The following is a 144179-nucleotide window of genomic DNA, read 5'->3' on the forward strand; positions in this document are numbered from 1 at the left end:
AGGGCGGTAAACAATTTTCATTAACATGCATGCCCGTTGTTCGAGACTATGTTGATGTGTTCAAGCGCATATTAGGACTCCCTCCCTAATGGGAGATTGATTTCACTATAGAATTGGTACTGGGAACCACGCCCATCTCCCTTCTTACTTACCATATGCCTCCGTGTGAAATGGAGGAACTTCGAATCCAGATTGACGATCTATTAGACTTGGGTTTCATCTGACCTAGAGTGTCACCTTGGGGAGCCCTAATCATGTTTGTGAGGAAGAAAGACGGCACCTTGCGATTCTGCATTGATTATCGAAGATTAAACCAAGTCACAGTAAGAAATAAATACCCACTGCCTAGAATCGATGACCTGTTTGATCAACTTAGGGGTGCCCAATACTTCTAAAAAATTGACTTACAATTTGGGTACTATCAACTGCGAGTTAGGGTAGAAGACGTGCTGAAAACGGCATTCAGAACCACGTTTGGACACTACAAGTTCCTGGTCATGCCTTTCGGACTCACGAATGCACCAGCTATGTTCATGAATCTATTGAACAGAGTTTTTAGATCCTTCCTGTACTAGTTCGTCATTGTATTCATAGATGGCATCCTAGTATACTCCAAGAGTCATAAGGAGCATGAAGAACACCTGCGAGCGGTCTTAGAAACGCTCAAGCGGAATAAGCTGTACGCTCAGTTCCGAAAGTGCGACTTCTGGAAGAAGTCAAGTTCTTGGGTCACGTAGTATCTAAGGAAGGTATCTTAGTGGATCTAGCTAAAGTTGTAGTGGTACAAGATTTGAAACGTCCAGGTTTGGTTACTAAAGTCAGGAGTTTCCTGGGATTAGCAGGATATTATCGTCGGTTCATCAAGAATTTCTCAAAGATAGCCCGATCCCTATCCCAACTCACTAGGAAGGATATCAAATTCGCCTAGAACGAGAGGGCGAAAACAACTTTCCTATAATTGAAAGAGAAGTTAACTTCGGCTCCAGTGCTCATTCTACTTGAGCAGGGAGTCAAGTACACTATCTACACAGATGCATTCCATATGAGATTAGGTTGCGTCCTTATACAGAAGGACAAGGTCATTGCCTACGCCTCTCAACAATTGAGGAAGCATAAAGAAAATTACCCTACCCATGACCTCGAATTGGCAATAGTGATTTTTTTAGCCAACTTAGTGGCCGATGCGTTGAGCCGAACGAAGGTGTTGGAATTTGTGGCTCCATTGATGGTAGGAGAGTGGAGCATGGTAGAGTTTATATAGGATTTTGAGCTGAAATTGACGATGGAAGAACTGAACGAGGTCATCGCTCACACCATGCTCAGCCAATGATTGATAGTCAAATCATCGAGGCTCAGAGGGACGATGAACTACTAAGAAAGATGGGAAAATTTGTAGAAGTCCGGAGTGACTCTGAAAGGAGGATCAGCTCTAATGGTGGCCTACGATTCCGAGGTTGCCTTTGTGTCTGAAACCATCGTAGACTGAAGGAAGAATTGTTAACCGATGCCCACAACTCCAAGTTGGCAATACATCCTGCAAGCACCAAGATGTACTGAGACCTCAAGAAGAATTATTGGTGGGATAACATGAAGAGGGAGATAGCCGACTATGTGTCTCGATGCGTTACTTGTCAGCAAGTCAAAGTCTAGCATCACCGACCGCCAGGCCTCTTGCAGCCCATGTCACTTGCCGAATGGAAATAGGACTTTATATCTATGGACTTCATTTCGGGTTTGCCCAGGACAAAGAAGGGACATGATTCCATCTGGGTGATTGTGATTGACAAAATCAGCTCATTTCCTTCCGATTCAAGCTTCTTACTCAGCCGACGATTTGGTAAGGTTATACATTAAGGAGATAATATGGCTCCACGACGTTCATTAGGAGATCGTGTCAGATTGGGATACACAGTTCACTTCGATGTTCTGGACCTGAATACAGGAGGCTATGGGAGTAAAGTTGAAGTTCAACACTGCTTTCTACCCATAGACAGATGGGCAGATGGAACAAGTGAATCAGGTACTGGAAGATATAATAAAAGCATGTGCCTTGGATTTCCTAGATAATTGGGATGAGTGCCTTCCCTATGCTGAGTTCGCATACAACAATAACTTTCAAGCTAGCATCGGCATGACACCTTATGAAGCTTTATATGGGCGCCCGTGTTGAGCTCCTCATTGATGGGCAGAGATTAGTGAGAAGAGCCTAATAGGGCCGGATTTGGTGTGGACAACCACCGAGAAGATTGAAATCATTAGGCGTTGTCTTGTAACAACCCAAAGTAAGCAGAAAAGCTATGTAGATACGAGAAGAAGGGACCTAGAGTTTAAAGTAAGGGACCATGTGTTTCTAAGAATTTTACCAATAAAAGGAGTCCTATACTTTGGCAAGAAAGAGAAACTTGCCCCATGATATATTGGACCTTTCCAAATCCTTGATCGTATAGGGCCGGTAGCATATCGCTTGGCCTTACCCACTCCACTTGCCAGAATGCACAATGTATTCCATGTTTCCATGCTTAAGAAGTATGTCCCCGACCTTACTCATGTCATCCGGTGGGAGCACGTGGAACTCAAGGACAATGCCATGTATATCCTCAGACCCACTCGGATTTTAGATAAAAAGGATCAAGTGTTGCGGAATGAGGTGATCCCGCAAGTTAAGGTGTTGTGGACGCATCACGGGGAAGAAGAAGCCACCTGGGAGTGAAGCCGAAATTCGCAAACACTACCCAAACCTGCTCAAGCAGTATGAATAAGTACAAATTTTGAGGATAAAATTTATTTATTAGGGAGGTAGATTATAACACCTGGCCCAAATCAGAACAGTGTCCAGAGGCGCTTACATGTGAATTGATGCAGGACCTTACGATTCGATCGCACATGTGAATTTATTACCGATAAGTTAATCTGGATTAAGCCACTAATGCGACTGAATCCATTTATGTTCGGGCCTAACACGGGCCGTAGAGACGGTCAGCCCAATCATACTGATCGACTGCCTATACGGGCCGTGCATCGCCTGAAGAAGGGCAAAAATTTTTAGAACTCTGGGAGGCCATGGGCCTCACTGGGCTTGTGGTCCATCGCGGACGACAGACTCAAATGGCACCCAGATATGGACAAATTACGCTGCCAAGTCGGCACTTGTAGAATGCAAGTCGCCTTAACCTTGGAATAAAAATCTGAAATTTTAAATCAAATGGCCTCGTTGCTTGAGTAAATAAATAAGGGCATTTCAGCTGTCGGATCTCTTCCAAACTTCCAACTAATACTGAAGATATTTCCCTGTACTCGCCCACAAAATCTGACCCTTGATCGAGGATTGGTAATCGTTGATCGCAAGTCAGACCATTGCAGCAATAACCCCGCATCCGTTTGCTGTCAAACTTTACCTAGCCCTTTATCGGGCCATGGAGAACCTATCCCATGAATTAGATGGGCCATGGGGCATCAGGGCAGCCCCAACAGCCATGAATGGGTCCTACAAGGCCGTTTGAAGAAATTAAAGGAAACCCAGGGCCAAATGATGCAATTTCAGGGTATAAAACCCTTAAACCCTCTCACTCACTCCCACAGAAATTCAGCAGTTGAGAGAGGGAGAGAAGAGAGAGAAGAGAGAGAGAAAGAAGGGGAGAGAGTGGTCTGTGGGTGCATGTGGCACTTGGGGACTGGAATTCCCCACACATACACCTTCACATTGCCGGAAATCCCAACCTGATTGCCATAGGGATGAGCTATGTCTGATCCAAGGTAAAATCTGAACTCCCATCCATCTCTCCCTAGCTACAAACCACATGCATGCACCTTATCATGAAATTCATGTGGCGTAGGGTTCCGACATGTCAAGCTTACGAACCCAGCGACGTTAGAGCGACTCTAAGGACCTCCTGATAGTAGGTGTGGACCATTGCCTCTAAGTGACCAATTATCATGCCTAGCGTAAATCATAGTGATTTTATGTAAAGGATATGTGTGCATGTTGTTGAATTTGATGTATTGTTTAGTTTAGGATCCATGCGTAGAATTTTCCTAAAATTGGGAGAGAGATTTAGATCCCGAATTTCCTTGATATGTAGATTTCTGAATTTTGGGTCAATTTAGGGAATTGTATGTATAAGTACCCAATGTTGCTGATTTTGCACCTTAAATTTTGTCACATGCAATTGATTGAGGTAATTAGGTGAATTGTTGTCCACTTGTCGAATGTCTGAATTATGTTGCATTTGATTTTCCCTATGTTGCTGATTTGTATGTTATGTGTTGGCACATGCTATTAAAATGGTGTAAGTTGGGTGTATGGCTGTCTACTTTGTTGAATTGCTAAAATATGTTGAATTTGATTTCCCAATGTTGCTGATTTCATAAGTTAGACTTTGTCGCATGCGGTTGATTTGTGGGAATCGAGTGCATTACTATCCATATTGTTGAAATTCTGAAATATGCTAATTTATTGTTGGTATTGTCCTTGAAATTGTTGAATGTATGCTACATACTTGCACACATACCCCTTTATGGATTGGTCAACCAATCGGAACTCCGTTAGGCCACCTTTTCATTGGATTCACTTATGAGCAAGTTTGGCTCGACTAGTTAAACCGTGAATTGCTAGTCGTAGTTGGACTACACGAGTAGATGTTCTCAAACCATACGGTCTGTGGTTCGTCTCATGGGGGCATATTAGCCCATTGGTTGGCCATCCTGGTGTGTTAACCGTGATTTTACACACCTGATTGAACCTGAGGTATGCTGCGACCCCTGCGCCCACTGATAACCATAATGTATAGCCCACAAGACTCAAGAGCCGGGGATGGTAGTATGAAACACTATGCTCATGTTGTCGGCCTACGCTGAGGTGACGAGCCTCCCCGTAGTGACCAGTGAGCATCAAAGACTCATGAGCCAGGTATGGTCGCAGGGTACCCTATACCTGAGCTGTCGGCCTACGCTGGGGTGATAAGCTCCCCGCAGTGACCACGAGCGGAACTCCTAAGTCCTAACTGTTTTCATAAGAGCTAAGATCTATGGGATTGACGAACTCATGAGGGCCATGGGTTGCAAGTGCCACACGACCACAACCATTGGAACCGCGGGATCGGATTAGGGCAATGATCCGTTAAGGTACCTCAGTTTCCCCAACCTACTAGATGAATGAACCTAACTAACAACTCGGTTAACATGTGCGTTACATACATTAGCTACTTTTACGATTCGGCTATAGAGGTCGGTTGTGGGAGTGTTGGTTCGTGAACATTAGATGTTGTCGCAAGAGGGAGTGTTGTGGTGAGAGGCATGCATCATATCATTAAACCATGAATTTGCATTAATCAAAGTATCTAGGGTTCTGTGAATGTATGTTTTTCACTAAATTTACTCTAGTGCATGATAATTTGTGTAACTTATTGCTAATGGTACCACTGAGTTAGCTACTCACTCCCACTCTGAGACAGTGTTTTAAAACACCAACCAGAACTCGTCATAGATGTAAGGATGATAGAGCAGGATGTGTTGAAGGGTACCGGCATGGACGACGGGGAAGAGCAAGCGTACTTTCGGACCTTTAGTGGATCATACTAGTTTGGTGGACGATCGCGGGACTGGGCCAGGGCTTTAATCATCTTAGGTTGTTTGTATGGATGAGACTAGATCCCTGGTTGGCACTACCAAAAAATCAAGCAATGGCTATGGAGGTTGAAAGCTTTTAGCTACAGATTTAATCTGTAGCTATAGCTTAAGTGCTCTGTAGCTAAAGCGTACCTCCCCACCTAAAACATATTAAATATAGATGGTGCTTAAGGGGATCCATGAGGTCCATTGGAATATATGTGTTTGATCTAAGTCGTCCAAAAATTCTGCTATATAATTTTAGTGCATGAGCCCAAAAATTATGTAGATTAAATGTCTAAGTGGACCACACCATAAGAAATAATATAAATTAAATTTCTACTGTTAATATGTTGTGTGGTCTCCTTACAGATTTGATCTAACTCATTTTTTTATCAGTACTTAAAATAATAATTTAAAATTAATGGACGGATTGGATATATGAAATACATCACAGTGGGCCCCACGGTCCTAAAACCATAAAATGTCAAGGGAGCCATCTGTCACGCACCCCTCCAAAACCCCAAACCCCTCCAAAAAAAACCTCCGTCCGCCATTTTCTCCCGCTCGTTGATGAACCCATCTCTCCATCTCTCTCTACATCTCCCTCTCTCTCGCACTCGGTCTCTCTCTTTCCCTTGCCCTCTCTCGATCTCCCGATCTCCCTCACCCTTTATCCTTGTCTCAAGGCCGCATTCCCCTCTCTGTTTTCAAAAACCCATTTCGCTGCAAGAAGGAGAAGAAGAAGGAGAAGGAGAAGAAGACGGAGCACATACGGTTAGTTTCTTTCTTTCTCCCTCTTTATCTCTTTCTCAAATCTTTCAATCCTTCAATCCGCATTCCCCTCTCTCTGTTTCTAAAATCTAAGGGCCCGTTTGGCTGGTCGGATTGGAAGGGATTGGATGTTATTAGAAGGGATTGGAAGTTAAATCCTGGGATTGGCCGGGCGTGCCAAACAGAGTTGATGATCTGATCCCAATCCCTGAGATGTGTTTGACTTGAGGGATTGGAAGGGATGGGAAGGTTTAATCCTAGTATTGGCCGGTCATGCTAAACAGACTAGATATATCAATCCAGGGATATAGCAATCCCATGTATCTGAAGACAATCCACTGATAACACCATCAATACCTAGAAATCTAGGCCATCCACCCTAATACCATTCAATCCCTTTCAATCCACCCGGCCAAACGGGCCCTAAAAATGCTTTGTGGGCTCCACCATAATATGTGTATGTAGGCGATTCATTTTTTTCAGCTCATTTTAAGGCCAAATCTCAGGTGGACCACACCATAGGAAACTGTGGTGATTGAACGCCCACCATTAGGGCCTGTTTGGCCTGGTAGATTGGATGGAATTGGATGGTATTAGAGTGGATTGCATAGATTTCAAGGTAATGATAGCTGCGTCAGTGGATTGGTGCAAGATCTATGGGATTGCTATTTTTGGTCTGTTTGGGACGCCTGGCCAATCCCGGGATTAAACCTTCCAATCCCTTTTAATCCCTTAAACCAAACATGTCCCAAGAAATTTTGAAGGGATTAAAGTGGATTGGATGGGATTTAAAGGTAATGATGGTGATGTCAGCGGATTGTCTTAAGATCCTAAAAGGAATTCCAAAATTTGTTTTTTGGGTTTGTCAGATTGTGACATCAATTTGAATTTCTATGTTTTTTTTTTTCAATGTCTTTTATGTTACTGGCACAGGCATTCATATACATTGAAAAATATGATTAAAGTGCTAGACTAGCATGTGCATTTACACCATTTTTTAAATGTTGGTGACTCATCCACCACACTTGTCATAAAACATGTTAATCCACTGCATTGCATTCATCAGGAATTAAGCAGTGGTATGGAGCTACTGAGATGCATCTGACTTCATTGCACACTGCTGTAATGGTTGGTCATAGTGTTTGCAAACATCAACTAACTTTCATTCAACATCTATATATATATATATATATATATATATATATATATATATATATATATATATATATATATATATATATATATATATATATATATAATCTTAAACGGAATTCCAGAAAATTTGTTGGTTTGTCAGTTTATGAGATCAATTTGAATGTCTTTTAATTTGGTTTAATGTCTGTTTTGTTACTGGAACAAGCATTCATATACATTCAGAAATGTGATTGAAGGGCTAGACTAAGTCACTAAGATGTGCATTTCCACCATTTCTTGAATGGTGGTGGCTCATCCACCACACATGTGCCATAACACATGTTAATTCACCTCACTGCATTTGTCAGGTATCAAGTAGTGGCATGAAGCTACTAAGATGTGCATTTCCACCATTTCTTAAAAAGTTTGCAAACTCCTTAATACATTGTATTTGGTATATAATATCTGTTTGGGTCTAATCATCTGATAGCACTTCTTTCATTTCCAACTTTGAGGTGGATAGTGCATTAGGCAAATTTCTAACTTTAATTTTTGGTAAGGTGCAGGTTGAAAATGGACCCATTGGTTAATCGAGATTCGACTGTAATGAATAGGGAGTGGATGACACTAAGTTTCCCAAACCCACATTTTATTTCTGGAATAAGAAGTTTTTCAAAGTTTGCACAAGAAAACCTTCCTGGTAGAGAATCCGTTCCTTGTCCATGCACCACTTGCAGATGTGCACGTTTTTCGATTTCTTATGATGATATGGAAATACATCTAATGAAAAATGGATTCAACCCAAGCTATACGGTTTGGAACATGCATGGGGAGCATGTATCATCTAAGTGTACTGTACGTGAATCAAGTTCACAACAATACCATAGTGTCCCGAACTTAAATGAGGTTCACAACGTGATCGTTCAAGAACTTGGTGGTAATAACCTAGATGAAGTTGTACAGGATGAGCTGAATGTGACCCCTATAGTTGAAGGTGTCTTTGGAGAAAATGAAACTGATGATTTTGAAGCAAATCTATAAGACGCAATGACTGAGCTATACCTTGGGGCCCAAGATTTCACCATGCTCACTTTCATTGTACAACTTTTCAAATTAAAGGTAAATCATGGATGGAGTGAAAAAAACTTTACAGAGCTCCTTCAACTACTGACAATAGAGGGCGAATGTGGGGTCTAGGTTGCTCAATAAGCAAGCTAGGACTGAAGAAGTCAGCCCCTGCTTGTTCAAAGGTAGAGAATGTGATAAAAGAAAAAGAAAGTGTAACTCAAGAGTTATTTCAGGTGAAGAAAAATTGGATAATATGACTAAAGATATAGTTGAGATGAAGAAAACATTGGTGAATATGCAGAAAGAGAGACAGTATACTCAAAATCTCTCATCACCAACAGTTGCTAAATCTACTCAGGCATCATCGGTATGCAAGTATAAATTTTTCACTGTATTGAGCTTACAATTATATTATAAACGCTAACAACACCAATGCCATTTTATGTGTAAATGTAGCCGGATATTATATATATATATCGGTAAGATATACGACTTGCTTGGTTTTGAAAAACGTGGTGCAGTTGCTCGTGGTGAAGTACACGAAGTTAATCCAAATGCAACTGTCCATTGCGAACTGTTAGATGATGGAGCTTTTGTTGTTGTCCTGACTGAGGTTATACAACCCCACGCTCCTTTGTGGAAAGAAGATGGGTTCGCGTCTACACTTGGAGAGGCCGGTTCGGGATCATTTGTGCAATGGGGGAAAGAGGCTTTGAGAATTCAATAATTTGAACAAATTTGGTACTCTATAAGTGAACATGTGTAGTGTGCATTTTGAACTAATTTTGAACGTGTAGGGTGCATTTTGAACTAATTTCGAAGTAATTTGGCACTTGTTTTTTTTTTAATATTGAATGAATTTTTACTCTATATTTGAACGTATTATAGTCTTAGGCTCCATTTCGTCATCACATTAGTATTTATGAAAACATTTTTTTTAAAAACCAAATGGAGCCTAAGCCCCTTTTTAACTCCGCCAATGCAACTCCTTGCACTGCCGGTCCCAAGCCTGGGTAAAGGAAGAGGGAGAAGGGCTTTAAAATAAGATCGTTAACTATGGAGGAGATCCTGAAAATGCAGTGAGTATCTCTGGTTTTATGGTTTTACTTGTACATTTTTGTATTAATTACTCAAGCATGACAGTTATGCGCATTCTTTCAGGTGGATGTAGCATGTGGGAGGATTAGAGCTGCATATTTCAGATTCAAGCATCTGGTACGTCTCTTGCCAATAATGCACATGTGTAGTTCATCAAACAATACATTATATGATATCGTGTGCATGATATCTATGTTGTAATTACAGTTATCTATAATAATAATAATAATTTATCCATTATAGTGCATTCACAATAGTAATCATTGTGGTTACAGTTATTCATTATGTGACAGGTTTTCAAGTGAGATGATTGAGTTTCAAAACAAAACAGTCTACGGTTTTGAGAAGCGATTCCCAGGATGTATGTGTGTTTCAAGGGCCATCTGCACCTTAGAAGCAAACAATGGAAGGTAAGGAAAACCCTCAAGTTTTCTTCTTTGAATCATGAAAAGGTATTTGTGCTGAATCTCATGCATTGGCAATATTAGGTATGCTCATGAGTAGGACATGCATAATTCCATAAAAATTGATGGAGCAGACCCGGATGTGCGTCGAAGCTATCCGGATGTTGAGTGTGGGTCCTTGGAAGGTGGGAACCGCTGTTATGACCATGATGAAGCTGTTAATTTCCTATAGATAGCATTGGAGTGGCCTGACAATTTGGATAGGCCGTATTTATGTATTTGGTTGCCATTAATGGAGCAGACCTGGATATGCGTCGGAGCTATCCAGATGAGAGGGGGTCCCTGGAAAGTGGGAACCGCTGTTATGACCATGATGAAGCTGTCCATTTCCTATAGACAGCATTGAAAGGGCCTGGCCAATTGGAGCAGGCCGTGTTTATATCTGCATTTGCAGGGACCACACCCTTATCCTATAACCTAAACCTATTATCAAATCCCAAAACCTATAACTACAACCTAAACCTTAACCTAAACCTATAACCTATAACCTAAACTTAATTCCCTAAACTTTAACCTACAACCTAACCTAAACCTATACTTATAACCTAAACCTATTCTCAAATCCCAAAACCTATAACCTAAACCTTAACCTAAACCTATAACCTATAACCTATAACCTGAACCTATAACCTAAACTCAATTCCCTAAACCTTAACATATAACCTAACCTAAAACTATACTTATAACCTACAACATTAACCTTAACCTATAACCTAAACTTATACTTATAACCTAAACCTAAACTTCTAACCTTAACCTTAACCTATTCTCAAATCCCAAAACCTATACTTATAACCTAAACCTAAACCTTAACTTATAATCTTAACCTAAACTTATAACCTTAACCTATAACCTTAACCTATAACCTATAACCTATAACCTAAACCTATACTTATAACCTTAACCTAAACCTATTCTCAAATCCCAAAACCTATAACCTATAACATTTACGTATAACCTATAACCTAAACTCAATTCCTTAAACCTTAACCTATAACCTATAACCTATAACATAAACGCAATTCCCTAAACCCTAACCCATAACCTAACCTAAACCTAAACCTATAACCTAAACCTAAACCTAAACCCAAAACCTAAATGTATTCTCAAATCCCGAAATCTAAACCTACACCTAATCCTAGTCTCAACTCCCTAACCTAAACCAAAACCTAAACTTGAAAACCCAAACCACAACCCCATCCCTAACCCGAACCCGACTTCCTAAACCTAAACCTTAACCTATTCTCAATTCCTATAACCCTAGAGCTTATAACCTAAACCTAAACCTTAACCTAAACCTAAAACCTAAACCTATGACGTAAAACCTTAACCTATAACCTATAACCTAAACTTATAACCTATAACCTAACCTTAGCTTAAACCTAAAACTTAAAACTTAACCTATAACCTAAAACCTAAACCTAAACCCAAAACCTAAATGTATTCTTAAATCCCTAAACCTAAACCTACACCTAATCCTAATCTCAACTCCCTAACCTAAACCTAAACCTAAACTTGAAAACCTAAACCTAAACCCGATCCCGAACCCGAACCCGATTTCCTAAACCTAAACCTTAACCTATTCTCAATTCCCTAAACCTATAGCTTATAACTTAAACCTAAACCTTAACCTAAACCTAAACCTAAACCTTAACCTAAACCTATAACCTTGACCTAAACCAAAACCTATGACCTAAAACCTTAACGTATAACCTATAACCTAAACTTATAACCTATAACCTAACCTTAACCTAAACCTAAAACCTAAACCTTAACCTATAACCTAAAACCTAAACCTAAACCTAAACCCTAAATGTATTCTCAAATCCCTAAACCTACACCTAATCCTAATCTCAACTCCCTAACCTAAACCTAAACCTAAACTTGAAAATCTAAACCTAAACCCGATCCCGAACCCGAACCTGATTTCCTAAACCTAAACCTTAACCTATTCTCAATTCCCTAAACCTATAGCTTATAACCTAAACCTAAACCTAAACCTAAACTTAAACCTTAACCTAAACCTAAACCTAAATCTATAACCTAAACCTAAACATAAACCTAAACCTAAACACAAAACCTAAATGTATTCTCAAATCCCTAAACCTAAACCTACACCTAATCCTAATCTCAACTCCCTAACCTAAACCTAAACCTAAACTTGAAAACCCAAACCTAAACTCGATCCCGAACCCGAACACGATTTCCTAAACCTAAACCTTAACCTATTCTCAATTCCTATAACTCTAAAGCTTATAACCTAAACCTAAACCTTAACCTAAACCTAAACCTAAACCTATGACTTAAAATCTTAACCTATAACCTATAACCTAAACTTATAACATATAACCTAACCTTAGCCTAAACCTAAAACCTAAACCTTAACCTAAAACCTAAAACCTAAACCTAAACCTAAAACCTAAATGTATTATCAAATCCCTAAACCTAAACTTACACCTAATCCTAATCTTAACTCCCTAACCTAAACCTAAATTTGAAAACCCAAACCTAAACCCGATCCTGAACCCAAACCCGATTTCCTAAACCTAAAACTTAACCTATTCTCAATTCCCTAAACCTATAACTTATAATTTAAACCTAAACCTTAACCTTAACTTAAACCTAAACCTTAACCTAAACCTATAACTTTAATCTAAACCAAAACCTATGACCTAAAACCTTAACCTATAACCTATAACCTAAACTTATAACCTATAACCTAACCTTAACCTAAACCTAAAACCTAAACCTTAACCTAAAACCTAAAACCTAAACCTACACCTAATCTTAATCTCAACTCCCTAGCCTAAACCCAAACCTAAACTTGAAAATCCAAACTTAAACCCGATCCCGAACCTGAACCCGATCTCCTAAATCTAAACCTTAACCTATTCTCAATTCCCTAAAGCTATAACCTATAACCTAAACCTATAACCTAAAACCTAAACCTAAAACTTAAACCTAAACCTAAAACCTAAACCTAAACCTAAAACCTAAATGTATTCTCAAATCCCTAAACCTAAACCTACACCTAATCCTAATCTCAACTCCCTAACCTAAACCTACAAACCATATGGTGAGACCATTCATTTTGTGTCAATTTCATTCCTCTTTGAGTTTTTCTTAATTCATTAAGAAAAAAAATGGTTATACATGATGCACTTCTTTCACTTTATTTTTCTTTCCCCCAATGGTCATTCTGATTTATGAATGCCATGACTATTTATAGGATGATGGAATATACGAAGCTGTTGCAGGAAGTGACTTTGTCCTTACTAGAGTTGCATTTCGAGACAACTCTTTAAAGTACTACATAAATGACCGTGGAAGTAATGTTACAGAGGTCATTAAGAAATTGATAGGAAAAGGAGTGGACTTGGACAACAATCGGTTTTTGATTCTTCAGGTGGGTGATGGCTGAAAAAGGCCTATTTACTAGTGAAAAAAAATATCATACCGTTAAAATATATCTTCTCTTTCAATTCTTTATCATTGAAATTTCAGGGTGAAGTCAAGCAAATTTCTCTAATGAAGCCAAAGATTTGTATTTTCAGCATTATTGTAATTGTAATTGTAATTGTAATTGTAATTGATTGTAATTGTAATTGATTGAATGAAGGTGTAAGGCCGTATCCTAATCTGTACTGTTTCGTAGACTTCCGCGATCCTTTCCATCAAATTCCGGCAACCTTCGACCTTTATTCGACATCTGCGCGTGACCCTAAGACGCATGCCATCAACTAAAGTCGGCTCGACCCGAGACTTGTACCCTAGTGACCACGCCGTCTCCATAGATCTAATGCCACGTCTCGCGCGCCAAGGCGATACCTTGGCCAGGAGATGTGGACCCACGTTCAATTCGAGGAAAACGTTGTGCATTTGCAAACCCAAGAAAGATTTCAAATCATGTCCCATCAATCCCATCAATCACATCTCATGTCAATTACACATCACCCTATCCCCAAGCAACCCCTAAAGTCAACACTCTCTTACACAAAGTACACCCATCACTCACCTTTTCACCCATCACACCCATCTCTCCCTCTCTCTTACATCACCTCTCTCTCTCTCTTTTTATTTTTATTTTTATTTTTTTATTTTATTTTGTGGCCCACCTTGATGTTGATCCACACCCTCCGCCTGTGCGGGCCGTCGTGATATATATATTATTCCACACCGTCCAGATGCCCTGGACGGTGGTACCCACCTGAGATTAGTGCTGTCCAGCACGTGGGCCACCTTGGTTTATGTATTATGTCCCAACCATCCATCTGGACGATGGGCTACCAGCAACACCACGCAACTGTAGCTGCTGTGGTAATGACGTCAATAAGTTCTGGGGGTCCCACAAATATACAACAGCATGCAGCTGCTGTGGTATTGATGACAGTAATTTCTGTGTGGCCCATGTAACTCTCAGACGTTAACAACGGTGGGCCCTGATCACGAAGTGTATACCATATCTAAACCGTTCATTCCTTTTGACGTGGCCCACATGATATATGTGTGAGATCCATACTATTCGTTGTTGTATGGGATTCCACCATGATGTACTGGTTTTAAATCCACTCCATCCGTCGATGTGGGACCCACCTTGAATGCAGCAAGTTCTGCTGCTCGGATCATCCAGACCGTCCGTTAAAGGACATCCAAAGCTGGATGCTGTTATACATTATATAATAATATTTATATATTGATATATATATATATATATATATATATATATAATTTAATAATATTTATATATTGATATAAGCTAATATAAATCTGGTGAGCCACACATGGGACCCACTAATGTATGGGTTTTGTCCATTGTCCATCTGGACTAGAACCTGCAGATGTATTTAATCCACACTGTCAAGTGGTCTAGACAGTGGGGACCACTGAAATGTATGTGTTTCTTTGGCTGTCCATCCATCTTGCAGCACATGGACGTGGGTCCCACCTTCTGCAATTGTTTCACCCATGTGGGTCCCACCTGCTATATCTGCACCGTCCAATAGATCTGGATGGTGGGCCCTACCAAATGTATATGTGTTTTATACACTCTGACCATATGTCATGGAAGTGGGCCCCACACGTGTGGGGGTGGGACCCACCTGATGAATGCATTTTATATCCACGGCGTCCATCCATCAAAGACATCCAGAGCCTGGACGGTTTGATGATAATATATATATATATATATTTATATATATATATATATATATATATATATATATATATATATATGTGTGTGTGTGTGTGTGTGTGTGTGTGTGTGGTTGGATTGGATGGTCTACCACCACACTAGCTATATGGCTAGTGTACAGACGTTAGCAGATTATGTGGCCTCACCTTGATGTAAGTATACCCACACCATCTGCCTATTTTGCCAGCGATGGGACCCACCTTGATTGTGTGTATTTCATCCCAGCCGTCCATCTTTTGGGATGGTGGGCCAGCAGCTTCAGCTGTTGCATCACATCAGCAAGCTTTGTGGGACCCACGCAGCTGGTAGCTGTAGTACACGTCAACAAGTTTTGTGGGTCTAGATCATGAGGAGTGTGTTATATCTCACTGCCCATCCATGTGGGGCCACTGTGATATATGAGTTTCATCCTACCGTTCATCTGTGGCCCACCATGATATGTGTTATATCCTAACTGTCCATCTGGATAGTGCAGTCACATAGCTGCTGGTTGACGCCAGCCTACTCTCTGGGATACCATGATGTATGTGCTATTTTTCCATGCCGTCCATCTGACGGGCTATTTGGGGCACATCGTGATGCATTTGTGATCCACACCATTCATCTATCAAGAGGACCACACTGCATAAGCAGTAGGAGCTTGAACGTCCACCATTGAAATCCTTTTTGGGTCACAGAAATTTTAGATCAATATGATATTGTTTTTCTTCTTGATTCAGGTCTTTGTGACTATATGAATAAATTGAATGGAAAATAAACGTTATGGTGGGCCCTACCTTGATGTATTTATGACCCATCCATGGGGCCCACCCGGATATATTTTAGGCCCAGTTATGAGGCCCATAGTGATGTATATGCGGCACAGATATGATGCTCATTATGATGTATTCGTGGCCTTTGGGCAAGGCTCATTGTGATATGTATTAGGCCCTTGATGTGTGGCCCACTTGATGTATTTGAGGCCCCAGGTTCGTGGCCCATTTGATGTATAAGAGACCCATGTGTAGGGCTCGCATGCTGTGTATTTGAGGCCTATGTGCAGGGCCCACCTATCATGTATGTGAGACCCATTAATGCAGTCCACTTGATGTATATTGAGGCCCATGGGTCGTAGCCCATTATGATGTATTTGAGGACCATGGGTTGTGGCCCATGGTGATATATATTAGACCCGTGTATTCGGCCCATTGTGATGTACATTAAACCCTTGTATGAGGCCGTGGGCCCACTGTATGTATGGCCTTATGTGGGCCACTCCTTGGGAGCAATGTTGGTTAAATGGCCACATTGATGGGTAATGATGGTTTAATGTCCATGTTGTGACCTTCCCTTAGGACTTGTTCGGCCTATTCTCATCGAGGCCGATTATCGATTCTGATTCCGATTTCAATTGTCGAGGCCGATTATCGACCGACTCCGATTGACTTGACCGATTAGCAATCAAGGCCGTTTATCTTGACCGATTGCCAATTAACAATCGAGGCCGTTTATCTTGATTGATTACTGATTACGATCGAGGTCATTTATCATGACCGATTGCCGATTAGCAATCGAGGCCGTTTATCTTGACCGATTGCCGATTAGCGATCAAGGTCATTTATCATGACCGATTGCTGATTAGCAATCAAGGCCGTTTATCTTGGCCGATTACTGATTAGCAATCGAGGCCGTTTATCATAACCGATTGCCGATTAATAATCGAGGCCGTTTATCTTGACCGATTGCAAATTAGCAATCAAGGCCGCTTATCTTGACCAATTACCGATTAGCAATCAAGGCCGTTTATCTTGACCGATTGCCGATTAACAATTGAGGCCGTTTATTTTAACCGATTGTCGATTAGCGATCGAGGCCGCTTATCTTAACTGATTGCCGATTAGCGATCGAGGCCGTTTATCTTAACCGATTGTTGATTAGCAATCGAGGCCGTTTATCATGACCGATTACCAATTAGCAATTGAGGCCGTTTATCTTAGCCGATTGCCGATTCCGATTGACTTGACCGATTGCCAATTAGCGATCGAGGCTGTTTATCATGACTGATTACCGATTCCGATTGACGTAACTGATTTGCTGATTCCAATTATTGATCGATTTCAATTGTCGAGGCCGATTATCGAGACCTATATGGTGTATATGTGACTCTTAGTTGAGGCCTATTCTGATGTATGTTAGGCCCATGTGAAAGGCCCACCGTGATATGTATTAAGCTCTTGAGTGAGGCCCATGGTGTTGTATTTTTGGCCCTTATGTGAGGTCATGGGTCCATTATATGTTAGGATCCATAAGGTCATTCCTTGGGGGCAATGTTGATAAATGGCCACATTGTCGAGGTCGATTGTCGATGCTGGTCATTGATACCGATTATGAGTATGTGACTGCATAGCATCATGATACATGCTCATACGCATCATCTGCATGTTTGTTATGAGATGTGGTTGACCATTGCATATTTCATTAGGCAGATTATTATGAGACTCCCTGATAGGCGGAGGTTATCTCACATGGGCCCACAGTATGCGCAGGGTTAATGCATGACTGGATTGTATGACTCATGCATCTTGCATTATATGCCCTAGGGACATTAGGGTTGTAACCTCCACAGGCATATCGTGGATGGCCAGACGGGACACCGAAAATCTGTTTTACATGGGGTGCTATAGATATCCCTGGGTGAAAGTCCTTAGACCCTCTTAGTTCCAAAGGTTGCTCTAATGTCTAGACCGAGTGGATGCATGAGTGCATGAGGGCCGTATACTGTTAGGCCGCATCTCCCACTGTGTCATGGTTGGTTAGAAGGGGGTGCGGCCTTACCTGCCCGAGAAGAGGGGACAAAGCTAGGCTGAGTGTGACCAGCTCGAGAAATGGGTCCGCTATCGATGAGCCGGGCCTGATATTGGTAGGCGGATAGTGAGGTCTCTTCCACTCACCTTATTGCATGCGATGGGGCGGCAATCTGGTTTGGAGTGTAATAGACCCTGGTGATTTCCCATAGAGGAACCATACTTATATGTGGACTTAGTGAGTAGGAGTTACATACTCATGCATTCATTTTATTCACTATCCACTCGGGCTGGTGGTGCGCAATTAATTGTTGTGTACCCTCGCATGACCAGGATTTCGGTTGGGGTGCACGACTAACCTGAGATCAGGAGTTTACCACATTGAGTCTAACTATTCAAATTTAGGTATGAGATTGGTTTGGATAGAAGTCCCTTGTGATAAACCCCATAGCTTGCGATACTACGTACTATCACCCTTACTTCACACTCCAGTTTGGTCATTTCATTCGCATCGCATATTGCATTGCATCCTCAGTATATGATATTGATTTATTATATTTTTGCATCGCATAGCCTGGATAAGGCTGATGATATTTATGGGCCTAGCAGCATGTTTTCTCATTATTCTGATATTGTATAATTATGGGCTTATCCGTATTTCTGCTTACTTTGTTATCGTATGACTTATGATCTTGACAATATTTATGCTTATTCCGATAATGTGCGAATTATGGATTACCAGTATTTTCGGTATTGTATGATTTATGGTATTATATTGAAAATTTAGCACTTACCTTGTATACACACTTACACCACTCTCTAAGCTTTCTATAAGCTTATGCACGATAGATGCGTGCAGGTGATGTCAGGTTAGAGCAGTGTTGAGCTTGGAGTATGCAGCGGTCTTCTGGAGCTTGATTTTTGATTTATGTATTTCCCCTTTAGCATTATACTCAACTGATTATATTAGTGGATATGTGATGATGACGTTGCCTTTATGAATTGGGTAATCTTGTGGTTATGCTTATTAGAGTTAAATGTACAAAAAAAATCCTCCTAGTACGATCCCAGGATCAGAATCTGGCGTATGGACGCTAGGAGTCGAGAATAGGGTACTATGGAGGCTGTCGGCACCGGATTCGGCCATCGGGATTCTTGTGAATCCGATTTTCGGATTTGGGGCGTGACAGAAGGATTGTAATTGATTGCAATTGTAATTGATTGAATGAATGAATGATTATAATTGATTGTAATGGAATGAATGAATGATTATGCAGGTAGTAGTTGAATGAACAAATGATTATATATATTTTTTTAATGTAGGAAATAGCTATGGATATTGACCGTAGCCGGTTATCTAACAGCTATAGCCATGATTAAATTTGGCATATTGCTATGGATTTTTAGCTACAAATAATATCCATAGCTGTTTGTGATTTTCGCTACAGATATAATTACTACGGATTATATCTGTAGCTATTGGGTTCAATAGCTACGGAATAAATTCGTAGCCATAGGTTCAAGACCTATTGTTACGGAACCTACGATTACGGTCGTGCTACGGACTAAAACCGTAGCCATAGGTCTATGGCAACGGCTTTTATCCGTAGCCTTTGCCCATTTTTTGGTAGTGTGGATATTATTTTGGATATTCTGGTCTTATGTGGATGTTTTCTCTATTAGCAGCACTTGACATTTCTGTATGTGATATTGTTACTCTATGCTTGGTTTAGTTCTCCACTGCTCACAAGATACTTCATTTATAATTATACATGGGGCCCATTAGGGCATACGTAACACCTGGGAATCCGGGAGCTGAGTTCTTACTCGACCCTCGAATTTTAGGGTGTCACATGGTGTGTGGCATACTATGTTGTACCTCACGATCCCTTCATCTTTACAGTATTGATTAAATTCACCTGAAGTAAATTCTCCCCCGTTATCTGTCCTTAGAATTTTCACCTTTTTCCCTAATTGTTTTTCCACCATTGCTTTCCATTGTTTGAAATTGGTGAAAACATTGGATTTATTTTTCATGAAATAAACCCATACTTTTCTTGCGTAATCGTTAATGAATACGACAAACAATGATGACTCTTCGGCGAAAATTATGGGCGATAGAATCCATACATCAGAATACATATAATCAAGTAGACCCTTACCTACATGTTTGCCAGATTTAAAAGATTACTTAGATTGTTTACCATATATACAATGCTCACATATACTTAAATCAAAACTTTTAAAAGTTATAATTAAACAATGATTAGAAAGTACATTCATGTCCCGCTCGCTCATGTGGCCTAGACGTGCATGCCACATACGTACAAATATGGAATCTACTACAGCTGTTGTAACTCTACCTATTGAAGTGCTCCTAATTAATATGTAAAGATTTCTATGCCTCTGTGCTTTCAAAACTATGAGTGCCCCTTTTAAAACCTTAAGGACACCATTGAAATTGGTGAATTTGCACCTAATTGCCTCGAGCGCACCAAGAGATATCAAACTCTTCTTCATATCAGGAACGTGCCTCACTTCAGGCAAGGTACACTCCATCTCATCAAATATCTTGATGCGCACCATACTAACACCCACAACATTATAGGCATTATCATTGGCTCTAAGTACTTGGCCACCATCACACTCTTTGTAGCTGGTGAACCAACTTTAATGAGGAGTTATGTGATATGAAGCCCCAGTGTCCAAAATCCACTCATCCCTATGATCATCTTATAAGTGTTCTATCATAGACACTTACAACACATCACTTTCTCGTGTACCTTCATCAGACATGGTAGTGTTGTCCTCTCTGAAAGAAGCCTCTGAGTTCTCTTTCTTTGTTTTAGGATTGTGCAATCCTTCTTCATGTGCTCTATCATCCCATAGTTCCAGCACTTCAGTTTACCTTTCCCATTGCTATTGGATTTAGATCTCAATCGAGAAGATCCAATGTCCCGCTTAGAATTTCGCCCCCTCATAAATAATGCATTGGTAGAGGCCCCTATGTTACCGTTTTTCTTTCTCATCGCATTTTCTTGAAGGCTTAAGATCACGATATCAACACTAAGAGACATTTTACCAGTGCATAAGGTGTCTTTGAAAGACTCATACGAATCAGAGAGAGAGTCGAACAAAAAACATGCTTGATCTTTATCTCCAACCATTTCCTCCACATCAAGCAATTTGCAAATCACCTTATTAAAGTTGCTAATGTGGGTTTCGACATCTCCTCCCTCTACCATCTTAAGATTGAACAACTGCATTTCAAGTATAGGCAATTTTCAAGGGATTTCTTTGCACAGATATCCCCTAACTTCTCCCATAGACTTGCTATAGTTTTCTCTCTCATGACATTGTAGAGAACCTCATCAGTTAGTCAGAACTGAATGGAGGTTCTCACTTTCTTATCCAATTTATTCCATTCATTGTCATCCATTGATTTCGGTCGCTTCTTAAGAATCTCGTCTAATACTTGCTGAACTAATAAGCCAATCATCTTAACCTTCCATAATTCAAAATTATTTTCTTGGAGTACTTCTCAACATCATATTTAGGATTGGCAGCCATTGATACCCACTTTCGGATTCAAGCTAGTGCCCCAATGTTTACTTTGATACCACTTGTTGGGGGACCGCAGAAGCACACAAAGATGAATCAAGTGAGTAATCCAATCTCACCAATCAAGCACAATGTAAACACACCGAATTTAACGTGTAAAAACCCTTTCGGGAAAAAAAAAAACTACGGTAAAAAGCGACATACAATCACTATGAAATTAGAAATTACAAGAGTTTAGAGAATGCCTGATTTGAACAAGCCTTGAATCACCCCAAGCTACACCCTTGAAATCTTATGAATGAATTGGAAAGCTCTGAGATACACCTCAATCCCGATTACCCCCCTATATATAGCCTTAGGAAGAATCACAATCGAAATCGGAAACAAATCTCGCAGATACGCAACTCTGCGTAACTCTGCGCAATACGTTCAATGACACCTTCGATGGGACATCGATAGCATTGACATAACGTCTGTGAAATTGAGCCGACATCGATGGCATCGAACAAGCACCAAAACAGTTCAAGATGAAAAATCAAAATTTCTCTATTGCACTTCGATGGGTCTCGATGGTATTGAACTTAAGTTTCGATGGCATCAAGACTAATCTCGATTGCATCGAACAGGTCCCCAAATAGTCCATCAACTAATTGGAGAAATTTTTAATTTCTTCGATGGGATTGAGTAGTTGTTCGATGGCATCAAACAATGCTCGATGGCATTGACAGATCCTATTGTTGAATTGATTTAAGACATCCAACAACATTAGCCTCATGCTTCTAAGACTTAGATAAGTCTCATATGACTTCCACTCGGTTGATTATATAAATATAAATATTTCCAAAGAGATCTTATCCAAATTTTTATGCATGGCCCACCAAAATCTTGATTATATAAATATAAATATTTCTAAAGAGATCTTATCCAAATTTTTATGCATGGCCCACCAAAATCTTGATTATATAAATATAAATATTTCCAAAGAGATCTTATCCAAACATAGCCTAAATAAAGTAGGACTAGTCCAACATTAGACATTTGGCTTTCCTTCTAACCTTATTGTCAAGGGAATCAATTCTGCATCCAAACAGTACCTATACTCTTGTGAGACTTCAAGATTATAATGGGGGCATTGAGTGGGCCACCATAGCCAGCTATTATAATGGGGGCATTGATTGGGCCACCATAGCCAGCTTATAAAATCTTTTAGAAGATGCCAATGTGCCCACACTCTCTTGACCATGTTCAATGGAGAATTCGGCAGTCCATGCATGGAAATGATGGGCATTTGATCTCTAAAATGAAAGGAAATGAGGTAATTATAGGGGATTATGGGAAATCCAACGGTGGAACATTGCAAAGCATTCCTTGTGCTTGTATTCTGGAGCCGTGTGGCCCGCTCCCTGCATCCAAACGAACAAAAGCCATACTAGATCAGACATCGTTCTTATATTCATGCATTTTATTCTTCTTTGCGTGAGAAAGACATCTAAGAGTCAAGATGAGGAATTTCTTGCCTTTACGGTTGCAAATGTTAAGTTGTTGGAATAGGTCCTTGTGTACCTGTGAGATTAAAATACATAAGTAATTATCCAATGGTAGATTAGGCCTACCATGGGCTAACCCAGCCCAAGACCCTATTGGAACCTGCAACATCAGTCTTTACATCAGGCCTATTAGGCCATGTCTGGGTCTAAATTCAGGGCCGACGCCCGAATTAAGAAAGGGGAAAAAAGTTATATAGGCCTAGATCAATCAGTCAAAAGAATAAAAGCTCTAAATCAAATTGGGCCTGAAGCCTTTCTAGGCCTGAAACTTTCCACCCCTGAGTTAGACCCAGGATGAGGCCAGTTTATGATGATCATGGTCTGGTGGTCAAATAGGCCGGCCCAAAAATAAAAACAAATGGCTTGGGCTTACCTGGATTCTAACCCTGGATGGTCCCAATTATCAAAGTTCACTTCCAAAATCAAATCATAGTTCAAAGTATTGAAATGTACTACTGATCCAACCCATTAAAAAAGTGGGACTCACCCAGCAACTTGGCCATCAACGGCCCATGGTCGCCAATCATCAACTATTGAGAAATTCAGCGATCTTATCCATGTTTCTGTCCCCACAAATGGAATCAATAAGTCGTGATCACCGCTGTGTGGAGGGGAAAAAAAAAAAAAAAACAAAAGAAAAAACAAAGAGAGAATATATCAGTATCACACTATAAGAAAGTGTGGCATTGCCGGCACCTTTTTACTGGCGCCTAACATGTAGCCCCTCCTTTGCGCCGGCAAAGGACCCCCCGAACGTGATTAATTATAACCCTAACAACCCCCCCTCTCTCTCTCTCTCTCTCTCTCTCTCTCTCTCTCTCTCTCTCTCTCAACCTGACCGCCGATAATGGTGTATGATCATGTTCTTGTTTGTTGAATAAAACGTAAGATGTAGAAGGAACGTTCACCTATATATCAGAGCCCGGTAACCTCTCGTGGTCAGGTTGAGATGGTACTTTACACTGCTGTTGACCTCATAAACATAAGCCAGCTCTCTGTTGCACCGTAGCCATTCACCGATCGTCCCCTATTTTCATCATGGAATTTGAATATGTTACGTTCGGATGGAGGCAATGCAAATTACCATCGGTCCCCAGTCACAATGTAGCTGTGCCGCCATGCCTGATGAGTGGACTAAAATGATTTTTGTGCCATGGTATCTACAAAGTGGGTCCCACCTAATATCTGGATCCAATGTCCCACATGTGTCGACACATGTGCCTAACGTAGTGTGCATGTGTGCTAAGCAAGAGTTGCACCAAAATGCATCATAAAGGTCGGGAGATTGTACCTCACGGATGTGGAGAGCCTTTCTAACACTTGCATCATCAGCCCAATAATAGGAGAGCAACTGCCAATACTCCTGCGAAATATCGATGGTTAGTTGCTCCAAGATTCCTCAAGAGATCTTTTCATCTAGAGGGGACCACATGGTGAGACCGTATGGGGATCGGAACCTCAATATTTTGGATGCTACGAACTGGTGTTGAACCGATGGTTCTGATCATCACTATGTGTAGATGAATGTGGTCCAGATTGGTTTGGGTTGAGTCCATCTACTAGGACTCAGTTAAAATGGGCCATGTTGGGTACAATTATATATACACACACGGCGCGCGCAGCATTTAAGGATGACCATCCAAATCTTGGGGCCATTCAAGATCAATCATAGACTGTAAATCCTACTGGTCCAATGTTAGTGGACCTGTGGATATGGAATGTTTTGGACCAGTGGATATAAAATGGACACCAAAACAATGAAGTGGTCCATGGTTGAAAATCAGCTCGATGAAACAAGATTGTTAAGGTCATTCCCTCAGCTTAGTTTAAGAACTCTGTTCCCAGTAGCTGCACAACTTATGATTTGATGGGCGACATGACATATTATTATCCAAGCACCTCCACGATCAATTCTTGGTCACAACACTGTTGACTAACATTGCCTGATTTTGAAAATCTGTGGCATTTTCATTTAAAAAATTTTTAAAATAATAAATGATATTAAATCTGTGGCATTTTCACTAATAATAATAATAATAATAATAATAAAGAAGTTAAATGATATTATCCTAATAATACCATGGTATTTTCAAAATGTCAGCAGCTCTATATTTTCTCAATTTTATTGCAAAATCATCCCAATGGAAATGCCAAAATCTTTTAATTTTGACTAATTTATTATATAGTTATGTATCTAAAATTTTCAAATTTTCTATTAATTTATAAGAAAAGTGTAAATCGTAGGATAGTTATAATACTAGCCATGATTATGGTGAGCAATTAAGGGCAACATGTTTATAAATTGAGCATATTTGAAGTGAGGATGTAGAGATTGGAAAGTGGTAGCACGGAGAAGGATTTATTTAGAAATTAATATATTCAAGGGAACTAATCACCAATTGATGTAGGACATGAATCAATAAACTTAGAGAGGAGCTCAAGCAAGAGTTAAGAATTCAGCATAGTTCGACCAGTTGACAGATCATCAGGTGGACAGGTTAAAATTCCACCATAAATTTCAGAATTGTTGCTGGACAAGTTCTGCCAATTTTTGACAGGTTGACAGATCTGGTCGACAAGTCAAAGGCCCTGTTTGAAAGGTTGAAATTCACGGAATTTTTAGTTTTAGTCTTTGGATGTTTTTTAGCCAGTTCGACTAATCGACACGGCTAGTCGATGAACGTGAAAATTCGTGTGTTTTCAGGATTTGTTTCCTTATTTAATTAGGACTCTTTTGGTTACGTTTTAGGGTTGCTTTAGGGTTATTTAAACATGCTAAACTCATTTTTTTGTCATCATCAATCAATTAAAATTCCTTAGAAACTTTTATTACCTTTCATAGATTTGAGAATTTTCTTTTATGGATTCAAGAGTGTATTGTTGATTTAAGGTGGTTATCGATCGAGGAAGATGGTGATCGACCTCATCACATCCTTCACTATGTCATTTGGTATTAGAGCGACACTTTTCCTTGAGTCGATGGCTTCTAACGACAGGTCGGACAATAACTCTATGGACAGTTATCCAGGAAATCGTCCTTTAATAGCAATAGCTTTTGAAGCGTTGTAGTGGGAGAATCAGGAAGCCATGCAAGGCCTGCAAGCTTCCATCAATCGCATAATGGAGCCTCTAGGGAAACTTCGTGTTCGTGGCGATGATCCGCCTCTGATAGGCGTTGAATTTGCAATCATAATGATAGCAGGACGATGCCCACAAGGAATCACGGGATCATGCTAGAATATGTGGAATACATTGACGAGGGGATCGATGACATGATCCTCCAATACCCCACAAAGGTAGCGATTAGGTACATCAGATTGATCGAGAATTCAGGATGAAGGTCAATCTTCCCAGTTTCAATGACCAACTCTACATTAAGGACTTCCTCGATTGGCTACTTGAAATCGAGCATTTCTTTGATTACATGGAAATCCCCAAAGAGAAGAGTGTCAAATTGGTAACATATAAGTTGAAGGGCGGAGTTTCGGCTTAGTGGGAGCAACCTCAGCTCACACGGATAAGGAAAATGAAAGCACCAATCTGCACAGGGTAGAGAATGAGGCAACTAATGTGCAGACGTTTCCACCCTAGTGACTATAATCAAGTATTGTTCTAGCAGTACCAAAATTTCTGGTTCGGCAGTCGAACGGTGAGAGATTATGTTGAGGAGTTCTACCGTTTGGCAATACAAAATGATTTAGTCAAAACTGAATCTCAACGAGTCGCCTGATTAAACGGAGGCTTGCATGTTGTGATCCATGATGAATGAGGTGATTATGTTGGCCACTAGAGTGGAAGTGCAGCTTGAGCATTCCAACACACGGACCTATCCTACTACTAGGGTATCCGCTGCGGGTCCTTCATAGGGAGTACCGCAGGCCAAGAGAAAAGAACTTGTAGGGGGTACCCTTAAGTTCCGAATAGGATCTCAAACCCTTATGGTCGGCCGATGAATGGTCATTGCTATCGATGTGGCCAACCGGGTCACCTATCAAACACTTTTTCCCAACAACAAGTAATTAACCTCGTCATTAATGATGGTAGTGCTGAAAATGCTGATGAAGACCCAAATGTTGGTAAATTGGAGCACCCTGCAGATGATGAAGTAGATTAAGCAAATTGGGTTACACAGGATCATGTTGACTTCTAAATAGTGAGGTGGCTATTGTAGGCACCAAAGGAGGTACACCCACAGTGACACAATATCTTCCGAATAAGTTTTAGTCGACATGCAACCTAGATGTTTTTTAGCCCATTCAATTGATCGACGACAGGTCGACGGATGTAAAAATTTAATTGCACATTTTTTAAAATTTGTTTCCTTATTCAATTAGGACTCTTTTGATTATGTTTTAGGGTTTGTTTAGGATTACCTTCCAAAGAAAATCAGTCCACCCTGAATATGGACACCGACTGACGATTTGGGTTGCTTGAATATGGACGACAACTGGCAACCAGTCCGACTTAGTAGATCAAAACAGGGAGGTCACAGCCTCTTCGTAGGAAATCTATCTTTCACCATTGCAGAGGATGAACTAAAAACCAGGTTCGGCCAGTTTGGAGAAATATCCGATTTACATCCCGACATTCGTAACTTTTGGAAGAAGTAGAGGGTATGCATTTGTCAGATTCCATTGAATGGAGGATGCAGATACGGCCAAGCAAATGCTCAACGATCGTTTCGTGGCCCAACGAAGAATGACAGTGAAGGAAGCTATCCAGAGAAAATCGCCCAATCCTCCAGTGGCTGAAAAAATAGCACCCTATAGCAAGGAACCCCCATGGAAGAAAGGGCCTACCCCTGTTCAGCCTCAGTCAAAACAGCCCATCGCCAATACCCAGAGCTTTCAAACTCAGAAGGCTCAACAATCCCTGCCCTCAACCAATTGCTCTGCCCCAACATCTTTTAAGGACGCTCTTCACCCTCCTTGCCCTCCCCCATCCACCCATTCTGTCAAAGTTCCAAAATGGATCTCTGACTAGGGAAGGGCCTCTTTGTCCTATGCGATGGTTAGGGAAATACCGGGATCAAGTGACGCTACCAGCACCATTAAAGACCATCTGAGCTCCTCTTCATTCCACCTCTGCCAGGTAGACATTCTCTGAATATCCCTCACATCCTACATTCTATTTTTTAAATCCAGGGAAGGAGTTATCTCTTTCTCGAGAGACATGCCTCTCCACCAGAAAATGGGATTTCAGAATGTTCGATCTTGGGGCCCTGCTATGGTGCTTCCAGGAAGAGGCTTCTGGATCCAAATAGAAGGCATCCCCATCCTTGCCTGGAGCAAACATACCATAGGCAGCATTACAGAACGTATGGGCTCTGTCATAGAACTAGATCAAAATCAGATGGAAGGCCCAAACCGTTGGTTCTCTCGGGCAAAAATCATTCCCCACCCTGATGGCCCTCTCTTCAAAATGATAAATTTGCTTGTCGACGGAAGATCATTCCTAGTTTATGTCTACTTTGAACTTGGTGATCAGCTAAGAACATTGGAAGTTATTGTGGCAGCCTCGTCCACCAACGCCAAGGAAATAACAAAACAGTGGGTTATCAAATTGTTTGCCAACAATCAGTATGTCAGTGTAGAGGACCAATTAGGGGGCAGGCCAAACTCTGAGCTCTTCCTGGATAGTCAAGATAAAAGCTCTCTACCTGCTCAATCAAATGCCACTCTGGCAATGCAAAAGGCTAATCCCCAACAGCTTGCCAGGGAGAGTGAGGACCTAATACCCTTGGCCTTGCTAGAACCCACGGTGCCCAGGGTACCTCGTCCAATAGTGGACCCTCAGACTATGGATATGCTGCCTCCTCTTACACCATTCGCTCGGCAGGCGCAGCAACGAGGTTCAGATAATTCTCAATTGATGGATGTCTATTGCAGAGCAGGCCGTCACAAGCTGATAGCAAACTCAAACCCCTAGGACACCAGCAACCAGCAGCAATGTGAACCCATTGAACCCCACGACAACCAGGACATCAACAACCAGTAGCCAGGACATCAGCAACCAGTAGCAGGTTAACTCCCATGGCAGGAATGAACCCCAGAAGAGAATTGACTAGGTCACTTATCGGATCCAAAATCAGCCAAATCAGCACATAGGCTACCCATCCACACCCCTTTAATGGATCCATCCAACACTCGACATGATGGTGGCATGGGAAGGGTGGCTATTAGGCATTAAGGACATGTTCATGGAAAATTCAGTCACTCAGGATGCGGCCAGAGCGAATTTAGTAAGACAACTAAAATTAACTCTAGCAACTCGGACTCAAAACCCAAGGACCCTCAGCGACTCCCAGACCCAACTCTCAGTAGGATCACCTAAACAGGGACATCAAGAAATCAACAGGGAATCAGAAGTGAGTGTAGAACATGGCAGTGATCAGGGAAGGACAGGGAACTGGGGATTAGCAGTCTAACAACATTTATCAGGGAAAATTGCTGGGAGGCCCTCAACTTATGGGTGGACATCCAAGGAAAATCTTCACCGATTAAAACAAGCACCATTAGTTCTAGTGACAGCTCTCAGCATGACGGATCTGACTCAACCAAGACGAAACAGGAGAGGAAAATTATTTTGAAAATGAACTGTCTCAAGTGTAAAAGTCAGAGGCTAAAGAGTTTGAAGAAACGGGCTAGGTAAAAAGGCTAGGTTACTGATGATTAGTCTTTTATCTTGGAATGTGAGGGGGGTAGGCAATGCCCAAACTGCCCGTTTCTTAAAAAGGCTGATTCGTAAACATAACATTGGGCTTCTTCTATTGCAAGAACCTATGCTTAGGGAGTCAAAACGAGTAGCAGTAGCTACTAAATTGGGGTTCAACAACCAAATTGCTAAAGACGTCGTGGATAAGAAAATTTGGATTCTCGCTAAGAGCCATTTTCGAGTCCAAACTATCAGAGCAGATAGGTAATGCATCACTATCAGCATCTCAGGGGAGACTCTCCCATTCCCTTTCTTCATCACGACAGTGTACGCTAGCTACTTTAGAGACTAGAGGAAAGTGCTATGGGATAAATTGAGATGCACTTCCGACACTACGATGGGTCCTTGGTTGGTATGCGGGGACTTTAATACCATGATCAGCCCAGACGAAAGGCTAGGAGGCCCAATGCAGCTGACGGCAGCTATGACAGAATTCCAGGAAGCAATTATTAAAGCAGGGTTGATGGACGCAGGATACTCGGGCTCCCCATTCACTTCGTGTAATAACAGAACGGGCACTAACTGTAGATGGGCAAGGCTAGACATTGATCAATTCTGACTGGATGAGAAGCTTTCTAGGCTGCAAAGTAGACCATCTTATGAGATCCTTTTCTGACCATTCTCCCATGCTTCTCTCCTTTCAAATCGATACGGCAAGCTGCCCTCGCCCCTTCAGATTCCAGCGCATGTGGATGCAGCACGATGACTTCTTGGCAACTGTTAAGGCATCCTGGAATACTGAGATAGTTGCTTCGCCAATGTTCAAGTTTTTCATTAAAATGAAGAATCTGAAGTCAGTCCTGAAAACTTGGAACTAAGAGGTCTTTGGAGATGTCAAAAGAAACGTTTAAGATGCGTAGAATGAGGTAATAACTAAGGCTGAATTCAATCTTTATATTACAAAATTCGAAGCTGACACCCTTAAGCTCAATCTAGGCCACACTAAACTTAAAAAGGCCTATCTTCAAGAGGAAATTTTCAAGAAGCAAAAATCAAGGATTAACTGGCTGACAAATGTGATAGGAACACAAGATTCTTTCAGGACTCAGTGCTTGACAGTCGGAGGAGATTAGAAATCAAGGACCTGAAAAGGGTAACGGGTGAGAATATTGAGAAGACCGAGGACATTGTCGATAAAGCTGAAAAGTAATATAAGGATCTGTTCTTTTCTGAAGCCACCAGCTATGATGAAGACATTTTTTATTGCATCCCGCAAGCCATGACAGACCAAATGAATAGAGAGGGCTGATGAAACCTTTATCGGAAAAAGAAGTTAAAGAAGTTGCCATATCTATTCCAATGGACAGTGCCCCAGGCCCGAATGGATTTGGAGGATCCTTCTACTCCTCTTGCTGGGACATTATAGGTAATGACAATTTTAAAGCTGCTAAAAACTTTATGCAGGAGGATCGATCCCCCAAGCCTTCTAATGCACCTAGATTTGTCTCATACTAAAGAAGAAGACCCCGAAATTCATTACAGATTTTCTTCCTATCAGCCTAAGCAACTGTATCATGAAGGATCTTCTCCAAGATTGTGGCGTATAGGCTGGCCCTCACCCTTCCAGATCTGATTATAGGAAGCTGCTTTTGTCAAAGGGAGATCCATAGTTGAGAACATCACTATACCCAGGGAGATGGCCCATGAGATTGACTGAAAAGTTTTTGGAGGCAATTTGATCATCAAAGTTGATATGGAAAAGGCCTATGACCATCTGAAATGGGGCTTCCTTACGCGGGTCCTTCAAAAATTCAAGTTTGATCGGCATTGGATTAGCTGTATACAACATTGCTGGACAAACATTTGGTTTTCCGTCATCATAAATGGTAAAAGTTTTGGTTTCTTCAAATATAGTAAAGGTCTAAGGCAAGGAGACCCATTATCCCTGTCCATCTTCATCTTGGCAGCTGAAGTGTTCAGTAGGGCCCTCTCCAACTTGTTCTCTTCAAGAAATTGCCAGCCTTATAAGCTTCCCAGGAGCTGTCCCACGATCACCCACCTTTTTTTTTGCTAACGACGCAATTCTTTTTCTCAATGGCAGTTTATCTAATGTGCGTTCTTTGCTCAGATTTATAAGGCTTTATAAATCAGCCTCAGGCCAGAAGGTCAATGTCTTTAAAACTTCCTTCACCCTTCCAACGAGATTGTCAAGAAGTAAATCCCAAAAATTGTGCAACCTTATGGGGTTCAAGTAAGTTCCTCTCCCTACGATTTACCTTGGTGTTCCTCTCACCAATGGTAGAATTCAAAGTCTGCTTCTCCACTAGCTCACCTAGAAGATTATCATTAAGATTAAAGGATGGAAGACCAAGATTCTTAACCCGGGAGCGAAACTAGTGTTGATTAAACACGTCCTTTCTAGCATCCCTATCCACATGCTATTGGCCATTTCTATCCCAAAGGCAGTCATTAAAGCGATTGATAGAGCCACTGCTAACCTCTTCTGGGGCAGCTACGATCACGAGAACAAGAGGCATTGGGTTAAATGGACCAAAATATGTACTCCTCTTCACGAGGGAGGCCTTGGCATCATAAGTTTTGGCGATGTTATGCATGCATTCAGAATCAGGTTAGGATGACATGCTCCAGGGGACGTCTCTTTGGGCCAATTTCTTCTCAGCAAAATATTTTCAAAAGCTGTTAGATAACAAAGGCTTGAATGGCTCTGTTTCATCCTCGGCATGGAAGGATATTTTTCAAAATTCTCCCATTCACTCTGCAGCACTTCAGGTGGCTTGTGGAAGAAGGGTCTATCAATTTTTAGACCAGGAACTGGACGACAAGAGGGCTGCTAGCTGGTGCGTTCGAAACTCCTATTTCGCCGAACTTGCTGAATGTCACTGTCAAGGAATTTTCTCTCAGCCTGATGCCAGAATGCTGTCTGAGGTCCACCACATCATCTCCCCATCTGCTATGTAGATTGTTGCAGCTACCCCTATCACTCTCACTAACAGGAAAGACAGAATGATCTGGGACCTATCTGCTTAAGGTAAGTTCACTCTCAAATCGGCCTAGACAGTCCAACCTCCATTGGACTAAGTGGATATGGAACATAGCTCTCCCCTCAAAGTTGGGTATATTCAGTTGGAAAATTCTCCATGGTGCAGTCCCAGTAGATGCGACTGTCCAAAGGGTCGGTATTGCTTTGACGTCGATGTGTGAATGCTGCAGGACGAGTCCCCTTTCTCAGCCAACCCCTTACCTCCGTTGACGATTAGCATCCCTCTCTGTTGAACAGGGGCCAGCGGCAGAGAGCTTTGTTGCGCCAGGATAATAGGGCGGTGGAAGGCCTGGACCACCTGTTCAGCTGTGGCAGTGTGGCGTGCAACGTCTGGGGCCATTTTAAGTGAATTTTTGATATCCCTTCTATGCCCCAATCAGTCCATCTCTCAGAGAATTCTCTAATGGACAGCTATAGCTAGCATAAAATATAGAGTCTCTATCCTCATTGGTCTCATCCCCTACATTATCGTATGGGAAATGTGGATCAGTAGAAAATTTAGCTGATTTGAAGGCCGCACGATGTCAGTCTCTTGCATTTTCTCCAACATCTCTCACTGGCTGAGAGAGATTGGCTCCACTGTTCAAGCCCTAGACAAGAACTCTCTAGCAGACTCGATCACCTTTCAGTCCCTTCGGATCCCGAATGTCGATCCTCCCCCTATAGGCAATCTTGTCATAGTCAGATGGTCAAAACCCCCTATAGGATGGTTGAAGTTTAATGTTGATGGCTCATCTAGGGGGAATCCAGGGGAGAGTGGTGGTGGGGGAGTTTGTAGGGACCACCATGGCAAGACCATCTTTGCATTCCACAGAAGCTACGGGTAATCCACGAATACGGCCATGCTTGATGGTTTAACTATATGCTACAAGCTGGGTCTTCCTAACATTATTGTAGAAACTGGCTCCAAACTCATTGCTAATGTGGTTGACAAGCCTCAGGCCAACATTTCCTGGAACATCTAGTACAAGTTAGGTGCTATTCAGCAATTGCGCAGGAACCTCAATCTCAGTTTCAATCATATTCTCTGGGAAGGGAACTCGGTGGCTGACGACTTGGCCAGATTAGCTAGTGACGGATGCCCAAATAGAATCTATGGATCCTGGTCAGAACTCCCAAGGTTAGTGAGGGGTGCTATTGTTCTGGACAATGACGGCATTGGGGTTATTAGGCACTCATGATTGGGGCTGCTTCTGGCCGGCCTTTTTTCCCTTTCTTTCTAGCTTTTGGTCGCGTTGTATAGAGCTAGTGGTGGCTTGAGTCGGATGTTGTCTCTGGCCCCCTCCCAGCCTGGTTTTTCCCATTTTTGTTTTGTGTCTACACGAGGAGTGAGGTCTAAAACCTTTTTGTTGGGACCCACTTGAAAGGTTGTAAAGTTTTCATGATTAATGAATGTTTTGTGGCATGAGTCCACATTCTCCAAAAATAAAAAAACAAAAAAATAAAAATAAAAAAATCTCTCATGGATTCGAGAATTTTCTATTGTGGATTCAAGAGTGCCTTGTGAAATCAAGGTGTTTCTCGATCAAGGAAGATGGTGATCGACCTAATCATGTCCTTCCCTACTTCAACTAGACAATAAAATGAGGAAAAGTAGTCCTTAAATGGTTTGGTTATGTACAATTTAGACTAAGAACTATGATAGTTAGAGTCAATTGATATAAGTTGAAGGCTTTAAAAAGCAAGGGGGAGTCTCAAATATGGGTAGGGGTAATATGAAAAAGAATTAGTGAACTTTGCTCTAACTGAAATTATGGGCCTTGATTGATAGAATGGAATGGAAAAACAAGATTCATGATGCCGCCCCATTAATTGAGATGAGGCTTATATGATGTAATGATGATGATGAATTTACAATAAGTACTTAAATTTTTTTAGTACTATTTCCTAATAATATTGAAAGAAAAAACCCAAAATTTGAAAATTTCTAAGAAATTCCCTAGAAGGATATTTGTCACTAGGGTTCACACCTACACATGCGCAAACTATGAGAGAGAGAGAGAGAGAGAGAGAGAGAGAGAGAGAGAGAGAGAGAGAGTACCCTACACCCAAAAGTAGGCAGGGGATCTGGGAAGAGGAGCTCTCTAGAAATCTCTTTAAGAAATCTTCCATGTCCCACCGTATCTTTTGGCTTTGGGGATGTAATGGGGCATTGGGGCTCCAGAATATACTTTTTGTTAATTCCTGCAATGCACTGTACATCCCAAAGATCAACTCCAGTCCCTCCCGCTGAGAAACAAAAGAAGAATTGGAGGTTGATTCAAGTCCATTACCTTTTTTACTGCCTCAAGATCCTTTGAACATTTAAAATTACTTGGCCTTTTATAATCTCCTCTGCAACTTTTCTTGGTTGACTGGCATGATGAAACAAAATAAAGAAGACATCTTAGAACTAGTATATGTACCATACTCTTTTTTTTAAAATTTGCGTACACCTAATTTAAGAAAATTCACATAGGTGAATAGGCACTCATAACAACTAATGTAGATTATATCCATCACATCCATCAGGTGTGTTGCCCAATATTAGGTTGTATCCGGATCCTCCGCTTGACAGCAGCAGGAAAAACCTACTTGTTACAATCTAATTGGACCACGTCATCACATACTGCACTTAATGTAGCAATGTTGACAACGTTAGTGATGATGGGGACCAATCACGATGTAGGAAAGCAAGGTTTTCCTGCTTGTGGCAAGCAGAGTACCCAGATTCTAATCCCTAACATCACACTGATCTAAAAAAGGGGTGGGCTTCACCTTTTTATAAAATATGCTTAAAACTTCTAAATTCACATGGTGTAGTTCCCCACCTCCCACCTTCTTCCTTTTTTTTTTTTTTGTGGAAATGAAAGCAAAATTTACATGAAGAAGGGGGGCAGATACCAAACCCCTTGCAAAACACTTACACAAAAGAATATGTAGAACCTCTTTCAAAAATAAATAAATAATAAAAGATATTTCCCAGCTGACAACTGATAAGCATATCCTTAAGCACAATCTTAACATAAAACTAACAAGAAAGGAAATGAGACTTATCTCTAGCAGTCCACTTGAGTTTTAGGGTAGCATTATTTCAAACAATACCTTTTTCTTGCCAAGAAGAATCTTATAAATTGATTAGATTGCATATAAAAACCTCCCTGCCTCACATACAACTAACTATGGGTGTCCCATCCCAACTCTTTCAAATGGTGTGGCCTACTTATGTTTTGGATTAATTTTTGGTTCTAAATGTGAATGTGAGTTAACACACCTTACTGCTGCATCGCTTAACACGATTCATAAAAGAATTATAAATATATTAGAACTATTTCAATTTTAGCAACGATAAATGAGTTGCTTGTCATCTAGATAATATACTAAAGTAAGGAAACTTTAAAAAGGTGAAAAATAGAAAATCTTCATCAATTAAAGTAAGGAAGATGTAGAAGAAGGCAATTTCGAGTGCTGTCGTAAGTTTTTTCTCAAACGTGCATTGCAATTCTCTCTGCCCACGGTGTATAGTTGTCATGAACATTGGATGATGTACACCATTCCTTTGAAAATTTCATTTCCTTGAGTTTCCATGTCCATCTTTCACTTGAATTTTCCACCTAAATGGGCAATCCTATGCTTGCAATTTGTTCTCTAGGAATTGATTAATAGAAGAAAGAGAAAACACACAAGATTCGTGGCTGGTAGTTTCGTGCACTGGAGATGCTGTATCTGACCAACGGTCCAGATACTGATTCATGGACCCACTTCTCTAAATTGGAGACCCATGTGTACTATAGGAAGATGGAACAATTTTCCCATATTTGGAAGTTTTTACATGCTTGGATATAATTTGTGCGTTCATGCCATCTGTTAGATTAATAGATGTTTCCCTATCAAATGTGCATGATGTTAACATTCTTGTTTATGACTATCATGTTTATGTGTTGGTCAACGTGAGTATTGTAACATGGCCCATCAATGATAAGGTCCACAAAAAGTGTTGAGAAGTAAACTTAATTTTATAGTTGTACAAGTTTGTAAGAGCACTTTTAATAAAGTATGGTAAAAGAAAAGACAATGCTAGAAGTTTCAAGGGAGAAAGTTCATAGAGTTAAATTCATTTGATTTTTTATTTTTTAATGGATAGAGGGGTTAGGTAGAAACTCATTAAATGAGAAGATAAGTGTCTAAAAAGATCTCCAAGTGCCTATATATGCATGCAAAGACTCCCTTTTGATTTATCAAGTAAGAAATACTCAACAGTAGTTGGATCTATTACATCTTCTCAAGTAAGAAATACTCAACAATAAGAGGATTTATTCACCACATCTTCTCGAGTTCATCTTCCTCTTGTCCCACTCCTATTTATATAGAGTGTTAGAGTGACCAAGTATCTTTAATATCAACATAGTCACATCACAATTAAAGATCTGCAAATAGGATGATGCTATTTCAAGTTCCTCAGCTCACCAAATACAACTATGAGAATTGATGTTGTAAGTGCTAAAATGTTTTGAGCACACTTTTGCTGTAAAATTTTGTATAGCTAAAATAGATTGACAATAGCTCTTCAAGACCGGTCCATAACCAAGAGAAGATGAAGCTCAAGATCAAGAAAAAATCAAACTCAAGATCAAGAGAAGATTAAGCTCAAGACCTGTCTACAATCAAGAAAAGATCAAGCTAAAGATCGATTAAAGTTCAAGACAAGATCAAGCTCAAAAGTCAAGATATAGTTCAAGACTTATATATTTGATATATCTCAGGTAGTATAAAACCCTAGAAAGACCTTAGAACTAGGTGCTTTAAAAAATGTTTAAAATTGGGTATTTATTCTTATTTTGCTTGGAATTCAGCCAGCCTAATTTTTTGTTCAGGTAGCCTAAGTTTTCTCGGCCAGCTCAAGTTCAAGTCCGTAGCAGCAACTAATTTTGATTGCAAATTTAGCTAGCCTGAGAATCTTTAGGTCAAATTCCAGTAACCTCAACATTTTGAATTCGCGAGAATTCGGCCAGCCAAAGATGACCTTAGGCCAGCCAAATTTTGAATAAATCTTTATTCTGCGCAATCCAAAGTCTATTGAATTAAATCTGGATTACTCGGGCTAGTTGAAGACTACCTCGAGCTAGGCGAAGATTCAACTTTTTTCCCTATAAATTGAGTTCCTCTCTCATTCTGAATTACACAAGTAATTATCAAAATCCTTCTGCAAGAGAGAGAGGAACTTAAGTTATTAGCAAATTATTTAAACGGTATTTATAAATTTAATTTATATAGTTTTTTGTTCAATTTCCTTAATCTCAGATATTTCTAGTTTGATTCTAAAGAGAATAAATTATACTCTTGTTTTAAGATTTAAGAGAATTGATTTAAGTAGTGATTGGTTTGAACTTAATTAAAATCAATAGAACCCTATACCCTTTCTATCTGATTGAACAAAGAACAATCTACATTCAAGAAAGCCGTTCTTCAACTACATGCTTCTAATACATCTTCTACGATGAAGATAGCTATACCTTCTAAACTCTGTTTAGTTTTTTTGAGACAGATAGTTAAAATCTTAATTTAGGTTTTGTTTGAGATAGCCTGAAAATCTCAATGAGGGGTTTGATTGTGATAGCTCGTGAAAATCACAAGAATTGTATCAAGTTTTAAGGTAACCCTAGGAAAACCTTTTTCATAGTGAAAGCCAAAATTATATGAAGAGTAATTTTGGGGGTAGAATAAGTGTGGCTATTTTTAAAGTACTGAACCATTATAATCCTCTGTGTTATGTGGTGAATGCCTTTATTTTTTTATGCAGTGAATGGTTGTATTTAATTTTAAGTTGAGTGGTGAATGTTGTAATATTTTATTTTTATTTATTCTTACAAGTTTGAGGTTTTATTTTAAAGAAATTCATGAAATAAGGTTGTCCTGCCTAAAACTTTACGTGAAGGTTGTAAAGCCCTTATCCTAGACCGTACCGTTCCGTAGGCTTCCGCGGTACTCCCGGTCGAATTCCAGCAACCCTCGACCTGTTACCGATATTTGCACACAGTCCTGAGTTGTGTCCCGTATATCTGAGTCGACTCTACTCGAGACTTGTATCCTTGTGACCGCGCCGTCACCGCGGTTCCAATGCCGCGTCTCGTGCACCGAGGCGATACCCGGGCCAGGAGATGTGGGCTCGCGTTCAGTTCGAGAAAAAATGTTGTGCGTTACGAATTCCAAGGGAATCTCTACGATATGTCTCATCAATCACATCAATCATAAGTCAAGTACATCTCATCACAAGCCATCACTCAACCTTACCTCTCCTTACCCATAGTCAAAGCAACCCATTCTTAGTCATCCCTTTCTTACTAACAAGTCAAAAGAGCCCTACCTTCCATCCCATCTCCCTTACATCTCCTCTCTCTTTCTCATTTTCACATTTCAAGCAAATCCCATGAGAGAACCCATGTTCAAGCTCCAAGAGAGAGAGCTAGTGTGGCCCACCTTCCTATCTCCCAATCCCACCCTTCAAGCCTCATCTCAACCGTTAGATCACATTCTTTGGAGCTATAGGATGTGTTGGTGGAAGAAGGAAGAAAAGATCTCGAGGTGGGTGATTTTATTTGTTGATTTTGATGACTTAAGGGCCTACTTGTAGTGGGATCCATCTTGATGTATGCATTGTAGTGAGGGGCCCATAGTGGTGGGGTCCCTCCATCTATGCCGTCTCTCTCTCTTTCTCTCTCTCTCTCTCTCTCTCTCTCTCTCTCTCTCCCTCTTTTGATGTGTGGCCCGCCATGAAGAATGAATTTTATCCACCCCGCTGTCCATTCGGGGGCTTACCTTGCTGCCCGTTTTCGGGTTGACCTAACCATGATGTATTTGTTTCATCCACACCGTCTAGATGGTACTAGACGGTGCTAGATCAATTGCATGGTGATGTGGGGCCCTGATGTACGTATTCTAACCACACCGTCCATGTATTGCTGGATGGTGGAACCCAGCTGCATGTGTAGGGTCTCCACCGTCCAGACATGGTGTGTGGACCCCACCATATATATGTATATATATATATGTGTGTGTGTATATATATATATATATATATATATATATATATATATATGTGTGTGTGTGTATTCTTCATCCCAGCTGTCCAGCGGGTCTGGACGGTGGGTACCCACCATGATATATGCGTTTTAGGTCCATGCCATCAAGTCTCTGGACGCGGTAAATCCCTAGACGCTGGAGATGCTTTTAAAAATATGATATTATAATATAACATGATATACAGATATATAAAATAATATAATTTATTATATATCATATTATAGTGGGCCCCACGTGGGACCCACCTGCCTGGAAGCCTATTGGCTGGTGCACCATATCAGCTACATAGCTGCTGATTTAACGTCAGCAGCCCTGGGGGTCTGATGTGTGTGTTATAATTTAGACCGTCCACCCTCGTGGACCCACAATGATGTGTGTATTCTTGATCCACCCTGTCCATGCATAGCTACGTAGGGCCCACCTTGTGGCTGCCACGTGTGGCCTACCATGGTGCATATCCAGACCGTCCAAATAGGTGGAAAACTACCTTGAATGTATGTATTTCTCCCACGTCCAGGGGCCAGGACGGTAGGGCCTACCTCCACACGTGTGGACCCCACCCACGGTGCATGCGTTTTAACTACACCCTCCATCCTTGGAGGCCACCTTGATGATTCATCCCATCCAGGTCGTCCGTTTGGTGGATGTCCAACAGCTTGGATGGATGAAGAAATAACAAATATCAGCTTTGTTAAATGGTGGGTCCCACACGTGTGGACCCACTCTGACGTATGCATTTCATCCATGCAGTCCACCGTCCTCATGTGACGTATGCGGTTTATATCCTGGCCGCCTGTCCACTGTTGGGACATGAGGCCGCCTTGATGCATGTGCTGTGTGTCTCCATGATGCGTGTGTTGCATCTAACCGTCCATCTGTTTAGCGTCAGCAGGTCTGTGGGACCCCTAACCATGATGTATGTGTTTCAAATCTACACCATCCATCAGGTTGTGACGGTGGGGACCCACGAGTAGCAGTAAAGCTGTTGCATACATCAGCAAGCTCGGTGGGTCTGATCTGAGGTGTGCTCGATCCTAACCATCCATCTGTGGCCCCACCAGCAGCAGTTAGCTGCTGGTCTTGACGTCAACAGTTCCGTGGGCCACCCATGATGTATGTATTTGTCCAGGCCGTTCGGCCATGCACCCCACCTGGTGTGTGTGCTGTTCACACACGTGGGTCCCACATGATGCTTTTGAGATAATCCACACCGTCAAATCTCTGGACGTGTAGACAGCACCATGAGATATGGTTTATCCAAGTCGTCCCAATGTAGGACCCCACCTTTATGCATGTGTCGTATTCACACTGTCCTTCTGTGCTGGACGCACGATGTACGTACTCCATCCACCACCATCCACAGGGACGGAGGGGCCATGACTTGATGTATGTAGTATATTTACTCCGTTTATCTGTGTTGGGTAGTTTGGATGCATTTATTCATCCACCTTGTTCAGATGGTCTAGACGGTGTTGGACGCAATTGGACGGTGATGAGGACTCTGCCATAATGTTTGTATTTTATGTCCACGCCATCCTTCTGCTGGTCCCACCTTAATGGATGTGATTCATTCACACCACCTGGCAATGTGATAGGGCCCACCTGTGATGTACGCTTGAGGCTCATCTGTAATATATTTGAGGCCCACGTGTGATGTATATTTGAGGCCAGGTCTAATGTGGTGTGCATCCAGCCCAAGTGATGGGGCCCGTTATTATGTATAAGGCCCATGTGCAGGGCCCACCTGTTGCGTATTTATGGCCCACTTGATATATGTGAGGCCCATTGGTGCGGCCCACTTGATGTATAATGGTTCGTTGGTGCGGCCCACTTGATGTATATGAGGTCCATTATGATGTGTGATTACTCCGTGATGTATGTAATGATGATTATGGCGGACCATGTCTTGGGAGCAATGATGGTTTAATGGCTACATTGATGGGCAATGATGGTTTAACGTCCACATTGTGACCCTCCCTTAGGCCTTGTTAGGCCCATTCTCATCATTTTCTAATGGGTTAACCCAAACGATTAGGCCCTATTGATATTGTTTGATTCATCATCGGTCATCCATACATGGACCACGCCTTGCGTGGAGGCTAATTTCGTTTGGTCGAGGCCGATTCCGTTTGTCGAGGCCAATTATCGAGGCCGATTCTGATTGTCGAGGCCAATTGTTGAGGCCAATTCTGATTTCGATTGTTGAGGTCAATTATTGAGGTCGATTCCGATTCCGATTGTCTAGGCCAACTATCGAGGCCGATTCAGATTGCCGAGGCCGATTATTAAGGACGATTCCAATTTCAATTATCAAGATCGAGGCCAAATATCGAGGTTTATTCTGATTTGTCGAGACCGATTGTATAGGCCGATCCCGATTGTCGTGGCTGATTGTCGATTCCAAGTATCGTGACCGATTTGCCGACTCTGATTATCGATCGATCCCGATTGTCATGACCGATTTGCCTATTTTGATTATCGATCGATCCCGATTGTCGTGACTGATTTGTCAATTCTAATTATCGATCGATCCCAATTGTCGTGACCGATTTACCGATTCCGATTATCAATCAATTCCGATTGTCGTGACTGATTGCCGATTCCGATTTGCAAGACCGATTTGCTGATTCTGATTATCGATTGATTTCGATTGTCATGACCGATTGCCGATTGACATGACCGATTTACCGATTCTGACTATCGATCGATCCCGATTGTTGTGACCGATTGCTGATTCTAAGTATTATGACCGATCTGCCGATTTTGATTATCGATCGATCCCGATTGTTGTGACCGATTTGCCGATTTCGATTGTCATGATTGATTGCCAATTTCGATTGGTGAGACTAATTTACTGATTCTGATTATCGATCGATTTCGATTGTCGAGGCCAAGTATCGAGGCCGATTTCAATTTGTCGAGGCAAATTGTATAGGCTGATTCCGATTGTCGAGGCCGATTGTATAAGTCGATTCCGATTTGTCGAGGCCGATTCCGATTGTCAAGACCGAGTATCGAGGTTTATGTGATGAGGTCCATTATGATGCATTTGAGGGCCATGCGATGGAGCCCATTATGATGTATATTAGGCCCATGTGAAAGGCCCATCGTGGTGTGTATTAAACTCTTGAGTGATGCCCATGGTGTTGTATATTTGGCCTTTGTGTGAGGCCATGGGTCCACTATATGTTAGGCTCTATGTGGGTCATTCCTTCAGGGCAATGTTGGTTAAATGTCCACATTATCGAGGTCGATTGTTGATGTCATTTATTGATATCGATTATGAGTATATGATAGCATAGCATCATGATACATGCCCATACGCATCATCTGCATGCTTGTTATGAGATGTGGTTGATTATTGCATATGTCGGAGGTTATCTCACATGAGCGGACGGTATGCGTAGGATTAATGCATGGCTGGTTCGTATGACTCATGCATCTTGCATTATGATTACTGTACGCCCTAACGATATCAGGGCCGTAACCTCCACAGGCATATCGTGGTTGGTCAGATGGGACACCGAAAATTTATTCTAGCATCGGGCTGTCATAGATGGCCCTTGGTGAAAATCTCTAAACTCTCTTGGTACCAGAGGACGCCCCAACGTCGAGACCGAGTGGATACATGAGCGCCCGAGTGCCGAATACCAGGAGGTCGCGTCTCCCACTGTGTCGTGGTCGGTTGGGAGGGGGTGTAGCCTTACCCGCCTAAGCGTATGGGACATTACTAGGTTGAGTTTGACCAGCTCATGAATGAGTCTGCTATCGACGTGCCGAATAGGTATTGGCAGACTATTGGCCAGATAGATAGTGAGGTTTCTTACGCTAGCTTGGACTATGCGGCTGGGAGAGTGGCAATACTATTTGGAGTGTACTAAACCCCGGTGATGATCCCAGAGATGAATAGTACTGATATGTGGATTTATTGAGCAGGAGTTGCATACTCATTCATTCATGCATTCACTATCCACTCGGGCTGGTGGTGCGCAACTATTTGTTACGTGTACTTTCGCAATGGCCGGGATTTCGGTTGGGGCGCGTGACTAACCTAAGATCAGGAGTTTACCACATTGAGTCTGACTATCCAAATTTAAGTATGAGACTGGTTTGGATAGAAGTCCCTTGTGATGGACCCCATAGCCTGCGATACTACGTACTATCATCCCAACTTCACACTCTAGCATGGTCATTCCAGTCACACCGCATATTACATTACATTCGTGGCATATGGCATTTTGAGTTACTGTGTTTCTGCATTTATATGGTCTAAATACGGCTGATGCTATTCGTGAATTCATCAGGATTTGCATATTACATTGTATCCTCGGTATCTGATATTTGGCTCTTTATGACTCCTCATTTGCATAGTTGTCCTATATTGTGTATTCTGATATTGATTAACTCATGGACTTGTTTGTATTTTCGCTTACTTTGTTATCGTATAATTCACAATCTTATCAGTATTTCTGCTTATTCCGATATTGTATGATTATGGATTACCAGTATTTTCAGTATTGTATGATGATGGCATTGTATTGAATACCTGGCACTTACCTTGTGCATACACTTACACCACCCTCTAAGCTTTCTATAAGCTTATGTATGATAGATGCGTGCAGGTGATGTTAGGTTGCAGCAGTGTTGAGCTTGGAGCGTGCAGCGGTCTTCTGGAGCTTGATTTTTGATTGATGTATTTTCCTTTTAACATTGTACTCAAATGATCATATTAGTGGATATATGAAGATGATGTTGCCTTTGTGAATTGGGTAATCTTGTGGTTATGCTTATTATGAGTTAAATGTATAAAAAAATCCTCCTTGTAGAATCCCAGGATCGGAATCTGGCGTATGGACGCTAGGAGCCGAGAATGGGGTACTATGAAGGCTGTCGGTACCGGATTCAGTGATCGGGATTCCTGTGAATCCGATTTTCGGGTTTTGGGGCATGACAAAGGTTGTCCTACGAATTATTTGGAATTAACGCTTCAATACTTAAGCAATTGAGATCTCTGATTTATTTACGTATTCAACACTTATTTCAATTATTTGGCATAGTCCTATTCACCCCTCCTTTAGGACATCTTAAGATTTGCTTTTCAGATGTATTCAAATGAAGCGGTGGATGATATGTAAGAAAGAAATATAAGAAGATTCTTTTCCTCATCTATTGAGGAATAGATGGAGCTGCTTTTCAGAAGGTCTTGTGCGGCACCACATCAAAGTAGATTTGTAGTATCTTGCAAAACTCGTCTAAAAGAGTTAATAAAGTGAAAAGTATTGTAATTTTCCAAACTCTTAGAGGTAAGTTTGAATATTTACATATGAAAGAGTTGTAATTAGTTTCACATTAGTTTTCAAGAGTATTGGCTAATGTCAATCAATTAGAAGAAATGGTAAAACTTTGGATGAAATTTAAATGATCGAGAAAATCCGAAGTTTAACTACATGGTTGTGGCCATTCATGAAGAATTAAAAGGCCTGGACACCATGACCATTAATCAACTTATGGAAATTATAAGCTAGTGAAGAAAGAATTAATAAGAAGACGTAAAAGTCATTTAAGAAAGTACTTTAAACAAAGTTTACATTTTCCGCGCGCACACACACAAATATATATATATATATATATATATATATATATATATATATATATATATGAGAAAAAGATAAAGTTAAAAGTTTCTAAAGATTACACATTTACACTAGGAAGTTTAGAGAGTTAAAATCTTATGAAAAAATGTCTATAATTAATTAGTTAAGATAAATAGAAACTCATTAAAGAGGGTATTTGGATAGTAAGTTACTTAATATAAGTTACTTATGCCTTAAGTAGCATATCTTGATTTCTACTTATTAAACTGAAGTGATTAAATAACTTTAAATTAAAAAGCTGTTTATAATTGATCATAAACCAAACTTACTTATCGCAAATAAGTTAATTATTTACTTATTGTAAGTAGAAAAATAACTTATAACTTATTTGGTGGTATCCAAATGGGCCATAAATGAGAGAAGTGTGTAAAAGAATCCCTCAATATCTATATATACATTTAGAGACCCCTTTATGATATGGAAGTATAAAAATTTCAATGATAGTGAGATTTATTCACCGTATATATTTTCTTGAAGTCCTTCCTTTTATCCCACTCATTTCTATATGTAGAGTATGAGCGTCCAAGTCCTCTTTACATATAAGCGGGAAAGAAGAAAGATGTAACCTATTGTCCGTATCATGGATGGTAAAACGATGAATTGTCTAATATACAACCTGAAACGAGTTTAAGAGGGTTTAGAGGAATCACCTCGTAGAGTTCATCCGATACGAGGCCCATCCCACGGGCGTATGGTACAAATGAGCCACCATCTATTACTCTATTCGTTAATGGGTTTCCGAGCAAATAGCCCTGCCAGCAATTCGATTTAAAGGGTGAGAGAGGCTGATGAGTAAATTCGCACGTATGATAAAGGTAACACGTGTGATAATCAAGGGCCGCAACATTGTTTAGAAGCTGTTGCAAGAATATCAGACTGGCCTATACCTTAAATGGGCAACACGTCTCAGTCTTTTATACCCGTCCATTCTATATTGCAAGTGTGACCCACCTCGTGAGCGAGGCTAGATTAGGACAGGGCATTTACATGTTCTTGCCTTGCTGGTAAGTGGCTTGGATTTTGCATGATGGCACACGTCTAATGTATGGACCGCAGAAGGTGGAGGCCATTGTGAAAATGTCTGGGCCAAAAATTAGTCCAATGTATATATCAGGTGGGCCAAACGTACATTAAAAGATAGGAACTGTGCATAGCGTTAACCCAACCAATAAAAAGCATGGATCAATGGTTCCCATTCAACCAATAAAAGTACAAATATTCTATGGCCAGGATCTTCCAATCCTGGATATGTGTGTCACATGGGTAATTAATGCTGAGCCTCATCGTACCAGACGCACATGCACAAACTAAAATCCCCATTGCATGACTCACCTTGGGATTATCTATGTTTAGGGAACTTTGGTATATATTGCATATGAAGTTCTTTTGAGTGGGACCATGTTTGTATTATCCAATCCGTTGACATGATATTCTGATGGGCCCCATCAACGACCTGTTACACCAAAATGATCCAAGTTGGAAGATCTTAACTGCCCAATATTTGGCCTTTTTTCCCATTGAATTATGTTGACTGTTTGCATATTTGAGCTTCTTAACCATCTATTTGAATGCCAACCATTGAATGATTACCATTGCCCCTTCAGGATGTTCTTTAGGAATGGTCCATCCGTGATTGGGGCACAAACTCAATGGTTTGGATGGTTCCCACATGCACAAATTTCGTGAAGAAGAGAAATTTCCATTGAATTAAATACCTTAAGATTGAGGATTGGTTCATGTCCAGCGTCAATCCCTACAATACCATGAAAGGACGTCTCAAATGCAACTCGTTGCTGCATGAAAGTATCATGCAACTAGCTCATGCTCAATGACATCCAATCTGTTCAAAAGGTTGCCTACACCATGAAGACCCCCTATTGCAAAAATCAGGCGGATCCGCTCACGAGGATCGCCACAAGTGTAACTTGGATCAAACTGACGGCTTTCCATTGTTTCCTATGGGATAACGTACATGATCAGTGGATTCGCTTAATTTTTGCATCATCTGTTCTGCAGGATGGAAAAACCTTTTGGATAGGTTGGTTGTTGTATATGCCTGACACATTGAGACTTACTGGCTAATAGGTAGCAAGTCTCATACTCGACTAGCCTGATTTCTCGGGCCTCGTGTGGACACAGTGATCGGTGCTCTGTGGGCCCACCATGATGTATGTGTTTTATACATGCCGTCCATCCATTTTTCCAAGATCAATTTAGGACTTAGATAAAAAAATTTAAAAAAGGACTTAGATAATTTTTATTTTTATTTTTTTAAAAAAAGCAGATCTTAATCTCAGGTGAACCACACCATATGAAAACGGTAGTGATTGAATGTCCACCATTAAAATCCTCCTAAGGCCCACTATAATGGTTATTTTGACATCCAACTTGTTGATTAGGTCATACAGACAGCCGAGGAGAAAGAATTAAAAAACAAATATCAGCTTCACCCAAGACTTCAGTCATCCCCTACAAGTCTTTAACGGTGAGCATTCAATCAACATTGTTTCCTATGACATTGTCGACATGAGATTTGGATCTATCTCATTTTTGTGCACATAACATAAAATAATCTGAAAAAACAGATGGTCAGCATGGATGAAACACATATATCATGGTGGGCCCATAGAGCACCAATCACTAGCCATTGGCAACTGTCAAGGTCACTAGCCAATCCGTGTCCCCGATGCTCATGGTGTTTTAGACATGATACACAACTCATATGTCACGTGCAAGTGCCAGATTGGCATGTATATTCATGTGTAAAGGTTCATGTAGAAATGGTTTTCAGTAAGCTTGAAATTAAGGAAAATTACCATTTGCTATTTCATGAACGACGACAGGAAGAGTTATGCCAGAATACGATTCACCAGCAATGTAGAGAGGATTTGATAGGAACTGCGGGTGAGCTATCAACCACTGTAACATAAATAAAACAAAATATTCACATCCATTTATCTCAATGGCCCACAAGGTTAGTGCATGCAGTAAATATGTCGCATGTGTTGTAAGCTGCTAAAAAGGTGGGTCACCTTATCACAGGGCACGAAATTCAATCATATTCATTTATCAACTCAAAAAATAATGTTCATTACAATAATTTAGACATTTTGCAATAACTTTTTTAGCACGAGTCTTACTTCATTGCATACATAAAATTTTGATGATGAAAAATAACAGTTCAATCAAAGCAATTTCATACTACTCTTGTCAATCTCTTGCCTTCTCTATTATTCTAATCATAGTTCAAACAATCTAAAAAACCTATTCGACTCCATCTTTAGCCAGGTTGGGTTAACTTGAAGTATCCACCATATCTTCACTTGATTCGACTCAATATCAAGTATTATATTAACAATATTTGGAGTGGTTTTAAGCATTTAAAATGGAATATTTACTATTACAAATATAAAACATCTCAATTATATAGCTAAAGGCATGTAGTACACTACTTGAGGAGTTCATCTACCTTTACAACTGTCCTTAATCGAAAATTCACCAGGAACCTTTTACAGAAAAAATAGTTTCAAAATGCAAGTGATTCAGTGACTCTACTTTTACAACTGTCATCTATTTTCAATATGTACATTTTCCTTTATCAATATATAAAAGGTGAATCCCACCTTCTTTATATATATATATATATATAAGTGTTGTCTTGAAATTCACTAAGTGAGTTCTAACAAGTCAGAAAGCTTTCAAAAATGAGATTCCTGGGGACTCAGCTTGAAATCTCATGCCATCAAGTGGCCTGGCTGGGTTTTGAGTAGAGCTAACAAGTTTTAGAATTATGATTCTACTTATTCATCTCCTTTCGAAGCTATTATTGGCAAATTCCTGACTAATGCTTTTTACATGCTTTTGGTTCTACTTACTATTGTTCGTCCTCATTATTGTCATACCCTGCAACAATCAATTAGGAGTTATGTGTGATCTGTATAGATCTGTATGGTGCATTTGTAGATCTGCAGATATCTACGAAGAGATTTCTCAATAAATGTAGCCAGAACATATTAGGCAGTGTCGTGTACTGCTTGAGCGAGTGAGGAATGAGCAATCATGCTCAAATGGTTACATGATAGGTAGCAAAAGGAGAAGTAGAGGAAGCCAAGTAGTAGAGCTAAGACGTGGGAAGCGTCCAACAGGCAATAGTGGCGAATGGTTATGGCAACCATCATAATGTGAGAAGGATCCAAATGATTGGATCAAAGATATAAATAGCAAAGAAAGGCGTCTCATACCAAACCAAACAAACTAAATCTATCTTCTAAATTATACCTCTTTTTTTTTGGGTTAGCTTTTGAGTAGAGCTAACAAGTTTTAGAATTATGATTCTACTTATACGTCTCCTTTCGAAGCTATTATTGGCAAATTCCTAACTAATGCCTTTTACATGCTTTTGGTTCTACTTACTAATGTTCATCCTCATTATCGTCATACCCTGCAACAATCAATCAGGAGTTATGTGGGATTTGTATAGATCCGTAAGGTGCATTTGTAGATCTGCAGATATCTACGAAGAGATTTCTCAATAAATGTAGCCAAAACATATCAGGCAGTGTCATGTACTGCTTGAACGAGTGAGGAATGAGCAATCGTGCTCGAATGGTTACATGATAGGTAGCAAAAGGAGAAGTAGAGGAAGCCAAGTAGTGGAGCTAAGACGTGGGAAGCGTCCAACAGGCAATAGCGGCGAATGGTTATGGCAACCGTCATAATGTGAGAAGGATCCAAAGATATAAATAGCAAAGAAAGGCGTCCCATACCAAACCAAACAAACTAAATCTATCTTCTAAATTATACATCTTTTTTTTTTTTTTTTTTTGGGTTAGCTTGTTAGTACACACCCATGTCAGTACACACACTCGATGTTAGCCACTCCTGCTAGGGATCGATACCAAGACCTCAAGTGTTGAAATGAGGTATCTCCACTCAGTCTGCTAGTTAAGCTATGGATCTGGGTGTCTTCTAAATTTATACATTCAATTATCCTATCAAATTACATTCCATAGTATAATATTTACTTTCCTTGTTAAGCGAATTACATTTCATAGTGTATATTTACTTTCTAAGCCTATTGTTTTACAGTCTGTAGTATAATCCGTAGTAATAGCCAAGTAGCTAGTACTCTCTAGTGGTAATTGGAGCCTAAGCTACTGCACTGGATTCGGCTCATCCATCGGTGTTCTGCATTTGTCCTTCATGACCGACTATAAGAATCCTTTCTCCCATTCCAATTTGTTCGTATCGAAAAGTCCATTCAAATGAAAGAAAATGTGCAACCCATCATTAGAGTATGAACCCCACCCTCTAAATATCGCCTGATCCGATTTTACACATTGAGCGAGTGGCTGAATAGGTGACCGATATCTGTCATACACTATGTGTCTCAACGAACGAACACCATCGGTAACATAATACCATGTCGAGGAAAGTTTGATTAGCAATGCAACTCCGCTTCCACGCTCTACAACACAATGCACCCCCGGTTCCTATCCGAAAAATAAGAAATGCGCTACCTCCTATGGAGGTTAAGCGACCGGAGCTAGATGGTAGAAACTTTATTCCTGAAAATAGGCATCAATGACCGTCAGGAGGATTCAATCTCCAATAGCTCCCTAGATTCTAGGATAATGTGAATCGATTTAGTCTTGATCACCCTCCAGCCCTAGAGCCTTAACAGATCAAGACTGACTAGATTATACAAATTGTCCAAGAAGTTGTTTGCCAAGTGCTCAGCCGCAACACTATCCTGGTATATCACAAGCCATACCTTGAGTGGATAAATCACCAACATCCATTGCCGAGGAACTATCAACCAAATTTTGCCTTATTTTCAGGTGAACCTGGTCAGTCAATCATTGAGCATGTTGGCCGATTCACAATGCGGTGTGGATAACTAATTAATAATAACTATCACACATTACAGTTGTTCGGCTATTCATTAATCGGAATAGATTTCACATGGTACTCAAATTTACTGCCGACTCAATACACACTTGGCAGGAGATGGAAGAAAAGTTACACGCTCAGTTCTTTTCTAAGAATAGAGAAATTACCATGGCCATTCTCACACGATTCCGACAGTTTCCTAGAGAATTGTGTGAGAGTTACATCACGCGATCTAAGCGGGCGAAGATCCACTGTAAACTTATAATGACCGAAGCCGAGTTTGTGCAACTAGCACAAGATGGACTTGAATATAAGCTCCGTAAAAAATTCATAAGCACGGAGTTCATAGATTTCTATAACCTAACCAAAAAGGTCTCTTGATACAAGGAACTCCTGCAAGAAGGAACCAGACAAAAGAACTCCTCATTAGGGACCTAGTACAATGACCCCAGTTATGAGATCGCAATTGTAGAAGTAGTGGCTAAAACGCCATTAATATGTTTCACGCTGGTTAAAGCAAAGTCGACCGCTTCGACTGCTCAGAAGGTTCAAAAGGTTTACTTGCTACAGTTTTCTATCTCATGAGATTATAGAGAACCTCATTCATTAAGTACAATTGGATAGAGGTTCTCCCTTTCTTTTGTATCTTGTTTCATTGATCTTCTGTCATAAATTTCGGTCAGTTTTCAAGGATAGCATCTTCTAATCCTTACTGAATTAGGATATTATTTATCTAATCTTTCCATAATTCAAAATTATTTTTACCGAAATATTTTTCTACATCAAACTTCAGGTTAGATGACATTGATACATTACTTTCATATTTGATCTATTTCTCAACGTTAGCTCTGATGCCACTTGTTGGGGAATCATGAAAGTATACAGAGACAAATCAAGAAAAGTACACACAATTGCACAATCAAGTCCAAACACAAACTGTGAGACCTGTATCCTAGCTTGTACCATTCCATAGGCTTCCGCGGTCCTCCCGATCGAATTAAGGAGACCCGCGACGCATAGATAGCAGTTGCATGCGACCCTGAGTCGTATCCCGTATTCCAGAGTCAGCTCGATTCGAAACTTGTATCCTTGTGACTGCGCCGTTATTGTAGTTCTTACGCCGCATCTCGTGTGTTGAGGCGATACCCAGGCCAAGAGATATGGGCCCGCATTTAGTTTGAGGAAAATGTCGCTCATTTACAAACCGAAGAGAATCCTTTACATCAAATGTCAAGTACACATCCCATCACTCACACCCATCCATAAGTACAATACCCATCCCTAAAGTCAACTCTCTCTCTCTCCACCCATCACTCACCCATCACTCACCCATCTCTCTCTCTCTCTCCACCCATCACTCACCCATCTCTCTTTCTCATACAACCTCTCTCTCTCGTTCTCCCAAGAAACCCATCGCCTAAGCTAGCTCCATGGGAGAGAGTTAGTGTAGCACACCTTCCTACCACCCAATCCCACCATCTATCTCAACCATTAAAATTATTTCTTTAGAGCTCTAGCATACATTAGCAGAAGAATGAAGAAGAGATCTAAGGTGGGTGCTCTTTGGTAAATCTTTCATTTCCTTGCTTAGGGCAAGTGGGACCCACTAATCAATGGTGAGGATCCCATCTTGATCCCTAGGTGTGGCCAATGGCCTACCTTGATCATATGTATGTATTGTAATGCATGAGGGGCCCATAGTGGCGAGGCCCCTCCCACAACCGTTTTCTCTCTCTCTCTCTCTCTCTCTCTCTCTCTCTCTCTCTCTCTCCTCTTTTTCCTTGATGATGTGGCCCACCCTGGTGGGCCTTCTCTTGATGTATGTGATCATACCCTCGTCGTCCATCAATCAGCTCACCCAGACCATGGGCCAGGTCGGCCATCTCTAACTAGCCAGCTACTGTCCAGTAGTAGTCGCTGATGGAGAAGGAAACACAAACATCAGCTTGCCCTTGTAGAGGGTGGGCCACACTAACATGGACCCCACCTTGATGATGTATGTATCCACACTGTCCACCACTCACATGGACCCCACCTGGATGTATGTATCCACATCCTCCGTCTAGATCGGAGAGGCATAGGCCTAGACGTTGAAGGAAAAATGGAAATATCAGCTTGGTCTAAAAAAATTCTGGTGGGCCACTCACGTGGACCCCACCTTGATGTATGTATCTGATCCACACCATCCATCCTATTTCCCAGCTTATTTTAGGCGTTGAGCCGAAAAAGGAAGCCAAACTGAGTCTCTAGGGGTCACATTGAAGAAAACAGTAGTTTTGGGGATATAAACTATTAGGGCCCGCTATGATGTTTCTGTACACCGAAAAATATTGCATATTGGACTCATTAGACCTATTACGAGTTGGAGAAACCAATAGTCGGCATGGATCCCCCTAATGTGGGCCTCACTTATGAAAAACTTGATAATATAATATAATATATATATATATATATATATATATATATATATATATATATATGGGACGCTTTTACTGTGAGCATCCTCTGGAAGCCGCAGCAAGTAACGTCCTTGCTGCTTGTTTGAAGGGTGGGACGGTTGGCCCCACCACAAGCCCTACCATGATGTTTGTTGTATCTGCACCATGCATTTGATGGGTCCCCTTTGGGAACTGGGATTCCCCAAAAATCAGTTGTTCACGGAACTTATGTCACACCCCAAACCCAGAAATCGGGCTCACAAAATTCTCGATCACCAAATCTGGTGCCGACAGCCTCCGTAGTACCCCATTCTCGACTCCCAGCACACATACGCCAGATTCTGATCCTGGGATCTTACAAGGAGGATTTTCCAACATACATTTGTCTCGTAATAAGTATACCCACAAGTTTACCAAAGGCAACATCATCATCACATATCCACTAATATAAACAGTTGAATACAGTGCTGATAGGGAAATACATATGTTAAAATCAAAGCTCCAGAGGTCAGCTACATGCTCCAAGCTCGATGCTGCTGCAACCTAATGCTACCTGCACGCATCTATCGTGCATAATCTTATAGAAAGCTTAGAGGGTGGTGTAAGTGTGTGTACAAGATAAGTGTCAAGTAGGCAATACAATGCCCTAATCATACAATATCGGAATTACTGGTAAGATCATGAATCATACGATATCAGATCAGCAATACTGCAAGTCTATAAATCATATAATATCAGAGTACGCAACACAGATCAGTAGTGCAAATGAGGAGTCATAGAGAGCTAAATATCTGATGCCAAGGATATAATACAATATGTAAATCCTGCTAATCTGTCTAGGCCATATAAGTGCAGAAACATAGCAACCCAAAATGCCATATGCCTGCGGATATAATGCAATATGTGATGCGAATGAAATGACCAAGCTGGAGTGTCAAGTCGGGATGATATTACGTAATATCATAGGCTACGGGGTCCACCATAAGAGACTTCTATCTAAACCAGTCTCATATCTAAATTTGGATATTCAGACTCAATGTGGTAAACTCCTAATCTCAGGTTAGTTGCGCGCCCAACCGAAATCCTTGCCATTATAAAGGTACACAACAATTAGTTGCTCACCACCAACCCAAGTGGATAGTGAATGAATGAGTATGCAACTCCTACTCGATAAGTCCATATATCAGTATGGTTCCTCTCTTGGATCATCACCAGTGTCTAGTACACTCTACTTGTAAATCACCGCCCACTGACGTGTGACCATGCAAGTGGAAGAGGCCTCAATATCCGCCTGGCCAGTAGTCAGCCAGTATCTACCCAGTACGTCGATAGCGCACTCATTCACGAGCTGGTCAAACTCAGCCTAGCTATGCCCCTTACTCTCGGGCTGGTAAGGCCACACCCCCTCCCAACTGACCATGACACAGTGGGAGACGCGACCTCCTGGTACTTAGTACTCGGGTGCTCATGTATCCACTCGGTCTCGACATCGGGGCATTTCCTGGCCACGGAGATTTAAGAATTTTTATCCAGGGATATCTATGACACCTGTATGATAGAACCAAACATTTTTGGTGTCACATCTGGTCATCCATGATATGCCTGCGGAGGCTATGCCCCTGATATCGATGGGGCATACAGTAGTCACAACACACAATGCAAGATGCATGAGTCATACAATCCAGTCATGCATCAATCTTATGCATACCGTACGCTCATGTGAGATAACATCCGCTTATCAGGGAGTCTCATAACAACTGCCTAATGACATATGCATTGGTCAACTACATCTCATAACAAACATGCAGATGATGCGTATGGGCATGTATCATGATGTTATGCTATCACATACTCATAATCGGTATCAATAACCAGCATCGACAATCGACCTCGATAATGTCGATATTTAACCAACATTGCCCCCAAGGAATGGCCCACATAGAGCCTAATATATAGTGGACCCAAGGCCTCACACAAGGGCCAAATATATAACACTATGGGCCTCATCCAAGAGCTTAATACATACCACGATGGGCCTAACATACTTCATAATGGGCTCAATCGCCTGACCCTCAAATGAATCACAATGGGCCTCATCACATAGACCTTATATTCATCACATTAGGCCTTAAACATGGGTAGCATATACACCACATAGGCAGAATACACACCACAATGGGCCTCAACTACGGGTCACCTATACATCATATAGGTCTCGGCAATCGGCCTTGGTAATCGAAATCGGCATTGACAATCGAAATCAGCCTCAACAATCAGAATGGACACTCGGAATCGGCCTTGACAATTGGCATCGACCTATACAATCGTCCTCAACAATCAGAATCAAACTCGATACTCGGCTTCAACAATCGGGATTGGCCTATACAATCAACCTCAACAAATCGGAATCGGCCTCGACAATCGAAATTGGCCTATACAATCGGCCTCGACAAATCAGAATCGGCCTATACAATCGACCTCGACAAATCAGAATCGGCCTCGATACTCAGCCTCGATAATCAGAATCGGCCTTAACAAATCGGAATCGACCTCGATAATCGAAATTGATCGATAATCGGAATCGGCAATCGGCCACAACAATCGAAATCGATCAATAATCGGCCTCGATGATTGGAATCGGCAATCGACATCGATGAGAATGGCCTAACAAGGCCTAAGGAAAGGTCACGATGTGGACATTTAACCATCATTGCCTATCAACGTGACATTTAACCAACATTACTCCCAATGAGTGGCCACATAGGGCCGAGCATACAGTGGGCTCATAGCCTAATACAAGGGTATAATATACATCACAATGGGCCGAATACACGGGCCTAATATACATCACCATGGCCATGACCCATGGTCCTCAAATACATCATAATGAGCTACGACCCATGGGCCTCAATATACATCAAATGGACCACATTAATGGGCCTCATATGCATGACAGGCGGGCCCTGCACCTATGCCTCAAATACACAACATGCAGGCACTACACATGGGTCTCATATACATCGAATGGGCCATGTACTTGGGCCTCAAATACATCATGTGGGCCACACATCATGGGCCTAATACATATCACAATGGGCCACAACCCATGGGCCCTAAATACATCACAGTGGGCCACATCCCATGGGTTTCAAATACATCATAATGGGCCGCATCACCTAGGCCTCATGTAGATCAAGTGGGCCACATCGCATGGGCCACATATACATCGCAATGGGCTGCGTCATGTGGGTTGCACCAGCGGGCCTCATATACATCAAGTGGGCCGCATCAACGGGCCGCACCAATGGGCCTCGTATATATCAAGGTAGGCCTCATGCATCCCAAAAAAAGATGAATCATATTAAAGGATCATCTGGACCATACAACAACTAGAAGTGGAGATAATGATTTCCACCCTTAAAATTCATAAGGCCCACCAAAACATTTATTTTCCATCCAATCTGTTCATAAGGTCACCAAGGCCTGAATTGAATGGAAAAACAGTTTCATATTGATCTAGACCTTCTATGATCCCAAACAGTTTCAATGGTGGACGTTCAATCTCCACTGATTTTTGCAATGTGGTCCACCTGATAGTCGGTCATTGCATGGATGGACGATATGAATGTGAAACAGATGAACGGTGTGGATGTAAAATACATACATCATGGTAGTCCACCCATGTGGATCTAGACATGCATCAAGGTGTGTCCCCATGGATGGAGTCCACCCTGAAACCGACTGTGTGGATTAACAGATACATTACGGTTGGACTCACATGGCACCGTCCAGATGGACGGTGCCGATATATAGCACATAGATTGAAAGTGGGTCCCATGCTGGCAAAACAAATGGATGGCTTGGAGGACTACATGCATCACGGTGGACCCCAGTTGTTGCTGCACGTGCAGCAGTAACGAGCAGTGGCTGCTGGCCACCATCAAAACAGATGGATGGTGGGGATTCAAGACACATCCATCAAGGTGGGTCCCACAGGATCTGGTGACATCAGTCCAGCAGCTAAGTAGCTGTTGGCCGTTGCTGGCCATAACTGGTCGTCCAGTAGATGGACGGCCTAGGTATATATATCTTATACATATATTCATTAAGGTGGGTCCCACGTGGTGGGTCACCCCACTTGATACATATTAGATATATATAATATATGTATATTAGTATAATTTATTCTTTTATTTTATTTTATTTTATATTTACGTTTTTTTTATTGGCTAAACTACAGTGTCTAGTGTCCAGTGATGGACGGCTGGACGAAATACATACATCATGTGGCCCACCGTCCAAGTGATGGACGGTTTGGATTAAGGTGGGCTCTACATGACCGGGACGGTCTGGATTTTAGGTACATCACACCAGGCCCCATGTGTATGGTGGGTCCACGTGAGTAGGCCAACTTAATCAAGCGGGTATTGAAACCCCTGTCAAACAGGCCTGTTGGTGGTGATTTTTCCTGGCCATTGGATCTGCCCAACAATTAGCCCTACATGATCTGAAAATGGAGGGTGGGGATATACTTCATACATCAAAGTGGGGTCCATGCGGGTGGGCTATCCCACCCCAAAGATCAAGCTGTTGTTTGTGATTTCCCTTCAATTGGGCCTATCCCGCCATGGACAGCGATGTGGGCTCCACTAACTGGATCAGGTGGGCCACACACACACATCAAGTGAGCCACACCTCACCATCATCAACACTATAACAAAAGGTACAGAGAGAGAGAGAGATCGGAATAGCAGAGGGACCCCGCCACTATGGGCCGCTCTATACAATGCATACATCAATGTGGGTCCCACCATAACCTTAAATCAAAAAATCAAAACATAAAGTCACCCACCTCTGATCTTCTTGGACCTCTTCTTCCATCAACGAATCCTAGAGCTCCGAGGGATGCATTTCAACGGTGGAGATGAGCATTGGATGGTGGAGATGAGAGGTAGGAAGGTGGGCCACACTAGCTCTCTCATGGAGAACTTGGACGTTGGACTTATGGGATTTGCTTGGAATGAAAATGAGAAATGAAAGAGAGAGGAGTGGTGTAAGGGATATGACATGGGAATGTATGGGTTGCATTGACTTTTTGGTAAGAATGAGATGGGATAGGTATGGGTGTTGTTGACTTGTGGGTGAGAGAGGGATGGGTGTGATGGGATATATACTTGACTTGTACATTGATTGATTAATGTGACATGTCGTAGAGAATCTCTCAGAATATGCAATGTGCAGCGTTTTTCTCGAACTTAATGCGGGCCCACATCTCCTGGCCCAGGTATCACGTCGGCGTGCGAGATGCAGCATCGAAATCGCGGCGACAGTGCGGTCACACTGGTATAAGTCTTGGGTCGACTTAAGGTCGCGCGCAAACGCTGATAACAGATCGCAGGTCATCGAAATTCGACCAAGATGACTGCAGAAGCCTAAGGAATAGTACAGGCTAGGATACGAGCCTTACAACTCAGGTGGCCCACACCATCAAAATCAGCAAGGGATTGAACGTCTACCATTGAAACCTTTTGTTTAGGTCCCATAAGTTTTAGATAAATATGAAATTTATTTTTTTCCCTTTACTTAGGTTTGTGTGACCTTATCAACTGATGGGATGAAAGATAAACGTTATAGTAGGCCCCACGTGGGACCCACCTATAAGAGGATTGGCTGGTGTACGCGTACACCAACTATATAGCTGCTGTGATGACGTCAGCTGTCCTATGGGACTGATATCCACAGTCGTCCACCTGTTTTGCCAGCTTGAGACCCACCTTGATGATGTGTTGTATATCCGCTCCATCCATGGGATGGTGGACACCACCATGATGTATTAATTTCATCCACACCGTCCAGATTGTGCTGGACGGTGCTGGACAATGTTTGGACGGTGTTGATTTACATGGATAGTGTTTGGGCGGTGATGTCCAATGTTTGGACGATGCTATCCAATGTTTAGATAGTGCTGATTCACATAGACAATGTTTGGCAATGCTGATCATCATTAATGAGCCATGTGCCCCATAGAATGATAGTGTACAGTGATACACATGTTACACCTGCAACGATTGAAATGATTTTTGGTGTAACCCAAGCTCTCACTTGAGGCCCATTGGTGCGGCCCATCCATGAGGCCCATCTTGATGTATTTGTGGCCCATCCATTAAGGCCCACCATGATGCAATTGCGGCCCATGTGATGAGGCCCATTGTGCTGTGCATTAGGCCGTGGGACATGGCCCATTGTGATGTGTTCCCGACCCATTTGGTAAGGCCCATTGTGATGTATTTCCAGCCCATTTGTTAAGGCCCATTGTGATGCATTTCTGACCCATTTGGTAAGGCCCATTGTGATGCATATGCGGCCCATATTTGAGGCCCAATGTGATGTATATGTGACCATATTTGAGGCCCACCATGATGTATATGCGGCCCATGTATTGAGGCCCACTTGATGTATATTAACCCACATAAGAGGCTCATTGTAATGTGTTTAAGGCCCATGAGACGTGGCCCAATATGATGTATATATGGCCCATATGACGTGGCCCATTATGATGTGTATGTGGCCCATGAGTGAGGCCTGATGTGATGTATATATAGGCCCATGTCATGCGGCCCATGTGATGCAGCCCATATAATGCGGCCCATGTGATGTGCCCATGTGATGTGGCTCATGTGATGTGTATTAGGTCCTAGTGATGCGGCCCATGTGATTCGGCCATGTGATGCGGCCCATGTGATGTGTAATAGGCCCATGTGACGCGGCCTATTATGATGTATGAGACCCTTATGTAAGGCCCAATATGATTGTATGTGGCCCATTGTATTGTGTACGAGGCCTTTGTATGAGGCCATGGGCCCACTATATGTTTGGCTCCGTGAGGGCCACTCCTTGGGAGCAATGTTGGCTAAATGTCTACATTGTGACCTTTTCTTAGGCCGATTGTCGAGGCCGATTATGAGTATGTGACAGCATAGCATCATGATACATGCCCATACACCTCATCCACATGTTTGTTATAAGACGTGATTGACCATTGCATATGCCATATGGCAGGTTGTTATGAGACTCCCTGATAGGCGGAGATTGTCTCACATGAGTGCACGGTATGCGTAGGATTGATACATGACTGGATTGTATGACTCATGCATCTTGCATTATGTGTTGTGATTACTATACACCCTAGCGACATCAGAACTGTAGCCTCCATAGGCATATCGTGGATGGCCAGATGGGATACCAAAAATTTGTTACCAGCATCGGAGAGCCATAGATGTCCCTTAGTAAAAATTCATAAACCCTCTTGGTACTAGAGGACGCCCCGACGTCGAGATCGAGTAGATATATATATGAGTGCATGAGGGACATATACCAATAGGCTGCGTCTCCCACTGTGTCCTGGTTAATTGGGAGGGGGTGTGACCTTACTCGCCTAAGTGAGGGGGCAGTATTTAGGTTGATTTTGACTAGCTTGAGGAATGGGTCTGCTATCAATGAGTCGGGCCCGATATTGGCAGGAGGATAGTGAGGTCTCTTTCACTTACTTAGTTGTGTGCTCGGATAGGGGCGGAAAGCTAGCGTAGAGTGTAATAGACCCCGATGATGATCTGAGAGATGTACGGTACTAATTTGTGGACTTAATGAGTAGGAGTTGCATACTTAATATTTTACTCATTTATTCATTCATTCACTATCCACTCGTGCTGGTGGTGCACAACTAATTGATATGTGTACCTTCTCGATGTCTAGGATTTTAGTTGGGGTGCGCGACCAACCTGAGATTAGGAGTTTACCACATTGAGTCTGACTATCCAAATTAAGTATGGGACTGGTTTGGATAGAAGTCCTTTGTGATGGACCCCATAGCCTGCGATACTACGTACTATTATCCCGACTTCACACTCTAGCATAGTCATTCCATTCGCACTGCATATCGCATAACATTCGCGGCATATGGCATTTTGGGTTACTATGTTTCTGCATTTATACGACTAATGATACGGGTGACGATATTCGTGAACTCATCAAGAATTGTATATTGCATTGCATCCTTATCATCTGATATTTAGCTCTTTATGACTCCTCAATTGTATAGCTAATCTGTATTGTGTACTCTGATATTGTATGATTCATGGACTTGTCAGTATTTCCACTTACTTTGATATCGTATGATTCATGATCTTGCCAGTATTTTCGATATTGTATGATTATGGCATCATATTGAATACTTGACACTTACCTTGTACACACACTTACACGACCCTCTGAGCTTTCTATAAGCTTATACATGATAGATGCATGTAGGTGATGTTAGGTTGCAGCAACATTGAGCTTAGAGCGTGCAACGGTCTTCTGGAGCTTTAATTTTCGATATGTATGTATTTCCCTTTCAGTATTGTATTCAAATGTTTTTATTAGTGGATATGTGATGATGATGTTGTCATTGTGATTTTGGTAAACTTGTAGTTATGCTTCTTATGAGACGAATATATGTTGGAAAATCCTCCTTGTAAGATTCTAAAATCGGAATCTGGTGTATGGGCGCTAGGAGCTAGAATGGGGTACTACGAAGGCTGTCAGCACTTGATTCAACAATCAAAAATTTTTGTGAGCCCGATTTCTGTGTTTGGGGCGAGACACAAACAATCCGAATTTTATGTGGAAAAATCCTTTCAGGAAAAAACCATGATACGAAGCATTGATTATGCACTATAAAAGCAGAAATTACAAGAGATAGTGTTACCGATTCATATAAGCCTCAAATCCACTTCACAATCCCTAGCTATATGCCCTTGAAACCCTTAGGAATGATATAGAAAGCCCTAGAACACATCTACTTCCTCCCAAATCCCGATTACACCTGATATATAAAGTATCACAATCGGAATATGAAATAAGTCCTGCACATACACAACTCTGTGCGTGCGCTCGATGGGACTTCAATGGCATCGAGGATTTGTCGATGGCATCAAACTTACTTCGATGACATTGAGTAGAAACACTAAAACATTCCAGCAAACAACATGGAATTTTCAGATTTTCTTGATGGAATCGACACTTGTCGATGGCATCGACCTCTACTCTATGACATCGATAGACCCTTTTGCTTAAAGATTTAATTAAGACAATTATAATAAACCTTACCGCCTCATGCAACCACCATATCAGTAGCCATTGTTGCCCCCATCTCCACCAATATGCTGCCCATTAAATTTAGCAATTGTCTGAGAGATTTGTCAATGAGGTACCACCTCCATCAAATTGAGTGCCATCAACAGTCGTACAAATTTGTAGTAGCCATTCGTACAAGTCATCGCTTGTTGTCGATCTCCAACTTGCACCATTGCCATTTTTTCTTCTCTTATCCGACAGGTCCCACTCAACATATCAAATCATGTTCGTTCTTTGATCCTACATCTGCCTTCTCTAGTCCATTTAATCTCCAGTCTCTTGTATCATTTTCAAAACCACTTCTCTTTAGGTGTTGCCCACAATCTCCATTTTTTTGGATTAAGAAAATAATGGTGATGCCACATAATGCATCTAATCTTACTCGTAGCTCACCATTGTTCTTTTACAACTCAGCTATCTTTTCCCTTCCCACACTTGAATCATAGACTAGAGCCTCTGCTCACATGACACATAATCTCTCTCTTTTTACATCATCCCCACAAACTACTGATATTAAACCCATCATATTGCCCACGGAAGATATCATCCCATTACTCATGTTGGTTCATTTTCTTTATCCCTAAATTTTATTTTACCTGATGTTCTTTTTGTTTCCAATTTTCATTTTAATTTATTCTCTATTAGTCAAATTACTAAAATTTTAAATTATTTAATCATATTGTTTCAACCTAATGTGATTTTTAGAACTTGTCCTTGAGGAAGCTAATTGGAGTAAGTGAAGTATGAGACAACCTGTACCACTACCTTCCACTCCTATTCCCTGCTCCATCAACCATGCCCGCTATACTCACTACTCAGTCGACAAGCTCTAACCTTTGTCATGTTCATCTTGGTCACCCATGTGCATCTCATTGTAGACAACCCACTCAAAATCATGGATAATACTTTACACGATTAAACTTTGGAAATTGATAGCCAACTGGCTTAGGAGACCATCACGAAGTAAAATGAATTGCACAGAGAAGATACCAAGAACCACCAAGAGCTAACTAATGGTTGCATTAGCTAAAGGCCATCATTGGGAATCTAACTCCCGCTAGTGACATGACACTCCCTAGACTCATCAGGTGAACCCATGGACACTAAGGTGGCAAAACTGCCTTGAAAAATGTGAAAAAAGTACCAGTAGGAATTCAATTTCCATTAGTCCAAAATATCCACATATGAACATGCGATAGCTCTAATCACTTAAAGGATCTTGAAAAATTGAAATCAGGCCACATCAGTTACCACTGAAAATTTGATTCCCACCGGTCACCTCTATAAAAATATGGGTCATTTCCCTCATTTGTAAGAGATCGAGCTTTCTTAAAGACACTGGTGCTTATATAAGGCATCCGAGCTTTGTGTGCAACACTTGTCTTTAGATGGGAATGCTTGGGTAGGCTCAAGAGAGGATTTGTAAGAGCTTAAGAGGGTTCTCAAGGCTTGGAGAGGTATTCTCTGTGCAATCTTCTCCATGTTGGAAGGCTACTAGTTTCAAGAAAGTTCATTAACCAATGGAGTAGGGTTATAATTAGGGATGCCTGATTAGTTTTTTCATACTAGAGTGCTCTTCTTTCCTCTTTCTTTCTCACATCTTTATAAGTTCACACCAACATCTTATGTACAACATTCAAGCATCTTACTTCTAGTTCATTTTTCTTTCTTATTTTATTCTTTGGAGTTTGTCAACCTAGACCACATATGTTGGTACTTCTAAAAAAATTTAAATCCTCAAAAAATCTAAAATTTAGTAAAGTAGAGAATCTTCATTCATAGACCAGATCACGGAAAATGGTGTCTAACCCCTTCCTTTCCACTATGTCCCTTAAAATCTTCTTTCATACACCAGCTGTAGAGTCACCTGAGTTGAAGGATCTATGGATCCCTTGATTCCCAATCAATTCTAAGGTTTCTAGCCAGCTATAAATCCTAAGCTTAATTGGCTAGTAGCAACTCCAAAAAAACCGACCACCATTCTTGAGTCAATACCACCCCCATATACGGAAAGTTAAAACAATCAGTAGTGAGCCGACCCACTCCATGCATAGTTTGTGTTCCACACTCACTTATTTCATATTTCATCTAGTTCATGCAATTGTTTCCTTTTTCTTCTTTTTCTTTTTCTTTTTCTTGTGATGTTTGTCAAAAGGCTAAGAAAAGTACTCATCATCCTTCTCATTAAGCTACAATAAAAATGCAAATCCTTTTGGTTTAATTCATTGTGATATTGTATGTATCATGCTACATATTACACTAGTTGACATTATTTTCTTACTATCATCAACATTACTCATGTTGCACTTGCGTTTGTCTTCTGCGTTTTAAATCTAAAACATATTCTCTTCTAAAAACATTTTTATGTCATGGTTAGGACTCAATTCTAATGTTAAGTTTGCAAACTTTGTGTTGAATCCTAATCATGAAAAAATGACATACATCATTAGTGAACTTGTGTTGAAATGCTATAATAGAATTGGATCATTGAGCACAAACATCAACACCACCCTAAGGTTGTCCAACCTTTGTGCTTTTAGGTACATTTACTATTATTATTTTGGAAGAATGCATTTTTTAACTACTACCTATCTAATCAATCGCATTCTCACTCCCAAACTGAATGGTAAAAATCCATATGAAATTCATTAAAAGTTAAATCATTAAATGATCATCTTTGAATTTTTTCTGTTTGTGTCAACATAAATTCTTTCAACATGCTTCAAGATGCATTGTTGTTGAAACCCTTTTGGATAGTGAGTTTATCAAGTTTATGAACTTTTAAAAAAAAAAAAATGTATCATCACCTCTCGAGATGTTGCATTTGTTGAATACACATTTCCATTCAAGACCATAATTGCCACCTCTGACACATAATTTCATGTCATTTTCATGCCAATCCTTGAGCCTAACCTTGATCATCCTCATCAACTCCAATCCTTGCCACTCACGATCTTGTCCCTATACCCTCCACAACTCTCCTTCCATCTGACCCTAGTTGATCTTATAGCACTATCACTCAACTTACCCACCTTAAAGACTATATTTATTCAACTCTACCACCCACCACCTCTCCTACTTCACCCTCTTTACAACCCTCTATAGGAATTCTACATCCCTTATCTAACTTCCTTTCATGTAGTTTTTTTTTCCTAATCATGTCCTATTTTTCTCCATTTCTTCTAATAATGAGCCGACATCCTTTTCTTAACCTGTTAAATTTATTCATTGGATGACCTTATGGTAGTAAAAATTAAAGCATTAGAGTAGAATCACACATGGACCTCATAACATTTACTACCACGAAAGAAAATATTAGTTGTAAGTGAGTGTACAAAGTCAAACACCATGCTAACGATACAATTGAATGATTCAAAGCATGTTTGGTAGCGAAGGGGTATAATTAGATTGAATAGTTAGACTATCATGAGACATTTACACCTATTGTAAAAATTAATTTTTCGTTGTCTATTAGTTGTGGTTGCTATTTGCCATTGGACAATATATCAACTAGATGTCCACATCACTTTCCTTCATAAGGAACTTCATGAAGAAGCTTATGTGACCATTCTACCTAGTTTTGTTAAATAGAGAGAACAATGCATTTATCATCTGAATAAGTCTCTCTATAATCTCAAATAACTATCAAGAAACTATTTAACAAGTTTTCCTCTATTCTCTAAGAAGCTTCATTAATCCTCAACAAATTGTTCTCTTTTCATTCATTCCAATGACACCATCTTCACGTGATCCTTGTTTATGTGGATGATATTATTGTCACTGGTGACAATCAATCTTTCATCACTGCCTTGAAGGAATTTCTACATACCAAATTCCACCTCAAATATCTTGGTCCCCTAAAATATTTTTTAGGCATTGAGGTGGCTCATTCTCCAATGGGAATTTTCTTAAGTCAACACAAATATACCTCAACATTTTCAAGGATAGTGGTTGTTGAGGGTCAAATATTGCATATTAGACCCTAGTTATTACCTGAATTTATGAACATGATACTGTTTAACGGCCTATTTTAATCATTTTTGTGTTGCAAGGTGAATTTAGGAGCTTGGACGAAAAAGGGTACTAAAAGCATGGATTTAACGATCAGAAGTAACCAAGGCAAGGGACGGACCCCAAGGGACCGATATCGAAGAATTTACACGCTAGAGATCTGAGTAAATTAAGCAATTCACACTAAAGAGGCCTGAAAATCATCTAAAATGCAAGATCATAGGGTTCCCACCATCTGTTTAGCTCGAAACTTTATATCTGGCCTGAGGACCCCAAATTAACCATACACGTCGAATTTCAGCTAGAAGATCCTTGTGAAAATGGCCCAACAGATAGATTAGCCCATAAAACTCTGATCTGGGGCCCACCTGATATCTGGATATGCTTCAAGTTTAGTCTCAACCCATTAAATGAGATGAAAAAATGGATAGACAAAGTGGATTTCTCACAAGCATCATAGTGGACCCCACAAGGGGCGTGCTAGTACACAAGCGGTGCACTTCCCCAGCACACCAAACCCAAGAGTTGGGTCAGTGCATGCTGACCTGACCCTTCTTATGCAAGAAAGCTAGCGGATGCACTCGTTCGGCTGGTTGATCTTAATGGGCCCCACCCATCATCCCATTGGATGATCTGACCCGTTTAGTTGACTCAGGGGGTGGAGATGACCCCAGCCATGCTTTTTTTTTTGACCCCATGTGCACATAAACACGTGAATCGTCAAAAAATGCATGAAGAACAACGAGTTAGTTTGATACAGTGCACCGCACCAAGACCCAATAAAAACCACTCCTTTCCTACTAGTTTTTCACTAGGAATCCAATGAACAAGGTAGATTCATTCGAAAACATCACTATGAGGCCCACCGAACACGTCAACAAGACTGCGTATGGGTTACACATGTACCGAGAAAACTAGGTTTTTCAAGCAATTGTGGCCCATCATCGGTGATCTGATGGCCGATCTAAACCGTCCATCGTGTAGGCCATCCAAAAACGTTCTAAGGCACGTTGTTTCTTTGGAAAAGAAGCGAGGAAAGTGGGAAGTTTAACAGCTATTTTCTTAGCTGTGTAAATAGCTTTACACGAAAATCTTCTTGGCTGCGCAGGAACACACAGCCTTTTGAACCATTCCACTACCTTCTTGCTATTATAAAAGAGAGAGGAAAGGGAGGAAAGAAAGCATCATTAGACGTGTGGAGCAGAGACGGACGAGAAGAGGAGAGAAAGAGGAGGAGTGGATGTCCGGCCCCAGGAGTTCTTCTCTCTTCCTTAATCATTTTCCCTTTTCTTTGATGTTTTCCTTTAAGAGATTTTAGTTCACCATGTCTATGATGAGCTAAACCTCTTAGTTAGGGCTAAGAGGTGAAGCTTGTAGTGAGATGGGATACTTTTCTTTATGCCTTTAATTTAATTTTAAGTTCAACTGATTTTGATTCTAGTTTAATTGTAAGGAATGCCTTTAGCTTTTAATGCTTTATTGTGACTTAAATTACAATGGATCTACCATAGCTTTAGGTATTTTCTATGCATGCGTAGAGGTTATGATCGAAGGAACCCTGTTGTTCACCATCGTCCCATGAGCATGGATGGATCATGGAATCCTTCCCTACGTTCATAACTCTCTCAGATTGGATGTAGATTGGTTAAATTCTATTGTTTACTTTGTCTCATGGAAATGGTTTTGTGATGGAATCAATTCTAATCCTCATACCTCTCGTCTCTTGAAGACTATATCAAAGGAAGTTTATATTTGATTTTTAAGGTTATATCAAGCATAGATCTCCCGGATTTCTACAAGTGGATCCTTGGCACCCCAGTTTCCCACCTTTGAATTTTATAGTTTTAGTTTAATCATTCACCATTATTCTTTCATATTCACCTGATTTAGATTACATCTTCGCCTAGTTCTAGTTCAAGTTACTTTCAAATTACGTACAAGGTTAAGTCCCTGTGGATTCGACCTCGGTCTTACTGAGATTATTACTACATCAAACCCTATACTTGGGGTGTGAACAAGTTTTTGGCGCTGTTGCTGGGGATTGACGGTTACGTTTTTCTTGGATTAGCTAGTTTTAGACTTAGGTTAAGATTAGGATTTTTCTAGATTTAGATTTTTGTATTTGATTTCTAGAAACTAACCTAATTTTCCTGTTTTGTAGGATCCTGATATAGGCTTTCTAAATTGGTAATCTCTTTCTAATTTTTCTTCTTTTTTATTTTTAAGATTAGGTTTTATTTCCATCTTTAGAAACTTTCTTTTTTTAGGTTCTCTTTTGGTTTTAGAAACTAACTTGTTTTCTAATTTAGGTTTAGAACCTTCCTGATTAATTTTTAGAAACTAGGTTAGTTATTTCCTTTTTTAGAACTTTTTCTTGTCTTAGAAACTAACTCATCTTTTTAATTTTTATTTTTAGAAACTTTCTTATTTTAGAACTTTTATTTTCAGAAATTAACTTACCCTCTAATTTAGGTTTAGAACTTTCCTAACTTGTTTTAGAAATTTTCTATTTTCTTTTAGGAATTTTTTCCTCTTTAGAAACTAATTTACTTTCTAATTTTGGAACTTTCTATTTTTAAAAACTGACTTGTTTTGTTTTGTTTTGCAAGTTTTTAACTTAGGAACTTCGAATTTGGTAACTTCTTTCCAACTCATTTCTCTTTATTTCTAGATTTCTATTTATTTTCTTATGTTTTAGGTTTAGTCTAGAATCAGAATTTAGGGCTACAAGTGTTTCATGCCCAAGTGGGTCCGTGACAACACTTGACGTCTCTTGACCGAAGGAGGATTGGTTGAGGGGTTGACTATCCATTGCAGGACTAGACATTGCTCGAGATCCCCAGAGTTAATTGAAGTGATGGCTGCAAGCCAACCTCTTCTACCTCAACCTTGGGTGGGAGACATCCAAGATGAGAATGAGGTGCATCAAGCCCTGCCTCGTACTTTATGAGATTATTTACAAGCAGCGGGGGTGAGCACGCTCTCATGCATGGTTTTTCCTGAAAATACGGGACACATGGATATCAAGCCAGGGGTGATCCAAGTACTCCTTCCTAATTTTCATGGTCTTAAGTCAGAAAATCTATATTTACACATGAAAGAGTTTGATGAGATCATAGCCACTTTATATTTTCCAAACGTATCTGAAGACACGGTTAGGCTAAAACTCTTTCCCTTTTCTTTGAAATAGAAAGCTAAGACATGGTTGCATTCACTACGTCCTAAGTCTATTGGCACAGGGAATGATATGCAAAGGGAGTTCATAAAGAAATTTTTTTTCATATCATAAAACGAACGCCCTTAGAAAATCATTCATGAACTTCTCCTAAAAGGAGGATGAAACATTCTTCCAATGTTGGGAAAGGTTCAAGGATCTTGTCAGTTCATGCCCACAACACGGTTTTAAAACGTGGCGCATTACACACTTTTTCTATGATGGACTGACATCTTCCATATGCCAATTAGTTGAGACAATTTGCAATGGGGATTCATGAATAAAAATGTCGATGATGTATGAGACTACTTAGATAGACTTGCTGAAAATGCACAATCATGGGACACATACCCAAAATTAAGCACCATGTCTATGCTGACTCAATCTAAAGAGAGGGGTGGAATGTATCTCCTAAAAAATGTATCTCCTAAAAGAGGATGATGATATCAATTCTAAAGTGACTAATCTCATAAAGAAATTCGAGGCCATGGAATTAAAGAAGGATAAGGTTAATGAAACTGTTTGCGGTATTTGTGATGGCAATATTCATGCAACTAAAAATTGTCCAACAATACCTGCCTTCCGAGGGTTACTGAATGAGAAATCCAATGCCGCGAACAATTATCAAAGACCTTTCAATGGACCTTCCTCCAATACATATAATCCTAGTTGGAGAAATCATCCAAACTTCAGTTGGAGGAATGGACAAACGGCTACCCCTCAAGGTTTCTTCAATCAAATTTTAAATCAAGTGAAACCTCAAGAGGATTCGGTTCAAAAACTTATTGGAGACTAAGTGATACTCAACCAGGATATCAGAGCGGCTTTGGGATCACTTACGATATCTATTCAAAGAATAGAGTTGCAATTAACAATTGGGGGAAAGGGGATGCTTCCTGCTCAACCTCTCCCCAATCCTAAATTGCAATATGATATAAATGATCCAAGCTCTTCAAATCAGAGGGAGCAATCTAAGTCTATCACCACTCTTAGGAGTGGGATAATTGACAAATCTATTCCGATAAGGGCTGAAAAGCCTGAGGACATGGAAAAGGATAACGATGATAGACCTAGCACTACTCCACAAAAATTAGAACCAGAACCTCAAAGGAAGTCAGTTGCTCCATTTCCCAACGATTGGTTACACCAAAACCTCTCTCTAACTCTCAGGACATTTTAGAGGTGTTGAAAGGTCAATATTCCTCTAGTTAATGTCATAAAACAAATACCTTCATATGCCAAATTCCTGAAATACTTGTGCATAACCAAAAGACGGCAAAATATTCAAAAGAAAATCATCTTGACTGAGAAAGTGAGTATCATCATAAAGCAAGATGTGCTGCAGAAATTCAAAGATCCCGGTAACCCAACCGTATGTTGTGTAATCGAGAACTATCGAATTGAGCACGTGCTTCTTGACTTAGGAGCAAGCGTTAATCTGATTCCCTATTCGGTGTACAGGTAGTTAGAATTGGGTGAATTAAACCCACCTTAACCACAGTACAACTTCCCGATCACTTTGTTCGTGTACCACGATGGATAATTGAGGATGTGTTGGTCCAAGTCGACAGATTCTACTACCCTATAGATTTTATTGTCCTAGATACCGAACCCATCAGTAGCTGAGCATTCAGATGCCCATCATTCTTGGTCACCCACTCCTTGCCACTTCAAACGCAATTATTAATTGTAGGAATGGTGTCATGAGTATGTCGTTCCGGAATATGACATTGGAATTAAACATCTTTTTCAACATGGGCAGATGGTTAGAGAATGAGACGATTTTCACGACATTAACATGATTGACTCTTTCATGAAAGAAAAGACACCTTTGACCTTATCCTTTCACCCTCTAGAGAATGCCTGGCCCACTCTCATGATTTCGATGATGATATGATTAGGGAAATGGTTTCCATGCTTGATATTGCGTTGGTACTTGAACTTAACCGGTGGAGGCCACAATTTGACGAATTACCCCAAACCAAAGAAGTGTCGCTGCCGTCTAACCTCAAGGCACTGAAGCTTGACCTAAAACGTTTGCCCTCTAATTTGAAATATGTCTATTTAAGTCAAGATAAGATATACCCGATGGTGATTTCTGTCCACCTGGAGAAAGAACAGGAGAGTATGCTCATATCCACTCTCATTGAGCATAAGGGAGCCCTTGGATGGATGATTGTGGACCTCAAGGGAATTGATCATTCGATTTGTACTCATCGCAGTTATCTTGAGGATAATTCAAAGACCTCTTAACAATCACAACGGAGACTAAATTCAAACATGAAGGAAGTGGTTAAAGCCGATGTTCTTAAACTATTGGATATAGGTATCATATATTCTATATCCGATAGTCAATGGGTGAATCCAACTCAGGTGGTTCCTAAGAAGTCTAGAATCACCATCGTAGCCAATGCCAATAATGAACTCATGCCAACTAGAGTTACTACTGGTTGAAAAATGTGCATTGATTACAGGAAGTTGAATACCATCACAAGGAAGGACCACTTTCCTTTGCCTTTCATTGATCAGATCTTGGAAAGGTTAGTTGGTCATTCCTATTACTATTTCTTTGACGGATATTCGGGCTACAATCAGATAGAGATAGCCCCTGAAGATTAGGAAAAGACTAAATTTACATGTCCCTATAACAACTTTGCTTACCGAAGGATGCCATTCGGACTATGTAATGCCCCTGCCACCTTTCAGCGATGTATGATGAGTATCTTTTTTGACATGATGAGGCAATATCTAGAGATCTTCATGGATGATTTCTCTATCTTTAGTCCATCTTTCAGCGAGTGCTTAAAGAGTCTTAAATGTTTGTTGAAAAGATGTGAAAAAAAGAACTTGGTACTTAATTGGGAGAAGTGTCATTTCATGGTTCGTAAAGAAATTTTCCTTGGACATACCATGCCGTCCAAAGGAATCGAGGTAGAAAAGGATAAAATCGATCTTATCTCTAACCTACCTCCACCCAAGAACATATAAGACGTATGATCCTTTTTAGGACACACCAATTTTTACAGATGATTCATAAAGGACTTTAGTCTCATCTCTTATCCTCTATATAATATACTTCAAAAGGATGCACCATATGAGTGAACTAATTCATGTCAGGAAGCTTTCACTAAGCTTAAAGGCATGTTGACCACTGCACCTATTATGTAGCCACCCGACTGGAGCCTTCCTTTTGAACTTATATGCTCTTGGGGCGGTTTTAGGCCAGAAAAAAGAAAAGAAGCCCTACATTATTCATTATGCAAGTAAGACTCTAATCCTGCCCAAGTGGACTACCCGACTACAGAAAAGGAACTCTTAGTCATAGTGTTCGCTTTGGACAAATTTAGGTCCTACTTGATCCGATCTAAGATCATCATTTACAGAGCTCATGCGACACTCAAGTATCTTCTTACTAAGAATGATGTTAAGCCCCGCCTGATAAGATGGATCCTCCTACTCCAAGAATTTGATTTAGAAATTAAAGATAAAAAGAGGTAGAGAATGTAGTGGCTGACCATCTTTCCCTCCTTAATCCCTTTGATTCCCCTAAGACGGCGTATATCAATGACATGTTTGCTAATGAACAATTGTTCAGAGTCTCCCATTCACCTTGTTTTGTTGATATTGCTAATTATCTTACTACAGATTTCATACCAACACATCGGACTGCGCAAGATAAGAAGAAATTTTTCACCGAAGTGCACAACTTCTTCTAGGAATAAATATTGCCCAGACCAAATCTTAAGGAGATGTGTTAGAAGATGAGCATCAGAGTGTCATCTCCTCCTGTCACTCATAGGCTTGTGGTGGTCACTTTTCTGCTAAAAAGACCATGGCCAAAATTCTGCAGTGTAACTTTTACTGGTCCACTATGTTCAAGGACACTCATGAGTTTTGCAAGGCTTATGAGTGTTGTCAGAAATTGAGAGCATTATCTGGTCAAAATATGATGCCCTTGAATCTCATTCTTATCATAGAGGCATTTGATTACTGGGGCATTCATTTCATGAGACCATTCCCTTAATCCTTTGGAAACCTATATATTTTGCTCGCCGTAGACTATGTCACCAAATGGGTTAAAGCGATTTTGTGCCGACACAATGACCATCGCACGGTCATTAAATTCATAAAAGAAAACATCCTTTCCCAGTTCGAAATGCCTCGAGCCATCATTAGTGTTAGGGGCTCACACTTTTGTAATAGACCATTCAAGAGTTTAATGAAGTACGGTATCTCTCATAAGGTGAGCACCCCATACCACCCATAGACAAGTGGGTAAGCTGAGATTTTCAATAGGGAGATCAAATACATCTTAGAAAAGATGGTTAACCCTGACCGTAAGGATTGGTCAATCTGATTGACTGATGCTTTATAGGCTTACCGTACTGCATTTAAGACCCCTATTGGAATGTCTCCCTTTAAACTTATTTATGAGAAAGCTTGCCACTTGCCTATGGAGTTGGAACATAAAGCCTATTGGGCAATCAAAAATCTGAATTTCAATTTAGATAACACTAGCTCAGCGTGCAAACTTCAGTTGAATGAACTTAAAGAAATCCGGAACGATGCGTATGAGAACTCGAGAATTTACAAGGATAAGATAAAGGTGTTTCATGACCAACATATTCATCAAAAATCATTCACGCCAGGTCAAAAAGTCTTTTTGTATGATTCTAGGTTACATCTCTTTCCAGGTAAGCTCTAATCTTGTTGGATCAGCCCTTTTACCGTTATCACTGTTTATCCTCACGAGGCTGTCAAGATTCAAAATCCTAATAATGGCAATGATTTAAAAGTAAATGGACATCGATTAAAGCCATTAGTTGATAAATTTGATTCAAAGGACATGTCCATGCCTCTGAATGATCCCGTTTACCAAGATTGATCTCATAGTCTGATGGAGGCATAGGTAGGTTTATTGCTTTCGTAGGACTAGGGTAGTTTGATTTTTGTCATTATAGGTTAGTCGGCTTTATGCCATTAAGTTAGTTTGCTTTCATTGGATTAACTCTTGTGCTGAGCCACCTTCACGCTGAAATCTCTTTGGGAAAAAGCCGCTTAATTCCGTCATCAGGTACTATATTTCCATCACTTCTCCTTTACTTTCGTTGTCTCTCGTGCATTGCATGATTATATCTTTTACATTGAGGACAATGTAGATTTTAGGTTGTTGATGGGAGCTTAGGTTACCTAATCAGTGTTTTCTCAGTCTTCAGCAAAAATTGTGAAATTTTTTGAAAATTTTTTTGAAAATTCTTATGAATTCGAAGTAATTTAGATGTATAAGATACATAATGTTGGTAATTTATGACTCTTGGATTTAGTTATCTGTTAGATTTCACAGTTAAGTCGAATTGTTAATCCATGATCAAAAGTTTTAAACATTGATGGAGTCATGATTTCACATGTCACACCTAGATTACACATTAAGGCTTCAGTTCGATATTGAATTGTTAACCTGGTAGTCACTAGACATGGAAGGAGCCAACCTGGGGAATTTGTCCATCATGTTCAAAGAAAAAATAATAATACCTAGCTAAAAAACAATTGTCTTTGGAAAGGGTTGGACGAATGATCTTCACCATGTGTTTGCTCCCTATAATTGAGGGTTCGATTCCCCTCCTTGGCCTTACCTTTAAAAGGTTGACATAACGTGAAAGCCATCGATGGAAAAATCAAAAGCTGGAAGAATGAAAAGTTAAACTGGAAGGTAAGTTTTGGTTTAGGTTATGGTTATCCTGAATGCTCTTGTGATTAACAATGTTATCAAGAAAATAAAGAATTGAGCCTTTAATTGTGATAAGTTTAGGTTTCACTATACACCCATGGAACTCAATGTTTTAAATTTTTCTGATCGATGGATTAATACTTTGAACTTGACTATGAAGTTTACCGTGTGCTTGAGTCTAGGAAAAAATAATGCCCAACATTCATGAATCCTAGAATTTTATTGACTGGATTGCTTTTCAAATATCACTCGGGTTTATAAGAACTGTCTCATACTTCTTAAATTATTTTTTGCATACTTTGGTCGGGACTAGTAAAATGCTAGTTGGGAATTGTGTTAAGGGTCAAATATTGCATATTAGATCCCAGTTATTACTTGAATTTACGAACATGATACTGTTTAACAACCTACTTTAATCATATTTGTGTTGTAATGTGAATTTAGGAGCGTGGACTGAAAAAGGGTACTAAAAGTATAGATTTAATGATCAGAAGTCACTAAGGCAAGGGACGGACCCTAGGGGACCGAGATCGAAGAATTTACATGCCAGAGATCTGAGAAAATCAAGTAATTCACACTAAAGAGGCCTGAAAATCGTTTAGAATACAAGATCACAGGGTTCCCACCATCCATTCGGTTCGAAACTCTATATCTGGCCTAAGGACCCCAAATTAATTGTACAGGTCGAATTTCAGTCATTGAATCCTTGTGAAAGTGGCCCAATGGACAGATTAGCCCATAAAACTCTGATTTGGGGCCCACCTGATAGCTGGATATGCTTCAATTTTAGTGTCAGCCCATTAAATGAGACAACAAGACAGATAGATGGAGCAAATTTCTCACAAGCATCATAGTGGACCCCACAGGGGGGTGTGTGAGTGCACAAGCAGTGCACTTCCGCAGCGCACCAAACCCAAGAGTCGGGTCAGCGCATGCTGACTCGACCCTCCTCGCGCAAGAAAGCCAGCAAACACACCCGTCCGGCCGGCTGATCTCATTGCGCCCCACCCATCATCCCATTAGATGATCTGACCCGTTCAATCGACTCAGGGGGGTGGAGATGACCCTAGCCATGCTTTCCTTTTGACCACATGTGCATATATACACGTGGATCATCGAAAAATGTAAGATGAACAACAAGTTTGTTTGATACAGTGGACCACACGAAGACCCAATAAAAAACATTCCTTCCCTAATGGTATTTTGCCAGGAATCCAATGAACGGGGTAGATTCATTCGAAAACATCACTGTGAGGCCCACCGAACATGTCCGCAAGACTGCATATGGATTATGCATGTACCAAGAAAATTGGGTTTTCCATGGCCCATCACTGGTGATTGAATGGCCGATTTGAACCGTCCATCGTGTAGGCCATCCAAAAACGTCCCAAGAGACGTTGTTTCTTTAGAAAAGAAGCGAGGAAAGTGGGAAGTTTAATGGCTGTTTTCTTTGCTGCGTAAATAGCTTTATGCAAAAATCTTCTTGGCTGGGTAGGAACGCACCGCCTTTTGAACCATTCCACTGCCTTCTTGTTGCTATAAAAGAGAGAGGAAAGGGAGGGAAGAAAGCATCATCAGATGTGTGGAGTAGAGACGGACAAGAAGGAGAGAGAGAGGAGGAGTGGACGGCCAGCCCCATGAGTTCTTCTCTCTTCCTTAATCCTTTTTCCTTTTCTTTGATGTTTTCCTTTAAGAGATTTTAGTTCACCATGTCTATGATGAGCTAAACCTCTTAGTTAGGGCTAAGAGGTGAAGCTTGTAATGAGATGGGAGACTTTTCTTTATGCCTTTGATTCAATTTTAAGTTCAGTTGATTTTAATTCTAGTTTGATTATAAGGAATGCCTTTATTTTTTAATGGTTTGTTGTAACTTAAATTACAATGAATCTGTGATAGCTTTAGGTATTTTCTATGCATGCGTAGATATTATGAGCGAAGGAACCTTGTTGTTTACCATCGTCCCATGGGCATGGATGGATGATAGAATCCTTCCCTACGTTCATAACTCTCTCAGATTGGATGTGGATTGGTTAAATTCTGTTGTTTACTTTGTCTTATGGGTATGGTTTTGTGATGGAATCAATTCTAATCCTCATACCTCTCGTCTCTTGAAAACTAGATCAAAGGAAGTTCAGATTTTGATTTTTAAGGTTATATCAAGCATAGATCTCCCTGATTTCTACAAGTGGATCCTTGGCACCCTAGTTTCCCACCTTTGAATTTTATAGTTTTAGTATAATCATTCACCATTATTCTTTCATATCCACCTAATTTACATTACATCTTCACCATGTTTATGATGAGCTAAACCTCTTAGTTAGGGCTAAGAGGTGAAGCTTGTAGTGAGATGGGAGACTTTTCTTTATGCCTTTGATTCAATTTTAAGTTCAGCTGATTTTAATTCTAGTTTGATTATAAGGAATGCCTTTAGTTTTGAATGGTTTGTTGTGACTTAAATTACAATGAATCTGTGATAGCTTTAGGTATTTTCTATGCATGCGTAGAGATTATGATCGAAGGAACCTTGTTGTTCACCATCGTCCCATGAGCATGGATGGATGATAGAATCCTTCCCTATGTTCATAACTCTCTCAGATTGGATGTGGATTGGTTAAATTCTGTTGTTTACTTTGTCTCATGGGAATGGTTTTGTGATGGAATCAATTCTAATCCTCATACCTCTCGTCTCTTGAAAACTAGATCAAAGGAAGTTCAGATTTGATTTTCAAGGCTTTATTAAGCATAGATCTCCCTGATTTCTATAAGTGGATCCTTGGCACCCTAGTTTCCCACCTTTGAATTTTATAGTTTTAGTTTAATCATTCACCATTATTCTTTCATATCCACCTAATTTACATTACATCTTCGCCTAGTTCTAGTCCAAGTTACTTTCAGATTGGGTACAAGGTTCAGTCCCTGTGGATTCGACCTCGGTCTTACTGTGATTATTACCAAATCACAATCCTATACTTGGGGTGTGAACAGTGGTCATCTCGAAGTGCTTTTCCTATGGAACAAAATTTACATTTTATTGACAAACATGGTGATCTTATTCAAGATCCCTCTATGTATCAAAGACTTATTTGATCAATATTCTTAGTAAGCTCATGCATCAACCTCACCAACCTTATTATGATGTTGTTATTCGCATATTAAGATATCTCAAGTTTTCTCCCGAAGGAATTTGTTTTATATCTTCCAATGGCTCTCTTCAGTTATTTGCTTGCTTTGACTTTGACTAGGCTAGTTACCTTAAAACGTGACATTCTACTATAGGCTACTATATGATTCTTAGACAAAATCCTATCTCTTAGAAAAAAATCAGATCACCAATTCATGGTCATTTGTTAAGGTTAAGTATAACATAATGGCCAATGCTACTTGTGAACTTACTTGGCTCAAAACGCTTCTCTGATATCTCGGTGTTTCTCATAACCAACTTATGTGCATTTATTATTCTAATCAAATAGTCTTTCATGTTGCAACCAATCTCCTTTTTTCATAAATGGACTAAACATATAGAGATTAATTATTACCTTGTTCATTTAAAAATACCATTGGAATTCTCTGAACTTCATTCGTGCCTAAAAATCAACAACTTGTAGACATCTTCACAAAATCTCTTAGTTAGGAACAATTTCATTTTTTTCTCAGCAAGTTGTCAGTTATTTCCAATGGCTCTCTTCCAATCGAAAATATTTGATTTCCCTTGTGTACATTTCCTTTCTATCTAGTTTTAACTAAATTGTGATTTATTTAGATTATTTTTGGTGATTTAATTTCTCTTGATTGACTATAATTTCGTTGGATTGTGGCCCTTTCCTCCTTATATATATATATATATATATATACACACACTCAATGAAATACACATGAAAATTCAAAATCAATCTCTTTAAAAATTTTCATTTATGCACTAAGAAGGGCCTGTCATTTCTTCTAGAAGAAATGAGAGGTACTTGCCACCGTGTCATTGCTGCACACGCAACACACATGAGACTGATGAAATTTAAAAGATAAAAGTCAGCAAGACCATGCATTCAGTGAGAAATGGTCCATTCATTAATTAAGATGGCTACGATACACTATCGAAACAATTTGTAACTAGTGGCCAATCAATGGCAAGTCCCACTGGATGAATAGTTTTGATCATCATACAACACGCCATATGGCATAGAAGAATCTATCTGGGCACGAAGAAAGTCATGCCCCTAGAGGCACATACAACCATATATTCATACATTCGTGTGTGTGTGTGTGTGTACACACATGCTTATTCATAAACTTTGTTTATGTGCAGTAGCACAAATCACTTACCTTCCTTAGAAACTGATGAACTTCCTTGGAAGATTTTATATCCCCATTCAAGTATTCTTTTGAACCACTTGAATATGAAAAGCCAGTCCAAACAGGTGAATCAATGAAGATGATGTTGGAAATCTGAAAATTCACCCCCAACATCGTTTACAAAGTGGGCCATCTTTAACAAAATGGTTGGGCTATCCAGTGGAGGGTTATAAAATTTTGTACCTTTGTCCATGAATGTTTTCTTAGCTTCAGAGTTGGTAGAGATCCATTATATGGAACATTTTCAAAAGATAATGGACCTACAAATTCATGAAAAATATAGCTCATTTTTTTACAACGTCTGGGTACAAATAATAAAGATATGCAGTGGAGATGTAATCATATGGTGTTGATATTTGTGGGTCTACCATGATGTTCAAATGCCATCTAATCTATTCGTCATATGTGCCCCACAAGAATTAAAGAACAAAAAATCAGGGCATTCCAAAACTCAGGTGGGCCACACAACACGAACCTAGAGGTTTTTTCTCATGGTTTCATTTTGTACCCTAAAAGGTGTCGTACTTGAAACGGAGGTGGCGCAAATGATAAATGGAAATTGATGTCACAAGAACATTATATTAGGCCTACGGTGATCAATACCACGGAACCTTCCCACAAAGTCGACACTATAAGGATTTGTACTCATATCCTTCATTTCTTCATTCCTTTGTACGTTTGGGCAACCGTTAAGTTATGCAGACCCTTAGTCTGTTGAGCCAAACTAAGGAAAGTATTGGCTTAATCCATCTACAGTAATTTCTTAGCAAGTTATTAAGGGAAATGATAGACTTCAAAACGATCTTATAAAAGTGTGGTCCTTGGTTAGCTAATCCATCGATAGTATGGGTTGCGTTACCATTGGCCCATTGAAATCTTAACCCTTGAATAGCTTGCCAAGAAATCAACAATGAGAAGGAAAACATAAAATATGTGAAGCCATTCAACTCCTTAATCTCACCCTGCAAAAATCGTATTAGAATTTCTCTTTATAAATACAAACATTTTTATAGAATTTTTTTTACTTAAAAAAATACATCAAACACTAGTTACAAGGTTCCCAATTGGTACTTAGATCAAATCTAAGTATAGAAAAACACGTCTTAAAGTCCAACTGGATCGATTGATGTAGGACTAATAGAGGATGATTCAATACAATGCCAGGATCACACTATGGCTTCCAGTGGCCATAACTTTGCAACTGATATCTATTTCTTGGGTATAATTTATTTTTGGAAAGCTATCGACGAGCCTTATGCCTTAGCCTACCATCCAAGGTTCATTGGTCCCCAAATAACTTTGCAGGATTCAATTGTTTTATGGGTCAAATTAGAGTTTTAAGCTAACAATTATAATTTTTCATAAGTTTTGTTCGTACTTCTTTTAGAGTTTTAATGGTCCTATTGTAGTCTAAAGTCCTTTTACACATCTAAGGTTTGTTTATGAGTTTTAGTATGATGAAATGCCATTTTACTATTTTACTAGTTTTTACTATTTTGGGGAAAGTATTTTCAGGTAAGTTAGGAATATAGGGCTTTGTATGCTTATATATGTACATCAAATATGTTATGGTCATTCTACCCTTGGGCAGCAATATTATTGTTTGATCTAGTCATCACTAAAACAAACTGATGAGACTGAAGGTGGCACTCGGTTGTCAAGCTTACCTCGATTCGAGTCAAGCCTGCTACCAACCCAACACTCAACCCATACCTGACTCAACCTAGAAACGTGTTGACGATCGAATATTGCATTTTATCCCCCATTTATATCTTGATTTTATAAACATGATAATGCTTAATGTTATATTTTACTCATGTTTGTGTTGCAAGGTGAATTTAAGAGCTTGAATTGAAAAGGGTGCTAAAAGCATGGATTTGATGCTCAGAATCACCAAGAAAAGCGATGGATCTTAGAAGGCCAAGATTGAAGAATTCATATGCTGAAGATCCAAGAAAACTAAGTAAAGAATGAAGAGAATCAAATATTTGAAGCAAAGAAAATTATTCCTGAAATTGTCCTGAAAACAAACATATTCCTAAAAGTGTCCTGAAGAAGCATATTCTGAAACTGTGGGTTATTCTGTGAAATTGCGTAGAGTGAAGTCTATTTTGGAAAGTGCATAAATTTGAGGTGGTTTTTAGATTTTTCCAAGTCGGTGTGAAAAGAGGTATCGTAAAATTATAAATAGGAGTCCCTAGGCATCATATAGGATTTGAGGAGTAGAGCAAAAGCATGGAGAAGTCGTCGCCAAGAGTTTTTCTTCCTTTTCCTTAGTTGTTTTTATGTTTTTCTTAAGAGATTCTAGTTTAATCATGTCTATGGTTAGCTAAACCTCTTAGCTAGGGCTAAGAGGTGAAGCTTGTAGCGTGATGGGATGTTCCTATTGCTTTTATTCATATTTATGATGAACTTATTTTGATTCTAATTTGATATTTAAGGAATACTTTCAGTTTTTAATAGTTTATTGTGACTCAAATTACAGTAGATCTGCAATAACTTTAAGTATCTTCTTTGCATATTTAGAGATTATGGGATTAGTAAATCCTATTGTTTGCCATTGTCTCATGAGCATGGTTTGGTGATGGAATCCCTGCCAATTATCATAATTCTCCTCTTTTGAGAATTAGGTCAAAGGAAGTTCAGATTAATCTTAATTGCTATATCTTCCAACTGGATAAGATAGGAATTTGATTTCAGTTGTGTCCTTGAATCAAGTAATAGATTTCCCTGATCTCCACAAGTGGATCCTTGGAAACCCTAGTTCCCACCTTTGAATTCTTAGTTTTAATTGCTTTAATCACAATTACTCTCTCAATCACTTCAGAATTAGTTTTACATTTTTTTCCAATTCTACTTCTAGTTGCTTTCAGAATACTCACGAGATTAGTCTCTGTGGATTCGACCTCGGTCTTACCGAGATTATTATTACATCGCGACCCTACATTTGGGATTGTGAACAAGTTTTTGGCACCATTGCCGGGGACTAACTGTTGCATTTTTCTAAGAATAGCTAGTTTTGAAATTAGGTTAAGATTAGGGCTTTTCTAGTTTCTATTTTTATGATTAGGGTTTTCTGAATTATTTTAGAAACTAACTTAGCTTTTTATTTCTAGGTTTAGAAACTTTCCTAATTTGCTTTTAAAAACTAATTTTTTTAGAAACTTTCTTAGATCTAATTTCTAATTCTAGGTTTAGGAACTTTCCTTTTCTCTCTTTAGAAACTTTCAAAGTTTTTGTTTTTCAAAACTTTCCTTTTTAGAAACTAGTTTACTTTCCTAATTTGTTTTTAAAAACTTTCTAATTTTAGAATTTTTTTTTTTAGAAAGTGACTTGTTTTGTTTTGTTGTGCAAGATCTTAATTTAGGAACTTCTAATTTGGTAACTTCTTTCTAATTTCCTCTCTTTCTCTCTCTATTTCTAGATTTCTATTTCCTTTCTTTCTTTAAGGTTTAAGTTAGAATATGAAATTGAGGGTTGAGAGTGTTTCATGCCCAAGTGGGTCCGTGACAACACTCTATGTCTCTTAAGTGAAGGAGGATTGGTTAAGGTGTTATCTATCCATCGCAGGATTAGACACCACTTGAGATCCTCAGAGTTAATTGAGGTTATGGCTGCCAATCAACTGGTCAATCAACCGGTAAGACAACCTTAACCTAGGGTTAAAGAAGTTTAGGATGAGAATGAGGTGCATTAAGAACCCCCGCCTTGTACCTTATGAGATTATCTACAACCGGCGGGGGTGAGCACGCCCTCATGCATGGTTTTTCCAGAAAATATGGGACATATAGATATTAAGCCAGGGGTGATCCAACTCCTTCCAAAATTCTATTAACTTGAATCTGAAAGTCCATATCTACACTTGAAAGAGTTTGACGAGATTATAGCCACTTTATATTTTCCTAACGTGTCTGAGGACACGGTCAAACTAAAACTCTTTCCATTTTCTTTGAAAGAGAGAGCTAAGACATGGTTACACTCACTACATCCCTGATCTATTGGCACATGGAATGACATGATAAAGGAGTTCATAAAGAAATTTTTTTCACATCATAAAATGAACACCTTAGAAAGTCAATCATGAGCTTCACCTAAAAGGAGGATGAAACATTCTTCCAATGTTGAGAGCGGTTCAAGGATCTTGTCAGTTCATGCCCACAACACGGTTTTGAAATATGACACATTACATATTTTTTCTATGATGATCTGACATCTTTCATGCACCAATTGGTCGAGATAATGTGCAATAGAGAATTTATAAATAAAAATATCGATGATGTGTGGGACTACTTGGATAGACTTGCTGAAAATGCACAATCATAGGACACATACCCAAAATTAAGTACCACTTCTAGGCCCACTCAATCAAAGGAAAGGGGTGGATTATACCTTCTGAAAGAAGATGATAATATCAATGCAAAAGTAGCTAATCTCACAAGGAAATTTGAGGCCATGGAACTAAAGAGGGATAAGGTTAAGAAAACTGTTTGCGATATTTGTAGTTGCAATGTTTACACAACTGAAAATTATCCAACAATACCTGCCTTTCGAGAGGTGCTGAATGAGGATTCTAATGCCGTGAACAATTACCAAAGACCTTTTAATGGACCTACCTCCAATACATACAATCCTAGTTGGAGAAATCATTCAAATTTCAGTTGGAGAAATGGACAAACTGCTACCCCTCAAGGTTTCTTCAATCAAATTCCAAATCAAGGGAAACCTCAAAAAGAATCGGTTCAAAATTTCACTCAAACTCAAGAGCTTACTCAAGCAATACAAGAACTCACAAAATTTATACAAAAGATGGATTCACATGTTACGGTTATAGAAATAGGGATGCTTCCTGCTCAACCTCCCCCCAATCCTAAACCACAATATAAGATAAGTGATCCAAGCTCTTTAAATCAGATGAAGCAAGCTAAATCTATCACTACTCTTAGGAGTAGGAAGACCATTAACAAAACCATTCTGGTTAGGATTGAAAGGCCTAAGGACCTGGAAGAGGACAACAATGATAGATCTAGCACTGCTCCACAAGAATTGGAACTGGAACTTCAAGGCAAGCCGATTGCCCCATTGTCACACCCCAGACTCGGTAACTGGAATCACAAGGAACCCAATGGCCGGTTCTGGCCGTAACAACCTCCACAGTACCCCATTCTCATTTTCTGAGGCAGGTTCCGATCCTGGGATCCTACAAGGAGGATTTTCATAACAGTATAATCATTTCCAATATGAGCATACCTAAGATCACAACAAGTACATCTGAGAATAACAAAGGCACACATCGTAAAATCCACTACGAACTGATCGAGGAACGATCGAAAAACCTCATTCATCAGCTGCATGAATATAACGGGTGCATTGGTCAATCCAAACGACATGACCAGGAACTCAAAGTGACCATAGTGTATCCGAAAAGCCATCTTCGGAATGTCCTCCTCTCGGACCCGAATCTGATGGTAACCGGAACGCAAATCTATCTTGGAAAAATACTGCGCACCCTACAACTGATCGAAGAAATCATCAATACAGGGAAGCGGGTATCGGTTCTTAATGGTGACTCTGTTAAGCTCACGATAATCTACATAGAGTCGCAACGAACCATCCTTCTTCTTCACAAACAATACCGGGGCCCCCAAGGTGAACTACTGGGACGAATGAAACCTAACTCCCAAAGCTCATCCAACTGCTCCTGCAGTTCCCTCAACTCCAACAGTGCCATCCGGTAGGGGGCTTTCGAGATGGGCGCAGTACCGGGCACCAAATCAATCTGGAACTCCACCTGTCAACGTGGAGGCAAACCCGGGATCTCCTAAAACACATCCGAGTACTCACAAACAACTGGCAGCTGCTCAATACTCTCTGCCACATAATCCTCAATGACTGAAGCCAAGAAACTAGATAACGGCTCTCCTCTGGGCTTAGCAACGAACTGGAACACTGGCAAGCCTGGAATATGAAACATAACCGTCCTCGCGGCACAGTCTAAGACGGCACCATACTCCGCAAGCCAGTCTATACCCAGAATAACATCAAAACCTGACATCGGCATCACGAACAGATCGGCAAGAAGGAACATCTCGCCCACTAACACCGGGCAAGAAGGACAGCGACAGGTCAACATAATAGACTTCCCTATGGGAGTTGAAACGGCTAAGGCCTTAGACACGGCCTCCGACAAAATACCGGTTGATCGGCAAAACTGCTCGACCACAAAAGAATGGGAGGCACCAGAATCAAATAAAACATGACCAATACATGAAGAAGAATACCCTCGACTACTCCACCAGTCGATGACTACGGGTCCTGGCCTGGCGCCTGCTATATAGAATAAAAGCGGCCCTGAGCTGGTAGGGGAAGCAATCCGGAAGACTGAGGGTCCTGAGTCTGTGCCTGCTGGGCTGCGATACATACTGGACCTAAGGACTGGACATACGGATATCCCCTCTGCTGTGTTGCGGCTGCTGCTGTCTCTGCTGAGGAGGTCTGTCTGGCTGCCTTTACTGCTGAGGAGGACCCCTAGGAGCGATGGGTAGAAGCTGAGCTCTCTGCTGCTACTAAGGAGGACGAGGAGGAGACAGCTGTGGTGGCCTTTGCCGCTGAATGGGGAGAGGGCACTCACGCCTTCGATGCCCGGCCTGTCCACAGCCGAAGCATACACCAGAAAAGGGGCCGAAAGATGGTGCTGATGATGATGATGAAGCTACTGTCTGACTCGTAGGCTAATGAAATCCTGATCTACCCCTCCGTCTCTGCTGACGGTGCTGCCTAGAACTGCCAGCTGGTGCCCTCCTCTTCCAATCTCCACCGGAACTTTGCTCTCAACCTCTGGGTCATAGCCCAATCCTCCTCATAAACCAGTGCCCGATGAACGACTTGGTAAAATGTCTCTAAACAATGCCTTACCACACGACTGCGAAGGGCAGGATGCAAACTAGACACAAAACGATGAGCCCTCATCTTCTCATCACTAGTGAGATGATGAGCAAATCTAGACAAGGCCAAGAAACGGGCCTCATACTAAGATACGGTCATATCACCTTGCACTAAGGTCTCAAACTCAATCACCCACTGGATCTGAACGTGCTCGGGGAAGAAATTCTAGTCGAAATGGACTATGAACTCCTCCTATGTCCAAACAAACTGTGGTTCGACCATTCTAGATACAGATGACCACCAATGACGGGCCTCACCCTGAAGGAGATAAGTCACAAGGGATACTCTCTGACCTGCAGGACACTATATAGTGTCAAAAATCCTTGCAACCTCAGTGCGCCAAGCCTCAGCAGCAGAAGGGTCAGGGTCACCACTAAACCTCGGGGGATCATGCTGCCGAAACTCTCGGGCTATCGCACTAGCACGCGGTAAGCCAGACTGCCCAGAAACCTCAACGATAGCAGACTGACATGTCTGCAATGCGGTGGCAACAAGCTGCATCAACTACTGAAAGTGCTTGGCTCCTATAGGTACAATCGGAAAGGTAGGGGCGGCACTCACCTCAGGTGGAGGCACGGTGCGGCCGGCGGAGCAGGAGCCTTCGAAACTGAAACAGCAGGCTGAGGAGGGGGGATAGGTGGGGGAACTAGAGCAACTGAAGGTACAGGCGCTACAGGCTCAACTGGGCTAGCAAGCCTGATCGGGACCTCAGGAATCAGATCCTCAACAACGGGAGCAGGATGTGCTCGAGTAGGAGGGGTAACTTGGGCGCCTCATTCACGGGCACCACGACCACGGGCGCCATGACCAATAGTGCCACGACCACGGGCGTCACGTCCACATGGCATGGTCTACAAAATACTTACGACGCAAGGAATCAGGACAATTACAGGCTCAATACGGAGCGAAAGAATCTCAGGACACTACTTATCCCATGTTCTTGGCAGACTTGCGATGTTATCCTTAATCATTCTAGAATTACTTGCTACGCTCTGATATCAACTCCTGTTACGGCCAGAACCGGCCATTGGGTTCCTTGTGATTCCGGTTACCGAGTCTGGGGCGTGACATCCATTCCCCCAATGGTTGGTAACACCAAAATCTCTCTCTAACTCTTAGGACATTTTAGAGGTGTTGAAATAAGTGAAGGTCAATATTCCTTTACTGGATGCAGTTAAACAAATACCTTCATGTGCCAAATTTTTAAAAGATTTATGTACGACCAAAAGATGGCAAAATATTAAAAAGAAAATCTTTTTAACTGAAAAAGTGAGTACCATCCTAAAGCAAGATGTGCCATAGAAATACAAAGATTTTGGTAGCCCAACCATACCTTGTGTAATTGGGAACTACCAAATTGAGCACACGCTTTTTGACTTAGGAGAGAGCATAAATTTTATTCCTTTGCTCGGTCTACAAACAGTTAGGTTTGGGTGAATTAAAACCCACCCTAACCACATTATAACTTGTTAATCTCTCATTTCGTATACCGAGAGGGGTAATTGAGGATATGTTGGTCCAGGTTGACAGATTCTACTACCCGGTAGATTTTATCGTCTTGGATGTGCAACCCATCAGTAACATGAGCACTCAAATGCCCGTGATTCTTGGTCGCCCATTCCTCACCACTTCAAACGTAATTATTAATTGCAGGAATGGAGTCATGAGTATGTCTTTTGGGAGTATGACATTGGAGTTGAATATCTTTTTTAACACAAGCAAACAATTAGAGGGTGATAACAATTTCCACGATATTAACATAATTGACTCTTTCGTGGAAGATAGAACACTTTTGACCTTGTCCTCTGACCCTCTAGAGATGTGCTTGGCCCACTCCCATGATTTTGATGATGGAGACCATGCTAAATACTGTGCCGATACTTGAAGCTAACTGGTGGAAGCCACAATTTGAAGAATTGCCCCAAACTGATGTAGTGCCTCTACCATCTAACCTCGAGGCACCGAAACTTGACCTAAAACCTTTGCCCTCTGATTTAAAATATGTCTATTTAGGTCAAGGTAAGACATAACCTATGGTGATTTCTTCCCACCTTGAGTAAGAACAGAAGAGTATGCTCATCTCTACTCTCATTGAGTACAAAGGAGCCTTTGAATGGTCGATTACAGACCTCAGGGGAATTAACCCTTTGATTTGTACTCACCGTATTCATCTAGAGGATAATGTGAAGACCTCATGACAACCATAACGTAAATTAAATCCAAAAATGAAGGAAATGGTTAAGGCTGAGGTTCTTAAACTATTGGATGTGGGTATCATATACCATATATCCGATAGTCAATTGGTGAGTCCAATTCAGGTGGTTCCTAAGAAGTCCGGAATCACCATTGTATCCAATGCCAATAATAAACTCGTGCTAACTAGGATCACTACTGGCTGGAGAATGTGCATTGATTATAGGAAGTTGAATACCGTCACAAGGAAAGACCACTTTCCCATACCCTTTATCGATCAAATTTTGGAAAGGCTAGCTGGTCACTCTTACTATTGCCTCCTTGATGGTTATTCAGGCTATAATCAGATCAAGATAGCCCATGAAGATCAAGAAAAGACCACATTTACATGTCCTTACGACACCTTTGCTTACCGAATGATGCCATTCGGGCTATGTAATGCCCTCGCCACTTTTCAACGATGCATGTTGAGTATTTTTTCTAACATGGTGGGGCAATATTTAGAGGTCTTTATGGATGATTTCTCAATCTTTGGTCCATCCTTAAATGAAGGTTTGGAAATTTTGAAAAATGTGCTGAAGGTTTGCGAGGAAAAGAATTTGGTACTGAATTGGAAAAAGTGTCATTTCATGGTTCATAAGGGAATTGTCCTTGGACACATCATCTCATCCAAGGAAATTGAGGTAGATAAGGCTAAAATTGATCTTATCTCTAACCTACCTTCACCCAAGAACATACGAGACGTGAGATCCTTCCTAAGATACACCAGGTTTTATAAAAGATTCATAAAAGATTTTAATCACCTCTCTCATCCTCTATGTAATCTACTTCAAAAGGATGCACCATACGAGTGGACTGAGAAATTTCAGGAAGCTTTTACTAAGCTTAAGGGCATGTTAACCATTACACCTATCATTCAGCCACCCAACTGGAGCCTTCCTTTTGAACTTTTGTGCGACACGTCTGACTATGCTCTTGGGGTGATTTTGGGCCAGAGAAAAGAAAAGAAGCCCTACGTAATTTATTATGTAAGTAGAACTCTAAATCCTGCCCAAGTGAATTACTCGACTACGAAAAATGAACTCTTGGCCGTAGTGTTCTCTTTGGACAAATTTAGGTCCTACTTGATCGGATCTAAGATCGCCATCTACACAGATCATGCGGTGCTCAAGTTATCTTCTTTCTAAGAATGATGCTAAACCCCGCTTGATAAGATGGATCCTCCTACTCCAAGAATTTGATTTGGAAATAAAAGATAAAAAGGGAGTAGAGAACGTAATGGCTGACCATCTTTCCTGCCTTGATCTCTCTGATTCCCTTGAGATAACACAAATAAATGACATGTTCCCTGATGAACAATTGTTTAAAGTCTCTCATTCACCTTGGTTTGCTGATATTGCTAATTATATTGCCACACGTTTCACGCTGGACTGCACAAGATAAGAAAAAAATTCTTCACTGAGGTTCGTAAGTTCTTATAGGATGATCCATATTTATTTAAATATTACCCAGACCAAATCTTAAGGAGATGTGTGCCAGACAATGAACACCATAGTGTCATCTCCTTTTGTCACTCTCAGGCCTATGGTGGTCACTTTTTTGCTAAAAAGACCATGGCCAAAATCCTGTAGTGTGGTTTTTACTGGCCCACTATGTTCAAGGGCACTCATGAGTTTTGCAAAGCTTATGAGCGTTGTCAAAAGTTGGGAGCATTATCCCATTGAAATATGATGCCTCTGAACCCCATTCTGATCATTAAAGTATTTGATTGTTGGGGCATTGATTTCACGGGACCATTCCCCCAATCCTTTAGGAATTTATACATTTTTCTTGCCATAGACTATGTCACTAAATGGGTCGAAGCGATTCCATGCAGGAACAGTGACCATCAAACAGTCATTAAATTCTTAAAAGAGAACATCCCTTCTTGGTTCGGAATGCCTTAAGCCATCATTAGTGATGGGGGCTCACATTTTTGTAATAGGTCATTTGCAAACTTAATGAAGAAATATGGCATTTCTTATAAGTTGAGCACTCCATACCACCTACAAACAAGTGGGCAAGCTACAATTTCTAATGGAGAGATCAAACACATTTTGGAGAAAACGATTAACCTTCATCAAAAGGATTGGTCAATCCGATTGACTGATGCTTTTATGGGCTTACCGTACCACATTTAAGACCCCTATTGGAATGTCTCTCTTTAGACTTATCTATGAGAAGGCTTGCCACTTGCCTGTAGAGTTGGAACATAGAGCCTACTGGGCTATTAAAAGTCTGAATTTTAACTTGGACAATGCTAGCTTGCTCCGCGAACTTCAATTAAATGAACTTGAAGAAATCTGGAACGATGCGTATGAGAACTCGAGAATTTATAAGGATAGGATGAAGGTGTTTCATGACCAACACATTCTTCAAAAATCATTCACACTAGGTCAAAAGGTCCTTTTGTATAATTCTCGGTTACATATCTTTCTGGGCAAACTCTGATCTCATTGGACTGGCTCATTCACTATTACTAATGTTTATCCTTATGGGGCTATTGAGATTTGAAATCCAAAAAATGGCAATGAATTCAAAGTAAATGGACATCGATTAAAGCCATTTGTTGAGAAATTTAATTTAGAGGACATGTCCATACCTCTAAATGATCCTGTGTACCAGGATTGATCTCCTAGTTTGATGGAGGTATAGATATGTTTATCGCTTTCATAGGAATAGGATAGTTTGCTTTCCGTTGTTTTAAGATAGTTTACTTTTTGTTGGTTTAACTCTTGTGTCAACTCACCTTCACACTGAGATCCTTTGGAAAAAGCTTCAAAAGTCCTTTATTAGGTACTATCTTTCTTTCACTTCTCCTTTAATTACATTGTCTCTTTTGCAAATCATGCTTATTTCTTTTACATTGAGGACAACGTAGATTTTAGGTTGGGGGTAGAAGATTAGGTAAACTAATTAGTGTTTTCTCAGTTTTGAGCAAAATTTGCAAAAAAATTAAAAAAATTTTAATTGTTTATCTATTTAAAAAGCGATAAGTTGTGTATTTAAGAATGTTTTGAGTATGATGATAAGACAGAAATTAAATTTTGAATTACTAAAGTCTAATCATCTAAGTAATTTATCACCCAAGTCCTTACGCTCAATTGATTAAAAGGAAGTTTGAATATCATGTTAATCTACATCATAAGACACGTTCAAATTGTTTTCTATGAATAATGCTAGAATTTTTAATTGTTAGCATGTGAATCATTGATAGATAGTGAGAATCAAGTCTGAAGAATTTTATCCACCTTAAAAGATGAAAAGAACCAGTTAAAAAACAAGAGATTGACGAAAAAGGTCATGTATGGTGAAAAGATTTTAAAAAGATTGAAAAAGAATGAAAAGAAAATCTAAAAGAAAAGAGAAAGGACTGAATGAATATAAATGACCATCGATATAAAATTAAAAACTGAAGAAAGAAGGAAAATGGAATAAGTTCGAAATCAATACTCGAGTTTTCAACCAATCTTAAAGTGATGAGCAGGGCTAACATGATGTAATGATAGTATCCTTATAGAAACTAAGTTGATCTTCACTACGCACATTGAAAAACTTGATATGCGAACTGTGCTCTGACTTAATGGATAAAGAACTTATTTGATTGATTACTTATGTGATTCGACTCTAGGTTTTCAAAATCTCACTTTCTCATCATTGAGTCTACTCATTCATACTTGATTACACAAAAGATTGTTTTCGAAAAAAGTTTTGAACATTGCGCATTAAAGTTCATTTCATCTATACTTTACTCGGGACTAGCAAAATGCTAGTTGGGGATTGTGTTGAGGGTCAAATATTGCATATTATCCCCCATTTATATATTGGTTTTATGAATATGATAATGTTTAATGTTCTATTTTACTCATGTTTGTGTTACAAGGTGAATTTAAGAGCTTGGATTGAAAAGGGTGCTAAAAGCATGGATTTGATACTCAAGAATCACCAAGGTAAGGGATGGATCTTAGAAGGCCAAGATTAAAGAATTCACATGCTAAAGATCCAAGAAAATCAAGTGAGGAATGAAGAAAATCAAATATTTGAAGTAAAGAAAAGGAATCCTGAAATTGCCCTAAAAACAAACATATTCTTAAAAGTGTCCTGAAGAAGCATATTCTTTAACTCTGGGTCATTCTGTGAAATTACGTCGAGTGAAGTATATTTTGAAAAACTACGTAAATTTAAGGTGGTTTCTAGATTTTTCCAAGTCAGTGCAAAAGGAGGTGCTGCAAAACTATAAATAGGAGTCCCTATGACATCCCTAGGCATCATCTAGGGTTTGAGGAGTGGAGCAAAAGCATAGAGAAGTTGTCGCCAAGAGTTTTTCTTCCTTTTCCTTAGTTGTTTTTATGTTTTTCTTAAGAGATTCTAGTTCAATCATGTCTATGGTTGGCTAAACCTCTTAGCTGGGGCTAAGAGGTGAAGCTTGTAGTGTGATGGGATGTTTCTATTACTTTGATTCATGTTTATCATGAACTTATTTTGATTCTAGTTTGATATTTAAGGAATACTTTCAGTTTTTAATAGTTTATTGTGACTCAAATTACAGTAGATCTGCAATAACTTTAAGTATCTTCTTTACATGTTTAGAGATATGGGATTGGTAAATCCTATTGTTTGCCATTGTCTCATAGGCATGGTTTGGTGATGGAATCCCTGCCAATTATCATATTTCTCCTCTTTTGAGAATTAGGTCAAAGGAAGTTCAGATTGATCTTAATTGCTATATCTTCCAACTGGATAAGATAGGACTCTTATTTCAGTTGTGTCCTTGAATCAAGTAATAGATTTCCCTGATCTCCACAAGTGGATCCTTTGAAACCCTAGTTCCCACCTTTGAATTCTTAGTTTTAATCACTTTAATCACAATTACTCTCTCAATCACTTCAGAATTAGTTTTACATCTTTTTCTAGTTCTACTTTTAGTTGCTTTCAGAGTACTCACGAGATTTGTCCCTGTGGATTCGACCTTGGTCTTACCGAGATAATTACTACATCGCGACCCTACACTTAGAGTTGTGAACACAACCCGACCCAACCTACACTTGACTGAACCCAGCCAACCAAACCAATTGACCCAACCCACACTTGACCCAAACCCCAAATCAAATATTCAATTAATAATGAATATAATATTAGATAGGGCCATAAAGGTACCTTGCGTAAAGCCCGTATCATAGTCCATACCGTTCCGTAGGCTTCCATGGTCCACCCGATCGAATTTTGGCTACCCTCGACCTGTACCCGACATTTGCGCGCAATCCTAAGCTGAGTCCTACATATCGGAGTCAGTTTGACCCGAAACTTATGCCCTAGCGACTGCATCATCATTACGATTCCAACGCAATGACTCGCGCATCGATTCGATACCCGGGCTAGAAGATGTGGGCCCGCGTTCATTCCGAAGAAACGCCCCGTGTTGTGAATTTCGAGAGAATCTCTACAACGTGTCACATCAAATCAAGTCAAGTACACCATCATAACTCAATGCCACCTCACCTTATCCCAAGTACTAACACTCATCTCCCCTTTTCGTCAACTCTCTCTCTCCCTACCCATCCCTCTTTTACAAAAATTTCCAACAAACTCATGCTTTCCCATTCCCATTCCTGACAACACCCATTCCATTCATCCCTTTCATCCATTACTCATTTCCCCCCTCTCATTTCTATCTTCACTCCCCAACTCCCAAGAGAGCTTTCAACGTCCAACTCCCCAAGTTTCCTAAAGTCAAGTGTGGCCCAGCCTCTCATCTCCCATCTCAACCATTCATCATTCTTCAACCTGCATTAAAATTGAAGGCACAGAGCATACGAGCCCAAGGATCTAAAGGAGTGATATATGTGGGTGATCCAACACTGATTTGAATTTTAAGGCCCACTTATTGTGGGACCCACATTGATGTATGCATTGTAGAGAGGGGCCCATAGTGGCAGGGTCCCTCTCTCTCTCTACTCTCTCTTGTATGGATGATGGTGTGTGTGTGGCCCACCATGAAGTATATATTGTGTAAACCCTGTATCCTAGAATGTACCGTTCCGTAGACTTTCGCGGTCTTTCCAGTCGAATTCTAGCAACCTTTGACCCTTAACCGACATTTTGCGCGTGACCCTACATCACACGCCATCAACCTAAATCGACTCAACTCAAGACTTGTACCCTTACGACCGCGCCATCACCGCGGTTCCGATGCCACGTCTCACGCGTCGATCCAGTACTCTAGCTAGGAGATGTGGGCCAGCGTTTGGTGTGAGGAAAACGTCGTGCGTGCGAATTTCGAGAGAATCTCTATGACTTGTCACATCAATCCATCAATCAATCAATCACATCATGTCCAGTACACGTCAAGTACACATCACCTCACACCCATCCCTAAGCAACCCCTAAAGTCAAAAATTTCTTACACCACCCATACATTTCTTACACCATCTACCACAAAAGTCAAAAAGTCTCTTACACATCCATCACTCACCACATCCATCACTCGATCACCCATCTATCCCTCTCTCTTTACAACCCACTTCTCTCTTTAAATGCAGACAAGCTGCACGTGCAGCAGCGGGCTTTTAATATGTATTATATATATATATATTTTTTTTTATATTACATGACCGTGGGACCCACCTCTCTCTTTTAAATACAGAAAAGTTGCATGGGCAGTAGCTGGCTTTTAATATTATATATATATCTTATATATTACATGATGGTGGGGTCCGTGGGACCCACCTCTCCTTTATTTTAGGCAGCAGTGATGCACGTGCTATAGCTATACAGCTGCTCTCTAGACGTCAACATTTAGCAGGCCTCCTTTGAAGTATATTTTGTATCCCACGACGTCCATCTGACGGTGGGACCCACTCCATATGTACATGCTCCATCCCTGTGGTGTGGGCCCCAATGATGTATATGCTCTATCTACAACGTCCACTGTTTAAACGGTGGGGCCCACCATGATGCATGTGTTGTATCCATGTCGTCCAACCTTTTGTGAGTCATTTTACAGCATGGGAAAATGGGTGAGTCTGATCTAAAGTTCAAGTGGACCCCACCATTTGCAATAGTAATGAGGTACAATGGCATCCACCATTTAAAACTTCTTAAGAGCCATTGTGGTTCCCACTCAAGTTGATATTTGTTTTCATTTCACCTATCTCTATGTTAACTTATGAAAGGGTCGAATCTCAAAAACACATAAGGGTGGGCCCAATTTAATATACATGAGGCCCATTGGCGTGGCCCGACTGATAGACCTGAGGCCCATTTGAATCGGCCCCTTTGATCCGGCCCATTCGATCGGCCCATTCAATTTGGCCCATTTGAATCAGCCCATTGAGATGTATTCGAGGCCCTAGTGCGAGGCCCACCTGTTGTGTGTATTCGAGGCCCGATGTGATGTATGTTGGCCCGTATGACAAGGCCTATGTGACGTAAATGAGGCCCATCATGATTGGACGTGAGGCCATGGGGTCCACTATATGTTTAACCGTATGTAGGTCACCCCTTAGGAACAATGTTGGTTTGACGTCCACATCGATGGGCAATAATTGTTAGATGTCCTCATTATGACCTTCCCTTAGGCCTTGTTAGGCCCATTCTCCTCATGGGTTAACCCAAATAAGTGGGCCCCATTCGCCATAAATGGATGATTCTGTGTTATTAGATTTGATATAACCACGGTCAGGTGTCGATCCTTATACTAGGGTTGATCGGCTGATCATCTATGGACCCCGTTTTGTTTATCTGTTGATTATCGGTGTCGATTGTTGAGACCGACGCTGACTATTGACCCTAATTATCGGTGCCGATTACCGATGCTGATTATCGATGCCGATTGCCAAGGCTGACGTCGATTATCGACCCTGATTATCAGTGTCGATTATCGATGTTGATTATCGACACCGATTATGAGTATGTGACAACATAACATCATAATACATACCAATACACATTATCTGCATGCTTGTGATGAGATGAGTGATTGATCATAGCACATGCCATTAGGCATATTGTTATGGGACTCCCTGAAAAAAGGAGATGCCCACATAAGCGCGTGTTACGCGCATGATTGCTGTATGACTGGATTGCGTGATTCATGCATCTCGCATTGTGTAACATGTATACTATACGCCCTAGCGACATCAGGGCCATAGCCGCCACAGGCATATCGTGATTGGCAGGATTGGATATCGAAAATCTTGTTCTACATGGGGTGCTATAGATATCCCTGGGTGAAAGTCTCTAAACCCTTATGGTACCAGAAGGTTGGTCCAACGTCTACACCAAGTGGGTATATGAGCATCGAGTGTCAATTACCAGAAGGCCGCGCTTTCCAATCTGTCTTGGTCGGTTGGAAGGGGGTGCGGCCTTACCCGCCTGAGAAGAGGGGGCAAAGCTAGGCTGAGTTTGACCAGCTCGAGGAATGGGTCCACTATTGAAGAGCTAAGCCCGATATTAGTAGGCGGATAGTGAGGTCTCTTCCACTCGCCTTATTGTGCTCAATAGGGCGGCAATCTGGTTTGGAGTGTACTAGACCCCGGTGACATTCTAGATTTGAGTTGTATTGACATGTGGACTTAGATGAGGATTTGTATGCTTGATTTGTATCTTGCATCGCATGCCTTGGTACGGCCGACATCATTCATGCCTTGCATCGCATATCCTTGGTATGGCTAATAGTATTCATGGATTCATCAGCATATTCCGCATTACTCTGATACTACATAACTGTACTACTACCTTACGCACACACTTTCACCACCCTCTAAGCTTTCTATAAGCTTATGCACGACCATTACGTGCAGGTGACGTTGGATCGCAACAGCGCTGAAGCAGGAGCACATATCAAATCGCTTGGAGCTTTTATCTATCATCATTGTATTTCCCTTTATGCTCATTGTACTTATAAAGTTTTTGATCATAGTGGAAATGTGAAGGAGTTTTTGGTTGTTGTTTGTAGGTTATGCCTTTGGTTATGCTTATTACAAATCAAACTAATGTTGAAAATCCTCCTCGTAGCATCCCAGGATCGGAATCTGGCGAATGAGCGCTGAGAGCCGAGAATGGATTACTACAGAGGCTGTCGAAGCTGGATTCGGCGATCGGAAATTTTGTGAGCCTGGTTCCCGAGTTTGAGGCGTGATAGAAGTCAGTATCAGAGCATAACTCGAGAATAACAAAGAACAACATTGCATGTCTGCTATGAGTTTAAAATGACTAAGTCCTGAAGTTCAGATAGCTTAGCGATCTACCCTTATAGGCCTTTAACGTGCGTGCCTTCGAGAGTTTTCAAAGTTGATAGGCGCCTTCGCTCTTTCCTGTAGGACATGCCGCACAGGAAAGTGACTCGATTGACTCCCACTTCACCACCTGAGACTCCCGCTCCACCACCCGCAGCTCCCGTCCTACCACCTACTATCCCCACTCTACCACCAGAGTTTCTTACCGCCCATCCTGAGGATGCTACTCCTCCACTAGAGACCGATGTGGATCCGACCATATCCGTGAGTGCCTCCTAGTTACAGTAAATGTTGCAGGCTGTGACGGCTGCACTTTAGGGGCAGAGGAGACACCCCGTTGTTTCACCGGCGCAGGCAGAGCAGGAGCGCGTGAGCACCTTTCTTCGAGAGTTTTGACGACTCGATCCCCCGCATTTCCAGGGTGAGCCAAACCCGATCGTACCTGAGAGATGTCATTCCAATGTGGAGAAGATATTTGATATGATGGGATGTACGACCGAGCGGCTAGTTTGATTAGCCATATTTCTTCTCCATGGTGAGGCTGAGCATTGGTGGACATTAGTCTCCCGAGCAGCAGGCGTTGATTTTACGTGGACATGGGAGGACTTTGTTGATCAGTTTGACCGACAGTACTTTCCTGATCACATCTGATGACAGCAGGAGTTGGAGTTCGAGGCCTTGGTGCAGGGTGATATGACAGTGGCTCAGTACGCGGCTCATTTTGTAGCACTATCCAGATTTACACCGTACTTGGTGGATGATGAGGAGCGGAGAGCCCGCTAATTTGAGGACGACTTGCGTTACGGTCTTCAAGGCCGTGTCATTGGACATGAGCTCCCGACTTTCGAGTGGGTGGTACGGAAGGCCCAGATTTTTTAGGCTGAGTGGGCCGGTTCTCAGTCTGATCGGGTTCAGAGGAGAGACCGGAAGAGGCAGGCTCCTTCCAATGATTCCCAGCAGGGTCGACCATAACAGAGGCGCACAGGTCGCTCAGCCTTCCAAGCGCCAGCAGCACCTCCAGCACCACCTCCGAGGTAGTTCATCGGCTCTTGTTTTAGGTGCGATGCGACGGGGCACTGTATGTGGGAGTGGCCCCGCCCCCAACAGCAGCAGCCGAGAGGTCCGTAGCAGCCTCCACCATAGCCACAGTAGAGACCCCCACATCAGCAGCGACCACAGCCCCCACCACCGAGGCCACCTCAGCAGAAGCATCAGCACCAGCCTCCGAGACCGCAGCAGTAGAGGTAGTAGTTTCGACCGCCTCAGCGACAGCAACAGCAGCAGTGCATTTAGAGAGGACATGCACCTCCCCAGCCAACTCAGGCTAGATTCTATGCGGCCTAGTAGGATCCTCAGTCATCTGGAGGAGTTGTTGAGGGTATACTTCCAGTCTCTACATGCATCGCTTGGGTTTTATTTGATTTCAGTGCTTCGCACTCGTTTATATCCGAGAGATTCTATCGTTCGACTGGATTGCCGACAGAGTCTGCTCGAGAGAGGTTGACTGTACCGATGCCCTTGGGGAAGACTACAGTATTAGGCCGCTTCTGTTCATCTTGCCCCGTGCTAGTAGGAGAGATTTTCTTATCTGCCGACTTGTACGTGCTGCCGATGTTAGATTTCGATGTTATCATGGGCATGGATTGGCTTGCCGAGTACTACGTTATCTTGGACTGCTCCGCGAGGACAGTCACGTTCTATATACCAGGCTTGCCGTAGTTTCAGTTCGTTGCTGAGCCCCGGGGAGAGCCATTGTCATGTTTGATGTCCTGCGCCGTTGAGGAGTCTATTGCCGCTTATATTGACCAGTTGTCTGTGGTTTGTGATTTTTTCGACGTGTTCCAAGAGATTCCGGGATTACTGCCTCTCCGACTCACCAAGTTTCAGATTGATCTCGTGCTCGGTACTGCGCCTATTTCGAAGGTCCCGTATCGTATGGCACCGTTGGAGTTACGGGAACTGCAGAAGCAGTTGGATGAGTTGCACGAGTTAGGCTTTATCTGTCTGAGCAATTCACCGTGGGGAGCGCCGATACTTTTTGTGAAAAAGAAGGATGGCTCGTTGAGGCTCTACGTGGACTACCGCGAGCTCAACAAGGTCACAATCAAGAATAATTATCCGCTTCCGAGGATTGATGATTTATTTGATCAGCTGCAGGGTGCACAATTCTTTTCAAAGATTCGGGTCCGAGAGGAGGACATTCCGAAGATGGCTTTCAGGATGTGTTATGGTCATTTTGAGTTTCAGGTCATGTCCTTCAGACTGATCAATGTGCCCGCAGTGTTCATGCAGTTGATGAACGAGGTCTTCCACCCTTATCTCTATCAATTTGTTGTAGTTTTCATCGACGACATTCTGATCTATTCGAGGACCCGTGAAGAGCACGAGCAGCATCTGGAAGTTACGTTGCAGACCCTCCGCGCACATCAGCTTTATGCGAAGCTGGAGAAGTACGAGTTTTAGTAGGAGGAGGTGAAGTTTCTCGGTCACGTGGTGACGAGAGAGCATGTCGCGGTGGATCCCTCGAAGGTTGAGGCAGTACGTCAGTGGGGCCAGCCCACAACTGCGTCTAAGATCCGCAGTTTCCTTGGTTTAGCTGGTTACTACCGGCTTTTCATTGAGGTCTTCTCTCGTATTGCAGCCCCGCTGACCAGGTTAACTCGGAAGGGTGCAGAGTTTATTTGGAGCGATGCCTGCGAGCAAGCATTTATGTAGTTGAAGGACTGCTTCATGTTCGCTCCTGTCCTCACTCTTCCCTTAGGAAGTGATGGATTTATTGTATTCACTGATGCTCACATATTAGTTTAGGTGTTGTCCTGATGCAGCACGGGAGACCAGTGACCTTCGTGTCTCGTCAACTCAAGATCCATGAGCTGAACTACCCCACGCATGATTTGGAGCTGACTACAGTTGTCTTCGCATTGAAGGTGTGGAGGCATTATCTCTATGGGGTTAGGTTCGAGCTCTTCTCCGACCACAAGAGCTTGAAGTCCCTCTTCTCGCAGTCTGAGTTAAATGAGACAGAGGTAATGGATGGAGCTCCTAAAGGACTATGACTTCGATCTTCAGTACCACCCGGGCAAGGCGAACGTGGTGGCGGATGCCCTCAGCCGTCAGCTACGAGGCCTGGTGGCGCATATGATGATTAAGGAGTGGCGGATGCTTGAGGATATAATAGAGTATGATTTTGAGTTCGTTCCGCAGTCTTCTATCGTACAGTTATCGAGCCTGTCGATTTAACCCTCTCTTGTCGCAAGGATGATCGAGGCTCAGTAGGTTGATGAGTCGTTACAGAGTTATATGGCTGAGGCGGCATCTGATAGCCAGGTAAATTGGCAGATTAGCAGATTGGTCCAAACGGTAGACTTTGCTTCAGAGGCCGATTATGTGTTCTGGATATTCTTGAGTTACGCAGAGATCTTATGACCGAGGCACATCGATTGTGGTTTTCTATCCACCCTGGCTAGACGAAGATGTACTGTGATATGAGGCGACAATATTTTTGGACAGGGATGAAGCGTCAAATTGCCAGTTTTGTGGGTGTGACACGTGCTAGCGTGTCAAGGCCGATCATTAGAGACCGGCCTATTACAGCAGTTGAGCATCCCGATGTGGAAGTGGGAGCACGTTTTGATAGATTTTACTATGGGCTTACCGAGGACTCAGCGCAGTCATGACGCCATATGGGTTGTTGTGGATCGTCTGATGAAGTCGAGGCATTTTCTTACGATTCGTGCGACTTGGCCTTTAGACCGGCTTGCGAGGTTATTCGTCGAGGAGATTGTGAGGCTGTACGACATTCCAGTCTCGATTGTTTCTGACCAAGATCTGAGGTTCACGTCTCAGTTTTGGGGGAGCTTCCAAAGAGCGATAGGGACTAAGTTGTAGCTTAGCACCGCATACCATCCACAGATCGATGGCCAGACTGAGAGGGTTAACCAGATCCTTAAAGATATGCTTCGGGCCTGTGCGATTGATTTCGGGGGTAGCTGAAATGAGCATTTGTGATTGGCTAAGTTCGCATACAATAATAGCTATCAAGGGACCATCGGCATGGCTCCTTTTGAGGCACTATATGGCAGACCATATAGATCACCAAATTGTTGAACTGAGGTTGGAGAGCGCCGTCTCCTAGGTCTCGAGCTTGTTAAGGAGATGTCAGAGGCTATTGATATCATTAGGCAAAGGATGCGCACAGCTCAGAGCCGACAGAAGAGTTTTGCTAATCGTCGGTATTGTCCCTTGGAGTTTGATGTAGGGGACCATGTGTATCTCAAGGTCTTGCCCATGAAGGGCATAGTTCAGTTTAGAGCGAAGGGCAAGCTTACCCTGAGATTCATAGGACCTTTTGAGATTACTGGGCACATTGGTGTCGTGGCCTATCAGCTTGCCTTGCCATCTCAGTCATCTGACATTCATAACTTTTTTCATGTCTCCATGTTGAGGAAATATGGGTCAGACATCGTTCCTGTTATTGATTGACAACTGTTAGAGGTTCATAAGTACGCTTCCTATATTGAGCAGCCAGTTCGTATCCTTGATTGGAAGGAGCAGGTCCTCCGAAACAAGGTCATTCCATTGGTGAAGGTTCAATAGGGTCACCATTCTGTCGAAGAGGCTTCTTGGGAGCGTGAGGCTGAGATTCGAGAGCGCTATCCCCATCTCTTTGATGATTGATTATGTGTTGTATTTTGTATGCTATCTCTGATTTTATATGATAATGTTATGTTTCTTCTTCCTCATGGGTTATATCTAGTTGCGATGATTGTGTAAATTTTGAGGATGAATTTTTATTAGGAGAGGAAAGCTGTAAGCCCCGTATCCTAGACCGTACCATTCCGCAGACTTCCGTGGTCTTTCCGGTCGAATTCCAGTAACCTTCGACCCTTAACCGACATTTATGCGCGACCCTGCATCACACGCTGTCAACCTGAATTGACTCAACTCAAGACTTGTACCCTTACGACCGCGCCATCGCCGCGGTTCCGATGCTGCGTCTCTCACGCCGATCCGATACTCTGGCCAGGAGATGTGGGCCAGTGTTCAATGCGAGGAAAACACCGTGCTTGTGAATTTTGAGAGAATCTCTACTACTTGTCACATCAATCCATCAATCAATCAATCCTATCATCTCAAGTATATGTCAAGTACACATCACCTCACACCCATCCCCAAGCAACCCCTAAAGTCAAAAGTTTCTTACACCACCCATACTTTCTTACACCATCTACACAAAAGTCAAAAAGTCTCTTACACATCCATCACTCACCACATCCATCACCCATCTATACCTCTCTCTTTACAACCCACCTCTCTCTTTAAATGCAGACAAGTTGCATGTGCAGCAGCTGGCTTTTAATATGTATTATATATATTTTTTAAATATTACATGATGGTGGATCCGTGGGACCCACCTCTCTTTTAAATGCAGAAAAGTTGTATGGGCAGTAGCTGGCTTTTAATATATATTATATATATATCTTATATATTACATGATGGTGGAGTCTATGGGACCCACCTCCACGGACCCCACCTCTCCTTTATTTTAGGCAACAGTGCTACACGTGCTGTAACTCTACAGCTGCTCTTTAGACATCAACAGCCCGCAGGCCACCATTGAAGTATATTTTGTATCCCACGACGTCCATCTGACAGTGGGACCCAATCCATATGTACGTGCTACATCCCTATGGTGTGGGCCCCAATGATGTATGTGCTTTATCTACACCGTCCACTGTTTGGACAGTGGGGCCCACCATGATGCATGTGTAGTATCCATGTCGTCCAACCTTTCGTGAGTCGTTTTACAGCATGAGAAAATAGGTGAGTCTGATCTAAAGTTCAAGTGGACCCCACCATTTGCAATAGTAATGGGGTACAATGGCATCCACCATTTAAAACTTCTTAGGAGCCAATGTGGTTCCCACTCAAGTTGATATTTGTTTTCATTTCACCTATCTCTATGTTAACTTATGAATGGGTTGGATCTCAAAAACACATAAGGGTGGGCCCAATTTGATATACATGAGGCCCATTGGCGCGGCCCGACTGATATACCTGAGGCCCATTTGAATCGGCCCATTAAGATGTATTCGAGGCCCTGGTGCGAGGCCCACTTGTGTGTATTCAAGGCCCGATGTGATGTATGTTGGCCCATATGACGAGGCCTATGTGACGTAAATGAGGCCCATCATGATTGTACGTGAGGCCATGGGTCCACTATATGTTTAGCCGTATGTAGGCCACCCCTTGGGAGCAATGTTGGTTTGACGTCCACATTGATGGGAAATAGTGGTTAGATGTCCTCATTATGACCTTCCCTTAGGCCTTGTTACGCCCATTCTCCTCATGGGTTAACCCAAATAAGTGGGCCCCATTCACCGTAGACGGATGATTCCGTGCTATTGGATTTAATATAACCACGGTCAGGTGTCGATCCTTATACTAGGGTTGATCGGTTGATCATCTATGGACCTCACTTTGTTTATCTGCTAATTATCAGTGCCGATTGTCGAGACCGACGCCGACTATTGACCCTGATTATCGGTGCCAATTACCGATGCTGATTATCGGTGCCGATTGTCGAGGCCGACATCGAATATCGACCCTGATTATCGGTGTCGATTATCGATGTTGATTATCAATACCGATTATGAGTATGTGACAATAAAACATCATAATACATGCCCATATGCATTATCTGCATGCTTGTGATGAGATGAGTGATTGATCATAGCACATGCCATTGGGCATATTGTTATGGGACTCCATAGAAAAGGAAGTGCCCACATGAGCGCGTGGTACGCGCATGATTGTTGTATGACTGGATTCCATGATTCAAACATCTTGTATTGTGTGACATGTATACTGTACGCCCTAGCGACATCAGAGCCATAGCCGCCACAAGAATATCGTGGTTGGCAGGATTGGATACCGAAAATCTTGTTCTACATGGGGTGCTATAGATATCCTTGGGTGAAAGTCCCTAAACCCTTATGGTACCAGGAGGTTGCTCCAATGTCTAGACCGAGTGGGTACATGAGCGCCGAGTGCCGATTACCAGAAGTCTGCGCTTTCCACTATGTCGTGATCGGTTGGAAGGGGGTGTGGCCTTACCCGCCCGAGAGGAGGGGGCAAAGCTAGGCTAAGTTTGACCAGCTCGAGGAATAGGTCTGCTATCGACGAGCCGAGCCCGATATTGGCAGGCAGATAGTGAGGTCTCTTCCACTCCCCTTATTGCACGCGATGGGGCGGCAATCTGGTTTGGAGTGTACTAGACCTCGATGACATTCCAGATTTGAGCTGTATTGATATGTGGACTTAAATGAGGATTCATATGCATGATTTGCATCTCGCATTACATGGCCTTGCTACGGCCAACATCATTCATGCCTTGCATCGCATAGCCTTGGTACAGCTAATAGTATTCATAGATTCATCAGCATATTCCGCATTACTCTGATACTACATAACTGTTCTACTACCTTGCGCACACACTTTCACAACCCTCTAAGTTTTCTATAAGCTTATGCAAGACCATTTCATGTAGGTAACGTTGGATCGCAACAGCGCTGAGGTAGGAGCACATATCAGATCAGCTTGGAGCTTTTGTCTATCATCATTGTATTTCTCTTCATGCTCATTGTACTTATAAAGTTTTTTTTTATAATAGTGGAAATGTGATGGAGTTTTTGGTTGTTGTTCGTGGGTTATGCCTTTGGTTATGCTTATTACAAATTAAACTGATGTTGAAAATCCTCCTCGTAGCATCCCAGGATCGGAACCTGGCGATTGGGCGCTGGGAGTCGAGAATGGGGTACTACGGAGGCTGTCGGTGCCGGATTCGGCGATCAGGAATTTTGTGAGCCCAGTTCCCGAATTTAGGGCGTGATATATTGTATCCACACCATCCACCTTCGTGGGACCCACCTGATGGATGCGTTGGACAGAAGGAAAAACCACAAATATCAGCCTGATCAGATGGTGGGCCACGCACATGTGAACCCACCTGACATACATCATACCCACGCCGTCCATCTATTGCAGCATGCTGCTGGACCGATCGTCCAGCAGCTGCTGGGCCCTGGGTAAATTCAAGTATTAGCTTATTAATATAATATATATAGTATTATATGGTGGGCCCACGTGGGACCCACCTCTGTGTAAATGAATTGGCTGGAGTACTTCTGCCAGCTTCCTACCTGCTGCATGTACGCAGGGTCTGCTTATGAGGTATGTATTATATCTCAACCGTCCGTCCGTTTTTGGACTGGACGTGGCCCACCCCACGCGTGGGGTGGGGCCCACTTTAGTGTATTTGTTGTATAACAGCACCATCCATCTGGATGGGCTGTGTGGGGGCCGACTGTGATGTATTTTCCATCCAATCCGTCCGCCAGTTTTGGGCAGGATGTGGGACCACCCACACGTGATGCACGTGTGGGGTGGGGCCCTACTTGGATGATGTGTTGAATAGACGGTGGGGCCAGCCGTGATGTATGTGAAAATCCACGTCATTTGTCCATCAGGTGGGACCCACCATAGATGTATGTGTTACATCTAAACCGTCCATCCCAATGGTGAGCTCGTCTTATAGCTTGAGACTAAAAATGAGGCAGATCCGGAACTCAGGTGGCCCACACCATCTAAAATCATGTGAAGGCATGCAAAACATATAAAAGTACTTGCCGGGACCCACCTGAAAATTGAATGCATCTGAAACTTGGCCTGATCCCTTAACCAAGTGGGCTAAACATAATGGATGGGCCGGATTTGTGAACCACGGCTTGGTGGGCCCAATAAATGATTATGAATGCTCTTAACTTGTGCATGGTGTGGCCCACACAAGCCATAGATTGACTTGATTTTAAGTCCTAGGCCCACCATGTTGTGCGTGTTTCATTTATACCGTCCACTTGTGCAGCCCACCTAGATGTATGTATTTTACATCCACACCATCCATCCTTGGGGCCCGCTGTGATATACGCATTTTATCAGCGCCATCCACCCCGTGGACTCTACATGTGATGTATCTATGGCCCATTGTTGTGGCCCACCTTGATGTATATGAGGCCCATTGTTGTGGCCCACTTCGATGTATATGAGGCCCATTGGTGCGGCCCATATGATGAGGCTCACTGGATGTATATTGGCCCACTAGTGCGACCCATGTGATGCAGCTCATTGTGATGTATATTGGCCCATTTAACTGGCCCATTTGATCGGCCCAATTGATTTGACTCATTTGTACTAGCCCATTTCATTCAGCCCATTGATTTGGCCCATTTGACTTGGCCCATTTGATCGGCCCAATTGATTTGGCTCATTTGATCAGCCCAATTGATTTGGCCCATTTGTATTGGCCCATTTCATTCGGCCCATTGATTTAACCCATTCGACTTGGCCCATTTGATCAGCCCAATTGATTTGGCCCATTTAATCGGCCCAATTGATTTGGCCCATTTGATCGGCCTAATTGATTTAGCTCATTTGAACCGGCCCATTTGTATCAGCCCACTTGATTTGGCCCACTTGATTCAGCCCATTTGATGTAATTGAGGCCCATGATAATGTATATTAGGCCCTTATATGATGTCGTGGGCCCATTATACGATTGGCCCTACGAGCACCATTCCTTGGGAGCAATGTTGGTTAAAGGTCCACATTGTTAGGCAATGATGGTTGGACGTCCACATTGTGGCCTTCCCTTAAGATGATTGTTGAGGTCGATCTGATTGTCGAGGTTGATTGTGATTATTGAGGCCGATTGCGATTATCAAGGCAGATCCAATTGTCGAGGCCAATTGCGATTATTGAGGCCGATTTCGATTATCGAGGCCGATTCTAATTATCGAGGCTGATCCGATTGTCGAGGCCGATTGCGATTATTGAGGCCAATTCCGATTATCGAGGCCGATTTCGATTGTCGAGGCCGATTCCGATTATTATCGAAGCCGATTCCAACTATCGAGGCCGATTCTGATTGTCGAGGCTGATTCTGATTATTATTGAGGCCGATTCCGACTATCGAGGTTGATTCTGATTTCGAGGCCGACTATTGAGGTCGATTATGATTATCAAGGCTGATTCCAATTGTCGAGGTTGACCCCGAGTATTGAGGCCAATTCCGATTGTCGAGACCGACCCGATTATTCAGGCCGATTCCGATTGTCGAGGACGACCCCAATTATTGAGGTCGATTCCAATTGTCGAGGCCGATTCCGATTGTCGAGGTTGACCCCAAGTATTGAGGCTGATTCCAATTGTCAAGGCCGATTCTGATTGTCGAGACCGACCCCGATTATTCAGGCCGATTTCGATTGTCAAGGACGACCCCGATTATTGAGGCCGATTTCGATTGTCGAGGCCGATTCCGATTGTCGAGGCCCATTGTGATGTATACACGGCCCGTATTTGAGGCCCATTCTGATGTGCATTCGGCCTTGGCTTGATGCATTTGAGGCTTATGTAATGTATGTGAGGCCTATGTGATAAGGCCCATTATGGTGCATTTGAGGGTCAAGCGATAGAGCTCGTTGTGTTGTATATTAAGCTCATGTGAGAGGCCCATCGTGATATATATTAAGCTCTTGAGTGAGGCCCATGGTGTTGTATATTAGGCCCTTGTATGATGTCAGACCCGTATCCTAAATCGTACCGTTTTATAGGTCTCTACAGTCCTCCCGGTCGAATTCTGACGACCCGCGATCTGTTATTAGTAGTGCGCGCGACCTTGAGCCGTATCTCATAGATCTGAGTCGACTTAACCCGAGACCTATACCCTAGTGACCGCACCATTGCCGCGGTTCCGATGCCGCATCTCGTGCGTCGAGGCGATACCCGGGCCAGGAGATGTGGGCCCGCGTTCAGTTCGAGGAAAAACACCACGCATTTGTAAACCCAAGAAAGATTTCAAATCATGTCCCATCAATTCCATCAATCACACATCATGTCAAATACACATCACCCCATCCCCAAGCAAGCTCCTAAAGTCAACACTCCCTTACATAAAGTACACTCATCACTCACTTTACCCATCACCCCATCACTCACCCATCCTTCTCTCTCTTACAACATATCTCTCTCTCTCATCTCTCTCTCCCTCATTCTCCAAGCAACCCACGTCTAAGCTTCCATGGGAGAGAGCTTGTGTGGCCCACTTTCTACCTCTCATCTCCACCATCCAAAAAACATCTCGACCATTGAAATCATCCCCTTGGAGCTCTAGATCGTGTTGGCGGAAGAAGGAAGAAGAGATCAAAGGTGGGTGTTCCTTCTCTCTCTCTCTCTCTCTCTCTCTCTCTCTCTCTCTCTTGATTCCGTGCAGCCCACTTGATGTGTGTGGTGTAACCATGCCATTCATCATGGTGGAGCCCACCTTTGTATATGTGAGAAATCCATGCCACCCAGCCTCATGTGGGACTCACCTGGCTGAACGGATTGGCCGGTACCTCATACCAGTTATATAGCTGGTGTAATTGATGTCACTAAGCTCTTTGGATCCCAGTGCTATGAAGTCAACAAGCTCTGTGGGGCCCACAATGAGGTAATGTTACATCCAGGCCGTCCATCTAGTACACCTGGACGCTGGATGCATAGCTATATTTTATTTTATATATATATATATATAGATATTATCTTTAATATAATATTAGGGTGGGCCCTGATGTACGTGGGACCCACCTTGGGAAGCAGATTGGCTGGAGTACTTCGCACTAGCAGCAGCGTGCTGCTGTGCTTGGCGTCAGTAATGGTGGGACCCACCTTGTTGGTTATGTCCAGACCGTCCATCCAGCAGCATGTAGCTGCTGGACTGACGTCAGCAAGTCCTATGGGTCCCATATGATGTATGTTGTGTATTCACGCCGTCCATCTATTAATGGAGTGGCCCACCCTCACGTGTGACATGTGTGGCAGGTAGGACCCACCTTGATTTATATATATATATATATATATATATATATATATATATATATATATATATATATATATATATATATATATATATTATATCCACACCGTCCCTGGTGAGGGATGTGGATACCCACCCTGTTGTATGTTTCCTTCATGCTACCCATCCGTGGGTGGAGTGGGCCCACCCCACACGTGTGACACGTGTGGGTAGGTGGGACCCACCTAGATTTATGTATTCTGCTACCCATGCCACCCGTCTGGACGGTGGATGGGTGAGGCCCTCCTTTGGTGTATGTATTTCATACACGCTGTCCATCTGTTTTGTATGGTGGGCCCACCCCACACGTGGGCCCACCCCACACGTGTGACACGTGTGGGCAGGTGGGACCCACCTTAATCTGTATGTTTTATCCACACTTTCCGTCTGAATGTGTGGCGTGTGGCCGCACTTGATGTATGTGAATGCAGCCACGCCATCCACCCTGTTTGCTGGACGAGTGTGGCCTACCATGATGTATGTGATGTGATATCACCATCCTGATGGTGGGACCCGCCTTGATGAACCTTGCAGCCATGCCGTCCACCTGTCTTGGCTGCCAACGTGAGGCCTACCTTGTGAGGTATTGTGTATTCATGCCGCCCATCCACGTGGCCCCCACGTGATGTTTATGTTAACCCAAGCTATCCGCATTGGTGGGGCCCATCTGGGACGGGCAGGGCCCACCTTAACATGGTGTTTATGTGGCCTGATTGCTGAGGCCCAAAGTGATGTATGTAAGGACTATTGTGGTGCATTCTGTGGCCCATATAAGAGGCCCAATGAGATGTTTGTATGGCCCATATGTGCGGCCCAATTTGATATTTGTATGGCCCACATGTGCGGCCCAAATGCGATGTTTGTGTGGCCCACGCGATAAGGCCTAACTTGATGTATATGAGGCCTATGGGTCGTAGCCCATTATGATGTATTTAAGGCCCAGGAGATTAGACCCATTATGATGTCTTTGTGGCCCATGAGTGAGGCCCATTGTAATGTCCACGTTGGCCATTTGGTGCTGCCCATGTATTGTGGCCCACTTAATGTATATTGATTCGCATGAGAGGCCCATTGTAATGTGTTTGAGGCCCATGGGTTACGGCCTATTGTGACGCATCGAGGCCCATTGGTTGTGGCTAATTGTGATGTATCGAGGCCCATGGGGTGTGGCTTATTGTGATGTATTTCTGGCACATTTGGTAAGGCCCAATGCGATGAATGTGCGAACCAATGTAAACGTCCGATTTCACTATAATGTATGTAATGATATTTATATGGACCACTCCTTGGGAGCGATGATGGTTAAATGTCCACGTCGTGACCTTCCCTTAGGCCAATTGTTGTGGCTGATTGCTGATTAGCGATCGAAGCCGATTATCGTGACCGATTGCCTATTCCAATTGTCGTGACCGATTTGTCGATTCTGATTACCGATCGACTCCGATTGTCGTGACTGATTGTCGATTCCAATTGACATGACGGTTTGTCGACTCTGATTATCGATCGATCCCGATTGTTGTGACCGATCTACCGATTCTGATTATCAATCGATCCAATTGTTGTGACCGATTTTCTGATTCTGATTATCGATCGATTCGATTGTCATGACCGATTTACCGATTCTGATTATCGATTGATCTGATTGTCGTGACCGATCTGCCGATTCTGATTATCGATTGATCCAATTGTCATGACTGATTTGCCAATTTTGATTATTGATCGATCTTGATTGTCGTGACCGATTTGTCGACTCTGATTATCAATCGATGACGATTGTCGTGACTGATTTATCGATTCTGATTATCGATCGACCCGATTATCGTGACTGATTTGCTGATTCTGATTATCGATTGATCCGATTGTTGTGACCGATCTGCCGATTCTGATTATCGATCGATCCAATTATCGTGACCGATTTACCGATTTTGATTATCGATCGATCCCGATTGTCGTGACCGATTTGTCGACTCTGATTATCAATCGATGCCGATTATCATGACTAATTTACTGATTCTGATTATCGATCGACCCAATTGTCATGACCGATTTGCCGATTCTGATTATCGATCAATCTGATTGTTGTGACCGATCTGCCGATTCTGATTATCGATCTATCCTGATTGTCGTGACCGATCTGCCGACTCTGATTATCGATCGATCCAATTGTCGTGACCGATTTGCCGATTCTGATTATCGATCGATCTCGATTGTCGTGACCGATTTGTCGACTCTGATTATCGATCGATCCCGATTGTCGTGACCGATTTGCCGATTCTGATTATTAGTCGATCCGATTGTCGTGTCCGATTTGCCGATTCTGATTATCGATCGATCCGATTGTCATGACCGATTTGTCAATTCTGATTGTCGATCGATCCCGATTGTCGAGGCCAAGTATCGAGGCCGATTCCGATAATCGAGGCCGATTTTGATTTGTCGAGGCTGATTGTATAGGCTAACTCCGATTGTCGATACCAAGTATCGAGGCCGATTTCAAGTGTCGATTCCGATTGTTGAGGCCGATTTCATTTGTCGAGGTCGATTTTGATTATCGAGGCCGACTGTCGAGGCCTATGTGATAAGGCCCATTGTGATGCATTTGAGGGCCAGGCGATGGAGCCCATTGTGATGTATGTTAGGCCCATGTGAAAGGCCCATCGTGATGTGTATTAAGCTCTTGAGTGAGGCCTATGGTGTTGTATATCAGGCCCTTTGTGAGGCCATGGGTCCACTATATGTTAGGCTTTATGTGGACCACTTCTTGGGGACAAAGTTGGTTAAATGTCCAAATTGTCGAGGCCAATTGTCGATGCCGATTGTTAGTTCCAGTTATTAATACCGATTAGGAGTATGTGACAGCATAACATCATGATACATGCCCATATGCATCATTTGCATGTTTGTTATGAGATGTGGTTGACCATTGCATTTGTCATTAGGCATGTTATTATGAGACTCCCTGATAGGCGGAGATTGTTTCACATGAGTGCACGGTATGCGTAGGGTTGATGCATGACTGGGTTGTATGATTCATACTTCTTGCATTGTGTGTTGTGATTACTGTATGCCCTAGCGACATCAGGGCCGTAGGCTCCACAGGCATATCGTGGATGGCCAGATGAGACACTGAAAATCTGTTCTACATGGGGTGCTATAAATATCCCTGGGTGAAAGTCCATAAACCCTCTTGGTTCCAGAGGTTGCTCCAACGTCTAGACCGAGTGGATGCATGAGTGCATGAGGGCCGCATACCGTTAGGTCGCGTCTCCTACTGTGTCGTGGTCGGTTGGAAGGGGGTACGACCTTACCTGTCTAAGAGGAGGGGGCAATGCTAGGCTGAGTCTGACCAGCTCGAGGAATGGGTCCGCTATCGACGAGCCAGGCCCGATTTGGCAGGTGGATAGTGAGGTCTCTTCCACTCACCTTGTTGCTCGTGATGGGGCGGCAATCTGGTTTGGAGTGTAATAGACCCCAATGATTTCACAGAGGGTAACCGTATTGATATGTGGACTTATTGAGCAGGAATTGCATATTCATTCATTCATTATCCACTCGGGCTGGTGGTGCGTAACTATTTGTTACATGTACCTTTGCATGGCCAGGATTTCGGTTAGGCGCGCGACTAACCTGAGATCAGGAGTTTACCACATTGAGTTTGACTATCCAAATTTAGGTATGGGACTGATTTAGATAGAAGTCCCTTGTGGTGGACCCCGTAGCCTGCGATACTACGTACTATCATCCTGACTTCACACTCCAGCATGGTCATTTCATTTGCACCGCATATTACACTGCATTCGCAGTACTTAGCATTTTGGGTTACTATGTTTCTGCACTTATATGGCCTAGACGGACTTAACAGGATTTATATATTGCATTTTACCCTCGGCATCTGATATTTGGCTCTCTTTGACTCATTGTATAACTGATTTGTATTGCGTACTCTGATATTGTATGACTCATGGACTTACCAGTATAATTCTGCTTACTCTGATATCGTATCTTATCAGTATTTTCATTTATTCCATTATATGATTTATGGCATTGTATTGCATACTTGGCACTTACCTTGTGCACACACTTTCACCACCCTCTAAGCTTTCTATAAGCTTATGCACGATAGATGCGTGCAGGTGGCGTCAGGTTGTAATAAGTTAAGCTTGGAGCGTACAGCAGACTTTTGGAGCTTTGATTTTTGTCATATGTATTTTCCTTTCAGCACTGTATTCAAATGTTTATATTAGTGGATATGTGATGATGATGTTACCTTTGTGATTTGGGTAAACTTATGGTTATGCTGGTTATGAAATTAAGGTATGTAAAAATTAAAAAAAATAAAATAAAATCCTCCTTATAGGATCCCAGGATTGGAATCTGGCGAATGGGCACTGGGATCCAAGAATGGGGTTCTACGGAGGCTGTCGGCCCCGGATTCGGCGATTGAGAATTTTGTGAGCCCGGTTTCTGATTTTGGGATGTGACATATGAGGTCTTAGGTCCACTATATGTTAGGCTCTATGCAGCCATTCCTTAGGGGCAATGTTGGTTAAATGTCCACATTGTCGATGCCGGTTATTGATACTGATTATGAGTATGTGACAGCATAGCATCATGATACATGCCAATACCCATAATCTGCATATTTGTTATGAGATGTGGTTAATCATTGCATATGTCATTGGGCAGGTTATTATGAGACTCCCCGATAGGCGGATATTGTCTCACATGAGCGCACGGTATGCGCAGGATTGATGCATAACTGGATTGTATAACTCATGCTTCTGGCATTGTGTGTTGTGATTACTGTACGCCCTAGCAACATCAGGGCCGTAGCTTCCACAGACATTTCATGGATGGACAGATGGGACATTAGAAATATATTATTAGCATCGGGCTACCATAAATGGCCCTAGGTGAAAATTCTTAAACCCTTTTGGTACCAGAGGATGCCCCAACATTAAGACTGAGTGGATTTATATGAGAGCATGAAGGCTGTATACCAGTAGGCCACGTCTTCCACTGTATCGTGGTCGGTTGGGAGGGGGTGTGGCCTTACCAGGCTGAGGGAGTAGGCATAACTAGGCTAAGTTTGACCAGCTTGTGAATGAGTCTGCTATCGACGTGCCGGGTAGATATTGGCTGACTACTGGATAGGCAGATAGTGAGGTCTCTTCTGCTAGTTATGCGCTTGATGGGGCGGCAAGCTTGTGTAGAGTGTACTAGACCTCGGTGATGATCCCAGAGACGAACAGTACTGATATGAGGACTTATTGAGCAGGAGTTGCATACTCATTCATTCATTCATTCATTCACTATCCATTCGGGCTGGTGGTGCGCAACTATTTGTAACGTGTACCTTCGCAATGGTCAATATTTTAATTAGGGCGTGCGACTAACCTGAGATCAGGAGTTTACCACATTGAGTCTGCCTATCCAAATTAGGTATGAGACTGGTTTGGATAGTAGACCCTTGTGATGGACCCATAGCATACGATTCTACGTACTATCATCCCAACTTCACACTCCAGCATAGTCATTCCATTTGCACCGCATATTTCATTACATCCGCGGCATATGGCATTTTGGGTTACTGTGTTTCTGTATTTGTATGGTCTATATATGGCTAATGGTACTCGTGAACTCATCAGGAATTATATATTGCATTGCATCTTCGGCATCTGATATTTGGCTCTTTATGACTCCTCATTTACATAGCTGATTTGTATTGCGTACTCTGTTATTGTTTGACTCATGGACTTGTCAGTATTTCCGCTTACTCTGATATCGTATGATTCTTGATCTTACCAGTATTTCCGATATTGTATGATTATGGCATTATATTGAATACTTGACACCTACCTTATGCATATGCTTACACCACCCTCTAAGCTTTGTATAAGCTTATGCACGATAGATGCGTGCAGGTGATGTTAAGTTGCAGCAGCGTGGAGCTTGGAGCATGTACCTGACTTCTGGAGTTTTGATTTTAACATACATATTTCCCTTTCAGCATTGTATTCAAATGTTTATATTAGTGGATATGTGATGATGATGTTACCTTTGTGATTTGGGTAAACTTGTGGTTATGCCTCTTACGAGATAAATGAACATTGGAAAATTCTCCTTGTAGGATCCCAGGTTCGGAACTTGGCATTTAGGCGCTGGGAATCGAGAATGGGGCACTACGGAGTCTGTCAGTACCGGATTCAGCAATTGAGATTCCTGTGAATCTGATTTCCAGGTTTGGGGCGTGACACCTTGTTATTGGTGTTGAGAGAGAGAGTGAGAGAGAGAGAGAGAGAGAGAGAGCTCAGGCGTGGCGGGTTGGGTAAGGAAGGGAAATGGTAAGAAAGGGACGGACGAGTAGGGTAAGGTTTACGTTTTAAATTATTATTTTTTTTAAATGTAACATATATTCGAGTTGAGCCGAGTTTGAGTTCGAGTCGAGTCGAGTCAAACTCCACTATGTTAGAACTCGGCTCACTTTCAAAACAAGCTGAGTCATATGAAGGTTGGCTTGCCTCGATTCGTAGTTCAAACCGAGCTAGATCGAGGGCTTGGCTTGTGTACAACCCTACCTTTACACGATTCGTGTACAACCCTACCTTTACATGATCTAAACTATTCTTCATATTTCCATTCACACTTGGCGGATAGGCGCCCATCCTTGCTGCTTAGATCAGCTCGTGGGGCTCGCATTCGGTCGTCAATCTCCTCATGTTGGATGGTGCTCCATTTTGGGTCGATCTGAACCATTGAAAATGTCCTCCCTTCTTCCTTTGGTATGTTTAGGCTCTTGATTTTCTAATCACCTTGTTTGAGAGGGGAGCAGATTAGTTGTTACCCGAATAACATCTTAGTGGGTATCATCCCAACTGTGTGGGGCTCACCTTGATATAGTTTTTGTATATCGACGCTCTCCAAATGTTTTTCCATCTCATTTTAGGATTACAATCCTAAACTTTTAGAAGATCCAAATCTTAGGTGGACCATACCACTAGAAACATTAATGAATGACTATTAAAAACTTTTTATGGGCCACAAAAGTTTTGGATCAAGCTGATGTTTGCATTTTTTCCTTCATCTAGGTCTTCTTTACATTATCAATAGGTTGGATACGAAACGAACATTACGAAATTTTCGATGGGCCGTTTGAAAATTTCAATGAGACACTCAATCACCACTGATTCCTATGGTGTGGTCTACCTGATATTTGGATCTACTTCATTTTTGGGATCATGATCTAAAATTAGATGGAGAAATGGATGGATTTAGCGGATATACGACACATCATCAAAGTGGGCCCACGTAACACCTAATCCACACCTTTTTGTGGCTATTAGTACTCCACATCTTCCTTGTAGGTATTAATTCACTAGTATTTTTGCTAAAATAGTTGTTAGAATAATTTGTATATTTTATAAAGTTGGGCACCTACCACCCTATTGCTTAGTGGTAGACTCATAAGAGTTTTAACATAAGGTCATGTGTTCAAGCACTCATTGTGGTGTGAGTGTGTGCCAAAAAAAAAAAAAACTCTGGGCAGGGAAAGGCAGATCTTTATACAAGAACATATAGAAAGAGAGAAAAAGAAGAAGCTAGGGAAGGCAGATCTTTAAACAAGACCACACAATGTAAAGATAAATTATATTGGATAATCATTGAAGTAGCTTTTCGAAATATTTTCAGGGAAGTGGGTAATCTCGAATTTCAACTATCTCCAAATTACAAGTGCCTTTTTTTTTTTTTTTTAGTTAACTTGCTTAAATTGAGCCCTCCAAATTACAAGTGTACGTTAACCACACCATATCATCATGTCACCTATGTGGCATTATCTAACTCCAGTTGTGGGAGTTTTGCGCTATCACCTATCACGGCCCATTTGTGCAGTCTCTTATCATGGTAATTATTACTAACAGGACTAATTTTGAAAGCGGATTGGCTGGTGTACCACACACCAGCAATATGCTGATGTGTTGACGTGGCAAGTTATGTGAGTCCCATAATGAGGTATGTATTATATCCAAACTGTCCATCCATTTGGCAAGCTCTTCGCAAGGCTTGAGCTGAAAAATAAGACTTAAAAATCAATTGGACCACACTGCAAGTGGGGGATTGAACTTCTACTATTGAAACCCTTCCGAGAGTCATAGAAGTTTTGGATCAATATGATATTTGTTTTTCCTATTCATCCATGTCTTTTTGTCCTGGCGACCAGATTAGATGGAAAATAAATGTTACGGTGGGCCCTATGAATGTTTTAATTGTGAAAATCATTATCCTCCCTGCTATTTGTGGTGTGGCCCAGTTGAGCTTTCCATACGATTCATTTTTTGGCTCATGCTCTAAAATGATCTCGAAAAATGAATAAATGGTGGGATATAATAAATACATCATTTTGGGGGCCATGTAACTTTGATTTCTTTTGAACCGTTCGTACAACTTTGAGCTCGAGGAGCGTCAACGCTCGTCTTCGCGGAGGCGGATTAGATACTGACAGTTTGAGTAGAAGTGACGTCATCAAGTTCTTTAGGACCCACCATGATGTATGTGTTGCATCCCCACCATCCATCCATTTGGAGATATCATTTTAGGGCATGAGACAAAGAATGAGTCAGATCCAAATCTGAAGTGGACCCCACCACAAAAAACAGTAGGAAGAGTGACACCCACCGTTGAAACCTTCCTAAGGTCCACTATGATGTTTATCTGAGATCTAACCTGTTCATAAGTTAAGACATACTTGAAAGACAGGAAAACACAAACTTCAGCTTGATGGAAAACTTGTGTAGTCCTTAGAAAATTTCATCCGTGGGCGTCTCTCTCTCCACCGTTTTCTGTGGTGGGATCTACTCAAGCTTTGGATAGGACTTATTTTGTTTTTAACTAATGCCCTAAATTGATATCTCAAAATGGTCGGACAATGTGGATACAATATATACATCACGGCGGGTCTTACAAAACTTGGTGACATCACTTCAGTAGCAAGTCTAGCTACTCAACCCGTCGGTAACTAATCCACGTCCCGTCTTCGCTAAAGTATTCGGATGCATTTATTGGCCAACAATAATGTCATAGGAGGCCAACAATAATGTATTTGTCGGATGCATGCCCTTCAACCATTTTAACAGGGTATGAGCTAAAAATAGGCAAATCTAAACTACATTAATTTGGAATTAAATAGCTACTGTTGAAAGCTTTTAAGGGCCACAAAAGTTTTGTACGACGCTGATATGTGTATTTTTGGATCATCCATGTGTTTTTTTTAAAACCTTCTTGGGTAGTAGGTTAAATGACAAATACACATCGTTACAAGCACTACACGATGGGCTCACTCTCTTTTGCCATATGATTCTTTGATATTACATACCTACTTCGTAGACAAAGCCACTCCACCCTGAGCAGCCAGGGCCGCCCACGAGCCACAGGACAAGAGGGTCCTCTTTGGGGCTCTTTTCAGACTCCACAAAGTAGTAAAACAGCTGGTTTTCTTCCAAATCCCCCACACCCACATACCTACAACAACCCCATAAATAGAGGATTGGTCCATTTTTAAATAGATCAGGACCGTCCAATTAGTGGACCACGTGCTGGATTAGCACATACCTGAAAATTGCACCAAGTAGAAGTTCCTAATCATCCAATCCATCATGCCATTTCCAGACGGTCGAGAAAAGCTTAGATCAATGATCCATAAAGAATTTTATAGATAGAAGGATTAAAAACGGCTAAAAGATTCAATTTTCTCTGATTTGACCATTTATAGTGTGGCCCATAATCTCGAATGGCAATCATCCGATGCGCGAAATAGATCATTCCAAAGATTGGCAAAGGAAGGAGGATTACAGCTTACCCGGTCTCTAGACGGAAGGGGAGAGGGCCAGAAAAGCCAGGAAGATATCTGACCGTTGATTGAGAGACTGTTAGCCGTGGATAGTAAGATGAAAGCACCATGAGTATGCAGACAGAGATAGGTTGCAACCTTGCCATTTTGCTTCCAGGTAACTGGCTCTCCAAGTTGTGCCGAAATAATATTTAATATGATTCTCGACCGAAAAAGGGATCCCTGACGGTGGGACCCACATTGATGACTTAGGGCGTGATTGGATGTGTCTGGATAGATGGATTGCACCGTAATAAAACTCACATCTTTATTTCTAGTAGCTGGTTAGATAAATCAAGTTGTCAACACCAATCAGAACTTAAGACAGTCAAAGGTACATTGATGAGGCATAGTTTCTGTGCCCACATGATATGTCTCATATCCACCCTCTTCATTCTATTGCAAAACAGGGGAAGCCGATTGGCTGGTGTACCACACACCAGTGGTATAGCTGATGTGGGTACGTGTCGTGCGAAGACGAGCGCTGACGCTCAATGAGCTCCCAGTTATACGAACGGTTTAAAAGATATTAAAATTAGGGGAACGGATTGGCTACTCCCCTTGCCACCAGCTAATGGCTTAATGGTCAGTGCTCCGCGGCCCCACTATTATGTATATGTTTCATTCATGCCATCCATCTATTTTTATAGATTATTTTATGGTATGAAACCAAAAATCCCAATCTCAAGTAGACTACGTTACAGGAAGCAGTTTTGAATGAATGTTAACCGTTAAAAACTTTTTGGTGGCTATAAAAGTTTCAAAAAGTTTTCGATCAAGCTGATCTATGTTTTCTCCCTTCAATCTAGGTCTATATGACCTAATCAACAGATTGAATGTCAAATAAACAGTATAGTAGACCTTAGGAGGATTTTAATGGTGGATATCCAATCACTATTGTTTTCTGTAGTGTGGTCCACCTGAGATTTACATCCCTCTCATTTTTTGTATAAAGCCTAAAACGTTCCGTAAAAATGGATAAACGAAGTAGATGAAACATATATATCATGGTGGGGCTGACCACAGCCACCGGATTGGTGGCAGGCATCACAATAATATATTCATTATACTTAATACTGTTCATCTATTTTTCAAAATCCTTTTAGAGCATTAGCCAGGAAATGAATCATGTCTCATTCTCACATGGAATACCCTACAAATGGCAGCGCGATAATGATTTTCACCGTAAAAAAATTCCGAAGGCTTACCATAACATTTATTTTCCATCAATCTGTTTTTAATATCACAGAGATATGGATGAAGAGGAAAAAGTTGATCCATAACTCCAGTGACTCGAATGAGTTTCAATGGTAGACATTCGATTCCTCCCTGTTTTTTGTAGTGTAGTCTACTTGACCTTCATACCTGTCTTATTTTCCGTCTCAAGCATCAAGAGAAAATGACCACTGTAGACAAAACCTTTCATCCAGCGGTTTTTATGATGGAATACAAACTTAAGTTACCAACTTAGACTAGCATGTGCGGACAGCGACTTTGAGGATGAAACTACCCTCCCTTTTCACTGCGAAGACGAGCGCTGACGATCCTCCAACTGAGAGTTGTACGAACGGCTTAGAAGAGATCAAAGTTACAGCGTTCATCCATATTTCGAGATCATTTCGGAGCATTATCCAAAAAAAAAAAAAAAATCATATCCAAAGATCATCTGGACCACACCACAGAGCAGTAGGGAAATTGATTTTCACTGTTAAAAATTTTATAGGGCCCACCATAACATTTATTTTCTATCCAATCTATTCTTAAGGCACTACGTGAAAAATGGAAAAAAAAAAAAAAAAAAAAGAAAAAAAAAAGACGGATTTCGAGACGGTTCTGGACCGTCTCTAAAATTGCTTGGTAGACGCTTTAGAGACAGCCACAAACTCTCTAAAATTTTGAACGGCTCCTGACCGTCCTTAATATTGTCTTAAAATTCTGAATGTCCACAAATCGTTTAGGACGGTCGCTGACCATCTTATATGCTGTCATCTGAGACGGTCATTAGTTGTCCGCATTAGAGACGGTCTTTGACCGTCTTATATGCGATCATCTGAGACGATCATTGGCCGTCTAAATTAGAGATAGTCATTGATCGTCTTTTACTTGTAATTTGAGGCTGTCAAAGACCGTCTCTATTAGAGGCGGTCATTAGCCGTCCTATAGGCCCTGCCAAAGACCGTCTCTATTACAGACGGTCCTAAACCGTCTCTATTGGAGACTGTCGAAGACCATCTCTATTAGAGATGGTCCTCAACCGTCTTATCGCCCCGCTAAGCCAAAATTAAGAAACTCAAAAAAATTATGAATTTCAAAAAAAAAAAAAAAAAATAGTTGAGAAGCTTAGAAAAATAATTAACAATGTTTAAGAAAAATTTAAATTTTGAAAAAAAAAAAAACTGTAATTTTATAAAATTCTAGATTTTGAAAAAAAATAAAATTAAGAACTTTGAATAATGTTGATAATTTTGAAAAAAAAAATTTGAAAAAAAAATGATATTTTGAAAAAGAAAATTTAAAAAATTAAACAAAATTGTGAAAAAGTTGACAAATTGTAAAAAAAAATATAATTTAAAAAAAGACTAAATTTTGTAAAAAAAAAAAATGTTAAATTTATTTCTAATAAAAATGATATTTAGTTAAAAGGGTAAAAAAAAAAAATATACATTTTGAAAAAAAAAATGTTAAATTTATTTGTGAAAAATAAAATTACTAAATTATTAGGTATATCCACTAATTATACATTTAATCGTTTTTGGACAATCTAATCAATTCAAATTGAAGAGTAAATAACTTCAGATGTTTAAATCAAATTTCACTGAAATTGTTGATTAATCTTGTATGCCCAATATCTTTCTCATATGTAACCTGATTGAGACAAGTAACTAATCAAATTGAGAGTATTGATAGTAAAATAAAGTGAATGGACTAGACATGTGAAATGGGCCAAATATTCTGGTTAAAATTGTGACCCAACTTATTAATTACTGACCTCGTGAGAACCTAAGAATTGATGTTAGTAAGTTTTGTGGGCCCCATCATGATGTGTGTCGAACATCAACACCGTGGATTTGATGTGTCCCCTTTAGGTTATGAGATATCTCAAAAATCAATTGGAAAATGAAACTCAAGTGGGCTTTACCATTTAAAACTATGTGAAGACATCATAAAAAATATAAAAGCACTTGGTGGGGCCCACATGAGTTTTGGATGCGGTTGAAACTTGGTCTGACCCCTCATCTACATGGGACACATATAATGAGTGGGTTGGATATGTGAATCATATTTAGGCAGACCCAATATATGATTCTAAATGTTTTAAGGAAACCTTTCTCCACTACATTTAAGTGAGTTACTCGTTACCTTTACCAGAGTAAACTCTGTGGCGTTCACTGTTATTTATTTATTTTATCCACTCTATTCATTCATGTTAACAGATAATTTGAGGTCTGAAGAACAAAAAGGAAGCATATCCAAAGCTCAAGTGGACCACACCACAGGAAATAGTGTGATTGAACCTCTACCATTTAAAAATTCTTGGAGGCCATAGAAGTTGGATCAAGCTGATGTTTGTGTTTTCTATTCATTTATATATTTTTGATATTATGAACAATTCCTTTAATTGTTTTTAGACAATCTGATCAGCCCAGACATGAAGAGTAAATAACTTCAGATGTTTAAATCAAAATTCACTCAAATTGTTGATCAATCTTGTTTGCCCAATATCTTTCTCATATGTAGTATGATCGAGGCGAGTAACTAGTCAAATTGAGGGTAATGATCAGTAAAATAGAGTGAATGGACGGTATCGATATACATAAAATATATCAAGGTGGGCCCTACACGGTTAGAGTAACACCCATGGAGTTACCTAAATAGTGAAATGGTACTATAAGGTCACCTCATGGGAACTTCCCATGAGGTTAATCTGTGTGCGCCCCACCATGATGTGTGTAGAACATCAACACCATGCATTTGATGTGTCCCCTTTAAGTCCAAAAATCAGTCGTATACGAAACTCAGGTGGGCCATAGCATCTAAAACTATGTGAAGACATCCCTAAAACATATAAAAGCATTTGGCGGGGCCCACATGAGTTTTGGATGTGTATGAAACTTGGTCTGACTCTTCATCCAAGTGAGACACATAATGAATGGGCTGGATCTATGAACCACATCTAGGTGAGCCCAATAAATGATTATGAATGTTTTAATGGGAGGGTAACCCTCTCAACTATAGTATGTGGTGTGGCCCACCCAAGTCATGGATTGACTTTATTTTTAAGCTCGTGGCCCACCATGGAATGGTGCATCTGATTGACGGGGCAGATCCAAAGTTCAAGTGGACCCACCATAGAAAAGAGTGGGATAGTGACACCCACTATTGAAACCTTCTTAGGGCTCGTCGCGATGTTTATTTGAGATCCAATCTGTTTATAAGTTAATACAGACATGGATGTAGTTGAAACTTGGTCTGATTCCTCATCCAAGTGGGACACGTATAATGAGTCGGTTAGATATGTGAATCACATTTAGGTAGGCCCAATATATGATTATGAATGTTTTAAGGAAACCCTTCTCTACTATATTTAGGTGAGTTATTCATTACCCTTACCAGAGTAAACTCTATGGGGTCCACTGTTAGTTATTTATTTTATCCACTCTCCATTCATCCATGTTAACAGATAATTTAAGGTCTAAAGAACAAAAAGGAAGCATATCCAAAGCTCAAGTGGACCACACCACAGGAAATAGTGTGATTGAACCTCTACCATTTAAAATTTCTTAGAGGTCATAGAAGTTTTCGATCAAGCTGATATTTGTGTTTTTTATTCATTCATATATTTGATATTATGAACAAACTTTAACCGTTTTTGGACAATCTAATCAGTCCAGATTGAAGAGTAATAACTTCAGATGTTTTAATCAAAATTCACTCAAATTGTTGATCAATCTTGTTTGCCCAATATCTTTCTCATATGTAACATGATCGAGGCGAGTAACTAGTCAAATTGAGAGTAATGATCAGTAAAATAGAGTGAATAGACTAGACATGTAAAATGGGTTAAATATTCTAGTCAAAATTGTGACCCAACTTATTGACACCCTGAGACTTTAAGAATTAATGTTAGTAAGTTTTGTGGGGCCCATCATGATGTGTGTCGAACATCAACACCGTGCATTTAATAGAAGTTTTGGATCGAGCTGATGTTTGTGTTTTCCCTTCATTCATATCTTTTTAATATTATGAACATGTTGGATGGCAAATAAACATTACTGTGGACCCAACGAAGGTATTAATGGTGGAAATCATTATTCCACACTGTTTTGTGTGGCATGGTCCACTAGAGTTTTGGATTTATCGAAAATTTGGGATCAACACACACCGTTCATCTATTTTTTGAGATCATTTTACAGAATTATCTAAAAAATGAATCATATTCAAAGATCAAATGGACCACACCACAAATAAGGGGAAAAGATTGGCTACTCCCCCTACACCATCTATTGGCTGGTGGTTGGTGTTGTGTGGGCCCCATCATGTTGTATGGCCCCACGACCATTTTTTGCTTTTTTATTACTTTTGAACCACTTGGATTTCAAATAAACATTATGATGGGCCTTAGGATAGTTTCAACAGTGGGAATCACCCTCCCGTTGTTTTCTGTGGTGGGGTCCACTACAGATTTTTATGTCTCATTCTTTGGCTCGTGACTTAAAATGATATCTCAAAATGGACGGACGGTGTGGATATAACAAATACATCATAAGTTTTTATATTTTTAAAATATTATATATATATATATATATATATATATATATATGAAAAGGTTCTATACGTTGAGCTCATGGGAACTCCCTATGAGGTTGAGCTGTGTGGGTCCCACCATGACGTGTGTTGTAAATCAACACCATGCATTTGATGGGTCCCCTTTAAATTATGGGATATCCAAAAAATTAGCCGTATACAGAACTCTTGTGGGCCATACCATCTAAAATCATGTGAAGACATACCTAAAACATATAAAAGCACTTGGTGGGGCCCCACCTGAAATTTGGATGCGTCTGAAACTTGGTATGACCCCTCATCCAAGTGGCACACACATAATGGATGGGCTAGATTTGTGAACCACATCTCTGTGAGCCCAAAAAATAATTATGAATGTTTTTGTAAGTGCTATAGTTTATATCCCTGTCTGTTGTCAAATTTTGTGGTGCCAAAATCACTGTTATGTTATATATAACTTGCATAAGTGAAGCTCTCTCAAGGATCAACATTCATGAACAAGCTAAGCTCACAAGACAAGACTCAAGCTGTACTTCAAGAAGAGTTCAAGGTAGTTTGTAAAGAACTCAAGACTCTTTCAAGATTGAGCTACATTTCAAGATTGATCTACATCAAGACTTCAAGGCTCATACTTCAAGGTCACTTGTTCCTAATGTTTCAATGTCCATACTTCATGATTGAGGTTTGATTGACCATAGGTTGACCTTAGAAGTAGGTCATTTCGGATACATAAACCGAATGTTTATTTTATATGTGATTGGTCTGTTCTTTGACTAGTCCTAGGCCTTCTTCGACTAGTCCTAGACTTGCTTCGACCAGTCTAAGAAAATCCTCGATCAGTCGTAAGTTTGTTACATATTCCGGATAAAATCTGTTAGGCTTCGACTAGTCCAAGAATCTGTTCGACCAGTCGTAGGAACAGTGTCGACTGCATCTACGACCAGTCGAAAATCTTCGACTCGAATTCCAGCGAAGTTTTACAGGACCTACGACCAGTCGGAGGAGACCTACGACCAGTTGTAGGTGACCTACGACCAGTCGTAGGAGAGCTTCGACCAGTCATAGAATGGTCAGAGCATATCCCGCCGGATTTTTCAAATATCTGTTGTTGCTTCGACTAGTCGAAGAGTACTCTAGACCAGTCGAAGACACGATCTTCTTACTTATAAATAGTGCACGAATCTCAGAAGAAATCATCGATTTAATTAATTCATTCAAGCCAATCTTCGTCGAACTTCTGAGAGATAATTCTGTGCTCCATCTAAGCTAAGTGTGCTTATTTAATATTCTCTTTCCTTAGCTTTATTTAATTGATTTTGTTTCTGCTATTCCAATCTGATTTGATAAGAGGAATTATTATTCCCTTTCTTTGGAATCAAAATCAATTAAGGCAAGCCCTATTTGGTTTAATTTAAAATCTATTAGAATTAGAACCATTGTAATCGAGTACTGGACATTGAACTTGGACATTCAATCATCTACTTTGATTTGGTTCTACCGGGCTGCTACAACGAAGGAGATATTCAGGTATTTTACATCTTATTGTAAATCCCTTTCTATTTTGGTTTCTTTCAAGATTTGCCAGAAAAATCTTGTTGTATTGGTTTTCTGAGGAGAGCCAGGAAAACTCAGAAGTGGGGTTTTTTTAATTGTGTAAGCCCACATACAAAGACACAATTGTAAAGGTTTTGGGTGAACCTGGGAAAACCTATTTTTAGTGAACGCTAATATCCCCTGTGTGAGGATATTAGGAGTGGAGTAGCATTTTGTGTGGCTGTTGTATAACAGTTGGTGAACACACAGGCGAACCACTATAAACCCTTGTGTTGTGGTTGAATGATTTATATTTCTAATCTTTAATTAATTTTTATGGGATGTATGTATGGTGGTGAATGTTGTAATTATTTAATTCAAGCTTTGTGAGAATGTTGTAATAGCTTAGAATTTATTTTCTACTATTCCTTTATAAGCTTGATTTTCAATTTCATTTGAAAGTTGTTCCAGCAAGGTTGCCCTGCCATTTTTATGGTGTATGGCTGTCCCTAGAACAATACATTTTTAATTACAAGTTATTTCAATTCAGTTTATATTTATTATTGTATTCCTCTTCGATTTGAGATTTGATACAAAGACCTTTCTAGAAATAAGGTTGTCCTACCATAAACTCTGGTTTTTGGTGTATGGTTGTCCTTAGAACAACGTTTGTATCAACCTCTCAAGATCTGAATTTTGAGGTTATTTTAATTTACTGCTTTGTGATTTACTTTGGCTATCATTTTCTTTTTATTTCCGCTGTTATAATTTTTATTTGGCATTGTCCTTTTCACCCCCCCCCCCCCCCCCCTCTAGGACATATAGCTTGGCCTTTTCAAGTGGTATCAGAGCCTAATAGCTCTTTTTTAATTCTTGGATTTAATTCCTGAGCTAACGATTTAAGCTATTTAAGATGTCAAATTTTGATAGCCTTTCAGTCACTAGGCCTCCACCCTTCGATGGCTCCAACTATACCTATTGGAAAGCCAGGATGAGGATCTTCCTTAAATCAATGGATGAGAGTGTGTGGCAAGCCACAGTGACTGAATGGAAACCTCCTATCATGGAAATCACTGGGATTGATGGTTCAAAATCTATGAAAGACACACCATATTACCAATGGACCACTCTTGAGAAAAGTGAGAGTAGTGCAAATGCTAAAGCACTAAATGCAATTACTTGCGCACTATCACCGGATGAGTTCAAAAGAATCATTTCCTGTGATCCTGCAAAGCAAGCTTGGGAGAAATGACACACGAGGGTACGACAATTGTCAAAAAATCTAAAGTCCAACTCCTCACAACCAGATTTGAAGAAATTCATATGGAGGAAAATGAAATGTTTATGGACTTTTACACTAGATTGAATGACATTGTAAACTCAATGTGGGGTCTTGGCGATAAAATCCCAGAAAGTAAAGTGTGTGCAAAAATACTACGCTCGCTTCCTGAACGGTTCAATTCTAAAGTAACCGCGATCCAGGAACTTCGTGATACGGATAATATGAGGGTTGAAGAACTAGTTGGTTCTCTACAAACCTACGAGTTAAACTTTAAAGCTCCTAAATGTAAATCTATCGCGCTAAAATCTTCTAAATGTAATTCAGAAGAAAATTCTGATTCAGAAGATGATATGGCTCTTTTAGCTAAAAAATTTTACAAGATTTTCAAAAGCAAGAAAAGGGTTGATTTTCAAAAATCAAATGATAAAAAGAAGTTTAGACCCAAATCTAGAAAATCTTTGAAAGATAGTCAATGTTACAATTGTCAAGAATATGGGCACTTAGCAAATAGATGTCTTAAAAGGGACAAACCCAAGAAGAAGGGTTTGTTGGCTACATGGGATGAATCATCTGATTCTGAAGGTACTTCTGAATCAGAAGATTCTGAAACTGAGTCGGGCAATGAGGTTAAAGCTCTTATGACTCTAGCCAAATTCACATTTTCAAATAATGACTCTACAAGTGAAGAAAATCTGAATAGTGAATGTGAAAATGAAGATGATCTTCAAGACGCTTACAATGCCCTATATAAGGAAAGTTGTAAAATTGCTGTCAAACTTAAACTTCAAAAAGAAAAGTTTTTTAAACTCAAAAATTGTTTTGAATCACCTGTCTTAGAAAAATCACAAATTTCAGATTGTTTTGAAAAATCAAAATGCGATTTGGAATTCAAAAACTCACTAATTGTTGATTTAAAATCTGAAATTGACAAACTTAAAATTGAAGTATCTTCTCTTCTGAGTCTAAAGGACACATGGAAATATGCCCAAGGTGATCCAAAGTTAGAAAAACTGTTATCCGGATCTAGAAAATGTGGCGATCGATCCGGGTTGGGCTATGATAAAAATTTATCTCCTAAACAAATGTATACTCCTCCTATGTTTGTTAAAGGAGAATCCTCAAACTCAAAAGGAAAAAATACTTATCAAGATTTTTCTAAAAATTCAAAAACTTTTCAAAATCCTAGAAACAGCCATGTCAACTTTAATCAGAAATGAAATCCACTAGCTGAAAAGATAGTTGATTTACTCAAAGAGCTCTTAAAATCTAACTCTATAGGTCATTCCTACAAATGTACACAAAAGAAGACCAACTATGTTCCTAAAACCAAAACAGTTATGAAATGGGTTCCTAAAGTCACCTGCTTGGTTGCTCACACTGCTTTCAAAGCAACAAGTCATTCAAAGTGGTACCTAGACAGTGGATGCTCCAGGCATATGACAGGTGACAAAGCTTTATTCACCGATCTGAAAGATATGACTGATGGTTCAGTCACATTTGGTGATGGTAGCAACTGCAAGATTATAGGCCAAGGTACGGTTCAACTTTTTAATCTTCCGGTGTTTAAAAATGTTTTATACGTTAAAGGCCTAAAGCACAACTTGCTTAGTATATCACAAATATGTGATAATAACCATAATGTTCGGTTTTCTAATCAAAGCTGTGAAATACTAAACAATAAGGGTTCTGTAATATTAACTGGACGTAGAACGTCTGAAAATTGCTATATTATTAGTGAATCCAGCTCATCTAATCAAACATGTTACATGGTCCATACAAACGAGACGGATTTATGGCACAAACGTCTTGGACATGTACATTATCGAAATCTATACAGATTGAGTAAACGAGAACTTGTAAGAGGTTTACCCAAACTTCAAAAATTAGATAAAATATGTGGTGAGTGCCAGATAGGCAAACAAACAAGTAATTCACATAAAAAGGTGAATTCAAATACCACATCAAGACCACTCAAACTTCTCCACATGGATCTGATAGGACCTACCAGATCAAAAAGTCGTGGTGGGAAAAAGTATATCCTGGTAATAGTTGATGACTTTACCAGATTTACTTGGGTAGTCTTCTTAAGGGATAAATCTGAAACCCTTGAAAAAGTAAGAAAAGTTCTCAAAAGGATTCAAATTGAAAAATCTTCTCAAATCAGTAAAATTCGTAGTGATCATGGATCTGAATTTGAGAATAGCAATTTTGAGAAGTTTTGTACCGACCAAGGAATATTACATGAATTCTCTGCTCCCAAAACTCCACAACAAAATGGAATTGTTGAAAGAAAGAATAGGGTGTTTCAAGAAATGGCTAATGTCATGTTGAATAGCATGAAGCTCTCTAAAAATCTTTGGGTTGAAGCAGTCAACACAGCTTGCTATATTATTAATCGAGTCTACACTAGAAAAGATAACAATAAAACAGCTTACGAATTGTGGTTCAATAAAAAGCCTACTATTAAATACTTTCGAGTTTTTGGCAGCAAGTGCTATATTTTACGTGATCGTGAAAATTTGGAAAAATTCGATACAAAGAGTGATGAAGGGATCTTTCTAGGATATTCCTTAAACAGTCGAGCTTATAGGGTCCTAAACAAAAGGACTAGTGTGATTCAAGAATCCATTAATGTTGTCATTGATGATCATTTAAACACACCAATTTCTAATTCAGATAATGATGAAGTACTAATCATTGATAAACCCGATACTTCATCGAATCAGACTGATTTTGAGTTGAGGACTGTTAAAGATCATCCAACCACTCAAATTCTTGAAAACCCTCTCACCGGTGTTCGCACTCGTAGACAACTTGAGGATATATGTAATTATATATGTTTTACATCCCAAATTGAACCATCTAACGTAAAAGAAGCTCTGGCTGATGAGAATTGGATTGTTGCGATGCAAGATGAACTCAACCAATTCATAAGAAATGATGTTTGGTATCTCGTACCAAGACCTAAAGATAAACACATCATTGGAACAAAATGAATTTTCAAAAATAAGTCTGACGAATGTGGAAATATAATTAGAAACAAGGCTAGACTGGTGGTACAAGGTTATACTCAAATTGAAGGAATTGATTTCGATGAAACCTTTGCACCAGTAGCACGTCTTGAATCTATCAGATTGTTTATATCCATTGCATGTTTTAGAAAGATAAAGATCTATCAGATGGATGTGAAAAGTGCTTTTCTAAATGGAGATTTACATGAAGAAGTCTATGTTGAACAGCCAATGGGATTTGAAGATTCCAAAAATACTGATCATGTATATCGGCTTAAAAAGGCACTTTATGGATTAAAACAAGCACCTAGGGCATGGTATGAGAAACTAACAAAATTTCTTTTAAGTCATAATTTTCAAATGGGATCTGTCGATAAAACTCTGTTTGTTAAAAAACATAATGATCATATCTTAATGGTGCAGATTTATGTTGATGATATCATTTATGGATCAACTTGTACTGACTTGACTACTGAGTTTGCAGATTTGATGAAATCACAATTCGAAATGAGCATGGTTGGGGAATTGACTTATTTCCTTGGATTGCAAGTAAAGCAACAACCTGAAGGAATATTCATTTCTCAATCTAAGTATGCCTTGAATCTAATCAAGAGATTTGGATTTGAGAATGGCAAGAATTTCGATACTCCTATGAGTACTACCCTGAAACTATCAAAAGACTCTAATGGTAAAAATGTTGACTCAAAACTTTATCGGAGTATGATTGGTAGTTTGTTATATTTAACTGCTAGTAGACCTAATATTTCTCTAAGTGTTGGTATTTGCGCAAGATATCAATCTGATCCAAAAGAATCTCACTTAATTGCTGTCAAGCGAATTATTAGATATGTCGCAAGTACTGTAAATCTTGGTCTCTAGTATCCTCATGAAACCAATGTCCAATTAGCTGGGTACTCTGAGTTGGTAATCTAGATGATAGAAAATCAACCAGTGGTGGTTGTTTTTTTATTGGAAATTGTCTAGTTTCCTGGTTAAGTAAGAAACAAAATTCTATATCACTTTCAACAGCTGAAGCTGAGTATATCGCAGCTGGTAATGCATGTACACAGCTTGTTTGGATGCAACGAATGCTAAGTGATTATGGAATTAAACAAGATTCTATGTTATTACATTGTGATAATTCCAGTGCAATAAATATTTCAAAAAATCCTATTCAGCATTCTCGTACTAAGCACATTGACATTAGATTTCATTATATAAGGGAATTAGTAGAAGAAAAAGTTATATCTCTAGAATATATTCCTACTGAAGATCAACGAGCTGACATTTTCACAAAACCTCTCGATAAAAGCAGGTTCAAAAAGATGAAATTTGATCTTGGCATGTGCATTTTAAATTGATTATTTATGCCTACTTGTATTATAGTGTATATATTTACTAGATTGAATTCCAATTTTTGTTTAAATTGCAAGTAATTTGAATTTTTGGGGTTTATTCGACCAGTCGTGAGTATACACGACCAGTCGTCCTACGACCGGTCGTAGATACCCACGACCAGTCGTGGAACACGGGTTTCACTTCAAATTGGGAATTTTTCACTTTCTTCCTCATTTCTTCTTTCTTCTCCTTGGAGCCGAACTTCGACTTGTCGAACCCATCCTTCAAGTTCTTCAAGGTTAGTGTTCCAAATCCCATTTTTCTTGCAGATTTGTGTCTAGATTGTTTCCTTTTCTCTCTTGAAACTTTCTATTTTGAAAATCATTGAGATTTGGGGTTTGGATTGTGAAAAATCTGTTTTGATAAAACCCACTTCTCAATCCTTTCCAACTTCCTATTTTCTTGAAATCCTTATTGCAAATGGCTTCTAGAGGTAGAAAAACTACTTCACGTGGTCCTTCTTCCTCTAGATCGACCCCTATATCTAAATGTCATCTTCTTGTTCCCAATGATGATCCATCATATGTTAGGGACATTAGATCACGTAATGTTATTGTTGAACATCCTGTTGATGTAAATCATATTGCACCTTTTGACATCCTTCCTCTGCTTGAAGCTGTAGGTTGGGTTAACTTATTACATTGGGGTGGGCCTGCATACCGGTCCATTGCCCAATCCATGTTTACATGTATTAGTGCATTTTCACAGGATAATTTAACTTTTTAAATTTCTACTAGAGAAGGGCCTTTTGACGTTGATCGTCATTTAATTTCAGCCCTTATGGACATTCCTGTGAATGATGAGGGTATTCCTATTCATAATTTAACTGATAAACCCTCAATGGTTGAAAAATGCATGCTCACTAGAGACTTGTGCAACATGGATGTTCAATGGACTCAAAAAGGGAATGCGCTCCCCGCAAGGTATTTGTTACCCAAATACAGAATTCTCCACAGAATCTTTGTGTCTAATCTGTATCCTCGTTCGGGTAATAAATCTGATTTGACTTCGTTTATGATTCGTGTTATCCATGCTATTTCCAATGGTACTCAAATTTGTTTGTCATCCTTAATCTGTCATTTCATTCTTCAGTTTCGACTCCATCCTGGTCATAGTGATATTCCTTTTGCATATTTTATGACTGTATTGGCTACTCATATGTTAGTTGATATGCCTGTTGATGAGGCACCAATCCATCATCTGATCTTCAACAATACTAATATCAATAAGATGAAGTTGGATCTGCTTCCTGAACAAGGTGGTGGTGGTGGTGGTGGTCCTGAAGAAGCTGATGTTGACATTAATATGGATGACATTTTTGAGGAACTGGATTCTGACTCAGCAAATGATCCAGATTTTGTACCATCGGATGTTGATGCACGTCTGAGTGCATTAGAGGGTAAAGTTGAGAATATAAATGTAAAGTTGGAAAACATGTCTGTTGCTCATGATTTGCAATTCAAGTACATGCGCAAATATCTCAGGCGCTTGAACAAAGGCATGCACCAACTTGATCCCTCTATTCCTGCTCCATCTTCAAGTTCTAGTTCTAACTAGTTTTTATGAGACTTTTGGTATGTAATAACTTTATAACTTAGCATTTGACTGACTTTGGGTTTGATATTATCTATGTTTTATACTGGATGTTTTATCCATGCCGTCCATCTATTTTTATAGATCATTTTATGATATTACAAAAAAAAAATGAGTTATATCCCAATCTCGAGTGGACCACATAATAGGAAAAAGTGTTGAATGAATGTTAACCATTAAAAAATTTTAAGGAGCCATAAAAGTATTGGATCAAGCTAATCTTTATTTTTTCCCTTCATCTGGGCCTTTATGACCAAATCAATAGATTGGATGTCAGATAAATAGTACAGTGGGCCTTAGGAGGATTTAAATGATGGATATCCAATCACTATTGTTTTCTTGTGGTGTGGTCCACCTAAGATTTATATCCTCTTATTTTTAAGATGAAGCCTTAAAATGATCTTTAAAAATGGATGAACGGATTGGATGAAACACATACATCATGGTGGGGCCCACAGACCACCGAACATGAGTCACGGGGTTGGTTTCAGGGGGAGTAGCCAATCCGTTCCACCCCAAAAAAGCATCCCGCGCGCGCCCTCTCTCTGCAATCCACTCTCCCTCCCTCTCCCTCTCTCTCTCTCTGCAATCCGCTCTCTCTCTCTCTCTCTCTCTCTCTCTCTCTCTCGTCGGTAGCTAATCCGCGTCCCCCTCTCCTATCTCTCTCGCCCTTGTCTTCTCCCTCCCTCCCTCCTTCTCTCTCTCTCTCTCTCAACCTGTCAATAGCTAATCCGCGTCCCCCTCTCTTAACTTGTCAATAGCTTATCTGCGTCCCCCTCTCCTCTCTCTCTCTCTCGCCCTCCTCTTTCTACTCTAAACCCTAACCCATCATCCACCAACGATGTCCATAGTCTTCCCCATCGGTGGTAGCAGCGGATCAAGTCTCAATGCATGGCCACCCAACCTCCATCAACAACAGCTACCGTCAAATCAAAGGTACTCTCTCTCGATCTCTCTTCCTTCATCTCTGTCTATCTCACTTCCCCTTATGATTTGGGGATTTTAGGTCTTATAGATTTGGGAATTTTAGGGCTTACAGATCTGGGGATTTTAGGGCTTACAGATTTGAGGATTTTAGGGCTTATAGATTTTAGGGATTTTAGGGCTTATAGATTTGGGGATTTTAGGGCTTATAGATTTGGGGATTTTAGGGCTTACAGATTTTAGGAATTTTAGGGCTTACAGATTTGGGGATTTGAGAATCAGAGTCGTTAGCCTGATGGAAAGCTTGGATCTAATTAGAGTCGTTGGCTTGATGGACAGCTTGGATCTTGCACAAGTGTGCCAAATCTGCGTATGGGGTGTTGGGGTGATGGAAATGGGTGGCCTGATCTAGCTATCTACACACCAGGTTCGAACTTTCAATGAAAAGAGAGAAAGAAGAACACTTCTGTTTTGGAAAAGGACTTCTATTTTCTTTCTTTCTTTTTCTTTGTTGATTTTAATTTGGGTTTTAGAGGTCTAATATATATAAAATCTGAGTGATCATAGATGTATGAATTTGAATGATTTTCGGCTGTTCTTGGATTTTGATTTTGTTTTTATAGCATGATGATATTCTGTTGAGGTTGAATCATTAAGAGTCTGATGCATTAGATGTGAATAAGTCCTGATTTAGCCATACTCCACAAGTGATGTCCATGGTTGATTGACCCAGACTGTTGTTCTAGAGGCATCTCCTGCTCACTTGGAAATCACATCATCAACCTTTTGGAGAGGTGAAAATTTCTCTAACTTGCAACTTTGCCATTGATCGGTCAGATTTTCGTATGCCAAATCTAGATGCAGTTTAAAAACTGGTCAAGGATAAATGTCTCAGACCATACAAATCTATTAAGCCCACTTTTTCAGTCATGAAAGTGATGAAAGAATTGTGCCAATGCTTTTTGGAACTGGGTACTGATTCTACTAATGATAAACATGAAAAACATGTAAATATCACTGCAACCATTGATTTCTTGAAAACATCTAATGTGCAAAATGTTTTGGGTGCTAAATGCGATCCCCTACAAGGAAATTTCAACATTCCATCGGGTTCCTCAAATGGTTCTGCCAAATCTCATGGCTCTGCTGAGTTGTTACACTAAGTTCTAAGGCTTCTTCTACCTTTGAACGGTCTGGATGGTTTTTGCCGCTGCAAGCAACCTAACCGGAATGCTTCTAGGAGTTCTGATAATGAAAGGTGAAGGAGAAAAAGGATTTGAAAGGTACAAAACCTCTAAAGCCAAAGTTAAACAGCTTGCTGGCTATTCAGCAATGCCAAGTCCCCTTGGATGATGCAAGGCCACTGCATGATGTCTACCCAAATGCTTATGTTAATTTCTCATAGCATCATATTTTTAAAATGCTGAAAGAACAAAAGTAGAATTTTGAGTTCTAACAGTTTCCCTTTAAATTTTGAAAATACATTTATAAATTATCTTCTTCTGTTCCTAAAGCCCAGTTTTCTCCTTTTGGTTTATTGGTTCTTAGCATATGATATGTACTGTGTATGACATGTGTTTTCGACATCATCCCCAACAACTTCCTCATCTCAAAGCTAGTTTCTATGTATTGTAAATTCGGTCATATTCATCACACCCGCAAGGTGTTTGACAAAACTCCCCATAGAAATATCTTCTCCTTCGACGCATGACCATTGCCTATTCTCCACATGCTAATATCAGGAGATGTGGTGGGGTTAATTTAGAAACTTATATTCTCTTGATATTGCCTATTATCCATTGATTTTCGTTTGGACTATGTCATCAAAACATTATTCCTTTTTATCATGCAAGCTTCTATATATTATCTATCTACCAAATCTGTCGTGATGAATACTTCCCCATATTCGAACTATGTTGTTTTAGTTTTTTACTTGTTGATACTCCAACATCAGTAATTACTATAATGCTTATTTTGCCATTCAGATTGCTGCTGTGTTCCGTAAATCCCTGAGGCTTACACATGAGGGTCGCAGAAAGTTTGCATCTGGGAAAATAACCAACTTGATGTCATAAAAAGCATCTTCCCTAGTGACTATCATCTTCTATTCGGTATGCATTTTCTTCCTTTTCTTCTTTTAGCTGTTGTATAATGAATTCAATGCCATCATCTTCTATTCTTCTTTGTTTCTTTTTTCTTTTTTACTTTGTGGTTGGAGATACTATATACACACAATGCTCTGAGTGCATGGTTGGTGGGTTCAACTAATTGGGATTACAGTTTGTACAAGTGGGGTCATGGTTCAATGATCCAAAACAAAGCCCAAACCACTGAAACTAAAGACATGATGAACCTTACCCTGAATGGTCGATGCACTAAAATTTGTCAGATTGGAAAATCGTAGCAATAATTTTTTTGACCTTTTTTTCCAGTTGAATATGAACCATTATTGTATTTTTTTTCTTAACCATTATTTTTTCCTAAACTACAGCTCTTGCTCTCCATTCCACAATTTGGGTTTTCAGTTCATACAAGTGTAATTGACAGGATGGGTTCTCACCCTAGATGGCCCATGCACTGAAAATCTTTCATATTCAGTTGATCGAGAATTGTTGTATTTTTTAATGTCTTTTTTTTTCTTTCCTAAGCCACATTGTTTATGATCTATAGTAGTGATGTCAGTTTCTTTAGTTCATTTAGTTGAAGTGTCCATTTTAGTTGATTGCAGGGTATAGGTAGGATTTTGAAGGGTCTTATTTTTCATGGTATCCCTTTAAACTCCACCTATTTAGTAGCCTTTTAAATCTATCATCCAAGAAAAACTAACCACCCCATCTATTTAATGATGTGTACAGGAAAATTCATTTTTTCTTATTCCTTATATTGTTTCCCAGTTATATTTGTGTTGGTTTCAGAGTACATGTAGCAATAGAAGGTGTTGGTCGATTGTGGCTTATAGACAAAGAGATGAGTAACCAACAATATGAATATGGGAGGCCTTCCCTAGATATGCAGATGCTTTTAGATATAATTATGTTGTTTTTAAATGTATTAGCTTGAAATTGATGGAGCATACCCGGATGTGCGTCAAAGCTATCCGGATGTTGAGTGGGGGTCCCTGAAAGGTGAGAACTGCTATTATGACTATGATGAAGCTATCCATTTCCTATAGAAAGCATTGGAGCGGCCTAGCCATTTGGACAAGCCGTGTTTATGTATTTACTCGAAATTGATGGAGTAGACCCGGATGTGCGTCGGAGCTATCTGGATGTCGAATGGAGGTCCCTAGAAGATGGGAACCGCTATTATGACTATGATGAAGTTGTCCATTTCCTATGGACAGCATTGGAAGGGCCTGGCCAATTGGAGCAAGCCGTGTTTATATCTGTATTTGCAGGGACCACACCCTTAACCTATAACCTAAACCTATTCTCAAATCCCAAAACCTATAACTACAACCTAAGCCTATAACCTAAACCTATAACGGAAACTCAATTCCCTAAACTTTAACCTACAACCTAACCTAAACCAATACTTATAACCTAAACCTATTCTCAAATCCCAAAACCTATAACTTAAACCATAACCTAAACCTATAACCTATAACCTATAACCTATAACCTAATCTCAATTCCCTAAACCTTAACCTATAACCTAACCTAAACCTATCCTTATAACCTAAACCAATTCTCAAATCCCAAAACCCATAACCTAAACCTTAACTTATAACCTATAACCTGAACCTATAACCTAAACTCAATTCCCTAAACCTTAACCTATAACCTAACCTAAACCTATTCTCAAATCCCAAAACCTATAACTATAACCTAAACCTTAACCAAAAACCTATAACCTAACCTAAACCTAAACCTATAAACTTAACCTAAACCTAAACCTATAACCTTAACCTAAACCTAAACCTAAACCTAAAACTATAACCTAAAACTATTCTCAAATCCCTAAACCTAAACCAAAACCTATAACCTAAACCTATTCTCAAATCCCTAAACCTAAGCCTAAACCTTAATGTATTCTCAAATCCCTAAACCTAAACCTACACCTAATCCTAATCTCAACTCCTTAACCTAAACCTAAACCTAAAACTAAACTTAAAAACCCAAACCTAAACCCGATCCCGAACCTGAACCCGATTTCCTAAACCTAAACCTTAACATATTCTCAATTCCCTAAACCTATAGCTTATAACCTAAACAGAAACCTAAACCTATACATTAACCTAAACCTAAACCTAAACCTATAACCTATAACCTAAACCTAAACCTAAAACCTAAATGTATTCTCAAATCCCTAAACCTAAACCTACACCTAATCCTAATCTCAACTCCCTAACCTAAACCTATAACCAATAACCTATAACCTAAACTCAATTCCCTAAACCTTAACCTATAACCTAACCTAAACCTATACTTATAACTTAAACCTATTCTCAAATCCCAAAACCTATAACCATAACCTAAACCTTAACCAAAAACCTAAAACCTAACCTAAACCTAAACCTAAAAACTTAACCTAAACCTAAACCTATAACCTTAACCTTAACAAATAACCTTAACCTTAACCTATTCTTAATTCCCTAAACCTATAGCTTATAACCTAAACCGAAACCTAAACCTATTCCTTAACCTAAACCTAAACCTAAACCTATAACCTATAACCTAAACATAATCCTAAAAGCTAAATGTATTCTCAAATCCCTAAACCTAAACCTACACCTAATCCTAATCTCAACTCCCTAACCTAAACCTAAACCTAAATTTGAAAACCAAAACCTAAACCCGATTCCGAACCCAAACCCGATTTCCTAAACCTAAACCTTAACCTATTCTTAATTCCCTAAACCTATAGCTTATAACCTAAATCGAAACCTAAACCTATACCTTAACCTAAACCTAAACCTAAACCAAAAACCTATAACCTAAACTTAAACCTAAAACCTAAATGTATTCTCAAATCCCAAAACCGAAACATACACCTAATCCAAATCTCAACACCCTAACCTAAACCTAAACCTAAACTTGAAAACCAAAACCTAGACCCGATCCCGAACCCGAACCCGATATCCTAAACCTAAACCTTAACCTATTCTCAATTCTCTAAACCTATTGCTTATAACCTAAACTTATACCTTAACCTAAACCTAAACCTAAACCTATAACCTATAACCTAAACATAAACATAAAAGCCTAATGTATTCTCAAATCCCTAAACCTAAACCTACACCTAAGCCTAATCTCAACTCCCTAACATAAACCTAAACCTAAACTTGAAAACTCAAAACTAAACCCGATCTCGAACCCAAACCCAATTTGCTAAACCTAAACCTTAATGTATTCTGCATTCCCTAAACCTATAGCTTATAACCTAAACCTAAACCTATAACATATAACCTAAACCTAAACCTAAAACTTAAATGTATTCTCAAATCCCTAAACCTAAACCTATAACATATAACCTAAACCTAAACCTAAAACTTAAATGTATTCTCAAATCCCTAAACCTAAACATACACTTAATCCTAATCTCAACTCCCTAACCTAAACCTAAACCTAAACTTGAAAACCAAAACCTAAACCCGACCCCGAACCCGAACTCAATTTCCTAAACCTAAACCTTAACCTATTCTTAATTCCCTAAACCTATAGCTTATAACCAAAACCGAAACCTAAACTTATACCTTAACCTTAACCTAAACCTAAACCTATAACCAATAACCTAAACATAATCCTAAAACCTAAATGTATTCTCAAATACCTAAACGTAAACCTACACCTAATCCTAATCTCAACTTCCTAACCTAAACCTAAACTTAAACTTGAAAACCAAAACCTAAACCCGATCCCGAACCCGAACCTGATTTCCTAAACCTAAACCTTAACCTATTCTCAATTCTCTAAACCTATTGCTTATAACCTAAACCAAAACCTAAACCTTTACCTTAACCTAAACCTAAACATAAACCTAAAATCTAAATGTATTCTTAAATCCCTAAACCTAAACCTACACTTAATCATAATCTCAACTCCTTAACCTAAACCTAAACATAAACTTGAAAACCCAAACCTAAACCCGAACCCGAACCCGAACCCGATTTCCTAAACCTAAACCATAATGTAATCTCAAATCCCTAAACCTTAACCTATTCTCAATTCCCTAAACTTATAGCTTATTACCTAAACCTAAACCTAAACCAATAACCTATAACCTAAACCTAAACCTAAACCTTAATGTATTCTCAAATCCTTAAACCTAAACCTACACCTAATCCTAATCTCAACTCCCTAACCTAAACCTAAACTTGAAAACCCAAACCTAAACCCGATCTCCAACCCGAACCCGATTTCTTAAACCTAAACCTTAACCTATTCTCAATTCCGTAAACCTATAGCTTATAACCTAAACCTAAACTTAAACCTAAACCTATAACATATAACCTAAACCTAAACCCAAAACCTAATGTATTCTCAAATCCCTAAACCTAAACCTACACCTAATCTTAATCTCAACTCCCTAACCTAAACCTAAACCTAAACTTGAAAACCAAAACCTAGACCCGATCCCGAACCCGAACCCGATTTCCTAAACCTAAACCTTAACCTATTCTCAATTCCCTAAACCTATAGCTTATAACTTAAACCGAAACCTAAACCTATACCTTAACCTAAACCTAAACCTATAACCCATAACCTAAACCTAAACCTAAAACCTAAATGTATTCTCAAATCCCTAAACCGAAACCTACACCTAATCCTAATCTCAACTCCCTAACCTAAACCTAAACTTAAACTTGAAAACCCAAACCTACACCCGATCCCTAAGCCGAACCCGATTTCCTAAACCTAAATGTTAATGTATTCTCAATTCCCTAAGCCTATAGCTTATAACCTAAACCAAAACTTTAACCTAAACCTATAACATATAACTTAAACCTAAACCTAAAACCTAATGTATTCTCAATTCCCTAAACCTATACCTACACCTAATCCTAATCTCAACTCCCTAACCTAAACCTAAAACTAAACTTGAAAACCCAAACCTAAACCCGAACTCGAACCCGAACCCGATTTCCTATACCTAAACCTTAATGCATTCTCAATTCCCTAAACCTATAGCTTATAACCTAAACCTAAACCTAAACCTAAACTTATAATATAAAATCTAAACCTAAACCTAAAACCTAAATGTATTCTCAAATCCCTAAACCTTAACCCACACCAAATCCTAATCTCAACTCCCGAACCTAAACGTAAACCTAAACTTGAAAACCAAAACCAAAACCCGAACCCGATTTCATAAACCTAAACCTTAACCTATTCTCAATTCTCTAAACCTATTGCCTATAACCTAAACCGAAACCTATACCTTAACCTAAACCTAAACCTATACCTAAACCTATAACCTATAACCTAAACATAAACCTAAAACCTAATTGTATTCTCAAATCCCTAAACCTAAACCTACACATAATCCTAATCTCAACTCCTTAACCTAAACCTAAACCTAAACTTGAAAACCCAAACCTAAACCCAATCCCGAACCAATCCCGATTTCCTAAACCTAAACCTTAATGTATTCTCAAATCCCTAAACTTAAACCTACACCTAATCCTAATCTCAACTCCCTAACCTAAACCTAAACCTAAACTTGAAAACCAAAACCTAAACCCGATCCCGAACCCAAACCTATTGCTTATAAGCTAAACCGAAACCTATACCTTAACATAAACCTGTAACCTTAACCTTAACCAAAACCTATGACCTAAAACCTAAATGTATTCTCAAATCCCTAAACCTAAACCTACACCTAATCCTAATCTCAACTCCCTAACCTAAACCTAAACCTAAATTTGAAAACCAAAACCTAAACCCGATCCCGAACCCAAACCCGATTTCCTAAACCTAAACCTTAACTTATTCTTAATTCCCTAAACCTATAAC

The 144179-nt window shown here is 40.6% G+C and overlaps 2 protein-coding genes across 3 annotated transcripts; one reads left to right on the forward strand and one right to left on the reverse strand.

Annotated features, from left to right (window-relative positions):
- Positions 1–9722: 9722 nt before the first annotated feature.
- Positions 9723–13762, forward strand: LOC131218283 (structural maintenance of chromosomes protein 4-like). 2 transcript variants are annotated; one of them, XM_058212946.1, is made up of 3 exons: positions 9982–10088; positions 13372–13548; positions 13647–13762. In XM_058212946.1, exons 1-3 carry the CDS (start codon positions 10038–10040, stop codon positions 13749–13751), a joined length of 333 nt encoding a protein of 110 aa, XP_058068929.1. In that variant the 5' UTR covers positions 9982–10037; the 3' UTR covers positions 13752–13762. The 2 variants fall into 2 exon arrangements, 1 of the variants encoding a protein (XP_058068929.1); XR_009157605.1 differs by lacking the exon at positions 9982–10088 and adding an exon at positions 9723–9795 and having other exon boundaries at positions 13372–13732.
- A 9091-nt stretch (positions 13763–22853) lies between these two features.
- Positions 22854–120806, reverse strand: LOC131218041 (serine carboxypeptidase-like 17). Its single transcript, XM_058212723.1, has 14 exons — positions 120670–120806; positions 120187–120332; positions 80640–80716; positions 80427–80549; positions 48469–48571; positions 47368–47405; positions 46303–46404; positions 35213–35293; positions 34981–35133; positions 24516–24587; positions 24133–24251; positions 23712–23825; positions 23195–23240; positions 22854–23080 (listed from the first exon to the last, which is right to left on the reverse strand). The coding sequence occupies exons 1-14, from the start codon at positions 120804–120806 to the stop codon at positions 22997–22999; spliced, it is 1395 nt and encodes a 464-aa protein (XP_058068706.1). The 3' UTR covers positions 22854–22996.
- Between the last annotated feature and the right edge of the window lie 23373 nt (positions 120807–144179).

The sequence above is a fragment of the Magnolia sinica genome, chromosome 11 (genome assembly GCF_029962835.1).
Source record: "Magnolia sinica isolate HGM2019 chromosome 11, MsV1, whole genome shotgun sequence".
Taxonomy (NCBI): domain Eukaryota; kingdom Viridiplantae; phylum Streptophyta; class Magnoliopsida; order Magnoliales; family Magnoliaceae; genus Magnolia; species Magnolia sinica.

Coding starts and splice junctions, on each gene's coding strand:
- LOC131218283 (XM_058212946.1), top strand. CDS start 10,038: ATGTATGTGTGTTTCAAGGGCCATCTGCACCTTAGAAGCAAACAATGG. Junction 10,089..13,371: donor TTAGAAGCAAACAATGGAAG/GTAAGGAAAACC, acceptor GACTATTTATAG/GATGATGGAATATACGAAGC. Junction 13,549..13,646: donor ATCGGTTTTTGATTCTTCAG/GTGGGTGATGGC, acceptor TTGAAATTTCAG/GGTGAAGTCAAGCAAATTTC.
- LOC131218041 (XM_058212723.1), bottom strand. CDS start 120,806: ATGGCAAGGTTGCAACCTATCTCTGTCTGCATACTCATGGTGCTTTCA. Junction 48,572..80,426: donor TTCATCAGTTTCTAAGGAAG/GTAAGTGATTTG, acceptor TTTATGTTACAG/TGGTTGATAGCTCACCCGCA. Junction 23,241..23,711: donor GTTGATGGCCAAGTTGCTGG/GTGAGTCCCACT, acceptor TTAATCTCACAG/GTACACAAGGACCTATTCCA.